The sequence below is a fragment of the Delphinapterus leucas genome, chromosome 3 (genome assembly GCF_059928025.1).
Source record: "Delphinapterus leucas isolate spDelLeu-1000000601 "Yukka" chromosome 3, BTC_Dleu_Yukka2, whole genome shotgun sequence".
Taxonomy (NCBI): domain Eukaryota; kingdom Metazoa; phylum Chordata; class Mammalia; order Artiodactyla; family Monodontidae; genus Delphinapterus; species Delphinapterus leucas.
The window spans coordinates 72,756,473-72,900,651 of NC_143131.1; positions in this window are offsets into that span (position 1 = coordinate 72,756,473).

Below are 144,179 nucleotides of genomic sequence, written 5' to 3' on the forward strand. Positions count from 1 at the left end.
ATAAGAGCAGGGTAGCCGTTGTTTTTGGCAAAAAAAACAAAAAAACTGTGTGTTACAGTATATTGGAAACATGGTAAACACAGAAGAGTCAATATTAAAACATTTTAATAGCATTTTTACTTTCTGTATTTGAGATCTTGCTGGTTTAATAGGCTTAAATTTTGGATCAGTCATGGTCCTCGTAAGAAATATAGTTCACTAGATGGTTCAAATACAGAGACAAGGGATTAGTTACAGAGATGTGAGAGAGGTAGGAGAACAAACAAAGGCTGGCACAAACACTGAGACTGGCAACAGTGGGAAGTTGCTACCCTCTGGAGCCAAAGGGAAGGGAACAGTGTCTCTAGAGCCCAGTGAGAACTGGAACTGTGGTGAAGGGTCTGCCCCTGGGAGCCATGGAGGGATACAGCTACTACCAGAGATGGAGTAATAAAGTAGGTAGGGATTGAAAAATAAATCACGACCTCTTCCTCTTCCCACAATCTGATCTCCCTCCAGTGCCTTCCATTGGTTGACCCCCAACCAGAAGCCAACTAACAAGGAAGTCCGGGTGATAGGTAGAAGATAGAAGGGAAGAGATGGACCTGGGAGGGCAAACAGAAAACTTGTAAGGGTAAAACTACTCTTTGATTAGAGTGTTAGTTTTATTGATTTATTTTACTCTGTATTAACCAGCAAAAATACCATAGATGAAAGAGTAGGTGTGCTATAATATAAACAAGCCTATTAGATGTAATTATATATAAAATTATAAACAAAACTCTTAAGACTCAGGGTTTTACACAGTTACTAGTTGGATCTATTGGATTTCTAAAGGATTTAAACAACTTTAAATCAGTGTTTTTTCAAAGTATTATTTTGATGGCCAGAACCTCTTTTTTCAAACAGCATCTTATAAAAAGTACCTATATTAATAGAGAAAATTGGAGATGGTTGGTTGAAGTAACAGGGTAGAGTCCCCCCACTTCAACTTTCCTTTCCAAACCTCATACTATAAAAACCACTAAAGATCCCACTGGAACACCTGGGTTCCAAGGAACCCACTTTGAGAGACTTTGTTTTTTGTGAAGAAATTATAAATTGAATTCATACTCCTTTGTTAATCCAGCTTCTGTGGGGGGAAAATGCCTATGGTGGACCAGCTGTTTCTTCAGTGTGGAAATGCTTCTTCAGTTTTAGAAGTGTGGAATACACTAAGAAAGTTTCAGTGTTATACTCCAAGATGGAGCAGTCTTATGTCTTCTACCTTTTCTTTAAATATGGAGTCTGTCATTGATAATTTTAAGACTGAAGGTTTATCTTTGTAAGAAAATGGCAGATAGATGGTTAGTCCCTAGTGGGAAATGTCAAGGATGTTTGGTAATTCTAGATTAGTATATTCTCACCTCAAAATATATTTGATCAATCAGCTGCTCAGTTTATTCCTTCATCAAACTAATAACTAACGAACATGTACTCTGTGCCAAATACTGCACTAAGAGCTTACAGTATAGAGAGAACAAGAGCGACAAGTTTTCTGCTCTCATGGAGGTTACAGTTCAGCAGGAGACACAGTGACATATATTAAGCAAATACATACAAGAAAGTTAATTACATTTATAATGTGTTGTTAAAAAGTATAGTAGCTATAGAATACTTAAAATTTTCTACTTGTAATATGTGTATACATATATATATACACACATATACATACATACATAGAAAAGTAGATAATATAATGTGTTTAATTCATAAAATCCCAATGCATAATTATGCATATATTGTGGAGAGTGCTCAAAAAAATTTAGCACTCCAGGGAACCCAGAGTCCACTGGTCCAGAAGTCCTCAGTATATCAACCAAGGCCTTTGTAATATGGCTCCAATCCATTCTCTTCCATTACTTCCCCCACCTACTCACACTGAATTGATCTCCTGGATACCGCTTATTTACACACTGTATTCTACCCCCATGCCCAGAGAGTCTTGTTCTTTTTGTTCTTTTTGCCTGAGACTTCCTCTCTTATTTCTGCCTACCAAATGATTCCGCATTTTGAACTATTCCCTAATTGAAATTCTTATCAATTTATACAACTCCATTTTTACTGATCATTCAGCTAACAGTGATTCCTGCTTCTTCCAAAATCCCATCACATTTAATCATGTTTGGAATCTATATCCTGCATTATATTGGAATTATCTGATTTTATGTTTTATACACTCATTCAATAAGTATGCAACAAGTACCTATTGTGTGCCAGAAGTGAGCAAATATATCTCTCTGCTTTAATGGAACTTGCTTTTTATTTCTTTGGTGAAATTTAGTTCCTGAAGGGTATGATTATATTTATGTATCTTTGCAACTGTATTCACTTCAGAACAAACAGGATGCCTTGAGTTTGACAGTTGATAAATAGAAATTGGTGAAAGTATGAAGTGATTTCATGTACCCCTTACATTAAAAACTGCCATATTGTTAATCTTTCTAAGCAGCCATACTTCTTCCTACATTTTTCTATATGTAACACAAGTCTGGATTAAGACAATTGAAGAATTTACCTTCTGAAATTTATGCTGAGTTAATCTGTATATATCTATATCTATCAGAAGGAGAATTATGAGAATAAATGAAGGTACACTGAAATATATATATTTAAAAGGCATTGCCATTGGAATTTTTATTTTAATTTGACTTATATAAGTAAATAAGGCAAAAATTTTTGGAAGCCTTCAATAATCTCACTTTTCCACTTTATGATCTATCTGTACACTGAAGCTCAGTGATTCCTCCATCAAGGCTGATTCCCATGAATGCCCAACAGAAAGAAAAAAGAATAGAAAGGAGAAGTAGATACATCAAATTTTGCTTAGGTCTGCTGGCAAATTTCCATGATGTCAGCCCAGTTTTCTTTTTGTTCCAAAGCAGAGGCTCACGGGCTTCCTTCTGTCTCTTTACACCAGTTCTTAATCGTGATTCTGAGGGTCCTCCAAATACAAAGAGTGTCATATTACTTGGTTCCAGTTGTAAAGCACAGTTCTGAAGTCAGGATTTTACATCTTTATTTTTCTTTGCAGTTGATAGGTGGTTCTGAGTTGCAGTCTGACTGACCTCCTGAAAACAGTACTGAGAAGCTTGTCTATAAATAAGCAGTTTTGTTTACAGGAACTTACTGGGGAACTGGACTTGTACCACCTGCCATTTGGCAGTGTTGAGAAGTGAGAGGAAGGGGTTTCAGTCTTCTCTAAGATAATTCAAATCAACCAATCTACTTCCCTGCGGGCTAGCTTATTTTTCTTGTCTTAAACTGGATATATAGACACCCTTTCTGTCATTAATGCACCTTAGAGCTATTTGATAGTGTTTTTAAAAAATTTTTTTCCAATTATACCTGGCCATCTCATCTGTAAGCTTTCTAAGAATGCATTTCCTTTGCCTAATGTGTCAACTAAAAGCGAATTAGGTAGGATGAGAAGAACTATATGAAAATAAACTGCCTAAAATTATGAAAATAAATATCCTCAAAGTTTTATACTTATCCCCAAATTCTTAATTTAAGCCAGTTAAGAGATTTCAATTCTGTGGGCTAGTGGCAAACTGGAGTCCATATGGAGTTTCTCAATTGGTCCTCCGAGTAGGTGGGATATAAATATCATGGCAGCATTTCTGTTGTGTCCCTTCCGTGGTTGGAGATGCTGTCTTTTCTCTCTGGTTGGTCCTGTGCATGGTGTGTCATGACAGAAATCATTGGTGAGTTTTGTTTCATGAGGTGACAGTTAGCAAGTGACTAAAGCCAGATACTTGTTTCCTAAGGTGTGTTTTGTAAACCTAAATGCCATTAGACAAGGGAGCAACAATGCATTCTGTTGCTAATTTAAGGCTCACTGAAAGCTTGTTATTTATTAAGGCAAATAAGGAATGAGTAGACAAAGTTTTCTGTGCATTCTGTAAAACATGAGGTAACATGAAATAATAGGAAGAAAAGTCTGAAAAAAAAAAAGCCTTTCATTCTCTCTAAATTTTTACCCATCTAGCCCACACTTACCAGTGTCATAGCCCATGCTGACTCTGATGGTTGGGAACATCTGTAAGATGAAGAACTAGTACTGTATTCTGAGTCACATGTTCTATTTTTATTTTAAAGTCCTATTTAGAGCTTGGCTACTGTTAGGCTCATCCTGATTTTCCTCAGTTACTGTGATTTAGTCTGTTGGTTATTTGTAAAATGCACGTTAATAGTCAGAGACTGGTTTTCATGGATGCCTAGGGTTAGAGGAATAAAGAAATTGATAGCTTACATGACAAAAAGTTAAATAACCTTAACAAACATAGTGTATTTCTTTAATTAGGAAAAGGCAGAATTTATTTTCTTTCTTAAAGGTGGCAGAGAATTTTTCTGAAACTTTCAGAGGAAGCCATCTATCAATGTAAACAACAGAAAAATTGAAGCAGAGACCTATACCCTGCTCTGCTCACAGCTCTGTTTTCATTAGCAATTATAAGGAAGTGGATCCGGAAATAGAGATGCATGATAGCGAGACATCAGTACAGTAACCAGTACTTTCAGACATCACCACAAAAACATACACTCAGGATTTCACAACCCTCTCACATTGGCAATGTCACAATGCTGCCTCGGGCAAGGTTTTCGTCTCCTTTTTGGGTAAAGTAGGGTTCCTTTTTTCCCTCACACCAACTCCTATAAATCACTCTTCTTGAAGGGCAAACTAAAGTTTCTTGGTTTCAAAATCATACTTGTCCTGAGGAGGGAGATCCTGCTCATGCCGTTAGAAAGTCAGCTTAATGTGTTTGGTTAGTTTGAGAGAGTGATTAGAGGCCTCGTTCCCTGACAAACGACCTCGGTCAGTACAAATATGGAAAGCCTTAGAAACACAATCTGAGATGTTTTACTGATAACACAATTTACAGCACTCTTGTGTATTTACAAAATATATATTACTCTTGCTTTTTTACAAGTATCTTAAGTCTCTGGTGTTATCACTATATTCACTGAGGTTAGCAAATCGCATCACATGGAAGATCTCTTCTTGTCAATATATTCTTCTTACTCCTATCATTATAAAACCTTCCTGAGATACCCTTCTCCTCCCAAGGTTAGGAAATACTAAGTGAGGTGGAGAATTAATACATTCATCAGTTTGAAGTAAAAAAAAAAAAAAAAAAAATTCTAAAACACCAGACTTTCACCTTGAATATTCAGTGGGCTTTATCTTTATACTTGAATTAAATGAGTAATAGCTTGAGTGCAGCCCCAGTGAAGTGAAAGGGCAAAAAAAAAAAAGTGGTCATTTTTAATTTCTGGCTACTAGTAGAATTTTAAAGGAAATCAGCACCAGGCAAGCTGCTTCTGAAATTGCCATTCATATACATGGCAAAGACATTGCCATATATACAAATGACCAGAGTCTGAAGCAGTGGGTCCCTATTCTGCAGCTCTGTGGAGTGGTGGAGGTTAATAAGTCATCATGAGAGGAAAATAAGAAGCTTCGTATCAATTCAGGCAGTAGGGCCTGAACAGTGCCTCCGGAAAGTCACTGCCATAGCAGCTCCGTGGTAATAATGTGACTCATTTTAGGCAAATTCATCAATTCATGAGGAGAGAAGAAAGTCTATAAAAGGTTAAAGAGTTTCACCTCTAATTCTTCCTGAAGGACAAGCTGCATGGTCCTCGGGAGAAATCTACTCATTGTCTTATTTTTTTCCCCATTCTATTTATGTATTGCTGATAATATCATCATAAAAATCATTTGAAAATGTAAAGCATCATGGCATCAGTATTACATATGTAGTACTAGAGATATGTTTTCCAAAACTTACATTTAAAAAAACTGTGATTCTCATAATATGCTAGAAAAAATAAAGAACGGACTACAAAAATATCTAGAACATGTTTCTCTATTAAAGATTTCAACCTGATGAAAATTTTCTCTTTGTCTTGCATCATTACATTCGCCAAGAAAATCAGTAAAAATATTGCTTAATTTTATTACATTTTTTAAACAAATGGATCATTAATTCCTAAGCGAAAGCTAGAAGCTATGTTCAAGCCTAGAGCTAATTTCCAGAGCAAGTTACAGCTATTCTAATTTTTGGATTTTTAATTAAGTTGTTGATTTACTTGAGATGGAACAAACTATATAATGGTAGAATAGAAAACACAGATAATTATAGGTAGGTTCCTTCATGTTTGAAAAGGACTCATTCCTTAAGAGTTAGCTGAAAGAAAGGGTTTTCTTTGCTCTGGAACCTTTTCCAGGAATGTTACTAGTCCATTTTTAGAGGAGGTAAGCTTGGTTGCCACATAGAGTCACAAACAGAGGAAGCTGAGAATTAGATGAAATATATATGTAATCCTGTGCATAGTGGTAACCGTGCCAGGAAATAGAAAGCGTACTTAACAAGTTATGGTTAAGGTCCCTCTCTGCCTATTTCACCAATAAAACCTCAAGTTTGCCCTGGATACTGAATAGGTTGGGAGAAGATATCGTTCGTTTATTCAGTCATTCATTCACTCATTCTTTCATTCCATCAGCAAATATTTAATGAGCACCTACTATTGCCACAAACAGTATAAACCCGGAAAGACAGTAGAGTGATCAATAGAGATAGCACTCCATGCAGTTATTTGAACCAAGTTACAGTACTTCAAAAGCTGATGTGTAATTTACTAAGTAGGTTCTCAACAAAATTTCTTGAAAAATTATTTGGCAGTAGATGAACTTCAGATGAATCTGTCATCACAGTTATCACAGAGAATGAGTTATCTGGTATATTTGGATTCATTGTATTGTTCACATTTCCTAATGCTGTACTTTGTGAAATCCCCAAATGGGATACATTATGCACACTGACTTATCCAGTTCTATGCCTACAATTGATGATACATGAAGTGGGATGTTAGTTTGTATGTTGCAAGTTGTGTGGGTGTGTTAACCACAGATAATGTTTTAGATTGTTATTGAGGAATCATATGAGAGTAATATCTAGCAGAGAACCTGGTGCACAGAAAATGTTCCATAAACTATTTTTTTTCAATGGTGGAATGAACCATTCTATTTGTGCATCTTTCTACGTGAGAATGTGTTGGTCATTATCATTATCAATCCCACAAATAACACTTCTCCACTTTCACCCGCAACTTACTCCTTTTTCTATATTTCTAATTTTAGTTACTGGCATCATTTACATCATTTCAGGCAGCAAAGCACAATGTTTCAAAGAGTCCCACCTTCTAGACTTTTATAGTCTCGCGTCAGGAGATGAGACCAGAAAGCGATGGAGTAGTTGGGATGAGCCGCCTGGACGGGAAATGTGTGTTACTCAGTGTCCGGTTTGGTGCAGGCACTGGTGTCCAGGGAAGGGTTAATCAGTGAATGGCTGAGTGTATCCTCATGCCTGCTGCCAGCTGAGCCCTACTGGGCCATATATTTTTTAAAGGTTTATACACCTTTTAATAAAATTTTTATTTAGAAAAGTATTTGAGTGAGACTCTTCCTATTATCTCAGTATTTTAGATAAAACCTCAAGGCTGATAATTGATAAGTAACACTATAGTCTAAAGAATAAAACAAGTAGCTAAGACTCCCGCAGAAGTAGTCTTTAAGTCTTTAACCAGGGAGAAACTGCATACCGTCTCCTCACTCAGCCAAGTGAAAGGGGCTCCAAAGAAATCCCTCTTAGAGCTTGGGGGGTGTATTTTAGAGAGAGAGACTGACATTTCATTTATTGGTTGGATATTTGCATATGCAGTTGACTGGGTGGTCTGCCCCTTGATATTATCTGAGTAGATAAAGAGACAGTTGGAGAGATGAGAAGGAAAGGGAGGGCAGCAGCCTCACATCCTATACCTCTGCTGTTAGGCAAGGCTGTGGAGGATTTTTGTGAGCCAAGTGGATGTCATAACAGGTGATCAGACCTGAGCTATCTAAAGGGCCCCCACCCAGGAGGCTGGCCTGACAGTTGTGCAGAAGAGGCTGTGGTTGGGACTGCAGGGCCCAGGAACTAAAGGAGAGGTGGTTTGTAGGAAGTCCTCTGAGGTCATCTAGAGAGAGCATTGCACATGTCAGGTAAGACTACCCCAAGAGATAGCCAGTGTTACATGTCTATCCCAGAGAGGGCATCTACAGCCAAGAGGAAACTGCCAGCAGCTGCTGTTAAGTGCTTCTTTCTTGTAAGCTCCGCGCTTCTGCTCTCATGCTGGAGGAGCGAGGGGTAGAACTGAGTGAGGGAGAAGAGGGCAATCAAAGACTAGCTCCCCTACTCCTTCCTACATGTCCTTGAGGCATGTATTGCCAAGATAGGGGAATCTAGGTTTTGTAGGGTCTTACACTATTTGGGGAACTGTCTTTACAGAGTAGAATACAGAATTATAGGTTGGTAAGAGGTCCCTGAAAGTTCAGAGCCCTGAAGATGAACCTTCATTATCTTGGCAGGCAATCTAGTACTTAAGGGATTGAGGAAAAGAGCCATGAATGGCATATGAGATTGAAGCTTTTATTTAGTAGACCCTGGACTTTTAAAAGTCCAAAATCTATTTATCTATTTATCTATCAACTATCTATCTATCTATAAATCATCATAATATGGGTGTTCCTATAGCTGAAAGTAATTGGAAATCTAAGTTATGCCCAAGTTATTATCAAAGAGCACAGAAAGTAGATCTATCATGGTATACTAAAAGGCAGTGGTTGTGGTGGGATGAATTGGGCGATTGGGATTGACATGTATACACTGATGTATATAAAACTGATGACTAATAAGAACCTGCTATGTATAAAAAAAATTAAATTAAAAAAAAGGCGGTGGTTGTGGTGGGATGAATTGGGAGATTGGGACTGACATGTATACACTAATATGTATAAAACATAACTAATAAGAACCTGCTGTATAAAAAATAAATTAATTAAATTTTAAAAAAAATGCAGTGGTTGGAGAACAAAAAGTCCCTTCCTGATTGTACCCCCAGACTATTTAATAGCCTCAGCTCTAATTCTTTGTAAAATAGGGGAAAAATTATATTTTATAATTATCTAAAGTAAACCCATTAATTAGAAGTTAATTATAGATAAATAATTAATGATAAAAATATGATCTTTGAGTGCAATAACTTCAGAGTTCCTAGATGCAGATAAAAGCCAGAGTAACAAGGTCCAGAAAGTAGATTATTTGTTAAGACAGAGTTCCAGGTGCATTTTACTTTTGATCTCATAAAGGGCATAATGACCATTCTTTTGCCTGAGCTGTTTCACATCCTTGTCATAACAATTTTGACTGTGAACAGGAATTTTTTTCTCCTGAAGGAGTTCTCTATTTGTCTTATAATCAAATAATAAGAGAGTGTGACCACCCTATGAATTCATTCCATGCCAAGAGGAATATCTTCTTTAGACACTTGATATCTGATCAGCTTTGCCCCGTACTTCTATTACCATTTATTCCCCTGTATTTAAGTGGGAACATGAAAACTCCAGAAACAACTGTCCAGGAACCGATGATTCAATATTATGGGGATTTCTGAGAGCAAATACGTGAAACATTAGAAGTCTAAAGGCTATCAAAAATGCTCAGATAAATAATAATTAGAAAGTTCATTCATGAGTTTATGTTATAAGGTAACCTATATTGTATTAAGGCTTCATTGAACACTTAATGGATAAGATAGCGTCTCAAAGTTGTGGACAAAAAAATGCTCAAAAAAACCATATATCTTTGTTTCTTTGCCTAGGCAATAAACCACTTGAGGATAAAACTGTTCTTTATACTTCTGGTGAGTCCTCAGATCTGGCTATGTGGCTTGGAACGCAACAGGTACCCAAGTATATTTTTGAATCAATCGTTGGAATCATCAAATCTATTACCAATGTGATGAGTTGGGAAATTTAACTGTTATTAATAATTAGGATGGATAATAAGAGGGAAGGGAGACTAGGATGTAGGTCTACTTCTGAATGTCCATTTTGGTAGTTGCCAAAAATTTAAATTCACACAACTAAATAAGCTCCTATAGTAGGATTGATGAAGCCTAGGTTTCTAAAGTAGAAATTACTCCATCCTAGGTTAAATGAGTTTGTGACCAGCATAACTAAAATGGAATTAGAGTCCAAGTCTGTGGGATACAAGATCACTAGCACTTGCACTGCTCTGAACTGGAATCAGAGTACAGACTGAGCGACATAGCTGTCAATCACTCAGAAGTGATAGCAGTAAGTGACCACAGGAGTCTGCTCTGTTGAGACTATTAGAAAAAAGCGGCTCAAGAAAATGCTGCACTCTATCTGACCTTAACTTGGAAAGTCATGAGGCTTGTCAATCTTGGCTATGAGACTTTCCCCCAGTATCCGTGAGGGGCTGCAGAACGTGCTAGTATTATCAAGGGAACACTCACACCACAGGAAGTAACACTCTCAAATAAGAACACATCTAAGTAACAATAGTAGCACCTTCAACTTGAAAGCTCAAATTTACCCAAGTAGCACTTTCATCTGGAACAAAAAACCTGGAGGATATTTTTAGTTAATAGTCCTGATCATAGAAAATGCATCTGCTCTGGTGATTTTAAGCTGCATGTCTACTTTGGTGAATAAGCTGGGGCGGGGGTGGGGTTTGAGAGGTTCTTTTAACAGCCTCACACACACTAAACTGCCTACAGCCTCTGATAAATAGATGCTTAATATTAGGGTCAAAGTTTTTGCACCAGTACTTCTCCTTGGGATGTTCCTTCTACTCATCGAGGCTTAAAAACGTTTTAAGAATTCATTGTCCTTAACCCAGGTTGAAAATCCAATCAGATGATAAATTCTCGAAATTCTTCCTCAACAGTGAATTGCAAATCCTCTCTCCTCCTCCGTTCCTCCTGTTGCCTTTCTAGGTCCTGAGGGTTCATCATATTACCCCAGTTTAACACACATGCATGTGCGTCTGATTGGGCTTTGCTGTCTCTAATCTTTCTTCTAGTTTATCCATCTTTCAAATCACTGCTTGACATACCTGCAAAAAGGGTAACTCCAGTTATTCAATGACCCTCTTCAAGAGGTCTTTTAAGATAGGAGATGAAATCCAAGCTAACTCTTCATTGTGATGTTTAAATTTACTTTTCTTGCCTTAACCTTTTAAGGTACTGTACTCCCATTAAATTTGTCTCTCCCCTGTTTTTCCTATTGATGTCATGCTTAAGTTTTGGCTTTTGGGTTGTTTCTTTCTCATGTACAAGCCTTGGCCTATTTTTCTACTTTCTGGGACCTCTTTCCAAGCCCATTTTGAGCTACGCGTTCATCGCTCAAAGCCCTTCTCAGATGCATTCTCTCCTTGAAGCATTTTGATGTCTTGAAGTAGACGAGAAAACTCCTTCTTTTGAATTCTTCAAATCTATTGTTGACATTATCAGCTGTTAATAATCACATAGTCCTTTTATAGGAGTTATTCTTATACATCTCTTATTCTTCCCCCTAAGCTGTAAATTTCTTAAGGTCTGGGATTCCGTCTTATTTAGCCTGTAGTGCCTGAAGTAGTACCCTGGTTAGAAGTCAGTCTGTATCGCTACAGATTATGTAACTGCATATTTAGTTACATATGTGTTTATGCATATTTGAAATAAATAGACAAAAGAATTAGAGTCACATCAAAGAGAAAATGGGCCACATCTTACTTTACGGTTACTTAATTCTTCAGTTGGCTTCCTTTTCCTAACTATTAAAAACAGCCCCCAAACTACTATGTAAATTGCAGGAGTTCTTGTTTGTTTTTTGTTTGTTTTTAATCAAAAGGTTACAAAGCTTGAACACACAATTCAGAAGCCAAAATGCATAATTAAGTCACTCCTGAAGTGACATGTTTTAAATGGGGTGCTTTTCTACCTGTTATATCTACCTGAAGAATAATATTAAGGATTTTCTTCCACCTACGACTTCATCTCATAATAAATTGTATTGGAAACTTTTGTGTGCTCCTTCTTTAAAATAGCACACCCAACTTCAGCATTTCCTTGGATGGCATGCTGATCACTTAAGAACATCACTTATAAATTATTTTGCCAAGTTATTTTTACAAACCAGAGTTTCTACTGAGGGAAATTATTTTAAATGTTTGGCTGACTTGGGCCTCCAACAAATACTGCTTGTCAATAAATATTAAACAATCATATGAATATGGAGTTGGAAATCTGAATTACACCTATGCCATGGGATTTATTATCCTCCTCTCACAATGCCTGGGGTATGGAGGCTAAAAGGTCTATTGCAAATCCTGTTTTATTCATTGAGAAACGTCCACTGAGGACTATACTTGAAACTTTTGCAACTGTTGAGGACTTCTGTAATAAAGCAGGTTTTTTCAGTGTGTCGCCTTATCAGAAAAGAAAAATGTTGATGAAACGTTAGTGCTGCCTTCAAAGATACTGTCTTCCTTTTGAGTCAGTTCTGGACATAAAATATAGAATCTGAGATATCAATTCAGGGAATTTGGAATGTGAGACTTTTCACTGAATAGTTGAAGAGCCAAAGATTAAATAATTAACCTAAAAAAAGCTACATTCAAAGGGCTGGATTTTGTCCAGGGTAGCTTGGGCTGTAGAAGAGCTGACGGACAGTTCTCAGCTCTCCTTTGGCTGTGTTTCAGAGGCTTAACCACAAGTGGTCAGGGGTTCAGAAGTGGATGGATTGTCTTCTTGCTTTTATCATCAGTGTACTGTGACCTTAGTGGTCATTTAACCAACAGTGTTTCTGTTTGTGTTTAATGATCATGGAATGTGAGAGTGCGGTGATTAGGGGCATGGACTCAGAGCCAGGCTGCCTGGTTTGAATCACTGCTCTGCCACCTGGTAGTTCTCTGGCCTCTGGCAAGTTGTCCAACCTCTGAATCGGTTTCCTCACCTCTCTGACGCTATGGTGCAGTGCAGAATTGCTCTAACCTGGTCCCTTCCTGTGAATCTTCTTGGATTGTGCTAAGCCCAAAACTCCTGAATTTAAGAATTCAGTTTGCTCTTCAGAGGGAGTGTGCATGCGATGACTTCCGAATGCCTGAGTAACTTAAAACATAGAGAAAACCTGGGTTCCTGTGATTTTCTCAAGAATGGGGGTAGGGGTTATCCAGGCTTCATTCTGAGGCTCTGTTGCTACTGCTAATGGACATGAAACCCCAGGGGGATTTCCAGCTCTGACTCATCCTAACCCAAACTCACTGGATACAGTCAGAACCCACTAGGTTGGAGGATGAAGCAAGTCAGATCCCTCCTGACTCACTCCTCTTGGCTCCCTCTAAAAGCAGGGCATTATCTTCTGTAGTGTCTCATCTCACCATTGTCCTTTTTTTTTTCCTCTTTCATTTCTTTCCCGAAGTGGAACTTGAGCCATATTAGAAAGTCTGACCATCTAGCTACTGCTTTTCTGCGAGGGCCGATGCTGTTCGCTGAGACTCGTTGTCTAAGGAGCAGAGCATGATCTCCCGCGCACATGGCTGGGTAACAGTTTCTGGGAGACTGTGGAAAGTATGCAATATTGGCATAATAGATCAAGACTTTCATCAACATAAAAGGAAAGGAATTACAAGGTACTTGCTGACAGGGAATTGTAGCTTGAGAGGGCACTCAGGGGGCAGATGCACTAAAAGCATTTTGGCATGGCGAAGTGTATTTCCTGGACAGATGTGTTTCTTTCGTGATGGAAGGGCCTCGCACTTCTCATGCGTTCTAACACGCCGGTTACAAGTCAGCTGAAGCCATGTTGTGTCAGATACTGTTATCACAGGAAGTTCAGTGTTGTCACCCCCTTACAGTGACATTACTTCAAGAAAGCCAGACCAGAGCTGTCCTCAGAGAAGGAGAAAATATTTTTATTTAGTGTTTTCTCCTCTCATCTTGGCAGTCAGATCAGGTTAAAAGTAGCAATGTTTGTTTTGCTGTGTATGCCCACACGATGCTGGCCTTTTAGCACACCACTTCATTTTGCCTTTTCCAATTTCTCCTTATAGACTCCAAGCAGTATTAGTACTACTGACATTCAGAAGGGCTAGCTTACAAAAGTGTCGCTTATAAAGAATGGAGGTATGTTTTCATTTTCTCAGAGAGAAAAAGAAAGAATTATTTTGTAAAAGATTTATTTTACTGAAGTATAGTTGATTTACAATGTTGTGTTGGTTTCTGGTGTACAGCAAAGGGATTCAGTTATACATATATATAATAGCTTGCATTTGCTAATCCCAAACTCCCAGTCCATCCCTCCCCCATTCCCCCTCCCCCTTGGCAACCACAAGTCTGTTCTCGAAAGAATTCTTAATAAAATAATTACTAACGTGTTAGTGAAATCACAAAATATAATTTTTTCCTATTGTTATGTATGAGAAAATCTGGAAGGCAGAAGTTATTTTCCTCCAATTTTCACACTGCCTACAATTTTTCAGCTCTTCCTTGCGCCCGTTATTTTCTTTAGAGCCGAATAAGTAGATTCAGAGTTTTCCTTACCCTAGAGAGCCCCTTTTCATCATAAAGTCTAATAAGAAGGCCCCAGACATAACTGCAGTGTCCCAGACTGCCCTTTACACCAGACGAAAGGTAAAACGAGCTGATCAAGTAACAAACTACAAATTGATGCAGGCAGCGAGAACAGAAGACTGGTTTTCTGCCCTGTAACGTCTGCGTAAAAGTGGAGGATATGGTTAAAAACATTGGCGGCAGCCAGTTACCGGAATAGCTAGCACTTCCAGGAACAAATGCATTCCTGATGAATCTGCGGACACTGCGTTTACCGCAACACAGCAGATTTTCTCACACATGCGCTCCACAGTGCCCGCCTGCACGGGCTTTATTGACCTTCTGCAAACACTGATGGAGGAGCGGGCTGCCAGAGAGTGAGAGGCAGAGAGCCGTCCAAAACATCTTGGAAAGGCCTCTGAGAGAATTTTTTAGTGTTTAGAAGACATACCATTCTTCTCTCTGCCAAAAGTCTTTTTTTTTTTTTTTTGTTAGAGAATTCAAAGACTGGAAAAAAAAATATATGGTTTTCTAATGACATAGTCACGCAATCCCTTCCAAGACCCTCAATACCTGCTGAGATTTTGTTTTATTCTAAGGCGACTCAAGTGTCTTGATTATAGTGTAAACACACATTCTGACTGACTGAGAAAGGCTTTTTTTTGGTTTCCTTTCACTGCTCATTTACACGGTTTTGTAATCTTCCTGTGTAATGAATAGTAAGTCTAGCATGAAGAAATACCTTCCACAGGACACAACCTTGCTTAAACACTAAGGAGTTTGGACCTTGGAACTGATTGAAGAGAGAACAGTTTTTTCACATCTGACTACAGCCAGAGGAATGAAAGTCTTAGAATATTTTAGACACCTCAAAGTTACCACTTGATTCACTGTTCAGTACTAATGACAACTTAATACATTCTGATAAACATAAAACTACAAGTTTCATGTTGGAGGAAAATTCTCTGTGAATCAAATAATTCTTTTCCTGCGAAGTGTTTTACATTTTTACACTTGACCAAACTGGCTAAGGTTAAAAACTTCAGGCCTAATTAATCAAACATTACAACCTTGTTCTTCTTTATGGAAGAGCTTACCTCCCTAGAAAATATGTCACTAACTGGAACAATTTAGTTCTTCTGGCAAAATACTGTAACTAAAACTGACGTCCATTTGCCTCTTCTTTTAGGCATTGAAATTAAAGTAACAGAGTTCTTCATCCAAATCTGTTATGTTTGTGAACAATAAAAACCAATGGTAATATTAGTTGCTGGGCTCCAGGTAAATTACTCATAGCTGTCAACACCACCGTATTCTCTGCCCCACCCTAAACCAAACGCAGATAGAGACAATGGTGCCAGAACAAATTGCAATAAAACATTCAATCCTCAAGCAACTATTCTGTATATAGATTTGGAGTAAATAAATTATACAACTGCCACGAAGGCACATTTATCATTTCATTTTATCTGTGATGTTACTGACTCAACTAAAGACCACATCCAGTACAAACCCTGTTTTAATGACCAGCTCCAGACATCAAATTTATGCGGCTCTGGTTGCTTGTGGTTGGCACTCTAACTATTGAATAAATGGCCCTGTCTTCAAAAGATTGGGTTGACCTGCTGATTTGAAACTGCTTCCCAACAGCAGTTAACAGTGGCTGCCCAGCTGAGATCAGAGGAGTTGAAACAGGCCTTTATGATAGGCACAGGGGAAGAAGTTATCTGTCAGACAATCAAGACTTAAAAGCATCCTAGAATCCTAGATCTGTAAATAACTAAAGGCACTAACTACCACGTGTTCATCCCAAACATCACCAGTCCCTGTGTAATTGAAGAAAGGTGGTATCTCTTCCTTTCACCCTGACTACAAACTCATTGGTCCAATTGTCTGCTTGTTAGCATGTAAACCAATGGTAATCAAGGCAGGTGAAAGAATATGCAGGTCATATGTGAGACTTCTTAATAACTGATCAAATGAAAAGAGAAACACACTTGACTGAAATATTGTGAAAATGATGTTTTGAGACTTCGCATTTCAAGAGTATGAGACACATAAGAAGCATATGATAGCTTGAAAGATCTCCCCTTTTAAATATATTTCATTAACTTTAAAATCACCTCTTTCCAGTTTTTGTTGCAATAATTCCTCCTGACTCTGGTTATTGCTCCATTTGGAAACAGTTTTTTTTAGCATGTAAGTAGTTGGTCCAATTTGTGTTATATTTATTTATATTTGTTTATGATTTTTGCCTGTTTCTTTAAATTAGCCTATTGGCAAAATTATCACCTAGCCAAGTTTTGTTGTGAGAGATTTTTTTTTTTTCCTGTAATATCTGCTTGGTTGAAAAGATTGGTTGGTATCAAATAACACATAGCCTTGAATGGGATATAATATGTTTGAACTTTATAGCCTACAAGGAGGAGCTTTTATATAGTACTTCTAACTGGGACCCACACCCAGGGTTTCTCATTCTACAGGTCTGGAGTGAGGTCTGAGCATTGTATTAAAAAAAATCTCTTCACATATATTGATTAGGGTTCCAGAAAAAAAAAATGATTCAAATGAAAAGACTTTATTGAAGGGATATCTTGTTAAAGTGTGAGCAAGGTTAATACAACAGACCCAGTGTTAAGGAGAAGGTGGCCAGAAATTAGTAACATCTGGAATCCATTTAGCCTCCTGGCCAGAACTGTAGGGACAAAACTACTGCTAAAGATGTGATTCCCAAACAGAAAAATACTTAGGAAAAAATACTCATCTCTCTCCTTCTGTCTACCTGTCTTCTCTCAAGGCCTCCCATTGGCCAAACCCAGTGGGCATGGGAATCCAGGTGGTGCATTGTGTAGGGGTTATCCTCCTGGGGCTCAGAACAGGGTAGAGAGGATGAAGAATGAATAGGAGGGAGCCAATGGAAAATAACGATACAGCAGGTGACTCTTCTGTACAGCCAAGTTTGAGAACTTCTGCTATAGATAGTGGGAAGATCAGGATTACATAATCTGAGGTTAACACACATGGCAGAGTGGACCTTGAGACTATCTAATCCAACACCATCATTTTCACACTTGAAACGGAGACCAGAGAGTAATACTATGCATCCAATATCACACAGTTAGGACACCTAAGATCAAGGACTAGAAGGTCTCCAAGTTATCAAACACGAAAGTGGTGTGATGAAAATGATATTTAAGGAAAATGAATTTGGCAACAATGTACAGAATGCCTTTAAAGAGAAAGGTGTTACAGGCAAAGACAAAAGTTTGGAAAATAGGTAAGAGTTCAAGGGTGAAATTTTAGGATTCTAAACTAAAGCAGTGGAAGTTGGAATGGAAAGGAGGAAACAGATTTTGCAGAGCATGAAAAGAAAAATGTGTAAACTTTTGTAAATTACTGTGTGGATGAAAAAGGTGAGTGAAAAAGAATTTGGAGTCAAATATGACTTGGATAATTCTAGTCCAGAAAAATAGGAGAGAGGTGATAACAGTAATAAAATAAGGACAGGAGTAGAAGCTGTTTCTGTAGGGAAGAAGAGTTCAGTTTTGCCCAAGTTAACAGAGCATATGAGTTGACAAGTCCACTGTTAGTTGGTCATATAGGAACTGGAGTGTGTAGTTTAAATATATAGTGTACAGTAATTGTGTCTCCAGTCCTAAGATGTTTGTAGTTACTGAAACACTTCGGTCTCAATTTTTATCCATATTACATATTGTGCTCATTTATCAGGCAGGGAAAATCCTGGAGCCATGTTAAAACACTTATTTACTAAGGAAAAAACGGGTGCCTTTGCTAATCATTTTCATCCCTAGCTTACTAGACCAAATGAGTTATGCGTCCTTTAGTAAGTTTCAAGACTATTTTATCCTTGAATTTGATATTGATACATCTGCAGGTTTCTAAAAAAAATCCAAAAAACAACAGATTTGCCTATTTCAGATTATGATAAATATACATTATATTTTACTTATTTCTTTTCTGTTTTTTGTTTTATGCCAACAAAGGATGATTCTATATTAAAATATTAAGAACTTGACTAAAATTATGAGGCATAAGTGACATATAATTAATTCAGGCTGAGTTCCTGCCATCCCGATAAAGGGTTTCCAAGTAAAGATGATCATTATAAACATTCTTAGATTCTTTGGAAAAAATGTACTATCAGGAAGAAATAGTTTTTATCACTCAGCCTCTGGATATATTAATTTATTTTGCTATCTGTTCTTCTAGCCAAATAGGTTTATTTGTTTATCATCCCTGATACTCTATTCAAACCAAACCAAAGTAAAACAGTTTCTCAAAACTAAGCAGTCATTTTGGAACAATATAACTACAACTACTACTAATTTCTATGTTTTGTCCTATAACTCTTCTCCTATAATTTTACTGGTGTCCCTTTAATAAGGATGTTTGTTCTGACAAGGAAGTAACAGTTTCAAAAGATATTTTCTCAATATGGTTATCTGTATTTCTCTTCATATTCCACCATCTCACTTGTATTGTAAAAAAAAAAATAACAAAAGGTGGGAAAACTAAATTTTAAAATTCTAACTTTAGTAAAATTCTGGATTTTGAGTAAATCACTCAATTTTTTTTAAAAGGCCATTTCAGTGTGGAATAATGAAAAAAATGATGGAGAAACTAAAGGACTTCCTTTCAAATAAGTCTTATTAAGTGGTACAAGGATATTTTCTTTGTGTTGATAAATATATTTATTTGGAATTGATAGATAAGTCTCCAGTAGGCAAGTCTCTTTAAAGAGTTAACAAGTACTTCTTTCTTCCATTATGAAAATAGTTGTATTCTTTCTCAGACTTTTTTTTTAATCTCAGTAAAACCAGTGATAAATTACCCAGATGTATTAACTCATTCTGCTTTTTAAGTAGTATAATTTACTTTGCATGCTTTGCTCAATTGTATTCAACTACAGTTTCTTTGTTAAAGTCAACGTTAAGCTCTTAAGGCACACACTTCCACTCAAGTTTTGCAGAAATGCTGAACACATCAGGGTCTAAATTATTAGGATCTCAGTTAACCTCTTCTGGGTCCATAGGTTGTTATTAAAAGACTAATGTGGGGGCTTCCCTGGTGGCGCAGTGGTTGAGAATCTGCCTGCCGGTGCAGGGGACACGGGTTCGAGCCCTGCTCTGGGAGGACCCCACATGCCGCGGAGCAACTAAGCCCGTGAGCCACGATTACTGAGCCTGCGCGTCTGGAGCCTGTGCTCTGCAACAGGAGAGGCCGCGATAGTCAGAGGCCCGCGCACCGCGATGAAGAGTGGCCCCCACTTGCCGCAACTAGAGAAAGCCCTCGCACAGAGACGAAGACCCAACACAGCCATAAATAAATAAATAAATAAAATTAAAAAAAAAAAAAAAAGACTAATGTGGGCATTTGTAACCCATATACCATCTTGAAATCATGATAATCAATTCTGAAATGTTGTGAAGATCAGCTGTATTTTTGGAGGGTATTCTATTATGAGTTTTTTGGTAGCTCTGAAGGCTCTGTGAACTAAGGGAAAAATAATCTACATTACATTAATTCACATTCCACTGTCAACCTCATTACTTTGAGACTTTGCTCTCAGTTTCACACCTTGTCCTATTCCCAGATGAAGCTGACTTCTGAAGAAATGCACAAATTTTCTTGTCTGCCCACTCCTCAAGGGGTAGATCATAAATAAAATCAGGCAGTGTGATTTTTCTACTGCCCACTTCTAAAGGTTTCCACAGACTCTTGGAATGAAACACTTTAAGGCACAGTGTTTATTCTTGCCTCATGATATTTATATTTGCATGATGCTATAAATATGAATTCAAATGATTTTTTAAACAAGCTGATGAATAATACCGCCCAAACCTTTACATTTTAGTTTTTAGAAGTAGGATGTCATAGTCTAAAGGTGTAAAATCCAAATGTAGTTTGTAGGAGGCAAGAAGTGACAATGAGTGAGGATTTTTTTTTTTTTTTTGTAATGGAAAGTCCAAATGACCACATCCCTGACCAGCTGTGTCCCTGTTTTTAGGTTTTACTCAGTGCAAGGAAGGCATGTCAACTCAGTGTTTTTTGATACTTATGTACTTAGTGGTTCATCAGTCTTAAGGTGTTTACCATATGGGTTATTATCAGTGTAGCGAAGAGTCCTAAACCAGTCTCAGATTCCAGGTAGAATGTTGTCCTGATGGTCCACCTTCTGCATACTCAGTTCCTAAATGTTGAGCTTGGACTTAGTGAAAGTTTGGGAATGCAGGGTGGGGGAAGTGGGAACAAGAACAATCCATGTGGTTCATTATTTTCCAGCCCTGATAATTATCTTGCTATGATCTGTCTGCATGATCCCCATCCCTCTGCCCTCAACCCTGCCCAGTTCCTTTGTAAAATGTGTTTCTTTTATGACGTGTTTTAGATACTTGCTCGTGTGTGAAGACCACTGACTGTGTTACACTGGGGCTGAAGACTTTGTTGTCATTATCAGTAGTATGTGTCTGGACACAGAATAAGCTTCTGTAACAGAGAGACAAAAAATATAAAATAAATAAAGCAGGTAGATGTACATTTCTTTCTCTCATATAATGCTGCAGGAGAAAATGCTCAGTGTGGTAAGCCTCAACTCGGTAGTCCAGAATCCACCGGTAGTCCAGAATCCACACTGGTGGGTTGACACTGCTTTCTTTGTCATGTAGCTTCTATCTCTGCGTCCAAGAAAATTTCCTATTCTTGCCTTTTGCTAACCAATGGGAAGAGAAAAAGAGGTGACCAAGATAAATTAAGGACAAGACCTGAAAGTTGTTCATATATCTCCTCATATCCCACTGGAAACAACTTAATTATAAGATGTAAGAAGCTGGAAGGGATGCTGGGCAATGGAGAATATAACCGGGTAACCATGCAGGGACGGTCTGTAACAAAAGGAAGGAACAGTAGGATGAATAATATGAGAAATTTCAACCTCTACTACAATAACCATATCCTAACCAACTGAGCTAAGCTAAGTTAAATACAATATAATATAATTGTATAAAATATAGTTTATACTATAAGATATTATTAGGTAAAATAATTTAATAAAAAATCAGGTGACATTCTATTGAGAAAATACTGTCCTTTCATATTTGCATCAGGAATAATAATTTTTCTTGGTTCACAGCCTCAGAGAACTAAAATATATCTGAAATAGTCAACATTTATCAAGTATATCAGAGATGTGTGTCTCATCTGTAGTGAACGTGTGTCCTAAATTTATAGTTTTCTGGATGAAGAAAAGTTTAGTTTGTTATCTGGATATGTCCTTCTGCGTAATTTTCAGAAAATTTGTACAACATATTTTAATATCTCAATGTTCTGTTATATCAATTATTATATCTTAAATCTTTCCAATGTTACGGGTCCATATAACACAATTTGTCTCTGGTTGGTTTTTCTATAAGTAGAAACTCATCACTGTATTTAAGAGTGACAGGTAAATGAAAAGTTCCTCAAGGTAATATAACCAGTGAAGTGTTAGTGGAAAGTATATAGTTAGCTGGAATCAAGGAGAGTAGTTCATGATACTTCATCTGTCCAGCTGTTCACTGATGAGGGCAAGGGGAGTGTGATATCAAAGGAATAAATGGATAGAGGGATAGTTTTAGAGAAAAAGTAATGATTTTAAGTAATGCAAAGCAATAGCCCTGGAACCAGTCTCCCAAGCGAGAAACCTGCCTGTTAATCCCCTCTTCCTCCAGCTTTCCCTCAATCTCTAATTCATGATTAAGCCTTGGTGCACAGCCTACTTAAATATCTCAGATCTATTTCCTGCTCTTCTCTCAATGTCAGTAGTCTATTCCAAATTTAAATTATTGCAAAGAGACCCCTAGCTAATTTTTCTACTGCTCACCACACACTTCTGTACCGTACTCCTGCCATAGTGCAGTCCCCCAAATGCACATCTATTCATGTCATCCCCCTAAAGCCCTTTAGAGGCTCTCCATAATTTTCAGGGTAAAATAAAATGTCCATAGCTCAGCAGAGATGACCCTTTATAATCTGACTTTTGCTGTCTATTTATTCTTACCAGCAGCAGCTTCAAAATATGTCCCCACCAGCAAAATAAAATGATTAGTCATTCCCTGAATGTATCCTACAGTTCCACACCTCTAAGCCGTGAAAAACATCTTTACTTTGTCCACCTGGCTTTCTTCAACTTCATCTTCAAGACTCAGTTTAGATGCCATTAAAAAAAACAACCCTCTCCCTGAATAATTTTCTACATCTCACATCAGAGTTAAATGCTCCTCCTCTGGGCACCAATTATATCCTGTTCATGTCTCTGTCATACCACTATTTGTACTATATGCAGTGGCATCACTCCATATTACATTATATGCTATGTATCAGTCTAGTCTGTGTGTTTCTTAAGAGTATAGGCTACGTGTTATATCTCTTCCTTGCATATGTTTTCCTTGCACCTAGAATATTTATAAAAGGTAAGAGGTACTCTTTGAGGGTTTGCTCAGAATAATTAGTTGATACAGTAAGGATAGAAAAGTGTGGTGATAATTTTAAGCCTTGCAAGCATTTTTCCTATTTAGACAAATCTATTAAACAATATCTCCATCAGATAGTAGTATCAAAGAGATATACTAGAGAGTTTCAAGTCCCAGGAACCCCAGATAAGATGCATATTCACTTTATTTTTTTAAATTAATTTTTATTGGAGTATAGTTGATTTACAATGTTGTGTTAGTTTCTGCTGTACAGCAAAGTGAATCAGTTATACATATACATATATCCACTCTTTTTTAGATCCTATTCCCATATAGGTCATTACAGAGTATCGAGAGGAGTTCCCTATGCTATACAGTATGTCCTTATTAGTTATCTATTTTATATCTAGTAGTATGTATATGTCAATCCCAATCTCCCAATTTATCCCTCCCCACCCCTTTCCCCCTTGGTAACCATAATTTTGTTTTCTACATCTGTGACTCTATTTCTGTTTTGTAAATAGGTTCACTTGTACCACTTTTTTAGATTCTACATATAAGCGATATCATTTGATATTTGTCATTCTCTGTCTGACTTACTTCACTCAGTATGAAAATCTCTAGGTCCATCCACGTCACTGCAAATGGCATTATTTTGTTCTTTGTTATGTCTGAGTAATATGCCATTGTATATATGTACCACATCTTCTTTATCCATTCCTCCATCGATGGACATTTAGGTGTCCATGTCCTGGCTCTTGTAAATAGTGCTGCAGTAAACATTGGGGTACATGTATCTTTTCGAATTATGGTTTCCTTCAGATATATGCCTAGGGGCAGGATTGCTGGATCATATGGTAGCTCTATTTTTAGTGTTTTAAGGAAACTCCATACTGTTCTCCATAGTGGCTGTATCAATTTACATTCCCATCAACAGTGTAGGAGAGTTCCCTTTTCTCTACACCCTCTCCAGCATTTATTGTTTATAGATATTTTGACAATGGCCATTCTGACCAGTGTGAAGTGATATCTCATTGTAGTTTTGATTTACATTTCTCTAATAATTAGTGATGTTGAGCATCTTTTCATGTGTTTGTTGGCCATCTGTATATCTTCTTTGGAGAAATGTCAGTTTAGATCTTCCACCCATTTTTTGATTGGGTTGTTTGGGTTTTTTTTGATATTGAGATGCATGAGCTGTTTTGTATATTTTGGAGATTAATCCCTTGTTGGTTACTTTGTTTGCAAATATTGTCTCCCATTTTGTGGGTTGTCTTTTCATTTTGTTTATGGTTTCCTTTGCTGTGCAAAAGCTTTTAAGTTTAATTAGGTCCCATTTATTTATTTTTGTTTTTATTTTCATTACTCTAGGAGGTGGATCTTGCTGTGATTTATGTCAGGAGTGTTCTGCCTATGTTTTCCTCTAAGAGTTTTATAGTATCCAGTCTTACATTTAGGCCTTTAATCCATTTTGAGTTTACTTTTGCGTATGGTGTTAGAGAATGTTCTAATTTCATTCTTCTACATGTAGCTGTCCAGTTTTCCCAGCACTGCTTATTGAAGAGACTGTCTTTTCTCCATTGTATATTCTTGCCTCCTTTGTCATAGATTAGGTGACCATAGGTGCATGGATTTATCACTAGGCTTTCTGTCCTATATCATTGCTCTATATTTCTGTTTTTCTGCCAGTACCATACTGTTTTGATTACTGTAGCTTTGTAGTATAGTACAAAGGTAACTTAATAGGGGTTGCATTGAATCTGTAAATTACTTTGGGTAGTATATTCATTTTGACAGTATTGATTCTTCCAATCCAAGAACATGGTATATCTCTCCATCTATTTGTGTCATCTTTGATGTCTTTTATCAGTATCTTACAGCCTTCTGAGTACAGGTCTTTTGCCTCCTTAGGTAGGTTTATTCCTAGGTAGGTATTTTATTCTTTTGAGGCAATGGCAAATGGGATTGTTTCCTTAATTTCTCTTTATGATCTTTTGTTGTTAATGTGTATATTCACTTTACAAACTGGGAACCATATTTACCTATTTGAATAATTCCTTATTTTATATGAAACTAAAAGAAGCACAGAAAGAAAAAGGTTTTATATTACTCTATGTTTAAGTAACAGATATTGAAGATGTTGAATGAGATTGAAACAAAAATTGTTTCCTTGGTACAAATTCTTAGAAGGCATTGTAACTGACTTTTGGATCATGTAACAAGCTGTCAGTGAATCAGTTAAATACCAATGCAAGTGACTGGGTTTAAATTTGGAAAAAAGCCACATTAGTAACACATTACCTAATTACAAAAATTAGAGATCTTGATCAAACTTCTTTTACAAGAAAATTATTACATATTTTCTATTTAGAAAAACTATTGCTAAACACTGAAGGCCTATTTGGAATAATATTTAATATACTGTTTTACTATTCTGTGAAATAATTTATACACCCTCCAGAAATTCACTCTAATAAGATTTGGCCAGTTTGAACTGTTTTTGCCTCTGAGGATTTTTTTTTTTTAAACTTTCCACTCTCTAATTCTGCCTAGAGTAAAATGTGTTCTTATTAAAGATTATTACCAGGTCATTTAAATAAAACTGTAGAATCAATTGGTTTGAGTGAAATTTCTACTAATTTAATTATTTCTTCAATTCTGGTTCTTTGGTAGAATAACTACTTGCCTTTGTTACTAGCATTTATTTAAATCGTCAGCTGATTTCATGCTACCTAGATAAGGACAAAGCTCATTTTGCTGGAAGCATTCTAATAAAATTGACGATCAATTTTATTTTTGTTGTTATTACTGCTTTTTTTCTTAAGAAACAAGTATTGAACGAATACTAGTTAGAGTCCTTTCCCCTAAAGAGAATTTCTATAGATTAGAAGAAACTTAAGAAGTCAGTAGCTTATAAATTATATTGCTTTTAATTCCTGTTTTTAAAAAAGAATATAGAATTCCTAAAATAACATTGTATGCAAAAAAGAAGAAAATAACTTCTATTTGGTAGAGTAAGGAAACTCATGGGTTGAATCAGTTCTTTCCCCTGAATTCTTTATAAACTTCCTCTCTATACCACTTTCAGCTTGAAATAAACATTTACAATAGATATTGAAATGTTTTTTTGATATTCTTGAAAGTAACCTCCCACCTATTTTCCTCTTCCTCTTTCCTTCTACTTCCTCCTTTATTGGGTCTTCTGTTTTCAAATATCTGATTCAAACGTGAAAATTAATTCAAACACTTTGCTGGGTCTTCATTTACCATTTTATCAAAATGGAGGCCACATTCTCTATAATGTAGAGTTAAAATTACTCATCCAGAAAAATCTTGGTTTACATTTGTAATGGCACTTACTTTTATTCTTAAAAACAGTATAGATTCAGGTTTATGGATATTTGAAAGAAAAAAAATCTTTTGTAATTTTTATCAGAGGACTTTTGTCACCATACTTTGTACTTTTCCGAATCACAGTCCTGTCAGAGTTACATTTGTCACATTCATTTAGGTTTCCCGTTTTAAATCTTAATGTACGACTAGAGTATTTCTTCCTGATCTTAACCCATAATGCAGTAGAGTCTTCTGGCTAACTCATTTCAATTGACTACAAAATCAAAGTTATTAAGTGCATATTTCTCCTTTTCTTTCCATATATTTTCCATTCATAATTGATGTATCTAACATGGTGTAACACTGACAAAGTAGATACATTCTTTAATTTGACGACTTTGCCTATGAACAAGATACTGTTATGTGAACACATTTTGCCAATCACAAAGCCCTATACAAATGCCTATTATTAGCATTAGTACTAATATTTAATATTTGAATGTCCAGTGGGTGAGTGTGCCTCCTCAAGCTTCACTCTTCCACAGACGTTTTCTTATAATTCTTTTGTTATTTGTTATCAAACAGCTAAATGAAAGTTAAAAAAAATAAACAGAATTGTAATTCACAGTTCCTAAGATTTATACAATTAGATAGACACATTTAAGCAACCCCCAAATCATGGGTATTTGCCCCCTCCTTTGGTGATATAGGATTTCCAGCCTCTGTCAGTCTTACCCAGTTCTCTCTAGGAGTTCACACAAGTATCTCCTAAGAGCTACAAACTATTCTGTCATGTTCTTCTGCCCTGCTGTCACTCTCCAATAGATACCACTTCCTATGAAGTGATGGTAATAGCCCCTCACTGATGCTAATTGTCTGGTGGATAACATTCCAGATGATTTAATATTTATAAAATATAAGCAGTACATAGAAATAGACAAAGACATAGATATATGTGTATGAGTATGTATATATACATATATTTTGTTTGCTTATTTTAAAACACATTTGTAACCTATTTACTGATATAGAATACCATGGAATTTTTCTTTGTGCTTACATATATATTTACCTAACTGTTTTTTGTTTTGTTTGCTGGTATTTACAGTTGCATAGTATTTGAGAAATGGCAATACCATAGCTTGTTTATCCAGTCTATTGTTGATAGATATCTAGTTGTTCCCAGGTTTTTGTTGTTGTTGTTGCTGTTGTTATAAACAAGGCTCTAATGAACACCCTTGTACATATATTGTTCTACATTTGATTAGATATAAAGTAAATTATTAAAAGTGAGATAACTGGGTTAGATGGTATCTGCAATTTAAATTTTCATAGATATTGCAAAGTTCGTAAACAAAGTGAAATAAGAGTTTGTTTTCCTACATTCCCACCAGCTAAGACTCTCTCTCTCTCCACACACACACACACACACACACACACACACACACACACATCAGTACATCTTAACTACTACTGAAGTGATTATCTTGACCATAATTCATAGTGAACCAAGACAGCTATATTTATTGCCCCACCAAGACTTTTACTATGTTTCATTTTTCTGCATATAGAAAGATGTTAATTCATCTTTTTAAGCCATTACAATATTTAGCTCATCATTATGCAACAGCTTAACTTTTACCGAATTCTGTATTACTTAAAAGCAAAATATTCACCTCCCTCCTCTTCCAAACTGCAGAGACTGAAGGTATTTCTGTGTTGACACTATTCCTTAAGGCAATTAGGCCTCTGAGGCAGAGAAGGTCAGTAGAATTTTCCTTCATGTGTGTCTGTTTATCATTAGAGCAAGCTAAGTTCTGTTATGTAGAGAACCTGAATAATTCTGAATTTTGCTACGGTTCTGAACTGGGGCTGTTATGAATTGTTCAGTCCAAAGGTTATGGTAACAACCAACTTAATGGGCTGTGGCTCCCTCATCATTCATAATGCTTTTCAAAACTTACACACATCCTTTTCCATTCCTAAAGATGAGTAACTTAATTACAGCATACCGTTTGACCTCACTCTGAGTTTCAGATTCCAAAAACATATGGATCCTTTAAATGGAACCAGCAAGCAATGAAAGAACAAACTCTGTACCAGAGTCCTTTTTCAAATAGGAAAAGAGGGGATTCTTATTACCATTGCAAAATTTCCCTTTATGCACTTAATTTATCTGAATCTGCCTGTGGGTTTGCACATGTACTCTGAAGGTGTTTACACTCATCTTCCTGGTACAGTGTAATAGCACACACTTTCTACTTCTCAGTGACTATAAGGCAAAGGAGTCAGAGAACTGAGGAAATTGCCCAACATTAGCAGCTAACACACACACGTACACACACTCACACACCCCTGCGCAAAACTACACAGGATAATGAGCCTCAAATGTTCAGGGTATCGTTTGGAGGACAATTCTCACTTCCATTTCCTGATATAGAAGGAATTTAGTCTGTCAGTCAGTGCTGTATCACTGCTTAACATTATTGTACTAGATTTCAGACATTCTTCTATCATACTTGTGACTTTTGCCTTATCAAAAATAGAACTTGTACAATTATCCAATATTTTTCTTTAAATTGACTTGCCTTTTTTACTTAAGTGCATTTATTTATAAGAAAATATATGTCACTACTCTAAATGAAAAACTAGAATCTCTGAAATAAATAGGAGAAAAATAAAAGTAAATACTATCAAAAAATATTATTTAATTCTAGCAAGCTACTATTGTCTGCCAAAGTTCTGAGCCTTAGCTCTTCTCTCTTCCTGTTAAAAGAAAAAAAGAGACTGAAAGGTAATTTTAAAGGATTAAAATTTTAATAATGTGATTCAAAATATTTTTCATGCTCCTATACCAAATCACTTCTCAGATCACCAATGGTAAACACCCATATTTTGGGAAACACTCAGTAGTGTTTGTCTGCATGAAACTACCTGGTGGACCCCAAATAAGCTGCATGTTGTTTCATTTACTGATGTATGAAAGAATTACAATTATAACTCAGATGTTATCTTTATGAAGCAGAATGATTTCATCAGACTGTCGTTAAAACAAAATTCTTACTGTAGTTACTAACCGATATATATTTTTGCATATGAAAATAATGAATTTAATTATTTGTTAAATAACTACACCTATATAGGGTAAAATATGGAAATTTGCTTGTGTGTTGGCATTTGCAATTATACCAATATATATTTAGACCATATTTTTATTTTATCAGCTCCTGCTCTCTCAAGGAAGTCCATAAATGGTCAGTGGGATATAAACCGAAAACATCCAAATTTGAGTTTTCATCACCGCTCAGAAATATTATGGACCCCCAATAGGTAATAGAGATAAGAAAAATCTCAGCATTTATTATTTCTAATTTCCTCCTAGAGGTTTCCCTACTTACTCTTTTGTCCAGACATCATGCCATCCACATTTAAAACCCAGATAAAGGAATGAGAAATCCTTGCTATGCTGAAGATATGAAAGTGGAGAGTTATGATGAGAGCTATTTTCTTCTCCACTCCCAACTGACCCCACTATTAGCCTGTTTTCAAAGAGAGAGCCCTGTATTTTTCTTTAAAAGTCAGTTACCAACATCAAATATTTCACTGAGCAAAAAAGCCACTGTGTATTTTGGGTTTGTCACTGATTATCTAATCTTAAAAATACTTAAAAAAAAATCTGTTTTCTCACTTGACTCGCAAATAGTCTGAACCCACATATAAGAAGAATCACAACAGTCAAGTAAGTTATATATAATGTTCTAGGCAAATTCATTGACTCATATTTCAATGGAATTGTTATTTCCATAATGGCAAACCCCTAGAAATTTATATTTGGATCTTCATAATCTTACATAAGTGATCAACCTACTCTATTCCCTTCTTACTCATCCTTTTTTTTTTTTTTTTTTTCACTCTTATAAGACCAAAACCTTTTAGGAAACCTTAGTATTCCTGGCAGGTGAAACTACAGAACATCTATCCAGATGTCTTCATACCAGAATTACAGAAACTACATTCATCAAACTAATTGATTAGAGATGGCAAATATCTTAGCTGGTTCTTGGTATATTCTTTCAAACAATGCAAGAATGATACATCCCCCAACTCTTTACACACTTATAGATTGACATTTATCATAATTATGTTCCATTTACTTGATTACGAAAATGCATTCCCAGCCTCTCATAATTGCAGTAACGGTGGTGAAGATAGTTTGATACTGCAGTTACATCATAACCCAACTTTCTTTCCTTCCCTTCTCCCTGCCCCCAGCACTCTTCTTTCTCTCTCTTCCTATTTCCTTCCTTTAAAATATGTTCATTGAGTGCCTGCTATGTATGAGGTGCTGTTGTACAAGGATTTGGGAACTAATGGTAGGAGATGGTGGTTAATGATGAATGTTCTTGAGTTGAAACATCTGGAGTTGAAGCTGAGCTCCATCCTTTAGTAGCTATGGTTCTCAAAGAGAATGGAGTACATTCTTACTGTACACCTAACCTCTGAGCATTTATATACAGACACGGAAAGTGAATTTTCTTCTGACAATTTTTGGATGGATTAAATAAGGACCTTCAGGCAAGTCATCTAGCACAGGACCAGGGCCTATAATATTCAGCCATCAGTAAATGGTAGCTGTTTTGCTAGTTATCGTTATTATGGAGTCCCTTCCCTCAAGTTCAAAGTTAGAGAAGTTAGAAAATAATGCAGTTTCATTATGAGGAGCTAAACCTCATAGTCGGAGGAAGTGGGGGGGCACATAAAAAATGCAAGGAAGACAGCCTTGAGGGGGACAAGGATGCTTTCCTGGGAGGCGACATCTGAGTATAATCCAGTCTTTCACGATTGGTTGGGGGTGTCGGTCCAGAGGGCAGATGGCTAGAGGACAGGAGTGGGGCTGGACAGCATGCTCTGGGCTGATGTGAAGCAGCTGCACCTTCCTAAGAGCTGACTGTCATCTAGGTTGGCTGGAGTGTGGAGTACAAAGGGAAGAGACATGATCTTAAATAGGTGTTCAAAGATGGATTAGGTAATGCCTTACATGTTTTGCTAAGGAGTTTGAGGAGTGTTGAAAACGTTTACGTAGGGGAGTTACATGCCAGGTATTCTTCCCTTTAAAAAGGTCATTCCTGGTACAATTTGGAAAATAGATTGTGGGTGGGGAGAGAAGCAAGAATGAAGGCAGAGAAAAATCAAATGACATCAACAGATACTGAAGGGCTAGAATAGGAGGAATTGGTGATTGATTGTATGGAAAAAGAGCAGTTATCCATTTTCCTGGCTTGGGTTAATACACAGGACGAGGATCAGATCTGGGGAGGAAGATAATGATTTTTTAAAATTGTTGTTACACTTGTGTTTAAGGAAAAATGTGGCAAACCCTATGGTCTCAGCACCTAAAACTTAACACCACTATTCTATGACATTCTCATCAAATTTCTCTAAAATAACAGAAATAGGACATTTCAGGTAAAGTTCAGTCCCCTCTGTTCCCATCTCCAGAGTTTTTCTTCTCCTTCCCTCTTCAAAGGCTATCACAATCATAGATTTGGTGAATATCTTTCCATTCAATGTTTTCATATATATAACACATACATACCACATCCATGCGTACATGCACATATAGGTTATATATATAATCTATAATATTGCTTTAAAATAATTTTAGATTTATGCTACCAGTGTCACACTACGGCTTGCTTTTATCATTTATCATTGTTTTTTGAGATTTATGTATATTTATAGATATAAGTCTAAGGCATTCATTCTAAATGCTCTATTACATCCTGTTATATGAATAAAGATTTCTGTGTTTTTACTTTACCTATTTGAATATTAAACACTTTTTTCTAACAGGTAACCATTAAAATGTTTAACAATGCCCAAGAGTATTGCTAACCTTTCCCCAAATTATATAAGGATTGTAGCTGATCTTTCTCTCTGTTCCATGTTAATGTTGTCTGGCATTTTAGCTCAATCTTGTTTTTAAGTCACAGAGTCATTATTATTATTGTTAGATTGTCAGATTTTACTTGTATTTACAAATATGTTTACCAGTTTCTTTGCTCAGTATTGTTTCTTAAATCTTATTTCTACCTTCAGGGTTCACTCCGTCTTGATGAAGTATTTCCTCTATTCATTTTTATTTAATTCATTCTCCGATACAGGTTTTTTATATTTTTAACCTCTCTGTAATTAGGATGCACTTTACAATTGAGGGCATATCATAGTTTAATTAACAGCATTTTCATTTTATTGGTGCATCATACAATTGATGACACCTTAAATCCAGTGTAATATGGTAGTTCATTTAGTGAGAGTCTATGAGCAGAATAACTCTCAGACTTTGTATGTCTAAAAGTATCATTATTTCACCTTCACTCATTAATTCTGATCATGGAAGTTTAATTTGACAGTCATTTTCCCCTAGTACTTTGAAAACACTATTCCATTTGTTTCTGGTGTCTATTGATGCTGTCAGTTTCATTTCTTTGTAAGTAATTTATCCTTTCTCATAGCTTTTAAGATTGTTAAGACATATATGAATCTGATTTCTCCATAAGCCTTCTTTAGTCCTGAATCCTGGAGACTGTCCTGAGAAAGTGACAGATAAAAACTGCATATTTCTAAAGTACAACAGTTCTGAAAATGACTATATCAAAGGTGTGGCTCTGGTAATGGATGGCTGAACTGCTTGGTGATGGAGGGATTTCAACCTGAGGAGGTTAACAAAAAAGAAAAGCTGGTGTATCGGTTCCCAAGTCTAGATGAACCCAGAAATTATCCAGACTATGACAGGAGTCGTGATAAAGACAAATGCAGAAATAGAGAGGTTGAAATATTAAATATATGAAAAGTCTGAGAAGTTGGTAAAATCAGAGAGAAAAGGCGGAGGAAGAAAAAGGTGATATAACTTTACGATATGAGCTTCTAAGGTTCAGGTTTTCTCCTATGGATGAAGGAGTAATGGCCTCAGGCAGCATGGAGATGAATTAAACAGTTTGACCCATTCACTGATCTAAAAATTATATGGAAAAGATTCCTTAGATAAGACACTTATCAGGATTTTCTAATCCCAAATCTAACATTTTTGTCTTTCTGCAAAGTGAAAGCTTCAGTGGACAAACTGAAACACTTACTAACTATTCCTGATATTTTCTATGTTCTTAATTTAGCTTTAAAACTGATATGATTACAGCAGTTATTTTTAGTTAGAAAGGTTGTATTGGAATAAAGAATTCAAGATATTTCACATTTCATAAAAGTTGCATTTTTTTATTTTTATGAAATACATATTTTTATGTTACTGTTTTGGTTTAGGTTAGCCCACTTTAAGGAAATATCACTTTAATGATCTACTTTGAGGCGGTTATCCACATAGAATATTTCAATTTATTTGCTGTTTTATATACTGTTTTGGGTGCATTTGCATTAATAACAAGGATCTGTGTTATAGGAAGAGAAAAGGCAAATGGAACTTATAAATACTATTACATTTCTACATTGTCTTTTTCTTTATTTTTTTTAAATTTATTTTTGGCTGTGCTGGGTCTTCGTTTCTGTGCGGGGGCTTTCTCTAGTTACGGCAAGCGGGGGCCACTCTTCATCGTGGTGCGCGGGCCTCTCACTGTCGTGGCCTCTCTTGTTGAGGAGCACAGGCTCCAGATGCGCAGGCTCAGTAGTTGTGGCTCACAGGCCCAGTTACTACACAGCATGTGGGATCTTCCCAGACCAGGGCTCGAACCCGTGTCCCCTGCATTAGCAGGCAGATTCTCAACCACTGTGCCGCCAGGGAAGCCCTCTACATTGTCTTTTACTTTGGGCTCTCAAAGAGTTTATGTCTACTCAAATATGGGAAAAATATTACCTTTTAAATAGAGGACTCTCTGGACTAAAGAGAAGACTCGACCCATGACTGCATCTGTTCCTAAATCAGTGGTAACTGGCAAGAGTACAAACTGGTAGTCTATGGATGCATTTTCTAGTGGGTGTATTCCTTTTCTTACTGGTGACACAAATTCTGTTTAAGCATTATTTTCCAGAATAAATCACCTCCACCTACTTTGGGACTCTGTTGAAGCATGTATTCCAACTCCTTGGTGATCTCAACACAAAGATTACATGGGTCCCTTACTCCACACCTGGCCACTCAATTTGATTCTCAGGTTGCAAAGCATCTACAAATTTTAGTTGCATCCAAAGTGTTATCAGTGGTACATTCATCAGGCTTGACCTTTATATATTCTTAAACTAACTTATTCCCTGAATTAATATTAAACTAAGAGTATCCAAAAGATGTTAAATATCTATCCAAACTCTCAAACATTTTTTGTTTCATAGATCACTCTCCCTTCTCTGCTAACAGTTATATTCAATCATAAAGGCACATCACTTTAGTTTTTGTCCTTTATATTCATATCTTCTCTTGAAAATGTATTCTATACAATTTTTTTTTTTTTTTTTTTTTTGCGGTACGCGGGCCTCTCACTGTTGTGGCCTCTCCCGTTGCGGAGCACAGGCTCCGGACGCGCAGGCTCAGCGGCCATGGCTCATGGGCCCAGCCACTCCGCGGCATGTGGGATCCTCCTGGACCGGGGCACGAACCCGTATCCCCTGCATCGGCAGGCGGACTCTCAACCACTGCGCCACCAGGGAAGCCCGCTCTATACAAATTTGTAATCTTCTACCCACTATCAATTAAAAAGATTTCTGCAATTAATTTTCTGTTGTAATCGTATATACTATATGTCCTTTTACTAGCATCTTTGACCTTATTTCTTTATACACATTGGATAAACATTCCAAGTTTCCAGTCAAAAATAAGCACAGACAAAGCCAATGCAATGTAGATTTAAGAAAAGTTGATGGAAGAGACCACATGCCTGCACATGAAAGCCAAAGCTATTTGCTGGAATTGGGTGGAGCTGGATATTTTTATTCTGCATCATAGTTGAGAAGTTTGACTATCTTTACAGTTTTCGATGGAAGCTTCATCAAACCAAAACTAGATACACAGACATATATCTCAACCTGTTAGTTTTGATTATATAGTACAATTAGATGGTGCAAGGAAGGTATATGTCAATTCTCTCACTGACTTGCTGATGTTGTGTTGCAAGCATTAGTGATTGTGTGTGTGTGTGGTGGGGGGGGTTATGTGTGTATGAACTTGTCTGCTAGCAATTACCCTTAACTCTAAAAACTTATAGACACGGTTGCTCAAAATGACAAGAATAATACATTTTTGTTGTAGAAGACTTGCAAATACAAAACCCAAGCAAACAGAAATATAATCCTAATACCCTGGGGTAAATATTGTTAAAATATTGGTGTATAAATTTGGCAATAGGAATGACCTTTTCAAACTGTTTTCCAGTATTTTATTCCTTTTAATAATAGTCTTCGGTATTTTCTTCCACCATTAACTTTTCTCCTAAAGCATGTTTCATGACATACTTTGTATACTGTATATGATGGATCATGTGTTTTTCTTGTTTTGCCCTCTATCAAGATGTTCTGGTACCACTTGGTACAGTTGAAGATTCCAAGTAAGATAGTTTATACAAAACTCTGTGTCTAGTTTTCCTTTATATAATTCCCATACTACTAACACAAAATATTAAATATTGTTCAAACACTTTTTCGTGACTATGTTACTCTTCCCCTTTTTTATTGAGATATAATTGACATACATTATATTAGTTTCAGATATACAACATACTGATTTGATATTTTTATCTATTGTAAAATGACCATCAAAATAAGTCTAGTTGGGGCTTTCCTGGTGGCACAGTGGTTGAGTGTCCGCCTGCCGATGCAGGGGACACGGGTTCGTACCCCAGTCCGGGAAGATCCCACATGCCACGGAGCGGCTGGGCCGTGAGCCATGGCCACTGAGCCTGTGCGTCCGGAGCCTGTGCTCTGCAATGGGAGAGGCCACAACAGTGAGAGGTCCCTGTACCCCCCCCCCAAAAAAAACCCATAAAATAAGTAAACATCCATCACCATACAGTTAAAATTATTTTTCTTGTGATAAGAACTTTTAAGATCTACTCTCTTTACAACTTTCACATATACATTATTATTAACTATAGTCACCATGCTGTACATTACATCCCTGTGACTTATTTATTTTATAATTGGAAGTTTGTAACTTTTGACCATCTTCACCCATTTTGCCCATTCCTCACCCCCTGCCTCTTGGCAATAACCAATCTGTATTCTGTGTCTCTGAGTTTTTGTTTGTTTGTTTGGGTGGTTTTAGATTCCACATGTAAGTGAGATCATACAGTATTGGTCTTTCTCTGTCTGACTGTTTCACTTAGCATAATGCCATCAAGGTCTATCCATGTTGTCTCAAAGGGCAAGATTATTCTCTTTTCTAGTACAATGATGAAATAAAATCCTAAACTTTCTTTTTCAAAGAATATATCTTTTTATTATCTTTGCAAACTTCATATTAGTGTTGGAAAAATTAAATGACTCTAAGACATTTTAAGATCAAAACACACTGCTATATTTAAAATAGATAACCAACCAGGACCTACTGTATAGTACAGGGAACTCTGCTCAATACTCTGTAACAATCTAAATGGGAAAATAATTTGAAAAAGAATAGATACATGTGTATGTATAACTGAATCACTTTGCTGTACACCTAAAACTAACACAACATTGTTAATCAACTATACTCCAATTTAAAATTTAAAAAATCAATCTTAAATAGTTAAGTCTTTTAGTGGGAGTTTGAAATTCATTTCTTTCAATAAATTTTAAGTAATTATTTTGTCAAAATTACTAAAAATACCACTATAATTAGTTACAGTGTAATGGTTTTTGAAATCTCCCCATCTCTCTTTTTTTTTTTTTCTGGTAAGGGAGACTTCCATGATAGCAAAATATTATGGAAGACTTGTGTGGCAGCCAAGGATGTGCATTGCTCAGGATCTCCCTTCAGAGAGAACCTGCTGTGAGGAGTTACCTGACAGAGTCCAGCTGCCAAATATTTAGGATTCACCTCAGCATTCATGCTGAGGTTGTGTTCTAGCTAAACTTCTATCAGTTATGGACAGAACACTGTAGGGAAACTAGACTTCAGCCTTGCTTGCCCAATGCAGCCCCCTACTAGTAGTCGCTTTTTTTTTTTTTTTTTGCTCTGGGGCTACCCTTGGGCCTACCTAAGACTTTGCAAGAGCTGCACAGCCATCTGGGGCTCTTTTAACTCAGGCCTCTTCTTTCTCCCCTCTTTTCCTTCTTAGGTGTCATACCTGCATTACAGTCTGAAAGTCTTCTGTGCCTTCCTGGTTACTCTCCTCCCCTTTATCTTTCACAGGCATTTCCCCCAATAAATCACTTGAACTTCTTATCCTGTCTTCATATCTGCTTCTAGAGCACTCACACTGATACAGTTATATGTACCTACTTAGTTCATACTTACAGTAGCCTATTTGTTGAGGTGTATTGTCAATACTATTTCATACATTGCATTTGTTGTTTTGCATTCAATCAAAAACAGCTCTCTCTGAGTACATTAAGAAAATATTTAGAATAAATTAGCATGATCCAAAGAATGACAAAAATTAACATTATCTCATCAATAAAGCCCACCCCAACAGTCAGTGAGAAATTTCCTTCAATGCTAAAAAAAAAGTTTCAAGCAGATGTTCTGTGTATTGGAACTTAAAAACTACCAAGATCAGCCTACAGGATAATGAACAGGAAACACGATCCAGACCTGAGGGCTCAGCATCAAGAATTCTCTGGTTACCACCCCAGTTGCCAAACTCTGAGAAGAGACATTAGGAAATCCCATTCACTGTATTCTCAAAATACTAACAATTCCAAAGGTTTTGTGGTCAAGGAACTCCCACTTCCTGTTGACAGTCTGAGGAGGCTGCAAGGGTTTGGCAGCATCAAATGAGCTCTGCATGTAGACAAATTACCACCATTATGGTTCTTCGGGAGGATAGAAATATACTTCAGATGCCTCCCCATTAAGATAGATTTTAAACTACACAGAGTCCATCAGGAATAGTTTTATTTATAAAAAAGAAATGCATTTTACTCATTACATTTAAAATAAAGAAGAGAGTTTCTATATACAATAAACTGAGACAAGGAGTAAGAAGCAGCAGCAAAAACATATGGACTCTGCACAGTAACTCTTACTTTAAGACGAAGGATAAACCAAGAGATACTAAGCTGAGACAACGCTTCAAAAATCTATTTTCAAACCAGTGGTGGAGCAGCAGCAAACACACTATCTGGAAAACAAAGGGTAAGCTAGTTTCCACCTGGGATTTTCCTTTTCATTTTATCCAAACCTAAATAGGCTCTGTTAGTTAACTGCCACGTTCACGTCAGTGTTGCTTAGATGTTGATCCCTGTTTGTCACAGAAACTAAAGAGAAGCTCATAACTGAAGCAACCTTGATTCTCCTGTTATCAAGCTATGGCCTTGTTCCTTCATTGTCCATATGTCCCTCCTGATTGTACCACCTCCTCCAAGAATTTTCCCACAGGCTGGTTTAGGAGAGTCTGGGATGCATACTCTCCAACTGTGTCTCCATGGACCACACACATTCTCTACAGTAACAATTAACATGTTCCAAAAAATTATTATGATCTGTCTCCAGAAACAGTGATATCCTTAAAGGACAGGAATCTGTATTCTACTCATTGTTGGGTCTCCAATGCCTTGCCTAGTTCCTGGTTAGCACTTGATAAATGTTTGTTGCAATTAGAATCACCAGGTACTCACTCTTGAACCAGATGGTCGAGATAATGAGCTCTGTTTTTAGAAAATTTATTTCCAGCAAATAAATATAGTCTATTTAAGTAAATGGTATTACAGTTATGTTTTGAGATTCTCTTTCCAGTGGTAAGATCTGCCTTTTGACCCTGTGTATTAACTCACTTATTGACTGTTAGAGTGGCAGCTGTGTTGGTACATCAGGGAAGGTGCCCCTGTGGGTACCTCACTGTAAGTTAAATGGCAGAGTTCTGAACGTATGTGAGCTCATGACCACGTGGGTGGCACATACTTAACACCAAATAAATGCAGACTAATGTATTGAAAAATAAGCTTTGGGAAAGAGTGATTCAATATCTACTGTTCACCTTTCTTATAATCTCAAAGTAGACTCAATCTTTTTTTCATCCTGAAATTTCTTGAGGAAAAATATAATCATATTTCAAATTTAAAGTTACATTAACTTATATAAGTAATCAGCTTTTTTTTTTTTTTTTAAGTGTGGGCAACATCAATGAGGTCCCCAGTGTAGATACAGGAGCCCTCAGATGTCTGTAAAAGTAACTTACTTTCAAAGTTTTGCCCTCTGGCACTTTAAATGTTTCAAGTTGAGAAGCCATGAGAAAGCTCCTCCTTCTATTGATTATATTAAGATTGTATAGCTGTCCTCATGGAACAGAAAAACCTTCCTTTAAATATAGTTTTCAAGAAGTTGGTGCCTAAGTAAGATATTCACTTTCTTGGTAGAATACCATTTTTTGCTAAGTTACAAATCCATTTAAGTAGAAATGCTATTTTAAATATTCAAATTTATTGAATTAAAAAAAATTTTGTGTAAAATTCTCACATGGGAATAACAGCATTAATAAGCACAATTATGCTCTACATGTTTTCTAATTTATAATATGTTTATATTTATATGTATATATGTTTATAAATTTATATTTTATAATCCTCATGACATACCTATGAGGTAAATATTATTATCTCTGTTTTAGGGTTGGAAAAGTGAGAGTAAGACATTTAAGTAACTTTAACAGGTAGTAAATAGCTAAATTGGGATTTAAATCCGGAATCCAGACCCATCAACCCTTTACCTAGTAACTTGTGGTGTCATGTGGAATATGTGGACTCTGAACAGAGGAGTCTGAATTTGGATCAATAACTGAACATTGATTATGTATTTCAAAGTACCTTTCACTGTTCAAAGATAATTTTTTTTTTTTTTGCGGTACGCAGGCCTCTCACTGTTGTGGCCTCTCCCGTTGCGGAGCACAGGCTCCAGACGCACAGGCTCAGCGGCCATGGCTCATGGGCCCAGCCGCTCTGCGGCATGTGGGATCTTCCCGGACTGGGCACGAACCCGTGTCCCCTGCATCGGCAGGCAGACTCTCAACCACTGCGCTACCAGGGAAGCCCCCAAAGATAGATTTTTAAAAAATCAAACCAACTTAATATAATCTATAGTTACTGTTATATTTAGAATGAAATGCAGATTATAAATGATAAACTAAAACTGTGTTCATTTCTTTTGTGTTCAGTAAATTTTTATCAACTGTGTTTGATAGTGTTCTTGAAACCTTGTGGCAACTCTAGTTGATCTGAACTGTATAATATGAAAACCTTTCATGACAAAATAAAAAGCAAGAGAGTGCAAAGCACATGCTGCAAAGGAAATAAGGTCTTTTAGGAGAATGGTCAAAAAACGAAGAATTGACCCCCAAATAAAGAAAGTTAAAAAAAAACCAAAACCTGATCAATAATGCAAGTGATAGATGAAAACAATTAAAATGTATTACTCTCATGGTAGTAAGAATGAATTAGTTAAACATAAAAATTATGTGTCCTCTATAATAAAAGAGTTTTTAAAACATTGTTACTTGCAATGGTTTATATATTTTAAATTTTTTTTTTAATTTTTAAATTATTAATTAGTTAAGCAATGCAGGACTTGATTTCAGCTTCAGTCCAATCTGGAAGTGTTTTGTTTTTTTTCTTCCTGCCTAAAAAGGTGTGGTTATCAAATATTCTTCATCACTGCAATTTATGTGGAACCCAGAGATGTCTGAACAAGTCTCAGAGGGTTTATCTACAGCACACAGAGAGGAAAACAACATGATTTCCCATCATAGAAGGCAGCAGCTAGCACACTGCAGGGTGTTATAGATGGAAGAAAAATCTCCTCAGCAACATACTTGATAAAAATTATGTATTGAAAGTAACCTTTGAATAGTTGCAAAAACAGATACTCAACGTATTCTGTAACTAGAGTGTGGGCTCTGAGACAAGCCAGATCCATCACTGCTGGCCTGGGACAGAAGCTGTGCGCAGCAGACAGAAGAGCATGAGCATCGCTCACACTCCTTCTATACCTTTATAACTTCCCATTTCATGAGGAGCAATAAACACAGTTTGCCAGTTACTGCTGGAGAGGGGTATCTAGACACAGTGGGTTTCCTCCACTCTGAAAGTTTATGTTGTGAGTTTCATGCCCAGAGAGTCTTGGTGGCGTCTTCTTTAAAACTGAAGGGACGGGCTTCCCTGGTGGCGCAGTGGTTGAGAGTCCGCCTGCCGATGCAGGGGACACGGGTTCGTGCCCCGGTCCGGGAAGATCCCACGTGCCGTGGAGCGGCTGGGCCCGTGAGTCATGGCCGCTGAGCCTGCGCGTCCGGAGCCTGTGCTCCGCAACAGGAGAGGCCACAACAGTGAGAGGCCCGCGTACCGCAAAAACAAACAAACAAACAAAAAAACTGAAGGGACCTGTCAAATATGTGCAATAAAAGCTTAAATAAATACATAAGGCATTATTAAGTCACACATTTCTTATCTATAAAAACTTCTGCTCTTTCTTATTGTTAGTTTGTTTTAGAGACTTCATCCGAATGGGAAGAAACTGAGCTGAATGCGTTTACATAGCATGAGAATCTATTTAAGGAGAGAGGAGAGGCAAACATGAAACTGAAATTTTCATAACAAAGAAAAAGATAAAAGAAAATAGTTACCCTTTGTTTAGTCTCTGTTAGAGAACAAATACTCATAATTAAACTCTAACTGGAATCAAAATGTAGTTTGGGATAAACAACCTAAATGGCCTCCAAGATAAATTACAGTACTCATTTCCCTATTGTTGGGTTTGTTCTCTCCAGCTTCACCAGGAAACAGAACTGTGGGGATTCTGTACTTGTGTGTCACCACCAAGAGGTTCTCTCATGCCAGCAAGCTTAGCAACTTGTTTGAGTGTGACCACTTGCTCACCATCTGGAACTGCTTCATATTCTCTTTACGGGAGGGGCGGTGGGGGGAAAGAGAGAGAGAGAGAGAGAGAGGGAGGGAGAGAGGGAGAGAGGGAGGGGGGAGAGGGAGTGAGGGAGGGAGGGAGAGAGAGAGGAGGAAAGGAGGAAAGGAGGGAGGGAAGAAAAAAAGAAGGAAGGAAGGAAGAGAGAAGGAATGAGAAGAAAGAAAGGGTAACATCACTGGATTGCCTTTTTATTTGTAGAGGTTTCTGTGTGCTTATCCAACCCAGTCATCCATGCCACCTGGAGGCACCCACCAGCCACAATTCGTCTGACACTGGGCTGGACCACAGAATTACTCCCTAGAAGTATGTTCATTTCCAATCCCATGTCATTACTGCAGATTGCCAAGAGAGAAATGTAGTTTTATATTTTACACATTCAATTTTCAGTCTTTTGCAGGTTTTAACCTATATTCCTCAATTTGCTATGATCTTTATAAGCTATGTTTGATTTATGAGGAAAATTGACTAAGTGGATTTTTTCAAAAGAAGAAACAGCTTACATGATATGTGCTTTGGCTCATACTTTGCCATGGGTAGGGGATAGGGAGTGGAGGGCAGGGTGGAATGGGATGAGGGGTACAGTGTGTTGTTAGTCTTAAAGAGACTAAGCTCCATTCTAATCAGGACACGTCTTTCACCAAAATGTTTGTCCACACTAGTCATTTCTTATAACAAAGCAAAATGAGGAAAGTGATAGAAAAGGCTCTTTGGTTAAAGCCTCATCTGTTTAAAATTTGTGAGAAAACATATGCGTTCATGAATTTATAAATTTCAAAAGCTTTAGTACTTGCTTAACATGTTGATTTATAAGTAGCATTGGATAATTTAATACAGAAAATCTTATAGATGATACTGTGCTTATAGCCTAAATAAACCCCCAGATATTATGTTTGAAAATAATTCACCTTAACTCTTACAGCCAATTTTATGATTGTTTCACAGAAAAGAAGAGAACTTCTTCCTTCTTAGCTCCCTTAAGTAGGGGTCAGTAATTAAGACACGTGTGCCAAACAAGACACGAGAGCTTATTTTCATTGGTATGCATGCTACTAATAGCCTTCTCTTGAGAGAATAATCACCAGCTGCCTTCTACAACATGTGAGAATGTGTGGGTGGAATAACCATTTCCGCACTTATCTTCTGCCTAGTCTCAGTATCACTCTACCCCACTGGGCTCCCCAGAAGCACAGGTGCTACCAGCGAGGCACACCACTTGTTTAAGGAATGGTCAACCCCAGCTGGGCCCATAGTCTAGTACTTGGTCCATCCTCAGAATATGGGAGGGGATTACAAAGTAAGAAAAATAAAACCAGTATTTGTGGAGCACCTTATACCTGTGAGACAGTCTTTATAATCTTCAGAGAGGTTAAAGAACTTTCCCAGTCATAACTGGTTTGAGCCAATGACCTCTGACTCCAAGGCCTATCATAATTCCACTATGTTTGGTTCCATGTCTTCCTAAAGAAGACAGTTCTTTCGAAGAAATCTCTTAAACTGTTGCCCTCAGGAACCACTGTTCCAAGGGTTATTAACTTGTCACAAAGACCATATTTTGTGATGAGCTGTTTGGAGATCTATGTGTTAAAAATCACCTTCTCACATAGGACTTCTTGGAGCCTTCATATATTGATGTGCATTGTGAATCTTCTAGAGGGAGATCAGAATTTACGGGCTTCTAAAATTTAGGTCCTCAAACAGTACATCTGTTAATATCTCCTTGAATCAGTGTTCCACAGAACAATATGTGCAAAATACTTTGAAATATCTAGGAAGTACATTCTAAGAGAACAGCTTCATATACTTGGATAATAATTATAAATGATATTAGAATAATCAGTCATGAGATGATAAATATAAAATGAAGAATCTAGGCCCTGCCTCGTGCAGCGGCTACTGGCCACTGGTTGGCAGGACCAGGTCACGAGGTGGCTGACTGTGGAACCCCAGGAGGCCCCAGGGCTAGTACTGGCTCACTGGTGGGCAGAGTCAGGGTCCAGAAAACTCCAGGGGCTATCGCCTACCCACTGGTGGGTGAAGCCAGACCCTGGATTTAGTGCTGGCCAACTGATGGGCAGAGCTGGGTCCTGGAGCCTGATTACAGAATCCAGGGGTCCCAGAACTGGTGTTGGATCACTGGTGACCGGGGGACGGCTCCTGACACAGTTGGGTATAGGATTGGGCATTTCCAAAGCTTGTATTGGCCTGCTAATTGGCAGGGCCAGGGCCCAACTGGTTCGGGGCTGGGCTTGACCTGTTGGTGGGCAAGCTGGGTCTGCAGGCTGCAGGATTGTGGTTTTCTTGCCTCTGTTGTCTGCTTCCTGGAGGGCAGGGCCAGGGTCCAGGGGATTCTGGGGACTGGTGCCTGCCTGCTGTGTCTAGAAGTGGCTGTAGGCTCAGGGGGTCTTCAGGCAGCCAGCTAACGGATGGGGCTATGTCCCTGCCCAGTTAGTTGCTAGGCCTAAGGTGTCCCAGCACTGGCGCCTACAGGCTGTTGAGCCAGGGCAGGGCCAGGTCCTGGGGCTAATAAGCTACAAGGAGGATTCTACAATGGTGCTTGCCAGCATTAATGTCCACATGGTAGAAGGAGCTTTTAAGAATGGCTGCCACCAGTATCTATGTCTCCAGGGTGAGCTGCAGTTGCCTCCTGCCTCTATGGGAGGATCTCCAAGACCAGCAATTAGGTCTGACCCAGGCCCCTATCAAATTACTCCTCCTGCCCTGGGTCCTGGAGTGTGTGAGATTTCGTGTGCATCCTTTAGGAGTGGAGTCTCTCTTTCCCACAGCCCTCAGGGACTTCTGAAAGTAAGTCCCTCTGGCCTTCAAAGCCTAGCGATCTGGAGGCTTGTTTTCCTGGTGCAGACTTCCAGTCTGGGGAGCTCATCATGGGGCTCAGAACTCTCACTTCTTTGGGACAACCTCTGCGATGTAATTATTCTCCAGTTTGTGGGTTGCCCACCTGGGGGTATGGGACTTGATTATATCACGAGTCCGCTGCTTCTACCCATTTCATTGCGGTTCCTTCTTTATGTCTTTAGTTATAGAAGATCTTTTCTGGTAGATTCTGTTCTTTTTTTATCATTGGCAGTTCTGCCAATAGTTGTGATTTTGGTGTGCCTACGAGCTCAGGGTCTTTCTACTCTGCCATCTTGTGCTCTTCTGTTTCCCATGCACCATTCTTAAGAAGGTATCAGAAGACACTCTACCAAATTGAAATAATAAGCTGAGAAAGAGGAAATCAGGAATGCTAAGTGAACTAAGTCAGACAGAGAAAGATAAATACTGTATGATCTCACATATATGTAGAATCTATAAATAAAACTAGTGAATATAACAAAAAAGAAACAGAGTCACAGATATAGAGAACAAATTATTGGTTAATAGTAGGGGGAGCTAAGGAGGGAAGGACAGATAGGAGTAGGGGATTAAGAGATATAAACTATTATGTATAAAATTTAAAAACTACAAGGATAAAAAAAACTACAAGGATGTATTCTATAACACAGGAAATATAGCCAATATTTTGTAGTAACTATTAATGGAATATAACCTTTAAAAATTATGAATCACTATGTTGCAGACCTATAACCTAGATAATATTGTACATCAACTAAACTTCAATAAAAATAAATAAATATTTAAAAATCAGACACAAATTTTAAAAAATATTATTTATCTATGCAATATAAAGCTTATTAATTGATTTTGAGCTGATCTATTTGATATTTGGATATGACATCTTTAGATTATTTTCTTCACAGAATTTGAGTTGGCAAAATGTTCTCATGGCAACAAAACCCATCACAATCCGAGAGAGTGCATATTTAAGGACTAAAGAATGCTTTGTGTGAATACTGCTCTACTAACTGACAACTTAATTTATTGTTATTGTTAAAAGAGAATTTATTATTAAGAGAATTTTCAGTGCCTACAATGGGCTACACATGATAGTAAATACAGAGAAGAACTTAGTGTGGCCTTCAAGGGCCTCGCTGCCTAAAAGGAGAAATGGGCTTTTTAACAAAAAGTGTTAACAAGCATTTTTTTTGAGAAAGTGTCCGTCTTTACACCCAAACTAGCCCCTATCCCCTGCCTGTATCACACAGCCAATTAAATGACAACAGTATTAGTCTAGCCTACTAAGGATTAAATAGAATTCAAAATTTGTTTTTTGAGTTTGAGGGCGGAAGTTTTCCCCATTTCCAGTGTTCTTGGTCATTAACTTTTTTTTTTTTTTAACATCTTTATTGAAGTATAATTGCTTTACAATGGTGTGTTAGTTTCTGCTGTATAATAAAGTGAATCAGCTATACATATACATATATCACCATATCTCCTCCCTCTTGTGTCTCCCTCTCACCCTCCATATCCCACCCCTCCAGGTGGTCACAAAGCACTAAGCTGATCTCCCTGTGCTATGCAGCTGCTTCCCACTAGCTATCTATTTTACATTTGGTAGTGTATATATGTACATGCCACCCTCTTACTTCGTCCCAGCTTGCCCTTTCCCATCCCCATGTCCTCAAGTCTTCTCTGCGTCTGCATCGTTATTCCTGTCCTGTGCCTAGGTTCTTTAGAACCTTTTTTTTTTTTTTTAATTCCATATATATGTGTTAGCATACGGTATATGTTTTTCTCTTTCTGACTTACTTCATTCTGTATGACAGTCTCTAGGTCCATCCACCTCACTACAAATAACTCAATTTGTTTCTTTTTATGGCTGAATAATATTCCATTATATATATGGGCCACAACTTCTTTATCCGTTCATCTGTTAATGGACACTTAGGTTGCTTCCATGTCCTGGCTATTGTAAATAGTGCTGCAGTGAACATTGTGGTACATGACACTTTTGAGTTATGGTTTTCCCACTACTATATGCCCAGTAGTGGAATTGCTGGGTCATATGGTAGTTCTATTTGTAGTTTTTAAGGAACCTCCATACTGTTCTCCATAGTGGTTGTATCAATTTACATTCCCACCAGCAGTGCAAGAGGGTTCCCTTTTCTCCACACCCTCTCCAGCATTTATTGTTCGTACATTTTTCATGATGGCCATTCTGACCAGTGTGAGGTGATACCTCACTGAAGTTTTGATTTGCATTTGTCTAATGATTAGTGATGTTGAGCATCCTTTCATGTGTTTGTTGGCAATCTGTATATCTTCTTTGGAGAAATGTCTATTTAGGTCTTCTGCCTATTTTTGGACTGGGTTGTTTGTTTTTTGATATTGAGCTGCCTGAGCAGTTTGTATATTTTGGAGATTAATCCTTTGTCAGTAGCTTCATTTGCAAATATTTTCTCCCTATCGGAGGGTTGTCTTTTTGTCTTGTTTATGGTTTCCTTTGCTGTGAAAAAGCTTTTAAGTTTCATTAGGTCCCATTTGTTTATTTTCGTTTTTGTTTTCATTTCTCTATGAGGTGGGTCAAAAACGATCTTGCTGTGATTTATGTCAGAAGTGTTATGCCTATGTTTTCCTATAAGAGTTTGATAGTGTCTGGCCTTACATTTTGGTCTTTAATCCATTTTGAGTTTATTTTTGTGTATGGTGTTAGGGAGTGTTCTAATTTCATTTTCTACATGTTGCTGTCCAGTTATCCCAGCACCACTTATTGAAGAGGCTGTCTTTTCTCCATTTTATATTCTTGCTTTATAAAAGATAAGGTGACCATATGTCCATGGGTTTATCTTTGGGCTCTCGATCCTGTTCCATTGATCTATATTTCTGTTTTTGTGCCAGTACCATACTGTCTTGATTACTGTAGCTTTGTAGTATAGTCTGAAGCCAGGGAGCCTGATTCCTCCAGCTCCGTTTTTCTTTCTCAAGATTGCTTTGACTATTCGGGATCTTTTGTGATTCCATACAAATTTTGAAATTTTTTGTTCTAGTTTGGTGAAAAATGCCATTGGTAGTTTGATAGGGACTGCCTTGAATCAGTACATTGCTTTGGGTAGTAGAGTCATTTTCACAATGTTGATTCTTCCAATCCAAGAACATGGTATATCTCTCCATCTATTTGTATCATCTTTAATTTCTTTCATCATTCTCTTATAATTGTCTACATACAGGTCTTTTTTCTCCTTAGGTAGGTTTATTCCCAGATATTTTGTTCTTTTTGTTGCAGTGGTAAATGGGAATGTTTCTTAATTTCTCTTTCAGATTTTTCATCATTAGTGTATAGGAGTGCAAGAGATTTCTGTGCATTAATTTTGTATCCTGCTACTCTATCAGATTCATTGATTAGCTCTAGTAGTTTTCTGGGAGCATCTTTAGGATTCTCTATGTATAGTATTATGTCTTCTGCAAACAGTGACAGTTTTACTTCTTCTTTTCTGATTTGGATTCCTTTTATTTCTTTTTCTTCTCTGATTGCTGTGGCTAAAACTTCCAAAACTATGTTGAATAATAGTGGTGAGAGTGGGCAAACTTGTCTTGCTCCTGATCTTAGAGGAAATGGTTTCAGTTGTTCCCCATTGAGAACGATGTTGGCTGTGGGTTTGTCATATATGGCCTGTATTATGTTGAGGAAAGTTCCCTCTATGCCTACTTTCTGCAGGTTTTTTATCAAAAATGGGTGTTGAATTTTGTCAAAAGGTTTTTCTGCATCTATTGAGATGGTCACATGGTTTTTCTCCTTCAATTTTTAAGATAGTTTATCACATGGATTGATTTGCGTACATGGAAGAATCCTTGCATTCCTGGGATAAAGCCCACTTGATCATGGTATTTGATCCTTTCAATGTGTTGTTAGATTCTGTTTGCTAGAATTTTCTTGAGGATTTTTGCATCTATGTTCATCAGTGATATTGGCCTGTAGTTTTCTTTCTTTGTGACATCTTTGTCTGGTTTTGGTGTCAGGGTGATGGTGGCCTCGTAGAATGAGTTTGGGAGTGTTCCTCCCTCTGCTATATTTTGGAAGAGTCTGAGAAGGATAGGTGTTAGCTCTTCGCTAAATGTTTGATAGAATTCGCCTGTGAAGCCATCTGGTCCTCGGCTTCTGTTTGTTGGAAGATTTTTAATCACAGTTTCAATTTCAGTGCTTTTGATTGGTCTCTTTATATTTTCTGTTTCTTCTTACTTCTGTGTCAGAAGGTTGTGCTTTTCTAAGAATTTGTCCATTTCTTCCAGGTTGTCCATTTTCATTGGCATATTGTTGCTTGTAGTAATCTCTCATGATCCTTTATGTTTCTGCAGTGTCGGTTGTTACTTCTCCTTTTTCATTTCTGATTCTATTTTTTTTTAAACATCTTTATTGGAGTATAATTGCTTTACAATGGTGTGTTAGTTTCTGCTTTATAACAAAGTGAATCAGTTATACATATACTTATGTTCCCATATCTCTTCCCTCTTGCATCTCCTCCCCCCACCCTCCCTATCCCACCCCTCTAGGTGGTCAAAAACCACCGAGCTGATCTCCCTGTGCTATGCGGCTACTTCCCACTAGCTATGTATTTTATGTTTGGTAGTGTATATATGTCCACAGCACTCTCTCACTTTGTCCCACCTTCCCCTTCCCCTTCCCCATATCCTCAAGGCCATTCTCTAGGAGGTCTGTGTCTTTATTCCTGTCTTACCGCTAGGTTCTTCATGACCTTTTTTTCTTTTTTCTTAGTTTCCATATATATGTGTTAGCATATGGTATATGTTTTTCTCTTTCTGACTTACTTCACTCTGTATGACAGACTCTAGGTCCATCCACCTCACTACAAATAACTGAATTTCGTTTCTTTTTATGGCTGAGTAATATTCCATTGTATATATGTGCCACATCTTCTTTATCCATTCATCTGTCGAAGGACACTTAGGTTGCTTCCATGTCCTGGCTATCGTCAATAGAGCTGCAATGAACATTTTGGTACATGACTCTTTTTGAATTATGATTTTCTCAGCCTATATGCCCAGTAGTGGGATTGCTGGGTCGTATGGTAATTCTATTTTTAGTTTTTAAGGAACCTCCATACTGTTCTCCATAGTAGCTGTATCAATTTACATTCCCACCAACAGTGCAAGAGGGTTCCCTTTTCTCCACACCCTCCCCAGCATTTATTGTTTCTAGATTTTTTGATGATGGCCATTCTGACCAGTGTGAGATGATATCTCACTGTAGGTTTGATTTGCATTTCTCTAATGATTAATGATGTTGAGCATTCATTCATGTGTTTGTTGGCAATCTGTTTATCTTCTTTGGAGAAATGTCTATTTAGGTCTTCTGCCCATTTTTGGATTGGGTTGTTTGTGTTTTTGTTATTGAGCTGCATGAGCTGCTTTTAAATTTTGGAGATTAATCCTTTGTCAGTTGCTTCATTTGCAAATATTTTCTCCCATTCTGAGGGTTGTCTTTTGGTCTTGTTTATGGTTTCCTTTGGTTTCCTGTGCAAAAACATAAGGAAACCTTATGGTTTCCTGTGCAAAACTTTTAAGTTTCATTAGGTCCCATTTGTTTATTTTTGTTCTTGTTTCCATTTCTCTAGGAGGTGGGTGTGATTTATGTCATGGGGTGTTCTGCCTATGTTTTCCTATAAGAGTTTGATAGTGTCTGGCCTTATATTTAGGTCTTTAATCCATTTTGAGTTTATTTTTGTGTATGGTGTTAGGGAGTGTTCTAATTTCATGCTTTTATATGTACCTGTCCAGTTTTCCCAGCACCACTTACTGAAGAGGCTGTCTTTTCTCCACTGTATATTCTTGCCTCCTTTATCAAAGATAAGGTGACCATATGTGCGTGGGTTTATCTCTGGGCTTTCTATCCTGTTCCATTGATCAGTATTTCTGTTTTTGTGCCAGTACCATATTGTCTTGATTACTGTAGCTTTGTAGTATAGTCTGAAGTCCGGGAGCCTGATTCCTCCAGCTCCATTTTTCATTCTCAAGATTGCTTTGGCTATTCGGAGTCTTTTGTGTTTCCATACAAATTGTGAAAATTTTTGTTCTAGTTCTGTGAAAAATGCCAGTGGTAGTTTGATATGGATTGCATTGAATCTGTAGATAGCTTGGGTAGTGGAGTCATTTTCACAATGTTGATTCTTCCAATCCAAGAACATGGTATATCTCTCCATCTATTTGTATCATCTTTAATTTCTTTCATCATTCTCTTATAATTGTCTACATACAGGTCTTTTTTCTCCTTAGGTAGGTTTATTCCAAGATATTTTATTCTTTTTGTTGCAATGGTAAATGGGAGTGTTTTCTTAATTTCACTTTCAGATTTTTCATCATTAGTGTATAGGAATGCCAGAGATTTCTGTGCATTAATTTTTTATCCTGCTACTTTACCAAATTCATTGATTAGCTCTAGTAGTTTTCTGATAGCATCTTTAGGATTCTCTATGTATAGTATCATGTCACGTGCTAACACTGACAGCTTTACTTCTTCTTTTCCCATTTGGATTCCTTTTACTTCTTTTTCTTCTTTTATTGCTGTGGCTAAAACTTCCAAAACTATGTTGAAAAATAGTGGTGAGAGTGGGCAACCTTTTCTTGTTCCTGATCTTAGTGGAAATGGTTTCAGTTTTTCACCATTGAGAACGATGTTGGCTGTGGGTTTGTCATATATGGCCTGTATTATGTTGAGGAAAGTTCCCTCTATGCCTACTTTCTGCAGGGTTTTTATCATAAATGGGTGTTGAATTTTGTCAAAAGCTTTTTCTGCATCTATTGAGATGATCACATGGTTTTTCTCCTTCAATTTTTAAGATAGTTTATCACATTGATTGATTTGAGTATATTGAAGAATCCTTGCATCCCTGGCATAAACCCCACTTGATCATGGTGTATAACGTTTTTAATGTGCTGCTGGATGCTGTTTGCTAGTATTTTGTTGAGGATATTTGCATCTATGTTCATCAGTGATATTGACCTGTAGTTTTCTTTCTTTGTGACATCTTTGTCTGGTTTTGGTATCAGGGTGATGGTGGCCTCGTAGAACGAGTTTGGGAGTGTTCCTCCTTCTTCTATATTTTGGAAGAGTCTGAGAAGGATAGGTGTTAGCTCTTCTCTAAATGTTTGATAGAATTCGCCTGTGAAGCCATCTGGTCCTGGGCTTTTGTTTGTTGGAAGATTTTTAAACACAGTTTCAATTTCAGTGCTTGTGATTGGTTTGTTCATATTTTCTGTTTCTTCCTGATTCAGTCTTGGCAGGTTGTGCATTTCTAAGAATTCATCCATTTCTTCCAGGTTGTCCATTTTATTGGCATAGAGTTGCTTGTAGTAATCTCTCATGATCCTTTGTATTTCTGCAGTGTCGGTTGTTACTTCTCCTTTTTCATTTCTAATTCTATTGATTTGAGTCTTCTTCCTTGTTTTCTTGATGAGTCTGGCTAATGGTTTATCAATTTTGTTTATCTTCTCAAAGAACAAGATTTTAGTTTCATTGATCTTTGCTATCGTTTCCTTCATTTCTTTTTCATTTATTTCTGATCTGATCTTTATGATTTGTTTCCTTCTGCTAACTTTGGGGTTTTTTTTGTTCTTTCTCCAAATGCTTTATGTGTAAGGTTACGTTGTTTGAGATGTTTCTTCTTTTTGCGGTGGGATTTTATTGCTATAAACTTGCCTGTTTGAACTGGTTTTGCTGCATCCCATAGGTTTTGGGTCATCGTGTTTTCTTTGTCATTTGTTTCTAGGTATGTTTGATTTCCTCTTTGATTTCTTTAGAGATCTCTTGGTTATTAAGTAGTGTATTGTTTAGCCTCCATGTGTTTGTATTTTTTATAGATTTTTTTCCTGTAATTGATATTTCGTTTCATAGCGTTGTAGTTGGAAAACATACTTGATACGATTTCAATTTTCTTAAATTTACCAAGGCTTGATTTTTGACCCGAGATATGATGTATCCTGCAGAATGTTCCATGAGCACTTGAGAAGAAAGTGTATTCTGTTGTTTTTGGATGGAATGTCCTATAAATATCAATTAAGTCTATGTTTTTTAATGTATCATTCAAAGCTTGTTTTTCATTTATTTATTTTCATTTTGGATGATCTGTCCATTGGTGAAAGTGGGGTGTTAAAGTCCCCTACTATGTGTTACTGTCGATTTCCCCTTTTATGGCTGTTAGTATTTCCCTTATGTATTGAGGTGCTCCTATATTGAGTGCATAAATATTTACAATGGTTATATCTTCTTGGATTGATCCCTTGACCATTATGAAGTGTCCTTCTGTGTCTCTTGTAATAGTCTTTGTTTTAAAGTCTATTTTGTCTGATATGAGAATTGATACTCCGGCTTTCTTCTGATTTCCATTTGCATGGAATATCCTTTTGTATCCCCTCACTTTCAGTCTGTATGTGTCCCTAGGTCTGAAATGGGTCTCTTGTAGACAGCATATCTTGTTTTTGTATCCATTCAGCCATTCTATGTCTGTTGGTTGGAGCATTTAATCCATTTACATTTAAGGTAGTTATCGATATGTATGCTCCTATTACCATTTTCTTAATTGTTTTGGGTTTGTTATTGTAGTTCTTTTCCTTACCTTGTGTTTCCTGCCTAGAGAAGTTCCTTTAGCATTTGTTGTAAAGCTGGTTTGGTGGTGCTGAATTCTCTTAGCTTTTGCCTGTCTGTAAAGGTTTTAATTTCTCCGTTGAATCTGAATGAGATCTTTGCTGGGTCGGGTAATCTTGGTTGTAGGTTTTTCCTTTTCATCACTTTAAATATGTCCTGCCACTCCCTTCTGGCTTGCAGAGTTTCTGCTGAAAGATCAGCTGTTAACCTTATGGGGATTCCCTTGTATGTTATTTGCTGTTTTTCCCTTGCTGCTTTTAACATTTTTTCTTTGTATTTAATTTTTGATAATTTGATTAATATGTGTCTTGGCGTTTTTCTCCTTGGATTTACCCTCTGTGGGCCTCTCTGCACTTCTCGGACTTGATTGACTATTTCCTTTCCCGTATTAGGAAAGTTTTCAACTATAATCTCTTCAAATATTTTCTCAGTCCCTTTCTTTTTCTCTTCTTCTTCTAGGACCCCTATAATTTGAATGTTTGTGGGTTTAATGTTGTCCCAGAGGTCTCTGAAACTGTCCTCAATTCTTTTCATTCTTTTTTCTTTATTCTGTTCTATGGTAGTTATTTCCACTATTTTATCTTCCAGGTCACTTATCCATTCTTCTGCCTCAGTTATTCTGCTATTGATTCCTTCTAGAGAATTTTTAATTGCATTTATTGTGTTGTTCATCACTGTTTGTTTGCCCTTTAGTTCTTCTAGGTCCTTTTTAAACGTTTCTTGTATTTTATCCATTCTGTTTGCAAGATTTTGGATAATCTTTACTATCATTATTCTGAATTCTTTTTCAGGTAGACTGCCTATTTCCTCCTCATTTGTTCGGCCTCGTGGGTTTTTACCTTGCTCCTCATCTGGGTTGTATTTCTTTATCTTCTCATTTTGCCTAATTTACTGTGTTTGGGGTCTCTTTTTCACAGGCTGCAGGTTCGTAGTTCCCATTGTTTCTGGTGTCTGTCCCCAGTGAGTAAGGTTGGTTCAGTGGGTTGTGTAGGCTTGCGGATTGAGGGGACTGGTGCCTGTGTTCTGGTGGATGAGGCTGTATCTTGTGTTTCTGGTGGGCAGGACCACGTCCGGTGGTGTTTTGGGGTGTTTGTGAACGTATTATGATTTTAGGCAGCCTCTCAGCTAATGTGTGGGGCTGTGTTCCTGTCTTGTTAGTTGTTTGGCATAGGGTGTCCAGCACTGTAGCTTCCTGGTTGTTGAGTGGAGCTGAGTCTTAGCGTTGAGATGGAGATCTCTGGGAGACCTTTCGCCATTTGATATTACATGGGGTCAGGAGGTCTCTGGTGGACCAATGTCCTGAACTCGGCTCTCCTACCTCAGGGGCTCAAGCCTGACACCTGGGTGGAGCACCAAGACCCTGTCAGCCACATGGCTCAGAAGAAAAATAAAAGAGAAAGGAGAGAAAAAAATAAAATAAAGTTATTAAAGTAAAAACAAAATTTAAATATTATTAAAAATCCTGAGATTTGTTCAAGATGGCAGAGTAGAAGGACACGCTCTCACTCCCTCTTGCAAAAACACCAGAATCACAACTGGTGAACAGCCATCGACAGGAAGACACTGGAACTCACCAAAAAAGATACCCCACATCCAAAGACAAAGGAGAAGCCACAATGAGATGATAGGAGGGGTGCAATAACAATAAAATCAAATCCCATAACTGCTGGGTGGGTGACTCAGAAATGGGAGAACACTTATACCACAGAAGTCCACCCACTGGAGTGAACGTTTTGAGCCCCACGTCAGGCTTCCCAATCAGGGGGTCTGGCAATGGGAGGAGGAATTCTTAGAGAATCAGACTTTGAAAGCTATCGGGATTTGATTGCAGGACTTCGACAGAACTGGCGGAAACAGAGATTCCACTCTTGGAGGGCACACACAAAGTAATGTGTGCATCGGGACCCAGCAGAAGGAGCAGTGACCCCATAGGAGGCTGAACCAGACCTACCTGCTAGTGTTGGAGGGTCTCCTGCAGAGGCAGGCGGGTGTCTGTGTCTCATCGTGAGGATAAGGACACTGGCAGCAGAAGTTCTGGGAAGTACTCCTTGGTGTGAGCCCTCCCAGAGTCCACCATTAGTCCCACCAAAGAACTGGGGTAGGCTCCAGTGTTGGGTCGCCTCAGGCCAAACAACCAACAGGGAGGGAACCCAGCCCCACCCATCAGCAGACAAGTGGATTAAAGTTTTACTGAGCTCTGCCCCTGAAAGCAACAGCCAGGTCTACCCACCACCAGTCCCTCCCATCATGAAACATACACAAGCCTCTTTGATAGCCTCATCCACCAGAGGGCAAACAGCAGAAGCAAGAAGAACTACAGTCCTGCGGCCTGTGGAACAAAAACCACATTCACAGAAAGACAAGATGAAAAGGCAGAGGGCTATGTACCAGATGAAGGAACAAGATAAAACCCCAGAAAAACAACTAAATGAAGTGGAGATAGGCAATCTTCCAGAAAAAGAATTCAGAAAAATGATAGTGAAGATGAACCAGGACCCCGGAAAAAGAATGAAGGCAAAGATCAAGAAGATGCAAGAAATGTTTAACAAAGATCTAGAAGAATTAATGAACAAACAAACAGAGATGAACAACACAATAACTGAAATGAAAAATACACTAGAAGGAATCAATATCAGAATAACTGAGGCAGAAGAAAGGATAAGTGACCTGCAAGACAGAATGGTGGAATTCACTGCTGTGGAACAGAATAAAGGAAAAAGAATGAAAAGAAATGAAGACAGCCTACAAGACCTCCAGAACAACACTAAACGCAATAACACACACATTATAGGGGTTCCAGAAGGAGAAGAGAGAGAAAGGACCTGAGAAAATATTTGAAGAGATTATAATCGAAAACTTCCCTAACAATGTAAAGGAAATAGCCACCCAAGTCTAGGAAGTGCAGAAAATTCCATACAAAATAAACCCAAGGACAAACATGCCGAGACACATAGTAATCAAATTGGCAAAAAGTCAAGACAAAGAAAAATTATTGAAAGCAGCAAGGGAAAAATGACAAATAACGTACAAAGGAACTCCCATAAGGTTAACAGCTGATTTCTCAGCAGAAACTCTACAAGCTAGAAGGGAGTGGCATGACATATTTAAAGTGATGAAACAGAAGAACCTACAACCAAGATTACTCTACCCAGCTAGGACCTCATTCAGATTCGATGGAGAAATCAAAACCTTTACAGACAAGCAAAAGCTAAGAGAATTCAGCACCACCAAGCCAGCTTTACAACAAATGCTAAAGGAACTTATCTAAGTGGGAAACACAAGAGAAGAAAAGGAACTCCAAAAACAATCCCAAAACAATTAAGAAGATGGTCATAGGAACATACATATCGATAATTACCTTAAACGTGAATGTATTAAATGCTCCAACCAAAAGACACAGGCTTGCTGAATGGATACACAAACATGACCCGTATATATGCTGTCTACAAAAGACTCAATTCACACCTAGGGACACATACAGACTGAAAGTGAGGAAAAGGAAACAGATATTCCATGCAAAAGGAAATCAAAAGAAAGCTGGAGTAGCAATTCTCATATCAGACAAAATACACCTTAAAATAAAGACTATTACAAGAGACACAGAAGGACACTACATAATGATCAAGGGATCAATCCAAGAAGGAGATATAACAATTTTAGATATATATGCACCCAACATAGGAGCACCTCAATACATAAGGCAACTGCTAACAGCTCTACAAGAGGAAATCAACAGTAACACAATCATAGTGGGGGACTTGAACACCTCACTTACACCAATGGACAGATCATCCAAACAGAAAATTAATAAGGAAACACAAGCTTTAAATGACACAATAGATCAGATACATTTAATTGATACTTACAGGACATTCCATTCAAAAACAGCATATTATACTTTCTTATCAAGTGTTCATGAAACATTCTCCAGGAGAGATCACATCTTGGGTCATGAATCAAGCCTCAGTAAATTCAAGAAAATTGAAATCATATCAAGCATCTTTTCTGACCACAGTGCTATGAGATTAGAAATCATTTACAGGGAAAGAAACGTAAAAAACACAAACACATGGAGGCTAAACAGTATGTTACTATTATAACCAAGAGGACACTGAAGAAATGAAAGAGGAAATCAAAAAATACCTAGAGACAAATGATAATGAATACACGATGATCCAAAACCTATGGGATGCAGCAAATGCAGTTCTAAGAGGGAAGTTTATACCAATACAAGCCTATCTCAAGAAACGAGAAAAATCCCCAATAAACAATCTAACCTTACACCTAAAGGAACTAGAGAAAGAAGAATAAAGAAAACCCAAAGTTAGCAGAAGGAAAGAAATCATAAAGATCAGTGCAGAAATAAATGAAATAGAAACAAAGGAAACAATAGCAAAGATCAATAAAACTAAAAGCTGGTTCTTTGAGAAGATAAACAAAATGGATAAACCATTAGCCAGACTCATAAAGAAAAAGAGGGAGAGGACTCTAATCAATAAAATGAGAAATGAAAAAGGAGAAGTTACAACTTCAGAAATATAAAGCCTCCTAAGGGACTACTACAAGCAGCTCTATGCCAATAAAATGGACAACCTGGAAGAAATGGACAAATTCTTAGAAAGGTATAATCTTCCAAGACTGAACCAGGAAGAAATAGAAAATATGAACCAAACAATCAGAAGTAATGAAATTGAAATGGTGATTAAAAATCTGGCAACAAACAAAAGTCCAGGACCAGATGGCTTCACAGGTGAACTCTATCAAACATTTAGAGAAGAGCTAACATCCATCCTTCTCAAACTCTTCCAAAAAACTGCAGAGGAAGGAACACTCCCAAATTCATTCTACAAAGCCACCATCACCCTGATACCCAAACCAGACAAAGATAGTACAAAAAAAGAAAATTATACACCAATATCACTGACGAATATAGATGCAAAAACCTCAACAAAATATTGGCAAACAGAATCCAACAACACATTAAAAGGATCATAGACCATGATCAAGTGGGATTTATCCCAGGGATGCAAGGATTCTTGAATATATGCAAATCAATCAATGTGATACACCATATTAACAAATCGAAGCACGAAAACAATATGATCATCTCAATAGATGACGAAAAAGCTTTTGACAAAATTCAATACCCATTTATGATAAAAACTCTCCAGAAAGTGGGCATAGAGGGACCCTACCTCAACATAATAAATACCATATACGACAAAGCCACAGCAAACATTATTCTCAATGGTGAAAAATCAATGAATTTGGTAAAGTTGCAGGATACAAAATTAATGCACAGAAATCTCTTGCATTCCTATACACTAATGATGAAAAATCTGAAAGAGAAATTAAGGAAACACTCCTGTTTACCATTGCAACAAAAAGAAAAAAATACCTAGGAATAAACCTACCTAGGGAGACAAAAGACCTGTATGCAGAAAACTATAAGACACTGATGAAAGAAATTAAGATAATACAAACAGATGGAGAGATATACTATGTTCTTGGATTGGAAGAATCAACATTGTGAAAATGACTGTACTACCCAAAGCAATCTACAGATTCAATGCAATTCCTATCAAATTACCAATGGCATTTTTCACAGAACTAGAACAAAAAAATCTTAAAATTTGTATGGAGACACAAAAGACCCCAAATAGCTAAAGCAGTCTTGAGGGAAAAAAACGTTTGTGGAGGAATCAGACTCCCTGACTTCACACTATACTACAACGCTACAATAATCAAGACAATATAGTACTGGCACAAAAACAGAAATATAGATCAATGGAACAGGATAGAAAGCCCAGAGATAAACCCATGTACCTATGGCCAACTAATCTATGAAAAGGAGGCAAGGATATACAATGGAGAAAAGACAGTCTCTTCAATAAGTAGTGCTGGGAAAACTGGACAGCTACAGGTAAAAGAATGAAATTAGAACACTCCCTAACACCATACACAAAAAGAAACTCAAAACGGATTCAAGACCTAAATGTAAGACTGGACACTATAAAACTCTTAGAGGAAATCATAGGAAGAACACTCTGACATAAATCACAGCAAGATCTTTTTTGATCCACCTCCTAGAGTAATGGAAATAAAAACAAAAATAAACAAATGGGACTTAATTAAACTTAAAACCTTTTGCAAAGCAAAGTACAAATAAGACGAAAAGACAACCCTCAGAATGGGAGAAAATATTTGCAAATGAATCAATGGACAAAGGATTAATCTCCAAAATATATAAACACCTCATGCAGCTCAATATTAAAAAAACAAACAACCCAGTCCAAAAATAGGCAGAAGACCTAAACAGACATTTCTCCAAAGAGGACATACCAATGGCCAAGAAGCACATGAAAAGCTGCTCAACATCGCTAATTATTAGAGAAGTGCAAATCAAAACTATAATGAGGTATCACCTCACAGCAGTTAGAATGGGCATGATCAGAAAATCTACAAAAAACAAATGCTGAGGAGGGTGTGGAGAAAAGGGAACCTTCTTGTACTGTTGGTGGGAGTGTAAATTGATACAGCCACTATGGAGAACAGTATGGAGGTTCCTTAAAAAACTAAAAATAGATTTACCATATGACCCAGCCATCCCACTACTGGGCATATACCCAGAGAAAACTATCATTCAAAAGTAAACATGCACCCCAGTGTTCATTGCAGCACTATTTACAACAGCCAGGTCATGGAAGCAACCTAAATTCCCATTGACAGACGAATGGATAAAGAAGAAGTGGTACATATATACAATGGCATATTACTCAGCCATGAAAAGGAACGAAATTGGGTCATTTGTAGAGACATGGATGAATCTAGAGACTGTCATACAGAGTGAAGTAAGTCAGAAGGAGAAAAACAAATATCGAATATTAACGCATATATGTGGAACCTAGACAAATGGTACAGATGAACCAGTTTGCAGGGAAGAAATTGAGACACAGATGTAGAGAACACACGTATGGACACCAAGGGTGGAAAGTGGCGTGGGGTGGTGGTGTGATGAATTGGGAGATTGGGATTGACATGTATACACTGATGTGTATAAAATGGATGACTAATAAGAATCTGCTGTATAAAAAGATAAAATAAAATTCAAAAAAATTATTAAAAATTAAAAAGTCATAAAAAAAGAAAGAAGAGAGCAACCTGATAGCAAGCGCTACAAACTATACTAAAGAAATCAAAACAAAACAACAAAAAAACCAGCCAGACAGATCCGTAGGACAAATGGTAAAAGCAAAGCTATACAGACAATATCACACAAAGCAGCATACACATACACACTCACAAAAAGAGAAAAAGAAAATATATATATATACATTTAAAAAAAGCAACCAAATCAATAAACAAATCTACCAATGATAATAAACTCTAAATACTAAACTAAGATAAACATAAAACCAGAAACAAATTAGATGCAGAAAGCAAACCCCAAGTCTACAGGTGCTCCCAAAGTCCCCTGCCTCAATTTTGGGATGATTCATTGTCTATTCAGGTATTCCACAGGTGCAGGGTACATCAAGTTGATTGTCTAGATTTAATCCGCTGCTCCTGAGGCTGCTGGGAGAGATTTCCCTTTCTCTTCTTTGGTTGCACAGCTCCTGGGGTTCAGCTTTGGATTTGGCCCCACCTCTGCCTGTAGGTCACCTGAGGGCGTCTGTTCTTCGCTCAGACAGGACGGGGTTAAAGGAGCCGCTGATTCGGGGGGCTCTGGCTCACTCAGGCCGGGGGAAGGGAGGGGTACGGATGCAGGGCGGGCCTGCGGTGGCAGAGGCCAGCGTGACGTTGCACCAGCCTGAGGCGTGCCGTGTGTTCTCCCGGGGAAGTTGTCCCTGGATCACGGGACCCTGGCAGTGGCGGGCTGCACAGGCTCCCGGGAGGGGAGGTGTGGATAGTGACCTGTGCTTGCACACAGGCTTCTTGGTGGCTGCAGTAGCAGCCTTAGCGTTTCATGCCCGCCTCTGGTGTCCATGTCGATAGCTGCGGCTCACGCCCGTCTCTGAAGCTCATTTAGGCTGTGCTCTGAATCCCCTCTCCTCGTGCACCGTGAAACAATGGTCTCTTGCCTCTTAGGCAGGTCCAGACTTTTTCCCGGACTCCCTCCCTGCTAGCTGTGGTGCACTAGCCCCCTTAGGCTGTGTTCACGCCGCCCACCCCAGTCCTCTCCCTGGGATCTGACCTCTGAAGCCTGAGCCTCAGCTCCCAGCCCCCGCCCGCCCCAGCGGGTGAGCAGACAAGCCTCTCGGGCTGGTGAGTGCCAGTTGGCACCAATCCTCTGTGTGGGAATCTCTGCTTTGCCCTCTGCACCCCTGTTGCTGTGCTCTCCTCTGTGGCTCTGAATCTTCCCCCCTGCCCATCCCCCATCTCCACCAGTGAAGTGGCTTCCTAGTGTGTGGAAACCTTTCCTCCTTCACAGCTCCCTCCCTGAGGTGCAGGTCCCATCCCTATTCTTTGTCTCTGTTTTTCCTTTTTTATTTTGCCCTACCCAGGTACGTGGGGAGTTTCTTTCTTGCCTTTTGGGAGGTCTGAGGTCTTCTGCCAGCATTCAGTAGGTGTTCTGTAGGAGTTGTTCCACATGTAGATGTATTTTTGATGTATGTGTGGGGAGGAAAGTGATCTCCACGTCTTACTCCTCCGCCATCTTGAAGGTCCCCCCCCCACCACTCTCTTTGTATATAAACTTTGGTCAGCCAGCTATTGGCTTACAGCCCTTTTCACACCTAGTGCCTAAAGTGTACAAGCCTCTAGGATCTGAATGTTGATGAGATCCAGTCTGTTTTGCTTGACAGATAGCTCTGGATTTTGTAGCTGGCTAATGTCCCTGGCAGTCTTTACTGTTGAACACTGAGTTCCAGTTCTGCTTTTGTACATCCTTCTCTTCCCTCTTCTCCCTCCCGAATAGGATCTTTTGGACCACCTTATTTGGTATTACACCTCTAATTCTTCTACTGTCTATGGGTGGGTAATCTGTGCCAACACTCAGCTTACAGACACAAACCTATACACAGTTTTTACTTAGAAGGTACATATTGGAGGTTAGTATGCTCCTATTTGAGAAATGATGTGAGCCTGAATTGGTAGCTGAACCACAACTTTACTATAAATAAAATATGAACACTAGAAAACAGACTTCCTTTTCTGCTTTGTTCACAACTGTATCTTTGGCACCTGAAAGAGTGCCTGACACCTAAATTGAATGAATGTAAACAAGAGGGTATTCATTATTTAGCTACCTATCCATCCATCCATCTATCAAGCACTGAATACTTGCACTGTAGTAATCATATCCTAGGTTCAGAAAGAATGTATAAAGTGGGAATAAAAGAGGGCCGAGGACTGAAACTTAGAAACATGAATATATAACAGTGGGGTGAAGAAAAAGATCACTGAAAGAGACTGTAAAAAAAGTAGAAAGAGAGAAGATGAAACTAACAATTTGTCACACTGAGAACTAAAGGTAAACAAAATTTTGTGGATGATAAGGTGATTGCCAGTATTTTGGTGTTTGGATTAGATTATGATACTAATTGGTCACTGTCCATTGGATTTTTCCCTTTTTTATTGAAGTATAATTTACAAATAGTGAAAAGCACAGACCATTATAGTTCAATGAGATTTGACAAATACAACTCTGTGACCCACACACTTACCAAAATATGGGACATGTCCATCTTCTCAAAAAGTTCCCTCATGTCCTTTTCCAGTCAATTTCTCCCACAAAGAGGTAAGGACTTCTCAGATTTTTTTCTCCATAGACTTCTTTTGCCATTTTCTGTCTCCTGTCCTATCAATGAATGTTAAGTCCACTTGATACTGTGCCACAAGTCAATGATTTTCTCTCTGTGCTTCAATTTAGTTTTTCTTAACTGATCTTTAAAGTGTCCAGTCTGCTGTTAAGCTTATGCATTTGGGATGTTTATTTGAATTATATTATTTTTTAGTTTTAAGATTTCCATTTGTTTTTATTTTCATAGTTTATATTTCTCTGTTGAGGAATATATTTCCATCTTTTTACATATTACCTTTGTATTTAAATCCATGAATATATTTATAATAACTTTTATAGTCACTGTGTGCTAATTCCACCATCTGTGTCACATCTGGGTTTGTTTCTGTTCACTCTAATTTTCCTGGTTATGAGTCTTATTTTAAAAGTCTTCTTTGTATATCCAGTAAATTCTGATTGAATTTTGGGCATTATTTAAAGCCTAAACTATGCTGTCCTTAAAAAATGTTGAGATTTATTCTAGCAGGCTGTTAATTTGCTGGTAGCTCAACTTGATTCTGTTGAGGGTCAGTTTTAGGCTTTGTTAAAATGGTTCTAGAGTAGCCCTGACTTTAGGGCTAGACTTGTCCTACTCTTAAGTTATGGCCTTTCTATGATTTCAACTGAATGACTGAGTTTTTCAGAGATGTTGGAACTCCAGTGTATTCCAGTACTGAATATGCTCTGCAATCTCTGTTCATCTAATAGTCCCCTCAGTAACTACGTTTTCCCAGGCCTTGTGGTGTTTTACTCTGTGTATGCACAGCTTATTACTTGGCCAAATTTGGAAGGGGATGTTTATGCAGACGTCTGGGGCTCCTTGTCTGGGCAGCTCCCTGCTTTCTGATATGCTACTCTTCAAATTCTGGCCACCTGAGCAGCCCTGAATCTGCTCTCTCTTTCCTCTGCCATGAGAGACCAGTGCTCTCTGTTTGGACTCTAGTTCCCTGTGCTGCAATTTGAAAAATGCCCCCAAGCAGAATGATGAGGCGAATTTGTGTGTTTACCTTTTCTCAAGGATCAAAACCCCTGTACTGTCTGTTGTACAAAGTCTGAAATCAGTTGATTTTTATTTTTTGCCTGAATTCACAATTGTTTATGATGGGAGAATTATTCCAATACCCAACAACAGATCATAGCCAGGGTGAGAAGGTCTGTTCATTGGATCTTGCAGCTGGAATGTTTTTGGAAACCACATTACTTTCAGGATCAGAGTGGCAAATGTCAGTCCTTCACTTTATAACATGACAACACTTCTGCTTCCTCTAAGCCTCTATAGTCTCTGAGGACCTTATGGAGATTTGTTGTAGTTAAATCTTATGGAACGTAGTACACATTTATTAGCACTGTTTTTACAAAGTTATATAGTTCTTTACCCCCATATTACCACATCTCTGTCTAAGTCACAGCCTTTGTGTAATCAGATGGCACTTTTTGGATTACCTTGAGCAAGGGTGGAAAAGAAGCAAATAAATATGTTGATGGATGGATTCAGTCAATGCTAAAACTGAAATTTAAGTCATTCTCATGACTGCAAAACCATTGATCCATTGTTTTTCACTTGCAGTAAGTTAGAGGGGTTTTATGTGGACAATCTGTATTCACCAGTTGTACTGGAGTCACATACACATAGCTTAAGTTATGCATAACAGTGCACTCTGCCAAATGACTGCACAGCTGGGGAGTTCACTGGGGGTAGCAGCTGGGTGATGATCCTCAAAAGATGGGTGGGTATTGAAGGAGTTCCGTCTTGCTTTTGTGCCCAGAAGGCTCACTATTAGCATCCCGCAAACACAAAGAAGAGATTAGAGTTCATTGTTCATTTTCCCCTCATGGGCAAGCCATGTATGTTTATGCCCTAAAGATTGCACATTTTAAAGAAAAAGCCACTTTCACTGTCAAATTAACCAAATTGACTATCTTCCCAGTTTGAATTCACTGGATAACTGCTAATCCCCACTTTACATTATGCTCTAAAGTTTCAGCCAAAAGATTCTGAAGGCCTGCATTTCCAGGTTTTCTCATCTGTAATACAAACACCAGTTAAAGACATGATATCATTTTATGCTAGTCTCAAAGGGCATCTAGCAAAGCTGGCTAGCATTACTGCAACATTTTAATTACTGGTGCTTACCACAATTTGCAATAATTACAGTTCATTTAGTGAGCTGGTTCTTAATTGCAGACACTGCTAAAGAAACAATTGAATAAAAAATAAAATGCACTTTCATATATATTATATATATATGTAATATGACTGAGAAAGATGTAAGCCTATAAAGAAATAAAGGAAACTATATCTACTAGACCAATTTCTAAAGCAAAGATATTAAAATCAGTTTTCTAAACCTAAGGCCCAAAATTAAATTTAATCATCAGGACAAGTTGTGCTATCATTTATGGAATTTTCTTTCTTTAGTACAATTTCTAATTCTATGCTTCTTTGTATTAAAAGAAAGCTCAATGGGTGAATTTTATTACTAATATAAGTCAACTTTCAACTAACTTCTATTCATTATCGGGTGGTAAATCTCAAAGATAGAAATAACTCCTATATGAAAAGGATTTTCATCTTAAAAAAAAAGCAGTTCTGGAAAACTCAATAAAAACTCTGTTTTTATTCGTTCTTCACTTCATTGAATACCAAATAATCATGAGACATTACCGTACATAAATGTAGGTGATCTGGGAATTGGAATGTTTGGTGGGTGAGAAAGCAAAGGAAATGCTAAGAAAAGTTAAACCAAAGTGAAAAGAATAGTTAGTGAGAGCGTTTACTCTCTTGATAAGAAAGTACATTAGGTTCTAATTTTTCAATAGTCATACTTTTCTGGATATCCTGGAGCAACTGCCTCAAATTCTCTCTGCTTCAGTGTTCCTGAAGACAAAAGACGATAGTGGATTCAATTCTTGTCCAGGGAAATACCTTCATTTTGATGGCCCCATGGTTTAATATACTTGAGAGCACTTTGAATAGATGAGAGGCCCCAGGATTCCTTTCTGGTAGGTGACTAGATTGCTGCTCACTATGGCCAGTTTCATCAGTTATCCTTGGCAGTTTGGTCCCAAAGGTGGGAAGCCAAGGAAGGACTTTGGGAATAGAGGTAACATGGAGAATAATTCCATCAGGCAACTCAGTAAGCATAAGGATTAGCTTCTAGGTTGTGGAATTCTGTTATAAATGGAAAAAGGAAACCGGCAAGAAACCAAAGGAATTAGAAGCCAGTTTTCCCTCTGCTCTTAGGAAGCTTCTTCTGAAATTAAAAGAAAAACTTAAGCCCTGGGCTAATTTCATGAGTGTTTTCCAATGGCAACATATTCTCAACTCATATCTAGTTAACATTGAAAGTTATCTTAAATCAATACTCATAGTTGTTTTTTTTTTTTTTTTTTTTAATTCTAGACACTAAATGAGAGAAACTGTGGTTGACTTAACAAAGAAAATGGGAAAAGAAAAACTTTTATCTATTGGGCACATATACACATTTATTTGTTGACCTGGGCTTGAAGGTGGGAGCTCTTTTTCAAAAAATTGGTCCCTTCCCTAACAGGTATTATAATTACATTATAGATCTTTAGCAAGTTGCTTGTCTTTAATCTCCAGTATTCTTGAAGAGAACATTTTAAGTCAAAGTAACAAAACAAAACAAATGCAATGCCCTTCCCCACAAAAAGAGTTGTCTTCTGAGTAGGTGGTTTTGATTAGAGTAGGTAGTAATTTGAAAAGTTATGCATCTCTCAAAATAAAAGAATTTAATTCAGATTAAAACAACATTGTGGTCTTTATAAGAAGAAATGGCAGCCTGGCCCTCAGAAAGAAAAGAGTGTTGTGGTTATAGTTCGAATATCTTAGCACTTCATGGAGTAGTAAGAATGAGGCAGACTGGCCTAGTGATAAAGTGCGAGGCCGTGAAATCTTAATGATCATTTAACACTGTGTGATCATGGGTAAGTTATTTAACTTAAGATTAGTATTTGTTAACATTAAATATTAATAATATTTACCTCATTGTTTTTTGGTGAGGACTAAGTGAATTAACTGAATTAAATAGAATTAAATGAATATCTGTATAAAGCACTTAAAACAGTGTTGTTCATAGTAAATGTGGAATAAGTGTTAGCTGTTATCGTTATTGTTACTATTATGTAGAAGACAGAAAACTACACTGTAAATTAGGAGACCTGAGCTGTATTACAGCTTCTTGGCTTACTTCTTGCCCCAACCATTCAACATCCTTGAGCTTTGGATATACTGATTATGAAACTCAGGGGATGGGTAATATAATTATGTAGGTTCCTTCATGTTCTAAAATATTTGATGATATATGTACATTTGAGTTTTATATAGTGTTGGCTTTGAGCAAAAATTGTAATATATGTAGTATGATTCTAGAATCTCCATTTTCTATGTAGTTTTTGTAGTTTCCTGCTCTCAAAAGTGTACTTTGTGCCATCAGGAGAAGATTTGTGTAAGTAGTATCCAAACATGTTTTGAAAGCATTTGGGGTATATCACAGATTCATTTTGCTTACATGAAAGGTTTCCTGATAGTGGCAAGTAAGCAAGAAAGTGCCAATGTTAAATCCCACCTTAAATGTAACAGTCAGCTTTCAATCTATTATAGTGTGGTAGTAAATGACTCGCTAATATCAATAGTTTATAACAATGATTTATTTCTTATTCAGGTTAACATGCCAGCTGCTGCTATTTATGGTCTGCTGAAATTAGTGAGAGTTGGCTGCACCTCTACTTTTCATGTTTCCTCATTCTAGCACCCAGGATGAAGTAACTGCCCTTATACAAAACATTATATTTTCCAGGCAAAGATAAGAGCAAGAGAGCTGGCATACAAGCATATGCAAGGGCTCTTAAACCTTCTGATCAAGGTGCCTTACTTTGTGTTCACTGACATGCCATTGGCAAAATCAATTCACAAGGCCAAGTTTAAAGGCAATGGGTAGTGATGTAGAACTGGAAGGAGGACTGAATAGCTGAATATAGTCCATCCCATCACAGTTTTCAGAAGACCCTCTTTATTCCTCGGGGTTGTTAAAGAGCCAAAGCCTTCTAAATTTAATCAATTCAAATATTCCTTCTCAACAAAGCCTTCCTTAATTTCCCTGGTCATTGGTTCACTGGTCAATTCATTTGTATTCCTAGAGCGTCTTATACATATCTTTCTGACAATACATATCACAGTGTGTTATAATTAGATGAACTGATATGCTGGCAAGTGTTTAACAAACATAAGTCTGAGGGAAAAAAGTCCTAATTTGTAAGTCGCCAATTTTCATGGTGTAAATACTCTCCCATAGCTGATTTCAAGTGACCAACATGTTAATCATGACACATGGAATTGGGAAAAGATGTATAGCAATACAACATCATATGAGATTTCCAGCATGTAGAAATAATAGATGTAAATAAACTCAGATGCATAGATAATACGTAAAATGTACTAAAACAATAAAGTGTCGAGTTTTGAATATTTATGACCTGTATTTAATGTAACTTATTCGACTATAAATTTATAATTTAATTAAATCAATTAATACAATTAATTTAATAAAAAGTAATTAAAAATTAATTAAATTAATGGGACTGTTTAATAACCAGCTTGCAAAATTCCCAGAATTTTAGCAGATGGTTCTCATGAGCAGATACAAGATGGCTTCCAACATACCACTGAAATTTTTATGTCAATGTTTATCTTTCTGCTAAATCTTGGGTGCCCTTAAAGATAGGGGGTGTGTCTTACAAACAATTATCTTTTTATTCACAGTGCCTAGTATGGTGCCTGGCATTTGGTAGCCTCAATTAATGTCAGTTGAATAAATGAGTGAAAAGATAGTGAATTAACAGGCATTGTAGAGAATAGTATGAATGGATAGAAATAAACTTCACTGGACTGGTATCCTAATTGAGAGAATTATGGAAACCACACATACTTTAATCCATAAGGATGAGAGAAATTTTTTTTAAATAGGGAAAAAACCTTAAACATTGTGATATAGATGACTCAGACATGTTCCCCAGAGATGTTTTTGCCACTAGGCATTTATTTTCCCTTTTTGATAAAATACTGAGCTGTACTGGATAACTTATTTAGTCATAATAATAACATTTATTGAGTACCATGGGCCAGGCATTAAGTATTCTTATATTATTTTATCCTCATGGCAACTCCCTGAAGTAAATTACATTATTATCCCCCATTTTATAGATGAATACTGAACATTTAGAGAAGCTAAGTAACTTGCTCAGGATTCTAAAATCAGAATGAGTTAGAGCCAAAATTTTATTCGGAATCATCTGACTCTGGAGTCGTTTTTGCTCCTGAGGAGCAGAGTTGGGGAGGGTTTTTAACCTTCTTATTTTACACTGAATGACATGTGCCACTTTAATGAACTCCTTAGTTTCAGACATATGTTTTATTTCTAGAACATGTAGAGACTTTTGTTTTAACGTACTCTGATACACTTCCTCTAGGCAGAGCTTCACTTTAATGATGCCAAGTTAGCAATAACACAAGGTTATTGAATACTACCATGATTCTCCAAATCATCAATTGCTTTCCATTTATTGATTTCCTGATAATATAAACCCTTTTCATTCAATAAACCAAAATGTAATGCTAATCTTTTTTTATTGAAGGATAGTTGATTTATAATATTTTATTAATTTCAGATGTATAGCAAAGTGCTTCAGTTATGTATGTATATATATTTTTTCAGATTATTTTCCACTATAGGTTATTGTAAGATGTTGAATATTTCCCTGTGCTATATAGTAATTCCTTGTTGCTCATCTATTTTATGTATAGTGGTTGTATCTGTTAATCCCATCCACCTAATTTATCCCGCCTCTCCTCCCTTTCCCCTTTGGTAACCACAAGTTTGTTTTCTATGTCTCTGAGTCCATTTCTGTTTTGTATATAGAGTCAGTTTGTATTATCTTTTAGATTCCACATATAAGTGATATATAATATTTGTCTTTCTCTGTCTGACTTCACTTAAGTATAATATTCTTGAGGTCTATCCATGTTGTTGTAAATGGCATTATTCCATTCCTTTTTATGGCTGAGTAATATTCAATTTTATATATATATATATATATATATATACACCAATTATCTTTCATTATATGTACCACTTTTCTTAAACCAATCATCTTTTGATGGGCACTTGGGTTATTTCCACGTCTTGGCTATTGTAAATAGAGCTGCTATGAACATTGGGGTGTGTGTATCTTTTCGAATTAGAGTTTTCATCTCTTCCAGATATATGCCCAGGAGTAGGATTGCTGGATCATATGGTAGCTCTATTTTTAGCTTTTAAAGGAATATCCATAATGTTTGCCATAGTGGCTGCACCAATTTACATTCCTACCAACAGTGTACAAGGGTTCCTGTTTCTTCACACCCTCTCCAGCATTTATTATTTGTAGATATTTTGATGATAGCTATTCTGACCAGTGTGAGGAGATAACTCATTGTGGTTTTGATTTACATTTCTCTAATAATTAGTGATGTTGAGCATCTTTTCATGTGCCTGTTGGCCATCTGCATGTCTTCTTTGGAGAGATGTTTATTTAGGTCTTCTGACCATTTTTTGATTAGGTTTTTTTTTTTTTTTGATATTGACTTGTATGAGCTGTATGTATATTTTGGAAATTAACCCCTTATTGGTTGCATTGTTTACAAATATTTTCTTCCATTCCATAGGCTGTCCTATTTTTTTGTTTGTTTATGGTGTCCTTGGCTGTGCAAAAGCTTATAAGTTTGATTAGGTCCCATTTGTTTGTATTTGCTTTTATTTCTTTTGCCTTGGGAGACTGATCTAAGAAGATATTGCTATAATTTATGTCCCAGAATGTTTTGCCTATGTTCTCTTCTAGGGGTTTTATGGTGTCATGTCCTATATTTATGTCTTTAAAACACTTTGAGTTTATTTTTTATATATGGTGTTAGGGAGTGTTCCAATTTCACTGATTTACATGTAGCTCTCCAGCTTTTCTAACACCACTTGAACACAGTTTCTTTTCTCCATTGTATAATATATTCTTGCCTCCTTTGCTGTAGACTAATTGACCATAGATGTGTGGGTTTATTTCCGGACTCTCTATTCTGTTCCATTGAACTATATGTCTGTTTTTGTGCTAACACCACACTGTTTGGATTACTGTAACTTTATAGTATTGTCTGGAGTCTGGAAGGGTTATGCCTCCACCTTTGTTCTTTTTTTTTAAATTGGAGTATAGTTGTTTTACAGTGTTGTGTTAGATTCTACTGTACAGCAAAGTGAAGTAGTTTCCTGTTCTATACAGCAGGTTCTCATTAGTTATCTATTTTATACATATTAGTGTATATATGTCAATCCCAATCTCCCAGTTCATCCCACCCCGCCCCCCCCTTTCCCCCCTTGGTGTCCATACGTTTGTTCTCTATGTCTGTGTCTCTGTTTCTGCCTTGCAAACCAGTTCATCTGTACCATATTTCTAGATTCCACATATATGCGTTAATATACAGTGTTTGTTTTTCTCTTTCTGACTTACTTCATTCTGTATGACAGTCTCTAGGTCCACCCACATCTCTACAAATGACCCAATTTTGTTCCTTTTTATGGTTGAGTAATATTCCATTGTATATATGAGCCACATCTTCTTTATCCATTCATCTGTCATTGGACATATAAGTTGTTTCCACATCCTGGCTATTGTAAGTAGTGTTGCAATGAACATTGGGGGTGCATGTGTCTTTTAAATTATGCTTTTCTCTGGGTATATGCCCAGTAGTGGGATTGCTGGGTCATATGGTAATTCTATTTTTAGTATTTTAAGGAACCTCCATACTGTTCTCCATAGTGGCTGTACCAATTTACATTCCCACCAACAGTGCAAGAGGGTTCCCTTTTCTCCACACCCTCTCCAGCATTTATTGTTTGTAGATTTTTTGATGACGGCCATTCTGACCAGTGTGAGGTGATACCTCATTGTAGTTTCGATCTGCATTTCTCTAATAATTAGTGATGTTCAGTATCTTTTCATGTGCCTCTTGGCCATCCGTATGTCTTCTTTGGAGAAATGTCTGTTTAGGTCTTCTGCCGATTTTTTTTTTTTTTCTGCCAATTTTCTGATTGAGTTGTTTGTTTTTTTGATATTGAGCTTCATGAGCTGTTTCTATACTTTGGAGATTAATCTTCTGTCCGTTGATTCATTTGCAAATATTTTCTCCCATTTGGAGGGTTGTCTTTTCGTCTTGTTTGTAGTTTCCTTTGCTTTGCAAAAGCTTTTAAGTTTCATTAGGTCCCATTTGTTTATTTTTGTTTTTATTTCCATTACTCTAGGAGGTGGGTCAAAAAAGATCTCGCTGTGATTTATGTCAGAGAGTGTTCTTCCTATGTTTTCCTCTAAGAGTTTTATAGTGTCTGGTCTTACATTTAGGTCTTTAATCCATTTTGAATTTTTCTGTATGGTGTTAGGGAGTGTTCTAATTTCATTCTTTTAGCTGTAGCTGTCCAGTTTCCCCAGCACCACTTATTGAAGAGACTGACTTTTCTCTATTGTATACCCTTGCTGCCTTTGTCATAGATTAGTTGACCATAGGTGCATGGGTTTATCTCTGGGCTTTCTATCCTGTACCATTGATTTATATTTTGGTTTTTGTGCCAGTACCATACTGTCTTGATTACTGTAGCTTTGTAGTATAGGCTGAAGTCAGGGATCCACCTTTGTTCTTTATCCTCAGGATTGCCTTGGCAATTCTGGGTCTTTTCTGGTTCCATATACCTTTTATGATTATTTATTCTTGTTCTGTAAAAATGTCATGTATTTTGATAGAGGTCACATTAAGTCTGCAGATTGCTTTGGGTAGTATGGCCATTTTAACAATATTAATTCTTCCAATCCAAGAGCATGGGATGTCTTTCCATTTCTTTCTATCATCATTCAACTTCCTTTATAATTTTCAGTGTATAGGTCTTTCACCTCCTTGGTTCAGTTTACTCCTAGGTATTTTATTATTTTTGGTGCAATTTTAAACAGAATTGTGTTCTTACTTTCTCTTTCTGATATTTCACTGATAATGTAAAGAAATGCAACATATTTTCTCTATATTAATCTCGTATCCTGCTATCTTGGTGAATTCATTTATTAGTTCTAGTAGGTTTGTGTGAAATCTTTAGGGTTTTCTATATAGAGTGTCATGTCATCTGCAAACAGTGATAGTTTTACCTCTTCCATTCCAATTTGGATACCTTTTATTTCTTTTTCTTGTCTCTGATTGCTGTGGCTAGGAAGTCAATAGTATGTTGAATAGAAGTGGTGAGAGTGGGCATCTTGTGTTGTTCCTGAATTTAGCAGGAAGGCTTTCAGCTTTTCACTGTTGAATATTATATTGGCTGTGGGTTTGTCAAAATTGGCTTTTATTATATTGAGATATGTTCCCTCTATAGCCACTTTGGTGAGAGTTTATATTTATCATGAGTGGATGTTGAATTTTTTCAAATGCCCTTTTCTGAATCTATTGAGATGATCATGTGGTTTTTTGTCTTTCCTTTTGTTAATGTGAGGTATCACACTAATTGATTTACATGTTAAACAATCCTTGTAACCCTGGAATGACTCCAACTTGATCATGGTATATGACCCTTTTTATGTATTTTTGGATTCGGTTTGCTAATATTTTGTTGAGGATTTTTGCATCTATATCTATCAAAGATACTGACATGTAATTTTCTTTTTTTGTAGTGTCTTGGTCTGGCTTTGGTATTGGGCGATTGTGGCTTCATAGAAAGAATTTGGGAGTGTTCCCTCCTCTTCAGTCTTTTGGAATAGTTTGAGAAGGATAGGTATAAGTTCTTATTTGTCTGTTTGATAGAATTCCCCAGTGAAGCTATCTGGTGCTGGACTTTTGTTTGTAAGGAGTTTTTGTTTTGTTTTGTTTTAAATTACAGATTGATTCTATTTGACTTCAGTGATCAGTCTATTCAAATTATGTATTTATTTTTGACTCAATTTTGGCAGGCTGTATGTTTCTAGAAACTTGTCCCTTTCTTCTAGATTGTCCAATTTGTTGGCATCTAAATGTTCATAGTATATTCGCTTATGATTTTTTGTATTTCTGTGGTATTGGTTGTTATTTTTCCTCCTTCATTTTTATTTTGTTTATTTGGGTCCTCTCTTTTTTATTCCTGGTGAGCCTGGCTAGAGATTTGTTAATTTTGTTCATCTTTTCAAAAAACAGCTCTTGGTTTTATTTATCTTTTCTAATGCTTTTTTTTGGTCTCTATTTCCTCTCTGATCTTTATTATTTCCTTTCTGTTGCTGATTTTAGGTTTTGTTTGTTCTTCTTTTTTTTAGTTCTTTTAAGTGATTGGTTAGGTTATCTATTTGAGAATTTTCTTATTTCTTGAGGAAGGCCTGTATGGCTATGAATCTCCCTCTGAGAACTGCTTTTGCTGTACTCCATAGATTTTGTATGATTGTGTTTTCACTGTCATTTATCTTGGGGTATTTTCTGACTTCTTCTTTGACTTCATCATTGACCTATTGATTTTTTAGTACCATGTTATTTAGTCTCCATGTGTTCATTTTTTCCCATTTTTCTTTCTGTGGTTCATTTCTAGTTTCATACCATTGTTATCAGAAAAGATGCTTGAAATAATTTTTTCCTCTTAAATTCGTTGAGGCATGTTTTGTGACCTAATATGTGGTCTATCCTATTATAGAAAATGTTCTATGTGTGCTTGAAAAGAATGTGTATTTTTTTTTTTGATATAGTGTCCTGTAGATACCAATTAAGTCTAACTCTTCTATTGTGTTGTTTAGAGTCTCTGTTGCCTTATTGATTTTCTGTCTGGAAGATCATTACATTGATATCAGTGGGGTGTTAAATCTCCTACTATTATTATATTCCTGTCAATTTCTTCTTTTATGTCTGTATTTGTTTTATGTCTTTAGGTGTTCCTGTATTGGGTGCATATATGTTAACATCTGTAATCTCTTCTTGTATTGATCCCTTTATCATTATATAATGTCCTTCTTTTTCTTTATGGACTTTGTTTTAAAGTCTACTTTGTATGATATGTGTATTGCTACCCCCTCTTTCTTATCGTTTCCATTTGGATGAAATATCTTTTCCATCTTCTCACTTTCAATCTGTGTGTGCCTTTCACCCTGAATTGAGTCTCTTGTAAGTAGCATATTGTAGGTTCTTGTTTTTTTAATCTAATCTGCCACTCTATGTGTTTTGGTTGGAGCATTTAGTCCATTGACATTTAAAGTAATTTTGATAAGTATGTACTTATTGCCATTTTAAACCTTGTTTTCCAGTTGATTTTGTGGTTCTTTGTTCATTTCTTATTCTTTTTTGTTTTTCCTTTTGTTTTGATGGTTTTCTTTCGTATTGTTTTTGAGTTCCTTTCTTTAAGGTTTTTGTGAATCTGTTGTATGTTTTTGATTTGTTGTTACCTTGGTTTTCAAGTATGTTGACCCATTACTATATCTACTTGCTTTAAACTGATAGTCATATAAGTTTAAACACATTCTGAAAGATCTGCATTTTTTACTCCCCTCATTCACATTTTGTGATTTTGATGTCCTTTTTTTAATATCATGTTTATCCTTTTGCTGTTAATTGTAGTTAAAATTGCTTTCACAAAGTTTTTTTTTTTAATTGTTTTTCAATCTGTGTGCTGGCTTATTTAAGTGATTTTCAATCCTTTTATATATCTGCCTTTTCTATTGTGATTTTCCCTTTCGTATACATTTTTGCTTCTTTTCTATTTAGTGAGAACCTTTCAATATTTCTTTCAGTTTAGGTTTAGTATTGCTGTGTTCTTTTAGTTTTCACTTGTCTGCTAAATTCTTTGTCTCCTTTTATTCTAAATGATAATCTTGCTGGGTAAAGTATCCTAGGTTGCAGGTTTTTTCCTTTCAGGACTTTGAGTATATTATGCCACTTCCTTCTGACCTACAAGTTCCTGCAAAGTAAGCAGCTGATAGCCTTATGGGGGTTCCCTTGCAACTTTTTCTCTCGCTGCCTTTAGAATCCTCTCTTTAGCTTTCACTTTGTCATTTCACTTATGATATGTCTTGGTGTCAGTCTGTTTAGGTTTATCTTGTTTGGGACCCTCTGTGTTTCCTGTACCTGGATACCTGTTTCCTTCTTTAGGTTTGGGAAGTTTTCAGCCATAATTTCTTCAAATACATTTTCGATCCCCTTCTCTCTCTTTTTTCATCTGGAACACCTATTCAGCATAGATTGGCATGCTTTATATTATCTCATAGATCTCATATGTTGCTTTCATTTTTTTTTCATTTGTTCTGATTGGGTGATTTCCATTATTCTATCTCCAGATAACTTATTCGTTCTTCTGCATTACTTAGTCCACTATTCTTTGCTTTTAGATTGATTTTTTTCTTGGCAACTGAGTGGTCTAATTTTGATTGGTTCATCTTACTAATTTCTTGTTCCTTGTTACAGTGATCTGCATTTCTATTGGTAATCTTTCTTAATTCCTTCAGCATTTCTATTACCTCCTTTATGAACTTGGAATTTAAGAGACTGGTGAGGTCTGTTTCATTATTTTACTTTCAGGGGATTTCTCTTGTTCTTTTAATTGGGAGTAGTTCCTCTGCTTTGTCATTTTACTTGATTAACTTCCTCTGTCTCTCTGAATTTAGGAGAAACAGTTCTCTATTGCAGTCTTTTTTTTTTTTAACTTATTATAGTTGATTTACAATGTGTTAATTTCTGCTGTACAGCAAAGTGATTCAGATATATATATATATATATATACACACACACACACACACACACACACATACATATTCTTTTTCATATTCCTTTCCATTATGGTTTATCACAGGATACTGAATATAGTTCCCTGTGCTGTACAGTAGGACTTCGTTGTTTATCCATTCTATATGTAAGAGTTTGCATCTGCTAACTCCCAATCCATCCCTCCCCCTTGGCAACAACAAGTCTGTTCTCTGTGTCTGTGAGTTGAGTCTATTTCTGTTTTGTATATGGATTCATTTGTATTATTTTTTGGATTCCACATATAAGTGATATCATATGGTATTTGTATTTCTCTTTCTGACTTCACTTAATCTCCAGGTCTATCCATCTACTGTGGTCTTAGAGGGTTTTTTTTATGTGGGAGCATCCCTGTATAGATTCTGTGAGTCCAGTATTTTTGGTGCGAGGGCTGTTTTCAGTATGGTTGCTAGTCATGTCTTTCCTCAGAGTGTGGTGGCCATTATCCCCTTATAGGGGGTATGATTGGTGTTGGTGATATTCAAGGCCTGGACTGGATGTTGGGCAGGGCCTCCTCTTTGGTCTGTGGCTGTCACAACCCTATCGGGGACAGGGTCTGCTCCCCAGTTGTTGGAGTAGAAGCCCTGATGGTTGGGGCCAATAAGGCTACATTGCCCTTGAGTGCATGCCCTGTCTCAAAGGAGGTAACTGCTGAAGCAAGTTAGGCCCATGTGGTCAAAGTGAACCTATGCATCACCCATGCAGGAGTCCACTGTTCTGCACAGAAACAGCCCAAGGTCATGTCCCTTTCTCTGGTGTGTTTGTCCCGGACATAGTGCTAGGATGTGGTGTGGAGTGGGCTAGTGCTGAGGGCAGGGTTGCTGTGGGTGCAGGAATCGAGGTGGCTGTGCTGTAGCCTGGGACTTGGGCTGCCACTGTCGGAGGCCTCTCCCAGATCTTGTCCACCACAGATCCAGCTCCAACCTGTGGTTTGGGGTGGGTGGAGCTGGAATGCTTCACCAGGGAAATGAACCACTATGTACTCCTTCCCAGGGGCTGTCTGCCCGAATTGTGTATTTCTGTGGTGCCACCTGGATTGTGCACTGATAAAGTCCACTGTGGCCTGACCCACCCCTGCTGTGTGCATACTAACAATGAGCTCTGAGTTTTGGCCAGGACCACACCCCAGGCCCTCACGACTGCTTCTGCACAGCTAAACTGAGTCCTCTGTCAGGGTCCATCCTCTGAGATTTAGTGCCTAGCTGCTGCAGCCCTTCCTGGTGAGCATTTTGGACTGGAAAGTGCAGGGAGGTGGCAGCCATCAGCACCAGTCTCACTCCGCCCTGACTGCTAGTAAACCAGCAGGAACACACTCTTGTGAGCAGAGTCCAGGCCCCTCCAGCCCCTCTGCTGTCCCAGTGGACCTCCCAGCATGCAAGGGGGGCTTCCAGGGCAAGAGCCTGTCTGTGTGGCCCTTCCCTCCTTCACAGATCACTCCCAGGGGCACCAGTGCCATCCTACCTTGTAACATTGGTTGTATAAGAGATCTTCTTCCAGTTTCCATCTGGTTTTCTGAGAGAATTGTCCACATGTAGTTGTATTTTTGATGTGTTTGTTAGGGGAGGTGAATTCCAGGTCCTCCTACTACTCCACCATCTTGATCCTCCCTCCTAGTCCTAATCTTTAAACACACTGATAAGAAGGAAAATCTTTGTTGCTTTCAATAAGAAGTCTTCTTAAGTCTTTTTTTTTCACGTGCAGTCTGATTTTGCAGGCTTGGTTAATAAATCTTGCTCACCTGTTGAATTTGCTAATGTTTTTCACAAAAATAGTAAATCAACCAATTAATAATACAATAGTTCAGGAAACTATCTTTAGTGATATGGCAAAATATGACTAAGCTATCCAGTCCTCATGAAGAAGGCAGGTGAAGTGAATAATTGAATACCAAAATAGAATAAAAAATCAGAGAGGTAAAATATGGATACCTTTCAACAATTTGATGAATAAATAGGCCTAACACAGAGTTCTGAAGAAATAGCTTATCAATCTGTCAAAATAATTTTTCTAAATACTATAAACACAAATACCTGCTGAGTTAAGAACACTAGGCTAAAATTAGATAAAATAACGAATATGTTTGGATGTTCCCAAGTAAAACAATTGTCGTACTGACAATGGGGAATCTACCTTGGCTTCTACATTGCCTCATGACTGGTTTGCCTCTGCCACCACATGAAATAAGTTTTATACCTTGTAGTGCCTAGTAGATTGCTTTGCTTGAAGTATCTGTTCTATAAATATTTCTTGTATCAAATGACTGAGTTGGAACTGGTTATAATTTATATTTTTATAAATGTCTTATATTAAAAGATCTTACATTAAAATGAAGACCAAACTACCACAGCTTAAAAAGAATTCCAATATGGCACAACTTTTAAAAAAAATTATGGTTGTTAGTATTTTATTATTTATAACATGGTTATAAAGTTTATTTTTAAACTTAACCATGGTTTTGATTCTGGATAAGACACAGTAAGCACAGTTTTTATACTCTATCACTGAATGCAGCTAGAAATTTTGGGCAGAATGCATCAAGCAGCTGTCTGAGGACTATAAAGAGTAAGTAGAAGACCAACTGAAGAAAAACAGAATATGATGTACAACCAAACTAGCAGTGGGTTTACCATTTTTTCCCTCCAGTGACCCCGAAATTTGGAAGTGGGCATAAGCATGAACAGAGAAGGCTCTAAAAAAACCTCTTGAGTTCAGGCTTGAGGGGTAGGAAAGGTGTATCCTATTAGCAGTAGTGTCACAGTGGGGAGCCTACAGCTCTATAACTCTGAGGGAGGATAACCTTCCTCTCCTGTCATGAAATATGTGGTCCCATGGGGGTTGGACAAATCTGTTTCTTTTCCATCTCTTTGTTCTCCTGCTTCCTGGCCCTGGATGAGAATTCAGTAATGTAAAGTGTATATCAGAAAAAAATAGCTAAATCCCCAGCTTTTTGGACGGAAAGTACTGGGGATGTCAATGGAGAGGGAGAAATTTGGAGGGATGACCCATCAAGTTGTTTATAAACTCTTGGGCTCACTCCTGAGCCTTGTATACGTGGACCTGACCCCAAACATTAAAAAAAAACCTCTGAGAACTGAAATAAGACATAGACTACCACCAATCTCAGACTGGCCACTGGGTGTAGCAAACACAGGGCAGATATAAATAGCATTTCAAAGGCTTTGAAAATGGAACTGACACTAAAACCACAACCCTCAAAAGGCTAGTCAGAACTTGTGGCCTGAATCCAGCTGAGTTGATTGTCTGCTAAACAAAATATCAACATTCTCCTAAGGATTTAACCAAGACCCAGATTATCATAACATAATATTTAAAACGTTCAGAACACAATGCAAAATTTCTCAGCATAGGAGGAACCAGGAAAATCTCATATGTAATGGAGAAGAAAATCAGCAGACACCAACAAACACCCAATTGGCATAGAAGTCACAATTATCTGACAAGGACTTTAAAGCACCTATCATGAAAATGATGCAAGAAGTAAGAGCAAACACTCTTGAAATGAATATAAAGATAGAAATTAACAGCAAAGCAATAGAAAAATCAAAATAAAAACCAAATAGAAATTTTAGAACTAAAAATTAAAATATTGGGAATAACAAAACTCACTGGATGGATTCAATAGCAGAATAGGGATGACAAAAGAAAGGATCACTAAATATGAAGATGGGTCATTAGACATTATCCATTCCCAATATAAAGAGAAGATAGATTGCAAAATAAATGGACATAACCCCAGAGACTTGTGGAACAAATACCAAAGTTTTACAACTCATGTCATTGGAGTCCCAGAAGGAGAAGAAAAAGTGTGATGAGGAAAAACGTTTGAAAAAATAATGGCTGAAACTTCTCAAATTTAGTTAAAGATAGAAACCTGGGCTTTAGTAAACTCAATAAACCCCAAACAGGATAAATGCAGAGAAATTCAGGTCTGGAGACATCATAATCAAACCACTGAAAACTAAAGACAAAGATAAATTACTAGAAATCAGCTAGAGAAAAAATGTTCTTTAAATAGATAAACCATAACAGAACAATGATTTGAATGATTGTTGATATCTCATCTAAAAGAATGGTGGCCAGAACAAAGTGCAACAAACTTTTTAAAGTGCTAAAAAGTCAATCTAGGGCTCTTATCCAGTAAAAATACCCTTCAAGCATAAACATGAAATAAATATACTCTAAGGTGGAGAAAACTAAGAGAATTCATTGTCTGATGACCTGATCTATAATAATTGTGAAACAGTTCTTCACAAAGAAGGAAAATTTTTTATTAAAAGTACACATAAAACATTTGGAATTAAGGAAAAGAAATAGAACTGTTAAATATCTGGGTAAATATAATAGAATTTTTTTTCAGTTATTTTTCACTGTAGAAAAAGTTATTATGTTTTCTGAAGGGGTTTTCAATGTATGTAGATATAACATATAAGCCAACATAAAGAGGGGAGGGTAAAGGAATATTTAAATTGGTAAATACCACTTGAAGTGGTTAAAAAATTAATTGTAGTTAGACTGTCAAAAAGTAAGTATATATAGTATAATCCTAGAGCAATCACTAAAAACTTGTAAAATATTTATAGTCCAAAAATATTAAATTCATTAAAATGGAATACGAGAGAGAGGGAGAAGGTAGACCTAAATCCATACAAATACTTAATTGCACCATGAAGTGCTCAGATATTTGATCAAAAATGTTATTCCAGATGTATATAGGAGGGTGCCTCTGCTTGAGACTAACATTTGAATGAGCAGACTGAATAAAGCAGATTGCTCTTTCTAATATGGTGTGCCTCTTCCATGCTGTTGAAGGCCTGAATAGAACCTACATGAAAAAGATTGACTCTCCACGAGGAGAAGGAACTCCTTCTACCTGACTGCCTTAGAGCTGGAACATTGGTTTTTCCCTTGCCTTCAGACCTGAAATGAAAGATCAACTTTTCTTGAGTTCTGAGCCTGCTGCCCTTGGGACTAGAACTACACCACTGGCTTTCATGGTTCTCAGGCCTTCAGACTCATCCTTGAACTGCATTATCAGTGTATTAGTCAGCTTGGGCTGCCATAGCAAAAAACCATAGACTGGGTGGCTTAAACAATATATATCTCACAGTTCTGGAAGCTAGGGAGTCCAAACAAGATCAAGGTGCTGACCAATTTGATTCCCTCCTGAGAGCTTTCTTCCTGGCTTGTAAATGACTGCCTTCTTATTGAGTCCTCACCTCGTAGAGAGAGGGAAGGAGCAAGCTCTGGTGTCTCTTCTTATAAAAGCATTAATCCTCTCACAAGGGCCCCACCCTCATAACCTCATCTAAACCTGATTAACTCCCAAAGGCCCATCTTCACATATCATCACATTGGGGATTAAGGCTTTAACATATAAACTAGGGGCAATTCAGTTCATAGCAATTGGCTTACCTGGTTCTCAGACCTTTGTACTCAGACTGGAACTACACCATCAGCTCTCTTGGGTCTTCAACTTTCAGATCTTGGGATTTTTCATCCTTCATAATCACATGAGCCAATTCCTTATAATAAATCTCTTTCTATAGATATATTCATCCTATTTCCCTGGAGAACCCTGACTAATACATAAACTATGTTTTCTACAAGAAATTTACTTCAAATGTAATGATACAGTTAGGCTGAAAGTAAAAGAATGGAAAAGCCATACCATGCAAATGTCAAAGGGAAACTAGAGTAGATTTATTAATATCAGACATATTAAAATTCATACCAAATAAAATTACTAAGGAGCACTACTAAGTGAAAAAAGGGTCAGTTCACCAAAATAATGTAATGATTTTAAATGTATAAGCACAAACAACAGAACTTTAAAATACATGATGTAAAAATGATAAAACTGAAAGGAAAAATAAATTCACACTTATAATTGGATCCTTCAACATTCCTCTCTGTAACTGATAGAACTATTAGACAAAATATCAGCAAGGATTTAGAAGAACTATACAGAGCTATCGATCGCTTGGGTCTAATAGACATTATACAGCACTCCATTCAGCAACAGGAAAATACACATTCTTACCAAGTGCAGATGGAGCTTTCACCAAGATAAACCATTTATTATGTCACAAAATAAACCTTAGAAAACTTAAAAGGAATTAAATCATACAAAGTATGCTCTCTGACCATAATGAAATTAAATAAGGAATAAATGGAAGAAAGAAAAAAGAAATATCCTCAAACACCTGGATATTAAATAACAATTCTAAATAATCCATGGGTCAAAGATGAGGTCTTAAGAAAGTATTTCTACCCAAATAAAAATTAAAATACCACATATTGAAACTAGTACTGTTTGGCTAAATAGAGGCATATTTATAACATTAAGTGCTTATATTAGAATAAAAGAAATGCCTCAAATTATTAATTTAAGTTTCCACCTAAAGAAATTAGAAAAAAAAGAACAAAGTTAACCTAAAGCAAGAAGAAGGAAGGGTTAATAATAAAAATAATAAATATAAAAGCATATATTAATAAAATTGAAAACATAAAAATAATTGAGAAAATTAATGACACTATTATAAATAGTTCTTTAAAAGGTTCAGTAAAATTGACGAGCCTCAAATAAGACTGAGGAAGAAAAATCAATACGACAATGTTATAATTAGAAATAAAAATGGACTATCACTATAAACCCTATATTACTCTTTTATTATCATCATTATTCTATTATTCTATTTTTAAAAAATAAGTAAATACTACAAACTGCTCTATGTACTTAAACTGGCTAATCTGTTTTAAATGGAACGATTACTTGAAGAGAATTTCTCCTATGATTGAAAAATATCCATAGGCTCAAAACTCACCCAAGGTGAAATAGATAACTGAATAATCATATAACCACTTAAAAAATTGAATTCATGGTTAAACTCCTCTGAAGAAGTGCTCTTCAGGCCCAGATAGTTTTACTAGCAAATTCTAGCAAGCATTTAAGAAGAAATACCACCAATTTTACAAAATAAAAAATAAAAGGTAGGAAACACTTCCCAGCTTATTTTATGAGTGCAGCATACTCTAATGACAAAACCAGATATAGAAAGTACAAGGGGGTAAAGATTAAAAATATCTTACATGAACAAGGAGACAGACATCCTTAACAAATATTAGCAAATTGAATACACCATGATCAAATGGGGGTTTACTGTGAGAATGCAACTTTGATGCAACACTCAAAAATCAATCAATGTAGTCCACCATTTAACAGTTTAAAGAAGACAAACATGATTATATCAATTGATGAAGAAAACACATTTGAGAAAATTCAACCCATTCGTAATAAAAAATTCTTAGCAAACTAGGAATAGAAGGCAACTTTGTCAATCTGATGAGAGAGATTGACAAAAATCTTGCAGCTAACATCGTACTTAGTGGTGAGAAATTGAATGCTTTCTCCCTAAGTTTGGGAACAAGATAAGGATGTCCATCTTTACTACTCCTGTTCCTCATTAAATCGAAATTCTACCCAACGTAATAAGGCCAGAATTAGAAATAAAAAATATGGAAGAGAGAGGAAGAAATGAAACTGTCCCTATTCACAGGTGATATGATTGTTGACAGATAATTTCAAGATATCTATAAAGGACTCTTTAGATATAATAAGTGAGTTTCAAGGTTGCATAATACAAGGTCAGCACACAAAAATCAATTGTATTTCTGTATACTACTGAACAATTGGAAACCTAAATTGTTTTTAAAAAGTAACATTTGCAATAGTGCCTTCCCAGATTATACTTAGGCATATAAATCTTATAAAATATGTATAAGATTTATATACTGAAAACTACAAAATGTTGATGAAAGTGATCAGAGAAGACCTGAAAGAGTAGAGAAAAACCATGTACCTGGATTGGAAGTCTCAAAAGAGTAAAGATGTCAGTTTTTTCCCCCAAATAATTTATATATTTAACATAATCACTATCAAAGCCCCAGCAGGAGTTTTACAGATATAGACAAAAATACATGAACTTTATATGAAAAGTCATGGGAACTAGAATAGTCAGAGCAATTAAAAGAAAAAAAAAGGATAACATTGGAGAAATAACTGTACTTGATTTTAAGACTTTGAAAAGCTACAGCACTAAAGACCAGTGTGGTAATTGTGAAGGGATGGACACATTAAGCAAAACAATATAATGGCCCAGAAATAGAAATACACTAATATGCCCAACTGATTTTTTTTTCACTTATAACAACCTTATAGAGATGTAATTCAGGTAGCATAATATTCACCCATTTAAAGTACATACAGTTTAGTGATGTTTAGTGTATTCAAAAACTTGTATAACAATCACTAAAATCTAACTTTAGAATGTTTTCACCACCTTAGAAAGATCCCTATGCCCATTAGCAGTCACTCCCCATTTCCTTCTTTCCCAGCTCTGGTAACCACTACTCTACTTTCTGTCTCTATAGCTGTGAATATTCTAGACATTTCATATAAATGGAATCAAACAGTATGTGGCCTTGAGTTTGAAGGGAAGTAGGTGTGGCTGCAAAGGGCCCATGAAGGATCTTGGTTGTGATAAGAATGTTTTGTATCTTGACTGTGTCAATGTCACTATCCTGGTTGTGACTTTGTACTATAGTTTTGCAAGGTGTTATCCTTACAGGCAACCAGGTAAAGGGTACATGGTATATTATTATATATTATCTCTATGTTATTTCTTACAACTGAATGTGAATCTACACTTATCTCAAGATAAAACATTTGTTTAAAAAAAAAAGAAAGAAAGAAACAACTGTATGGCCTAAAAGGCTGAACTGGATTTCTCAACCTTGGCATTGACCTTTTAGACTGGATAGTTCTTTCTTGTGGGGGTTGTCCTGTGCCTTATAGGATGTTTAGCAGTATCTTTGGCCTCTACCCACTAGATGCCAGTAACACTCCCTTGGTAATGACAACCAAAAAGGTGCCCAGACATTGCCAAATGTCCCCTGAGGGGTAAAATTGCCTCAGTTGAAAACCGTTGTGTTGATACTGTTATTGATCTTTACCTTAGTGCTAATATTATGAGGTACTTTCCTTAATACATTTTCCTTGTGACAAAATTTTGAAAAACATTAAAACTCACATATAGCAAAGAATGATAGACACTTTCGTCCTTGTGAGCGTATCTTTGCATTAACTCTCCATACCTTAGCATATTAGCTAATTTGTTTCCATGTTCTCTCAGACATTTTATTCTATAATGAAGGCTGAATACCATAAATTGTTCACAGTACCTGTTTTTAGATTCCCAATGTTTATTTACCATATAGGAAAATGTTCTAATTCTCCAAGAATAATGATGATATAGTTTCAAATCTATTTATAGAGAAGGCTGTGGCAACAACAATAGAAAAATTCTGTGCCCAATATATTGCTCATTATATGTCATCAAGGTAGTTCAACATAGCTTCATAATCTAGCAGAGGGACTCTTCACTAATTACATTGAATAAGTAATAAATATTATAAAATATCAAGAAAGGAGAATTACATTAGAAAAGTATTGTGTCTAAAGTAAGAACAGCAAAGGTTGTTGATTAAGCAATAAAGGTTATTGATTAAGATGAATTGTTGGAAATGAGGGGTGTCTTGGTTCCTATATCCCTTTCTTTATATTTCTCTTATCACACTTCTCATATTATTTAAACGTATTGTATACATTTAAATTAGAGTTTGGCAAACTATGTCTTATTGGTCAAATCTGGCCTACCACTTGTTTTTCTAAATAATGTTATCTGGGACACAGCCATGCCCATTCATTTACATATTGTCTATTTTTGCTTTTGTGTTACAATGGCAGAGTTTAGTTGTTGCAACAGAGACTGGCCCAGAAAGCCTAAAACATTTGCTATCTAGCTTTCTACAAAAAAAGTTGGCAATGCCCATGTAAACTATAAACAAATTCTGACTAGAATATTAGACTACAAATTCTTTGGGAAAGAAGGAGCCGAGCCATATCATTCATTTGTTTCTTCTTCATATTTGACTCATATACAGAAATGCAAATGATGTTTATTAAATGAAAGAAGAAAAAACAATTTGAAGAAAGGGGAAGAGGAAGAGAAAGAAAAGTTGGAAGGTATAAAGGACTCAGGAAGAAAGAACAGACTCATGTAAGAAAAAACTAATTAACTGACTGGCTAGAGCAAGGAGTGACATCTAGAATGTAGTAGGAGATGAAGAAAATTAAACAAAGGGGGGAAAGCTATCATGATTAGTCTTAAACCTTCTAATAGAAATTTTAGTTACCGTAAGTAGCAGTACAGTTTCCCTGCCAGGACTTGCCTTAAAAGGCAGCTGGCTGAGGCAAAGATGACTATGACTCAGAAGGAAAATCACGATGTGTGTGTGCATTGAGCTAAGAGCAAAAGGGACCTGTTTTCCTGTCTCTACTCACGTACCTGCCAGGAATAAAGGCATACCACTTGTTCTCTAACGCCTTGTTTATAATACAGATAAAAAAAGCAGTATCAATCTGAAGGCAGGGCACTAAATCAAAAAATATTAAAGATCTCTTGCATCTTTAATGTTAACGGTTCTAGTCAGTAAGGCTCTGGATTCACTTTAGTATGCTGGTGGTTTCTCTAGTGTACTTTTGAAACTTTGTGTTCTACCTCATTTAACTTCCCTTCTTTTCATTATCCTAACTGGAGCCTGTTTTTTGTTTTTTTAGAATGGCTAAAATATATTTATTTAACTTTTTTTTTTGAATTTTATTGTATTTATTTTTTCATATAGCAGGTTCTTATTAGTCATCCATTTTATACACATCAGTGTATACATGTCAATCCCAATCTCCCAATTCATCACACCCCCAACCCCACCCCCCGCCACTTTTCCCCCTTGGTGTCCATACGTTTGTTCTCTACATCTGTGTCTCAATTTCTGCCCTGCAAACTGGTGCCTCTGTACCATTTTTCTACATTCCACAAATATGCATTAATATATGATATTTGTTTTTCTCTTTCTGACTTACTTAACTCTGTTTGACAGTCTCTAGATTCATCCACGTCTCTATAGATGACCCAATTTCGTTCCTTTTAATGGCTGAGTAATATTCCATTGTATATATGTACCACTTCTTCTTTATACATTCATCTGTCGCTGGGCATTTAGGTTGCTTCCATGACCTGGCTATTGTAAATAGTGCTGCAGTGAACATTGGGGTGCATGTTTCTTTTTGAATTATGGTTTTCTCTGGGTATATGCCCAGTAGTGGGATTGCTGGGTCATATGTTAATTCTAATTTTAGTTTTTTAAGGAACCTGCATACTGTTCTCCATAGTGGCTGTATCAATTTACACTCCCACCAACAGTGCAAGAGGGTTCCCTTTTCTCCACACCCTCTCCAGCATTTGTTGTTTGTAGATTTTCTGATGATGCCCATTCTAACTGGTGTGAGGTGATACCTCATTGTAGTTCTGATTTGCATTTCTCTAATAATTAGTGATGTCGAGCAGCTTTTCATGTGCTTCTTGGCCATCTGTATGCCTTCTTTGGCAAAATGTCTATTTAGGTCTTCTGCCCATTTTTGGATTGGGTTGTTTGTTTTTTTAATATTGAGCTGTTTATATATTTTGGAGAGTAACCCTTTGTCTATTGATTCGTTTGCAAATATTTTCTCCCATTCTGAGGGTTGTCTTTTCGTCTTGTTTGTAGTTTCCTTTGCTTTGCAAAAGCTTTTAAGTTTCATTAGGTCCCATTTGTTTATTTTTGTCTTTATTTCCATTACTCTAGGAGGTGGATCAAAAAAGATCTTGCTGTGATTTATGTCGAAGAGTATCCTTCCTATGTTTTCCTCTAAGAGTTTTATAGTGTCCACTCTTACATTTAGGTCTCTAATCCATTTTGAGTTTATTTTTGTGTATGGTGTTAGGGAGTGTTCTAATTTCATTCTTTTACATGTAGCTGTCCAGTTTTCCCAGCACCACTTATTGAAGAGACTGTCTTTTCTCCATTGTATATCCTTGCCTCCTTTGTCATAGATTAGTTGGCCGTAGGTGTGTGGGTTTATCTCTGGGCTGTCTATCCGTTCCATTGATCTATATTTCTGTTTTTGTGCCAGTACCATATTGTCTTCATTAATGTAGCTTTGTAGCATAGTGTGAAGTCAGGGAGTCTGATTCCTCCACATCCGTTTTTTTCCCTCAAGACTGCTTTAGATATTTGGGGTCTTCTGTGTCTCCATACAAATTTTAAGATTTTTTGTTCTAGTTCTGTAAAAAATGCTATTGGTAATTTGATAGGAATTGCATTGAATCTGTAGATTGCTTTGGGTAGTATAGTCATTTTCACAATGTTGATTCTTCCAATCCAAGAACATGGTATATCTCTCCATCTGTTTGTATCATCTTTAATTTCTTTCACCAGTGTCTTATAGTTTTCTGCAGACAGGTCTTTTGTCTCCCTAGGTAGGTTTATTCTTAGGTATTTTATTCTTTTTGTTGCAGTGGTAAATGGGAGTGTTTCATTAATTTCTCTTTCAGATTTTTCATCATTAGTGTATAGGAATGCAAGAGATTTCTGTGCATTAATTTTGTATCCTGCAACTTTACTATATTCATTGATTAGCTCTAGTAGTTTTCTGGTGGCATCTTTAGGATTCTCTATGTATAGTATCATGTCATCTGCAAACAGTGACAGTTTTACTTCTTTTCCAATTTGTATTTCTTTTATTTCTTTTTCTTCTCTGATTGCCATGGCTAGGACTTGCAAAACTATGTTGAATAATATTGGTGAGAGTGGACATCCTTGTCTTGTTCCTGATCTTAGTAGAAATGGTTTCAGTTTTTTCACCATTGAGACTAATGTTTGCTGTGGGTTTGTCATATATGGCCTTTATTATGTTGAAGTAAGTTCCCCCTGTGCCCACTTTCTGGAGAGTTTTTATCATAAATGGGTGTTGAATTTTGTGAAAAGCTTTTTCGGCATCTATTGAGATGATCATATAGTTTTTATTCTTCATTTGTTAATATGGTGTATCACATTGATTGATTTGCATATGTTGAAGAATCCTTGCATCCCTGGGATAAATCCCACTTGATCATGGTGTATGATCCTTTTAATGTGCTGTTGGATTCTGTTTGCTAGTATTTTGTTGAGGATTTTCGCATGTATATTCATCAGTGATATTGGTCTGTAATTTTCTTTCTTTGTAGTATCTTTGTCTGTTTTGGTATCAGGGTGATGGTGGTCTCATAGAATGAGTTTGGGAGTGTTCCTTCCTCTGCAGTTTTTTGGAAGAGTTTGAGAAGGATGGGTGTTAGCTCTTCTCTAAATGTTTGATAGAATTCACCTGTGAAGCCATCTGGTCCTGGACTTTAGTTTGTTGGAAGATTTAAATCACAGTTTCAATTTCCTTATTTGTGATTGGTCTGTTCACGTTTTCTGTTTCTTCCTGGTTCAGTCTTGGAAAATTATACCTTTCTAAGAATTTGTCCATTTCTTCCAGGTTGTCCATTTTATTGGCATAGAGTTGCTTGTAGTAGTCTCTTAGGATGCTTTGTATTTCTGCAGTGTCTATTGTAACTTCTCCTTTTTCATTTCTAATTTTATTGACTTGAGTCCTCTCCCTCTTTTTCTTGATGAGTCTGGCTAATGGTTTATCAATTTTGTTTATCTTCTCAAAGAACCAGCTTTTAGTTTTATTGATCTTTGCAGTTGTTTTCTTTGTTTCTATTTCATTTATTTCTGCCCTGATCTTTATGATTTCTTTCTTTCTGCTAACTTTGGGTTTTGTTTGTTCTTCTTTCTCTAGTTCCTTTAGGTGTAGAGTTAGATTGTTTGAGATTTTTTTCATGTTTCTTGAGGTAGGCTTGTATTGCTGTAAACTTGCCCCTTTGAACTGCTTTTGCTGCATCCCATAGGTTTTGGATCGTTGTATTTTCATTGTCTGTTTTGGATCATTGTGTTTTCATTGTCATTTGTCTCTAGGTATTTTTTGACTTCCTCTTTCATTTCTTCAGTGATCTCTTGGTTATTTAGTAATGTATTGTTTAGCCTCCATGTGTTTGTGATTTTTACAGTGTTTTTTCCTGTAACTGATTTCTAATCTCATAGCATTGTGGTCAGAAAAGATGCTTGATATGATTCCAATTTTCTTAAATTTACCGAGGCTTGATTTGTGACCCAAGATGTGATCTCTCCTGGAGAATGTTTCATGCACACTTGAGAAGAAAGTGTAATATGCTGTTTCTGGATGAAATGTCCTATAAATATCAATTAAATGTATCTGATGTATTGTGTCATTTAAAGAATGTGTTTCCTTATTAATTTTCTGTTTGGATGACCTGTCCATTGGTGTAAGTGAGGTGTTCAAGTCCCCCACTATAATTGTGTTACTGTCGATTTCCTCTTGTAGAGCTGTTAGCAGTTGCCTTATGTATTGGGGTGCTGCTACGTTGGGTGCATATATATTTATAATTGTTGTATCTTCTTCTTGGATTGATCCCTTGATCAGTATGTAGTGTCCTTCCTTGTCTCTTGTAACAGTCTTTATTTTAAAGTCTATTTTATCTGATACGAGTATTGTTACTGCAGCTTTCTTTTGATTTCCATTTGCATGGAATATCTGTTTCCATCCCCTCACTTTCAGTCTGAATGTGTCCCTAGGTCTGAAGTGGGTCTCTTGTAGATAGCATATATATGGGTCTTGTTTTTGTATCCATTCAGCGAGCCTGTGTCTTTTGGTTGCAGCATTTAATCCATTCACATTTAAGGTAATTATCAATATGTATGTTCCTATGACCATTTTCTTAATTGTTTTGTTTTTGTTTTTGGAGGTCCTTTTCTTCTCTTGTTTTCCCCACTTAGAGAAGTTCCTTTTGCATTTTTTGTAGAGCTGGTTTGGTGGTGCTGAATTCTCTTAGCTTTTGCTAGTCTGTAAAGCTTTTGATTTCTCCATTGAATCTGAATGGGATCCTTGCCGGGTAGAGTAATCTTGGTTGTAGGTTCTTCCCTTTCATCACTTTAAATATGTCATGCCACTCCCTTCTGCCTTGTAGAGTTTCTGCTGAGACATCAACTGTTAACCTTACGGGAGTTCCCTTGTATGTTATTTGTTGTTTTTCCCTTGCTGCTCAATAATTTTTCTTTGTCTTTCATTTTTGCCAATTTGATTACTATGTGCCTCGGCGTCTTTCTCGTTCGGTTTATCCTGTGTGGGACTCTCTGCACTTTCTGGACTTGGGTGGCTATTTCCTTTCCCATGTTAGGGAAGTTTTTGACTATAATCTCTTCAAACATTTTCTTCGGTCCTTTCTCTCTTTCTTCTCCTTCTGCAACCCCTATAATGCGAATGTTGTTGTGTTTAATGTTGTCTCAGAGGTCTCTTAGGCTGTCTTCATTTCTCTTCATTGTTTTATCTTTATTCTGTTCTGCAGCATTGAATTCCACCATTCTGTTTTCCAGGTCACTTATCCGTTCTTCTGCCTCAGTTATTCTGATATTGATTCCTTCTAGTGTATTTTTCATTTCAATTATTGTATTGTTATCTGTTTATTTGTTCTTTAATTCTTCTAGGTCTTTGTTGAACATTTCTTGCATCTTCTCTGTCTTTGCCTCCATTGTTTTTCCGAGGTTCTGGATCATCTTCACTCTCATTATTCTGAATTCTTTTTCTGGAAGGTTGCCTATCTCCACTTCATTTAGGTTTTTTTCTGGGGTTTTATCTTGTTCCTTCATCTGGTACATAGCCCTCTGCCTTTTCATTCTGTCTATATTCCTGTGAATGTGGTTTTTGTTCCACAGGCTGCAGGACTGTAGTTCTTCTTGCTTCTGCTCTGGAGCCTGTTAAATTGATTCCATTCCATGGATTCCTAGTTCCATTTGGAGCTCTGTTTCCCTCAGCATGATGACTAACCTGGGCCTAAAGCCCAATGCTCTCTATCCTGACTGAGCCTACTTCAGTCTTCTCCCTGGGAGCTGCACTCAACAGCATATATTTTAACAATATAATTAAGCTGAGTTTTGTTCCTGGTATCCCTTCTGACCCTAGCTCTTCAACGTCAGAGACGCTGATTTTTGAAAGGAATAGCTGCTACCTGAAAGAAATCACCTTTACTTGGCTTTCTGGTTTCCGAAAACTAAGTTTAAATTTGTAGGATTTTGGACTTATTGAATTTCAGAAGCCCAACCCTTATAGATATGCAACAGAAAGGCATATAACTAACTAATGAAGTCATCGAGTAACTAAATGAATAAATAACCTAAGAGGTGTGGAAATAAAATATCACTAAGGTTTAGGGTCTGACAGACATGACTGTCTAGGTAATTTAAGCTCATATGCTCCAGTGCAATGTGCTTCCTAAAACATGAAAGTCCGAATATATATAGAATCAAGATACCTTAAGATAGCTAATATGCTAGTATAATTTGAATATGAAGAAATTGAAAGAAAATTATTAAAAATAACTTGGTGGCTGATGGACAAGTGAGTAGCCTAGGAAGGTATAGATCATGCTATTGATTCCTAGTCCAAAAATCATTCCATTAACAGACACTATCAGGTGGATTAACGGAACTGAGTTGGTTACAAAGAATGGCCTTAGAAACTTCAGACCACTTTCCTTGTGCTCAAGAATTGCCAAATGATGATGGGTCCTAGTCACACTAGCTCTAGATATCTGGAATTTTAAAAAGAGAGTGATGGAGCCTATGATTACTTTAGTTCCACTCCCTAATCTCCCTAATTTAATGTCAACTGATAAGTAACTTTAATTAAAACCAAGTTGTAAACTTCAAACTCTGAGATTTTTTTTTTACCTGACAATGGCTAGTGTCCAAATGATGACATAGTATAGAAAATGTGAATCTTATAATGATAAATACTTAGAAGGTTTTGGCAGAAGTTATTCAACACTTTAATAATTAAGCTATAGTTCTGGCATTTTTGTTATGATTAACTTCAGTAGTTTCCAAAAAAGCTTTTTCTCTTTATCATTGTTTTGCAGTTCCATGTGTTTTACTAATTTCATCAAAAATTAGTAAGTAACGAACTGTAGAACAGCCCATTTCAGGACCTCTGCAAGGTTTCTGGGAAATGAAGTAATGCCAGTACTTTCATGTCATGTCGTCCCCCCACCCAAGGAGAAGTTCCCATTAGGAGTTTGGCATAACAACCTAGCAGTGAACTCTACACTGGAGCATTCATAAACTGACACTAGGGCTTGGTATTTTCAGATATGTACTAAATAGAGTTAGCTTTTCTTTTTCCTATCCAGTTTGAATTCTCAGTCCCTTTTCTTTACCCTTTTGTGCTTAATTGGCTTCCCTGCACCCCTCAAGGGGATGGAGTTTTGTGAAAATAACTCTTGGAAATGTGGTTGGGTGTATAGCTCATCCATTCATTAACTTGGCAAGTATACAATAATAACCTACTCTAGGCAAGACAACAATTAATTAGATAAAATATTGCTACTCAGGTAATGAATTTATTCCATGGAGCTGAACAGCTCACAAAGAATGGCCTTAGAATTCACTGGGGAATTCTACCAAGCATACAAAGAAGAACTCATACCTATCCATCCTTCTCAAACTCTTCCAAAAGACGGAAGGGGGGGAATAATCCCAAAGTCATTCTATGAAGCCACCATCACCCTGATACCAAAACCAGACAAAGACACTACAAAAAAAGTAAATTACAGCCCAATATCTCTGAGGAATATAGAAGCAAAAATCTTCAACAAAATAGCAAACAAACAATCCAACAACACATAAGAAGGATCATATACCATCATCAAGTTGGATTCATTCCAGGGTCACAAGTATGGTTCAACATAAGCAAATTAATCAATGTAATACACCACATCAACAAAAAAGAAAAGACAAAAACCCCGAAAAAACACATGATCCTCTCAATTGATGCAGTAAAAGCACTTGATTGATAAAATTCAACATCTATTCATGATAAAATCTCTCACCAAAATGGGTTTAGAGGAAATATATCTCAACATAATAAAAGCCATTTAAGGCAAACCCATTATATATTACTTAAGGATGAAAAGCTGAAAGCCTTCCTGCTGAATTCTGGAACAAGAAAAGAATGCTCACTCTCACCACTTCTATTCAACATAGTATTGGAAGTCCTAGCCACAGCAGTCAAACAAGAAATAAAAGGTATCCAGATTGGAAGGGAAGAGGTAAAATTGCCATCGTATGCACATGACATGATACACTATATAGAAAATCCTAAAGACTCCACACAAAAACTATTAGAACTGATAAATGAATTCATCATTGTAGCAGTATACAAGATCAATATACAGAAATCTGTTGTATTTCTTTACACTAATAATGAAATATCAGAAAGAGAAAGTAAAAAAAAAAAAAATCCCATTTAAAATAGCATCAAAAAAATACCTAGGAATAAACCTTACCAAGGATGTGAAAGACTTATTTATATGCTGAAAACTATAAAACATTTATAAAGGAAACTGAAGGATGATACAAAGAAATGGAAATATATCCCATGCTCTTGGATTGGAAGAATTAATATTGTTAAAGTGGCCATACTACCCAAAGTAATTTACAGATTTAATGTGATCCCTATCAAATTACTCATGATATTTTTCACAGAGCTCGAACAAATAATCAAAATTTATATGGAACCAGAAAAGATCCAGAATTGCCAAAGCAATCATGAGGAAAAAGAACAAAGGTGGAGGTACAACCCTTCCGGACTCTAGACAATATTACAAAACTACAGTAACCAAAACAGTGTGGTATTGGCACAAAAACAGACATAGATCAATGGAACAGAATAGAGAGCCAAGAAATAAACCCACACACCTACAGTCAATTAATCTATGACAAAGGAGGCAAGAATATAAAATGGAGAAAAGACAATTTCTTTAGCAAGCAGTGCTGGGAAAGCTGGATAGCCTCGTGTAAATCAATGAAGTTAGAACACTCCCTCACAGCATACACAAAAATAAATTTAAAATGGCTTAAAGACTTAAGTGTAAGACACGGCACCATAAAGCTCCTAGAAGAGAACATAGGCAAAACATTCTGGGACATAAATCATAGCAATATCTTAGATCAGTCTCCCAAGGCAAAAGAAATAAAAGCAAATGTAAACAAATGGGACCTAATCAAACTTATAAGCTTTTGCACAGCCAAGGAAACCATCAGCAAAAAGAAAAGACCACCTATGGACTGGGAGAAGATATTTGCAAACAATGTGACCAACAAGGGGTTAATTTCCAAAATATATGAACGGCTCATATAATTCAATATAAAAATACAATCAAAAAATGGGCAGAAACCTAAATATACATTTCTCCAAAGAAGACATGCAGATGACCAACAGGAACATTAAAAGATGCTCAATGTTGCTAATTATTAGAGAAATGCCAATCAGAACTACAATGAAGTATCATCTCACACAAGTCAGAATGGCCGTCATCAAAAGTCTACAGATAATAAATGCTGGAGAGGGTGTGAAGAAAAAGGAACCCTCATACACTGTTGGAGGGAATGTAAATTGGTGTAGCCACTATGGAAAACAGTCTGGAAGTTCTTTCGAAAGCTAAAATTAGAGCTACCATATGATCCAGCGGTCCCAGTCCTGAGCATATATCCGCAAAAGACAAAAACCAATTCAAAAAGATACATGCACCCCAATGTTCATAGCAGCACTGTTCAGAATAGTCAAGACATGGAAGCAACCTAAATGTCCATCAACTGATAAATGGATAAAGAAGATGTGGTATATATATACACAGTGGAATATAGTACTCAGCCATAAAAAGGAATGAAATAATGCCATTTGCAACAACATGGATGGACCTAGAGATTATCATACTAAGTGAAGTCAGGCAGAGAAAGACAAATATTATATAATATCATCACTATATGTGGCATCTGAAAAAAATACAAATAACTTATTTACAAAACAGAAACAGACTCACAAACATGTAAAACAAACTTACGGTGACCAAAAGGGAAAGGGGAGGAGGAAGGATAAATTAGGAGTATGAGATTAAGAGATACACACCACTATATATAAAATAGATGGGCTCAAGGACTTGCTGTATGTACATGGAACTGTATTCAATGTCTTGTAATAACCTATATTCGAAAATAATCTGAAGCTATATATCTGAAACTAACACAATATTGTAAATTGACTATAGTTACGTAAGTAAAAATAAAACCGAATAAAATAAACCAAAAAGAAAAAAATAAGAATGGCCTCAGAAGCTTCAGAATAATTTCCTTGTCCTCAAGAACTGCCGTATGACAATGGGTCCCAGTCAACTAGGCTCTAGATATCTGGAACTTTTTAAAAGGGATCTTACCATCAGGTTAGTTCCACTAGGGTAATCTCCTTAATTTCAGATCAACTGATTAGTAACCTTAATTACATCTGCAAAATCCCCTTTTCTGGGACTTCCCTGGTGACCCAGTGATTACGACTTCACCTTCCAATGCAGGGGGGGCAGGTTCGATCCCTGGTCAGGGAGCTAAGAACCCACAGGCCTTATGGGCAAAAAACCAAAACATAAAACAGAAGCAATATTGTAATAAATTCAATAAAGACTTTAAAAATGGTCCACATTAAAAAAAATCCCCTTTTCCATGTAAAAGGGTTTTGCTTTGTTTTTGCTTTTAATTTAAGAGACATTAGGGTACCATGGTGGAAATCTTAGAAACTTCACCAAATATAGCTGGTAAGCCCTGCCCATCCCTGGGCAACTGCAAGTTCTTGATAGTTTCTAGGGAGCAACCCTGACACAGTATTTCGCATCCTGCTCTCTTTCTGAATTCTGATTCTGCTTATAGCATCATGCATGTGCACCTGAATAATGCAGTTAGGAGTGCTCAGTGGATCCATCTGCAGATCATCATTTTATATTCTGCACTCACATTCACCAATCAACCACAGATTTGAAATAACAAGGATAATGTTTAAAACCCTCTTTGCAAATTCATTCAGCCTTGAATTTATATACTCACCATTGTACTTTCTATAGGCACTTAAAATTAATCATTCACTACATGTACACCCACTGGAAAATAACAAGACTGAGCCAGAAGAAAGCTATAAGCACAGTTTTAGGCAATGAGTTTGAAATAGTGGGCAATCAAGAACAAAGGTTTTTTTCCAGAGGTGCAAGAGTCTTTGCGTTCTCACTTTTAGGAGAGGCATCTAGTTGACGGTAGAGAACCTGGCTGGCAGGTAATGACCAGGCTATATTCCCTACCAGCACAAAACAATGTGGACAAAATCCATTCCTGCTAGGTAAAGATTTTTAGAGTGGCTAGCCCTTAATGCTCCTGGCTCCAGGAAAATGCCCAAAGTGTATCCATGTGTTAGGTCAAGTCATCCACAAAGAAAACCTGAGCCAAGGATTCAAATGCAAGTGATTTATTAAGGCAGCACCCCCAGGAGAAAATATTAATGGAGTTCAGAATGGGGAGGGAAGAGAACCAAGGAAAGGAGCACTGTCAGGTGAAATTCCAGGCTCAGCCTGTGGAACATAAATTGCAAGTCAGTTTGTCATGTCTCAAGGCAAAGGAACTAGGGTTTGTATCTTTTCACCAAACAAACAGTCTGTAACTCCACGGAGATGTAATCTCCCAGGCATTTTCAGCTAGCTCCCCACAAAAGTAAAGTTGCTCCAATAACCCTAGGGCAATCCTTTGAGAGATGTTTGGAGGAAAACATATAGAAGGTGGAGCACACATCTTGGGTAAAGGGGATTGTAGGATCCGGACAAGGTACCAACTGGGGGCCATTATGTATCTTATTTCTGTAGGTCTCTGGGAAAATGCTCATCTATGTCCTGCAATCCTATCTCTTGCATCCATGACTCTTCCTGGCTGTTCCTCCGAGAGTCACCCTATTGCTTGTGTGGACTTTTAGGCGGGGAAGTGAGAAAGACATGGACTGAGACAGGAACCAGCGTTGCAAGTTACCACAACTAGTATGAATAGAAAGAGGTACAAAGGGATTCTGGCTCTGGGGACAAGCTCCTCCACAAACATTATGTTTATTAATGAGCTGTCGTGTATGTTTTCTAAAGACTAGTGGTGACACAGTGCTTTGGAAGGCAGTGTGTTAAGGGCAGATAAGAGAGCATGGGCTTCGGATATGGTAGCACCCATGTCCTCTGCCCCTGGCATTACTCCCTGATGGTTCTCTTACATGGCACAAAGGATTTTGCAGATGTGAGTAAGGTTACTAATTTGGTGACCTTAATTTGGGGAGATTATCCAGGTGGGTCAAACTGATCCCGGTGATTCCTCTCAGAGCCTCCTGGTAAGACCCCAGCATACCTAACCCATTGATTTCAGCCCAAGCAAAGAACTACAGTTGAGGCCACCCTGAACATCTGACCTACAGAACTGTAAGATAATAAATGGGTGCTTTCTTAAGATGCTAAAGTTGTGGTAATTTGTAAAGCAGAATGCTAACATGCTCAATTCAAATTCTAACATTGTTACTGCCAAAGTGCTGTAACTGTATATTAGTTTCCTGAGGCGGCACTGAAACAAAGTACCACAAACCTGGTGAGTTAAAGCAACAGAAATTTAAGTTCTCATAGGTTTAGAGGCCTATAGTCTGAAATCATATCACTGGGCCAAAATCAAAATGTCAGTCGGACTGTGCTCCCTCTGGGGACTCTAAGGGAGTCTTTACCTCTTCTCTTCTGGTAGCTGTTGGAATTTCTTGCTTGTGGCTGCATCACTCCAGTCTCTGCCTCCCTTTTATAAGGATACACGTCATTGTATTTAGGGCCCATCTGGATAATCCAGAATAATTTCCCCATCTCAAGATCCTTAACTTAATCACATCATATCTACAAAGATCTTCCCCCTTCTCTTCCCTCCTTTTTTTGCTAAATAAAGCAACATTAATAGATTCTGGAGATTAGGCCATGGTATCTTTGGGGGGAGCCATTTCTTAGTTTTATCACACACTGTGAGAAGTCATTCGTTATCTCTGGATTTCATTTTCCTCCTTGAAGAAATGGGGCTGAACATGACTACTTCAAGGGGTTAGTGTAGCAAGAACTAAAACAAGGTGTATAAAACATCTACCATAGTGCCTAGAACAGGGTTGACATCCAATGAAGGATAATTATTTTTTCCAGAAAAGCTACGATCCGTGGGGACACAGGGATTTGAAAATCCAAGGTGAAAAAAATTAGGATCTTCTAACATAAAGATAGGAGCTCATCTTTCTTTAATCTTTTTGATGCTAGAAATTGTCCATTTATCAGCTGTGTCTGTTTTAGAGAATTGTCAAATGACTGCTGTCTTACTACCATTATAATTCAATTGGATTCCACTTTAACTCTGCAAATGTTCACTCATTCTGCTATGTGCAAGGAACTCTGCTGTTCACCAGGACATGCATATCTAAGCAGGACACAATCTGTGATTTAGTCAGCCTCACAATCCAGCAGGGGAACAAGAGTTTTCCATAAATACTTGCTTCATAGAGCACATACTATATCCTAAGTCAGTTGAATATTAATTTAGGTATTCCCCATTTTATGAGGTTTGCATCCAAACTTGAAAGCAAATACCATCAACAACAAAAAACAAGTACAAGTGTTAGATAGAATTTTTAGATTTATGGTCAATGAAACGACGATATGACATAGTAATCATGCGTTTTTTTTGCATGCGAATTTTCTATAACTTTACAAATACACATGGTTCTAAGGAAAATCCACATAATAAAGGTTTGAAAATAATCACAGTCACTTGTTTAATTTACCAGCTATCTAAGCCAAGCCTGCCTGCCCCTGGGTCTCACTGTAGGGATGCCTTGGGGTGACTAGAAATCATAAAGAAACAACCGGCTCCTGGACTCTCACTGAGTCCTTGGAAATATTTTGTGAAAACTTAGGCATCTTCAATAACATGAATACTTCTGAAATAATTTTTTTTTGCTATAAATATTTTTGTCCTAAAACTGTACTTGTGGTATTGCTGTCTATGTTGGCAGTAGTGTTTTAAGTCAACGGAATTTCCTATAAAACAAAACAAAAAGACAGTGACTCACTAATCTGTTTAAAGCAGACAAAACATTAGATAAAATAGCAGAAATTGTTCCAAGGTTTCGTTTTCCCTTTCTTCTCTCTCTGTTTCTTTTCTTTCCTCTACCTCTTCTTTTGTTTTTTGTCCATTTAGACTTCTGAAATTAAATTTGCCTTAGTTTGGTGATACATTAAGGTTAACTGTCTCCGTTAACCCTCAAAATATTCCAATGTGGTCTTCCCTCTCCCACCATCATCTGGTGCTCCATAGACATAAATATAATATAGCATATAGGGACTGGGAAGAAAATGCAATAAAATTAAAATCTATGCAGAGATTTTGTTGTTGTAGAAATCTTTATCTTTTACAAGGGAGGCCAACTGCCAGCTAAAGCAACTGGCAAAATAGCATACAAGCTGGTAAGGTGTTGGATATTAATATCTGAACTATGATTCTTTGAATCTGGTGAGATGGAAATACTTTAACTTATCTTCCCCATGCTAGGGTAACACCTCACGAAACAGACCTGAATAACAGTATATTTCAATGCTCAGAAAGATTCTTTATATATTTGTGGGATGATGCAACTTCCAAGTACAATATTTTTGAAACCATATTGTTAAGCAGATTATTAGATTGATATCATAGAATTTCAAAGCCACGTATATTATTCTGCTTGATTTGTAACTTCCACAATACAAGCAATTCAGAGGATATAGAAAGAGAAGTTTAAGAAAGACCAGCTTCTTTCTAAGTTCAATGTGGGTAGAGTAAATTATGCTTTCCCTTTTGAAAAATGAAAGAAAAAATCAGACACACTTTGTTATTGTTACTATTCCCTGTCTAGGCATAAATTCAGGATACCAGATGAGCATCTATGATCTGACAAGGAAGTAGCAATTTGGCGGCCTTAGGCATGTCTGTATGTCCTGTCACTTTAAAAGTGCCCCGCACATTTTGCTCACTACTACAACCAGTTTATGGGTTCATGATGATAAAAGAAGGGCTTGTTCTGGGCTAGGAACAAACATAGAATCATAAAAGACCTGATTCTCATTTAAGACCCACCTCACAGATTTCAGGCTCCCCTCCTTTGCCCTGCCTTTTGTACCTAGCCCCACCTATAAGGATGTCAGGTAAGTGCAGGGTTGAAAGAGTATGATTAGAGATGTCAAAATTCATTTTGCCAGATGTTTTTCTTTTGTTAACAGGTGTCATTTTCCCTTGCAATTCATTCACCTCGTTTCTCATTTATTTGAATAAAGTTGCTTGACGTAATAGTTAAATAATGCAGATACGCTAGTCAATATCATTATAAAATATGATTCTACTTTAAATAAACCATAATTTTTCTACCTTCTCAGAAGTGACCAACAATAAAAGTGCATATTATACATCTGAAAAATGTGAAGTATTAGCTCTCATTGACTCCAACCAGACATTAAAATCTGTTTTTATAGGCTAGAGCCCATGAGCTTCACTGGCCTACATCTAGCAGGGGCAAACTTCTAAAACTTTCGGGATGGGAGAAAATCACCCACATACATTTCAGAAAGTGTTATTACTTCCATTCTAATTTAAGGAGTAAGCAGACCCCTGGATTTTGACAAATTCACCTCTGCAACATGTTACAAAAGGAGAAGAGAAAAAGGCATGGGATCCACATCTGACTCACATCTCACTGTGCAGTCCTGCCAACAGGAGAACAGATTCAGTGCCACAGGCGTGGCACATTACTACTCTTTGTCCTCTCTCAAACACTGGCATCTAAAAGCATACTCAATAGTCATCAGATTTCCCAGGTCAGTTTACAAAGAAAAAGAGAAAATATTGCCACCAAAGCTTGGGATCTGGGCACTTGCTACAACAGTGAATTTCTGAAGGTGACAGGTTACATAATGAGTTTGCAGTTAGGATTGCACCTGGCCCTGGAAGGTTGCCACGCCATGAACAGAGAATATCAGCTCACTTGCACCGGTGAACAACAGACCAGCGCTGCCTTTGCACACTTGATAAGCTGTTCTTGTTATTAGGGACACTGATTCAGCTGTTCCAGCTGTATATGCTATTGTTTGTTCTCTCTTATTTGCTCACCATATATAATGATTTCCTCAGATATGCAAGAGTACTTGGGCTTTGCTTTTATTTAGAAACTGTTTTTCTTTCGTACGTGAGTGATTGCCGAGCATTCAATTATAGCTGAATTTGAAATGGTTAGGATCCAATTCTAATTGATTTCATTGTATATCAATAGAGTTTCTAATCAAGCACAAGAGCTGTCTGAAGTTCAATGCTGAATGACTAGTTAAGTCCCTACCATTTTTACTTATGCCTAAATCAGTAAGTAGTATTTTATTTCATTTTTGACGGGATCTTTTTGTGTCTGGCATTGAGGCATTTACAGCTATTTGTTGACATTAGAATGTGTATTATTTTGTAAACCTGTACATTCCAGGCCAGACAGAAGCACTTGAAATGCAAAAATGATAAACAAAAGAAGTACTCAGGAATATTTTTAAATCTAAGGAACATTTTTGTAGAGGAGGTGAACAAACCCAGCAGCTATTTGACATTAGAGGTTCAGACTGCCAGTTTATGGTGGGTAAGGGAAGTTAAGTGTTATTTTTTTTTAATACATAATGTCAAGATTACAGAGCATCACTGCACAGAGGGTGAGGCTTCAGAAGATAGCCAGACAAACCAGTTGTTAAGAGGGTGGCTGACTGGCTGCTTTGCTAAAGATAAATCTTTCCTCTTCCAAATATTCTGAAAAAAAGAGTAGACTAATAGCGAGAAGTGTAGTGATTTGCACATGATCCAAGCCATTGAGTTATTCCTGCCTGTCCTCATTCTGGTTCTTGATTTGCAGGCCAGCTATGCTCTGCAGCTGGAGCAAATTATATCAGCAGAAGTGCTGATGTGACCACAAGTTGACAAAAGGACATGATTTCTAGTAGTGAAAAAGCAACTAGATTTTATGAAATTGTATCTAATAATGTTGTTTAACTCATGGATCCTGCATCTGACGCCTGCTTTTTATCCAGTCCTTTCAGCGGCCCTTTGTTAACAGTCACTCAGAAGAGGAAATAAAATGTAGCCATTGAAATAAAAATTGCTCTACTCTTTTTAATAGCTCAGCTGCAGGCTCTATTGTTTTATTTAATGGATTGTATAACTGAAGTCTCTCCTCCTGATGATTCCCATTTGGCTTCTGAGTCCCCAAACTCTGTCAGAATCTTGGGGGTTCCAGAAAGGAGGGGACCCTGGTGCTTTGCTTGTTCAGAGTACAAGTGGGTAGTAAAAGTGATAAGATTCTTTAAAATATAATTCCTGCTCTGGACTCTACAGTACTATGTGCAAGAAGCAGCGATTTCTCATCAAAAGAAAGCAAGATTAGATAGACTGTCCCATGATTCAACAATTTTAGTTCAGGACACAGGAGAAGTTTGCTTGGCTTAAATATACAAGAGGCAAATACGGTTGCTGGCAGTAGAAAGGGGATAAAAAGGAAATAGAAGGGCCAGAATAAACAACTGTCTTCTTTCTTGTCAAAATCCCTGTGTTGTCCTCTAATTGAGAGATGTGTTCTCTGCCCTGGGAACCCTCCAGTGCATCTCTTTATCCTCTTGCCTGACTATCCATGGACAGTATATGGGAGTGTACCTGTGAATCATTTGCCTGACTCTCATCCTGAAGGGTGTCATGTGAACATATTATATTTTGAATTATTTAATTTTTGTTTTTGTTTTTAAGAGCAGTTAAAATGTGTCTGGATTTTGCTGGAAGAACTACAGGTGATTTTAAAAAAATATATGTTGCTTCTCCTTTTCTAAGATAAAATTGTACTCTGTGTATATTCAAAAGATCAAAGTTAAAAAAAGTGCTTCCTACCTAAGAAAAGTGGTATAAAATACCAAAAAAAAAAAAAAAAAAGGATTGACCTCCTCCCTCCCTGCTTCATATTTATAAATATTTTAAACATGAATGAATTGTAGACTACCTGCAATTTACCTGACTAAAATAAACTGTTATGCTATGGTTCTTGGAGAATCCTGCAAAAAGCTTTTATAATTTATTTTTGTCCTGCTTTGATATGTTTCGTCAAAGCAGGTTCATTGTTTTAGGGAGAGGAGGAGAAAGATTTGTTAAATCATGAACTGCTAAGAAGCCTTTCAGCTGACGAAGATATACAATGTACAAAGCAGTTAAAACAAATCACATGGTATAACCTGTTAAGGGTGTAATTGAGATACATGTAATCATTAACCTTGGAACAGACTGGGAATCCGTTAATGAATCAAATCAATACCCTTTCCACTGATCCATAATAATTTGAAAGAAATGAAAAATTTAACAGTTACTGTATGTGAGGTTATCGTGGGCTGCAATTAGCTAGCCTCCAGGAGATTATGTTACCTAGTTACCAAAAGGTAAGTATAACTTCCGTAGATCTTCTGGAGAGATAGATTGTCGTAGAGACAGGTGCCAGACGTGGAAATGGGTCAGGAAAAGATATTTGGTAGGGCCAAAACCTGGGTCATCTTTCTGTCATTTCATTCTGTACATCCTTCTTATGACATTTCATATAAAGCAATGTGGATGTATTGCTTTGAAAAGGCGTTACAATTGGATTTTGTCAGTTTAAAAAAAGTGATTATCTCTTTTTATCTTAGTACATGTCTAGATCTCACAAGAGATGGCAAAGAGGTCAAGGCAAAAATTCTGCATTTGGGAACAGAATAACACATGAGCTTTCTGCTGCAGGCAAGATACTTGTGTATGAAAATATTTCATGTTTGTACAACTCCCTCATCTTAACATCCCAACGTGGTCATTATTGCCACTGGAATTTTATAGAAGGATAGTGAAAAGGAATGAATGTCTTGCCTCATTGAATATAAACTGAACCCCCCAATTTTTACATCCCCATTTGGCAAGTAGCAGATAGCACCCTGCAAAAGTGTAGAAAGAGCAAAATGATCTCAGGGCCTATGGCTTTTATATATATTGCTTTTATGTAAATCTTAGTTAGAAAAAAACAATCTTGGTATGTGAAGTTCCATAGGAAGATCTCAATTTGGGGGAGATATAAAAAGAGATATTGCCATTCTCTAGGGAATCAGTAAATAAAACAGAATTTTAAAAAATGCATGTAAAATGTATGCGTATGGAAATGTTAAGAGCCTTATTTTATAATGCCAAGGAGGGCACAAGATAAAAACTGTTGTCATTTGTTTCCAGGGAAAGCAGTCGGTGAGACCCAGGCACAGGAGGAGAGTTCGTTAGCTACCACATGTAAAGCTGAGAGCAGATGGCGCCGTTGATACAGAACGCAGGAATGTGCGTGTTTATGCGGGTGCGTTTCTGTGCGTGTGCGTGTGGAAACCAGCAAGGAGTTTGACACTGATGTACTCCATCAAGTCCAGTTATAAAGAACAAGTAGATAGAACAACATTCTGTGCATCTGGCAGCCTAACTAGCTCTGTCAATCTGTGGATACTGCTGACATTGTACTATAAGCTTCTATTCCATCTGTGTTGTTTATTTTGAGCTGGATTTACTGCACACTATGTGAATTGATGATGGCTAGAAGGTCCAAAAGATTCTGAGTCTGTTTAAAGTTCCAAGGTGTCAAGTTACACAGGATTGTGTCACGAACATTATGAAAGGGTAAGTGGAGAGGCAAACTGGTTTCAGTACTTGTTAGGCGTCCAAGAAAAATTGCCGAAAATATAGATGAAGAAGGTTTATGAAAACATCTAAAGAGTACATATGAACTCCTGCAATCAAATGTTTCTTTTTCAAGTTGTATTGTGTCATTTTAAAAAATTCAAAATATGTACAAACAAATAGACAAGTCAAATCAGCTCTCCACTCTGAGGTTGTGACATGCATAGTATTCAGAACTTCCTGATCGGTACCATACTAAATTGCCAGAATAAAGGGATGGACTTGATGGGTGAGGGCTACACCTGTCTTCTTTCTGACTAGCTAGAACTGAGAAACAAGTATGTTTCTATACATTCACTATTAAGTTATTCTGTGAAATTCTTTTCTTGCTTCAGCTTCTTTCTAATATGTAGAGACATTTATAAATCTTTCTACTATACAGTTATGAAACAGGCTTTGCTATCTTCACCAAGAAATCCCTGAATAGTTAAGAATACAGTTTTTAATGAAAATTGTATACATGTATATGGGAAAAACAACACTCTTTGATGTAGATCATCTATATCAAGGCTTTTGTCTGTTTTAATTTCCAACGTAATGTGCAGCTTATGCTAGCCTTCATAATCCAGAACATTCCTATGAACACAGAGAAAAGGGATTTAATGATTCAGGTGCTATATAAGCATCTCTATATCTGATGTCATTCATTTCATGTGGTGAAATGTCTGCTTGTGTGGTGAGTAGCCCAGATTAGACTTTTCCTGCACCACAAACGATACAGACTAGACTATATGCAGTTTGGCTTATGATCATTGAGGGAAAAAACCATTCTGCTTATGGTATACAAATTTCAATTTATGCTTTTAACCCCCATTCAGTTAGTTAGTGGTTAGTTAGGTTGAATTGTGTCATTGATTACATATGTATTTATATGTAGCTCTGTCCTTCTTTAAGGAACATTTTTAGTTATCCTGCCTCATTTGTCTCAGAGCTAGGACATCAAACAGAATCTGCGAAATTAGTTCATTTGCTTGGTAATACTTAATATTCATTGTTCATAAGTATTTATTCATATTCACACTATATGCTAGGTAATGTGAAATACACAAACTAATATACTATATGATTCCTATCCTCAAGAAATTTAATATCTAGTTGATGAGTTAAGATATTCTTATAAAAATATGAATAGCAATACATGTATTAAATATCATCAATTTAAAAAGACAAGAATGGCACAAAGTAGACCAAAATTAAGTTGGAAGCATTCCTATAGTCTTCTGTCTGCCACACTAGACTGGAGGCTTCCTCTCCATTAGATATCTCACCTAACTCCTCAACAACTCTGTGAGATGTCTCTTTCTTCCCCTAGATGACAGAGGCTGGGAAAATGAATGTAACATGCCTAGATCACATAGCCACCAAGGGACTGAACAATGCTTTACTGCAATTCACCTCTACAAACGTATATTGAACATCTGTTCTATACCAGGCATAGTTCTTGGCACTGGAATAAGTAAAATGAAAAAGCTGTTTCAAGAAGTATACAGGCTTGTAAGGAATAAAATGTAAAGTGTTTCATGTGAGCACAGTGCAGCAGTGCTGAAATATATATATGCATAGGGAATGAATGATAAGAACAGAGGAGAGGGCAACTAGCTCAGAAAGCTGATGGAGCTTGACAGAGAAGGAAAAGGTACTGCCTTCCCAGACAGGCACAGGCATGAGCAAAGGTATACCGGTATGAACAAAAGCGGTAGCAGGAAATATAATGTTTGTAGCAAACCCTGGTAATTCATGTAGGCCACTGAGGGAAGCACATTGAATATTATGCATTCATAACAGGACATAATAGGAAGTAATCCCAGTGGGCTGAGGTAGTGAGGAAAGGCTTGAGTGAGATTGGTCTTCAGTTGACTCATAAAATTTGGGTAGATTTTGAATAGAAAGATAAAGAAATAATTGGATATTGTAGATAAAAGGGACCAACAAATATGTGGAGATAAAAATGTATTAAACCGATATGGCAGATGATTGAGGGATAAACGGGCCAATATGGCAGATCTCACTTTCCATTTCGGCATTTTGCCACGTACAAACTTGGAACTTATTATTATCTAGAACTAGTCCATCTCTAAAAATCTTAAATTCCTTTCTCTGACAACAGCTTCTTAGCCTTTCAGTTCTCATTCAGTCATCCCCATTCTCCACACTTGATCATGACCTTTAATTCCTTAACCCTCAAAATCGTGTGTCTCTATGATTCCCAATCTAATTCCCGACTAACTTAGATTCCCTGGCCTACCACTTTAAGCTCTCTTTTTACCTCAAATTCCTCGCCAAATTTTCTGTTTATATTGCACCTTCCTGGGGGAAAAAAAACAAACAAACCCTGAAGATTGGATCAATTTTTCCTTAGTTCCCTACCTCTCTTTCCCATTATTCCAAGAAATGGTTATTATCTCTATTCTCCTTTATGTTAGCTAACTTTTTACCCTCAGTTTATTATCTCTTCACAAAGAAAACAGAAGCTATCATCCAAGCATGCAAGCAAACGGACATCCGTACCCACTGCTTCTAACTCTTCCATCACACATGTGGGTGTGTTATTCCTTCTGCATGAGGCCAATCCTTTCATCTGTTCTCTGGATTCTCCTTCTCCCTCTTCTATCTCAGGCTTTCAAGGACCATACTTCCTTGAAAATCCTGTGTTTCTTCCTTCTCGTCCCCCATCCCCCGATTTCCATGTTTTCACTGGTTCTTCTCAAAAATATTGTCTCAATATACCTGTCTCTCGCCATTTTTAAAAAACAACCCAACACCCTTGTCTTCAAGTCACTCTTCACCTACTGTCCTATTTTTCCCTTTCATAGGGAAACTTCTTAAAAAAAAGTATTTTTTAAGAAGAAAAAACACTAGAACCACCGTTTCCCCCTTGCCTCACTTTCTGTGCATTCCCCAACCCATTACAATCTGGAAACCACCCCCAAGAATTTCCTGAAACTGTTGTTACTTGCCTTGTTTCTAAATCCCTAATGGGTACTCTTACCTTATTTTACTTGTAGAACTTGGTATTGCTGACTAATTTCTCCTCTTTGAACATGATTTCCTTAGTTTAATGATACCACACTCTGTCATTTTCTTTGTCTTTCTTTCTCTTTCACTGCCATTTCCCTAAACATCAGTGTCTTCAGGGTTGTCTCTTAGGCCCTTGACTCTTACTCTATACATTCTTCTGAGGAGCATCATTTGTAGCTTTAATTACCATCTATATGCATATAGCTTTGTTTACCACCTCCAGGTGAAAGAATCCAATCCAAGGAATAAATCCTTTAGTATATAGTACTGAGCTCAGTCAGTCCTATATATTAAACTAATTACTCAACTCCTCTCCTTGGATGTTCCACAGCCATCTGAAAGGCTACATGTCCAAAACTGAATGCACCATCTCCTTCCTTCATTCTTCTAGCCATACTTCCTAAATATTTCTCAAATACATGAACTTCTGTTTTTCTTTTCTAAAAACATTAGTCTCATCCTGATTAAGGTAAACCAAGAGACTCAATAATTTAAGACATCTATAATTCAGTAAGGAAGTTATACTTCAGATGGCTGGAGGAAAGAAAATTAAATGGAGCTCACAGTATAGCTCTCTTAATTAAATTGAAACAGTTGAAAGAACCACAGCTAAAATACTAAATTTCAAAGGCCTAACCCATTAAAAACAAGTATTTTAAGTAAGTTAAGGATAAAAAGCATATCATCTTTATATTTATATTCCTAGCTCAAGCACTGTGATTTACAGCAGAGTTGCTGGTCAATTAATACTTATTTAATGAATTAATAGGTTTGTTCTTAAATACTACAGAAAAGCAAGAAACGTTACAAAGTTCTCACCAATTCATTCATTCATTCTCTTATAACTTATTCTATACACCGAATGGCTGATGAAATAAGGATGTCAAAACTGTTTCTACTTGTGTCTGATGGAATTACCAATTGCCTTAGAACATAATAATAAAAAGAATATCAGGCATTAAAATGACTAGCCATGTTAGCTTTGTATAAAAACGAAGTTCTATTCTACAGCCTTACTTTGCAAAACCAACCACTATTCAAAATGTTTTTGACTGGCTCAACCTAGCTTATTGCTGTAGGTGGAAAACTAGTGTTTTACACATCCTGCTAATGAAGAAATCTGACGCTTCTTTAGCCACAACAAACTTTATCTTCTTTTTCCTCAGTAAAGTCATTTCCTCCCTGAGCAGTGATACAGACTAACATGCTGTAGAAATTGGTAAGTCTAGTTCGTCTTTCAGTAATACTCTGGACTTGAAGCAAACAGAAATGAAATTTTACTGTGGTCCTGTCCTCCTTTTATTATGAAATATGCAAATACAAGAAAAAGTATAAAAAAGATAAGTGCACAATTTAATGAATTATAATAAAGCAAACATCTGTGTAACGATCAACAGGTTACAAAATAGAACTTTGCCGACAGCCTGCCAATTATAACTCCCACTCAAAGAAATCATTGTCCAGACATTTACGATAATAATTTTCTTGCTTATCTTTATAGCTTTACCACCTAAAAGTATATCACTAAATAATATAATTCAGCTTTGCCTGCTGTGAACTTTATATAAAGGGACTCACAGAGTATATATTTCTTTGGTGTGACTTCCTTCACTTAATGTTAGACTTTTAATTAAGATTTCTCCATAATGCTAAATATCTGTAGTTCATTTGTTTTACGTGCTGTCAAATAATCCATTGTATGAATACACCTTAATTTACTTTTCCATTCTATTGGTGATGAACATTTTGATTAGTTACAGTTTTTGGTTATTATGAATAAGGATGCTATGGCATTTGTGCATATCTATCCTCGTACATCTAAGCATGCCTTTTTGTAGGGTATATAATTAGAAGTGAATCTGGGTCTGAAAAAAATATATATATCCTTAAATTTACTACAATGAAAAACAATGGAAATGAAAATGAATATTTCATTAGTTGTACTAGTTTAACCGGTTTTAAAAAATAATTTCTTAAATTCTGAGGGTAAATTCCATCTATTATTACATATTTCACATGGAAACAAGTAAATAGTCTGACAAAAATTTTCAAAATAAAATGTAAAATAAAGTATTAAATGCCTAAAAGAGATGAACAGATACTGGTACCTTTTCCTGATGAAAATACATATTTATTTCTTATAAAATGGTGAGACTGCATCAACCACACTTATCTGAATTCTTAAGCAACAGTGCAGACAGAAATAGATAGATCCTGTGGATATTCAAAAGTAGACTACAATGCTTAGATTTTCATTTTATGGAATTCACATTTCTCTCATAATATTAACGGAGTTTGAAAATCTTGCTTAACATCAATTAAACAACCATTGTATGGGTTTATTAAAGAACTTGCTCTTAAAATATAACTTCTACTTTTATATTTATAAAATTTCAACCATGAGAAGCAGCTTTATACTGAAAACAGTAAATCAAATCAGTACTCTCTTTGACCTGGGAACTACCGACTGGTTCTCCAGAAATGAAAGAAAAAAAAAAAAATTCCCATGCTTTGATTTACCATGAAACAAAATCCCTTTTCTTAAGTTATGTCAGAATTTTTGGAACCAGTATATTTTTTAAAGAATTTTTAGAAAGTATGTGTCATGATACTAAAGATGCCACTGAGAACAAGGTAGATTTCGTCTCTGCTGTCACACAGCTTAGCATCTAAAGGTAAATGCAGAAGAGTAAAGAAGCTGAGAAATTATGGCAGAGTAAAAAGGCACATTAAAAAGGGCACTTGAGCAAGTAAGCCCTCAAGGATGAAAAAGGCATGATGGAGGGGAAAGGATGAGATGAATTCTAGGATGAGGAACAAAAGCCCAGAAATGAGAAAGGAACTATAGGAGGATCAGAAAAATAACATAGGTTCTTTGAAGTCAAGCAGACATAGGATGAAATCTCAAGTTCACCAATTAATAACTAACTAACTGTGTGACTTTAGTTAAGTCACTTACCCTTTCTACTTCTCACTATAAAATGGGGATAATAATAAATAAGATTTTTGCAAGGATCAGCTAAGATAATGTTTATAAAGCAAACATTAAAAATTCCTCCACAAAGGTAAGTAGCAACTTTTATAGCAGAATCAAATGTTGTGGAGTTGGGTAGGGGTTCATATAAGGCAGGACTATGGGGAGAGAAGCAGTCATCAAAAGCATTTGGGCCATATTAAATAACCCAGTCCAGATGCTGAGAACAATGGGGAATGACCCCGAAAGATCTGCATTTCAGAAAGGATGCTCAGGTTGTAGTAGAAACGGTTGGAAGGGCAAAAGAGGCAGGAAATCAAGTGAGGACCTGACTGAGGTTAGTGGCAGTAGAAATGACGGGAATTGGGTGTTTTTGAAAGATATTTAAATACAGGATGTCCATTTCTTGCAGTAGGGAAGACGAAAACTAAAACTCTTCCTCTGTATTCCTAAATAATAATGGTGTGTGTTTCTGTCTATCTGTATTTTTTCTTTAATAAATGAGTTATTTTTCAAGTAAGAAAAGGAAAGGCAAATGCTATGGGGCCAGAAATGGAGCATGAGTGTGAATTCAGGGAAGTTAATAAGCACTGAGGGTAATTGCTGCCCTGGGTGTATCTACTGATCTTGAGTAGCCTAGAGCTAGGTTTTATGCCTGGAACATATGGGGGACAAGAGACAAAGCCTTGCTCTATACCCACTCCTCACCAACCTCTGCATGGAGCCTGGATTCATAAAGACCTAGTTTAAGGAAAGGATGATCTAGAAAACAATGCTATGCAATGTTAATATCAGACAAGTAGTTTTTAAGGCAAAAATCCTATTGCTAGAAATGAAGAAGGTAACAATATATAATGATAAATGTTTCAATTCATCAGAAATATACAATAATTTTTAGCTTGTAAAACACCTAATATTGTAGCTTCAAAATATACAAAGTGAAAATTTGACATCAAAATGAGATACTTCATCACAGTCCTCTTAAAAATTATTAGGTCAAGATAAAATAATCAATAATGGTCTAAAAGATTTTAGCAATATGATTAACCTAGATTTTGTTTGACAAATAAAATATATGTGTAAAGCACATGTAAAGAACTGTGTACCCAACTTTTGTGGTATACTTAAGTTTTTTCAAGCACATATTGAACATGTTGTTTCATTAAAAAGTCTTAAAAAATTCCAAAGAATCAATACACACAGACCAAAATTGCTTAATACTAAATTACTTACCATCTAAATTGCTAAAATTTAGATACATTTAGAAATCAACAAAACCAAAAATATGCTAAAAAATCTAAAGTCATATATGTCATAAACAACTCATAGGTCAAAGCAGATTTCATAACAGACATTAGAAAATATCTAGACCTGACCAATAATAAGAAATATTTCAAATCTTGTGGGATGCAAAAAAATTCTCAAAAGTAAATTATAGTATTAATATCTATCTCAGAATAAAGGTTGAAAATTAATTAGTAATCAAACTTAAAAAGTTAGCAAAAAGGATAAAAAATGGTAAAGTGGGAATTCCCTGGCAGGCCAGTGGTTAGGACTTCATGCTTTCACTGCCAAGGGCGTGAATTCAATCCCTGGTCGGGGAACTAAGATTTCACAAGCCGTGTAGCACCCCCCGCACCCTTCCCTCCAAAAAGGTAAAGTATATAAAAGACATAGAAGTAAGGATATAATAAAGATCAGAAATTAATAAAATAGAAAATAAAGCTACAGTGTTAGCAAAGCTAAAAGTTGAATTGTGGGGGAAACAATGACAAAATATTGGCAAGTTATCACTACTTCCAAGATATCACTTTACACTAGATGTTCTGAGTTCTCCATAAAACATAAATAAATAAAGTCTCACGTATTGGAAAGGAAGAAATAGCAAATGACATTACTTGTAAGATAAACTCAAAAGATGATCATTAAAATTAATTAGAGTTTAGCAAGTTAATATATATAAAGTATACCATATTCAAGAACATGGAGATTCAGTACAGTAAAGTTGTCAATTCTTTGCAAATACCTTCAACACAAATCTAATCAAAACCTCAAAGAGAAGTGAACTTACTTACTCTACTGGATATCCAGACTTATGATAAAGCTATAGCATTTAAGAGTGTGACTTTTGCCTCAAGGATAGAAAATATACCAACAAAAGAGAGCCAAGAAATAGACCCACCAATGTATAGCAACACGATCTAAAGCAGGGAAACTGACACATTGCGCAATCAATGGTAACTGACTTGAGTTTCCACTGTTTAAAAAAAAAAAAGAATTTGTCTTTCTTTTAAATCACACCATATACAAAAATCAATCCTATATCAGTTAAAACTTAAAAGCTGAATATTTTAAAATTTTATGAGAAATTGTAGGATATTTTTATGACTTTGGGGAAGTGAATGGATTTCTTATATAAGACAAAAAAATCAGTATAAAAAGTAATCATAGGGGCTTCCCTGGTGGCGCAGTGGTTGAGAGTCCGCCTGCCGATGCAGGGGACACGGGTTCGTGCCCCGGTCCGGGAAGATCCCACATGCCGCGGAGCGGCTGGGCCCGTGAGCCATGGCCGCTGAGCCTACGCGTCCGGAGCCTGTGCTCCGCAACGGGAGAGGCCACAACAGTGAGAGGCCACAACAGTGAGAGGCCCGCGTACCACACACACACACACACACAAAAGTAATCATTATTTTATTTACATTAAAATTAAGAACTTTTTTCTGTTCTTAAGGAAAGAAAAGTTTTCTGTTGATTACAAATAAATACAAAAAAGCCACAGACTGGGAGAATAACATTTGCACACCTATAACTGAAAAATGTCATCCACATACAGTATAAAGAACTTCACTACAAAATTCACTAAGAAATAGCAAACAACATAATAGAAAAATGCACAAAAATACATACACATAAATTTTACAGAAGGGAAGACAAATGGTCAAAAATAAACTGAAATATATCCACCTACATTAAATTTCAGAAAAATGAAAATTGAACCACAGTGAAATACCATTTTATACCCACCATATTGACAAAAATAAATACCTTTAAAAATCAAGTGTTGGTCAGGATACAGAGCAACTGGAACTCTTAAACACTCCAAGAGGGAGTTTAAAGTTTTTTCTATACACCGGAAAATAATTTGGCCTTAACTATTTATCTTGGAAATTTGCACGTATTACAATCCAGAAATTCTACTTCTTTTAATAAGAAGTAGACTGGACTTTTAAAGAATGGACTTTTAAGATTCCTGTTCATGACATGTGAATTGAAGATAATAGTAAAAGAAAAATTAAGACACAAATGACTATTGTTAGGTAAATGTATAAATAAACTGTTATATATTTATAAAATGTATACTATACAAGTTCCAAGTTAACTATCCCTACATGCAACAATATGGATAAATCTCAAGCAATAGTGTCGAGTGAAAAAAGCAGGTTGTTGAAGAAAGCCTGTGTTAGAATACCGTTTTTATAGCCTTCAAAACCAGACAAATATAACCATTATTTTGTTGGAGGATACATATGAAGAAGAACGTGGCAATGATGAATACAAAATTTGGAATAGTGATGAGATGTGGGGGAATGAGGAGGAAGTGAGATGTTCTACAAAGCAAGCACCAAGTGGAATTCAACAGAAAGTAACACTAACTTATATTTCTTAATTTGAGCGATGGGTTCATGGATCTTAATTGTAAATATTGGGAAGCTGAATCGCTAGTATATGTTAAGTTGTAAATGGTGAGGAAGAAGAAAGAGCAAAGGAGTCCCACATTAGTGAATTGAGCCATTGAGTGGGTCATGCTGCTATTTTAATGAGAGGAAGAAGAGGATCAGGCAAGAATGGGTGGGAGCAAGTGAGTGGGGAGAATGGTGATGAATAAGGTTTGAACTGTCCAGATTCAAGTATTTGCAATAATCTTAGTAAAATATTGGGGAGTCAATTGTGATATAGGATTGAATACGGAAAGAGACTCTGGGCTTTAGTTAGATAGTTCTAGGAATCTTTGGCATGTAGATTGTCTTTAAGGCCTTGGAATGGATGAAATAACGTGGGCGGTGGGTGGAGGCTGAGTAATATTGGAGAAGTGAGGGGCTGGTATACCCCTTTACAGATGTTGTAAGCTGGAAGTCCTAGGGAGTCTCATCTCATGAGGTAAAGGATTAATAAATGAACTGAAACTCTTGAACTGAAACTTATGTGTAGCAATTTATACAAGTCCTTCTTTGAGTCCCAGAATATATAGCCAAATGATGCAGAGAGATGACCACAGTGCAAGAGTCTCTACAATTCCTAGTTTCAGAGTGGCTGCAAGAAAACCCCGAATAAATTTCTCTCTCCTTGATGTGGCCTTCTGACAAGTAGTAATCTCTCCATACGTTTATTAAGACCAGAGCCTAGAGAATTTCAAAATGCTCCACTCTCAATTCTTCTGGTTGCCTTAAAGAAGCAGTCAACGTTGTGAGCTACCTACGGAGAGGCCCAGGTGGCACGAAGTACAGACAGCCTGTAGGACCTGCAGGCCTCAGTCATACAGCCTCAAGGAAATGAATTCTGCCTAAACCTGAATGAGTTTGGAAGTGGATTCCTCCCCAGTCAACCTTCCAGATGAGTACCCAGCCCTGCTGACATCTTGATAGATGCCATATGAGACTCAGAGCAGAAGAGCAAGCTTAGGCGAGCCCAAACTCCTGTCCCACGGAAACTGTGTGATGATAAATATGTGTTTAAAGTGCTAAGTTTGTGGTAGTCTGTTATGCATCAGTAGAAAACAAATACAATATTGTGTGTGTGTGTTTGTGTGTTATATTCATCAAGATCTATGTGGAAGGTAGGGAAACGATAAAATATGTCAGATATATTTTTATAGGTACATTTTTCCTTAAAGTTTAGTGGTTAGGAGGAACCATCTCTCTCCCTCTAAAATTGTATATATCAAAGTAAGAAGCCCTCATTTAGGTAAGGTGATTGAGTCAGAAACATCAGTTTCTGGATGGGCAAAGGAAGAGTGCTAGAACTTTGCTTCCACATTGTACCACTTATTCTCTGAGATTTTTATTTGTTCATTTTGGATTTTTGCCCCTAACCTCTGTCTCTCTTCTAAGATACATATTTGTAGTAGTTTGTAAGAGCCAACAGCCAATGGCAGTGCGCTCCTGGTTGAAACCTAACTTACAGTGAGTAACATTTCTCTCAGTTTAAAATGCTGTAACGTCCAAATACGGCTGGTTACATAAGCAGAATTAACTCACTTTTTCTGTACCCGTGACACTGATTGATCACTTTTATAAATTGATTCAAATTAACAACCAAATAAGAAAACCTTGGGAGTAATGGCGAAGTACATTGACAAACAAAAGTATTTGATAATATTATGAATTCTTTAATATTAAATTGTATTTAATATTAATAATAAGGAACTATAAGAAAAAACCTATAACCTGAATCTCACTAAACCTTAGTAAAAAGAAATTCTCTGAGTGAAATATTGGACCTCTTAAATGCCTTTCTTTTTTATGTGTCTTTCACTGATGCTATAAAGAACTCACTGAAGGTCAGCAATTCTTTCTGAGGTCTTCATAGTAATTGTGATCTTAGCCATATCTTTGATTTAGAACATCAAAATGTCATAATTGATATCAAACTCATGAACACTAGATCAGGGCACTGGTGCCATATTTGGTGCAACCTGAAAGCTGCTTACTTGTTTGTTCCTGTGTGTTCTTATTGTTCCTGGCTCTGTTTTTCTATTTTACTTCTTCCCCATCATAGGGGATGAAACTTGGAAATCTTAAAATAATGACAATGGAAAACTTTATCTAGAGTCTGAAATACACCAGAACAGCTGGAGAAGGAGCTGATGTTACTTTACTCGAGAGGAAGCCTCCAGGGCTGATCTTACAAGGCAGGAGCAGCTTTTTGTTTGAACCATTAGGTGAGATTCATATAAAAATTAAGAGTGTGTGATGTGATCCTGGAAAGAAATTTTAGTCAGAGAGGTTAAGTTAGATGAATAGAAAGAAAAGAGAATGACAATATTCATTGGAAAAATAGAAGAAAGAACAACCACAGAAATGAATGTAAAAGGTTTATATTAACAAATGAAGTTGAGAACTGCCCTAACAGTATAACAGGTGGGGGAAACATCAGACCTTGAAGGGAGCAGAATCCCTTTGAACTACTTATACTTGTGACCTCAAAGGCTGGTAAAACTGGGAGACGGCCTCAGCTTTAACACAGCTGCTTTTTGGCATTATTAATGGCACAAGAATGGATCTGGGAATTGGTAAAATAGTAACAGCTAACCAACAGTTAAAAAGTAGAATGACGTCTCCAAGTCATGAAGCCTATCCATCAACTGTACAAGAAAGGTACATTCTTGCTGGAAGTGAAGACAAGGCAAGAATCTTCAGCCTACATCAATTTCAACAACTCTGTCTTTATTTCATTTTGATTTTAACCCAGCCTAGTTTGTGTCTGTAGCTTATGGTTTGAATCCACTTTGGGAATCAGCTGAGTTCTCCCTGAACTCTCCCCCAACAGCTACCCAAGGGGACCACCCTGGCAAGATAAGCAAAAAGGTAGGATGGGCCTCTTAATGGTTCAAGCACTGAAAACAATCTTTCTCCCCATTTGTTTGTTATTTATAATTATATCGTATGAATATTGGACCCTAAGGAAAAAAAGTGAGAAGAGTGTGCGGCTTTTCCAATGGTAACAGCTCACTGAGTAGTTTCTCTATCCTTCAAAAAAAATAATGGGCTACTTCAGGACTCAGGAAAATTATCCTGGAGACCAGTGCATCTCAAGCCTTAATGTTTATAATAATCAGCTGGGGAGCTTGTTAGACCAAAGACTTGGCCCCTGTGCCCAGAGTCTCTTGACAGAGATCTTCAGTGATGACTTTTTTCCTTATCCACCCATACCAGTCAAACCCTTAGTGTGAGGCTTGGCTAGAGAAAATTAGGTCTGTGGGAAATTCTGTATCTCTCACTTTTTCCAAACACAATTCAGTAGACGCTAAAAAGGCAATGTTGTTATGGATCAGTGCATTGGCCTTATTAACATTTCTATTTAAATCAAAACCTTTCATAGGATTGCTTTAGCATCTTTCTGATAGAGGCTAAAGATTAGAAAACTCTGATAGAATTGCTTAGCTTCATGTTCCTTTAAGTGCTTTCCTAGCCAGGAAAGTAAGCTGGTTTTCTTCAAAATTTCCCCAAGTTTCTGAGGAAACAAAAAGGGGTGCTGATACTTATTGGGCACCTACCATTTGCCAGGCATAGTACTAGTCCCTTATTTAAATAGTCTTATTTAATCCTTACAGTAGCCCTTATGAAATAGCACTCTTCTCATCCTCATTTTATAAATGATGTTACTAAGTACAGAGAAATTGAGTCACTTAATAAAATTACATGGCTCAAAAGCAAATAAACTAAGATTTGAATCTTATTTCTTACTATTTTGCTACATAATTTGTCCCATTTTCTGAATTGCTTTAAATTACAAATTACCCCAGGGTCATTATAGTTATACTTCTAACATCTTTTCTATCTTAAAAGGTAGGAAATCTCCCAATTTATATTAAATAATAATTCTATCTGTTCCTAATCTCAGAGCCTGGAGAAATCAGTATTGCACTTCTTATGTGTTTTTTTTTTCTCTTATTATTCATTGCTAATCTAGACAAATTAAAGTACAAATGAAAATTTCTCTGTTTGCCATAACAGCAGGTCAACACTTCATTATTCCATGCTTAATAAGGGTTATCACTACACTCCTCGATCTATTTAAAATATCTTTTACGAATAAAGAATAAGAGAACTTTCTAAGACACCATTTCATATGTTAAAGCCAAATTTGTTCTATTTAAAGAAAAAAATGCTTTCAAATGCTCCATAAAAATCTGGCATCTTTAGACATAAGACAATTATGAAGGAGACCTGTATGTTTCTCTTTCTCTTGAAAAGGTCAGGAATTTTCAGCCACATTATAAACTAACAAAGCCTTCCAAGAAGACTGATACTGACATTTTTTATATTCTCAGCTGTCTCCAGTTTGTTAATCTAGTCATGCATTCAGCAAAACTTTAAAGAATACTTTGGTGAACAAACTGATTAAATGTTATCCCCATTTTCATGAAATCCAAAGGCATGAGTGATCATCACTCATTTCCTCTAAGTTTCTAAATTAAATGTAGTAATTAAAAGCTACAGCAATCTTATGAAAAATTTTAACTTAAATATAAATGTTAATATGGCCAATGCAGTGATCCATAGTAATATTACCTTTTTTTTTTTTTTTTTTTTTTTGGCGGTACATGGGCCTCCCACTGTTGTGGCCTCTCCCGTTGTGGAGCACAAGCTTCGGACGCGCAGGCTCAGCGGCCATGGCTCACGGGCCCAGCTGCTCCGTGGCATGTGGGATCTTCCCCGTCCGGGGCACAAACCCGTGTCCCCTGCATGGGCAGGCGAGCTCTCAACCACTGCGCCACCAGGGAAGCCCAGTATTACCTTTTTAGCATCATAAATTTATATGTTAACTGTGTGATTAAATCACAAAACTAAATTTTTCCTGTTTTTTTCTTTTCTTTGGTGGTAGAGTTTCAGGTTTCACATAATAGTAATAATATTAAATCCAATAACATTCACAGGAGGAACAACCTGTTAGACATTTTGTATAGTGCAATTTCTACCCTTAACTTACTAATTAGAATAAATCTTTAGAAACTGAGGTAAATATAATTATATTGCTTATTTTTAGGTATCTTTAAGTATATACATTGTTTTTAACCATCTACTTCAAAGCTAACTATCTTCTATCCAAACTCTTTTGATTTGTCTCTTTGTCTCAAATAGTCCCTCCTTAACACACCACTATCTTTCATTCGTGCAAAGAAGAAATCATCATTCTAGTGACCATTAATCAGAGTGCCAACTCTCTTGGATAAAGACCTTACAAAGAATGCATTTGACAAAAGAGCCAAGAATATACGATGGGGAAAGAATAGTCTCTTCAGTAAATGGTCTTGGGAAAACTGGTCAGCAGATGCCAAAGAATGAAACTGGACCACTGTCTTACACCACACGTAAAAATCAATTCAAAATGGTTTAAAGACTTGAACACAAGATCTGAAACCATACAACTCCTAGAAGAAAACATAAATCCTTAACATCAGTCTTGGCAATGATCTTTTGGATTTGACACCAAAGCAAAGGCAACAAATGCAAATATAAACAAGTGGGACTATATCATACTAAAAAGCTTCTACACAGCAAGGGAAACCATTGACAAAATGAAAAGGTAATCTACCAAATGGGAGAAAATATTTGCAAGTCATATATCTGATAAGGGATTACTATCCAAAATATATAAAAACTCATACAACTTAACAGAAAAAGAAAACAAATGAACAATCTGATTAAAAAATGGGCAGCGTATCTTAAAAGGAATTTTCCCAGAGAAGACATACAAATGGCTAACAAGTACATGAAAAAGTGCTCAACACCACAATCATCAGAGAAATTTACATCAAAACCACAGTGAGGTATCACCTTACACCTGTCAGAATGGCTATAATCAAAAAGACAAGAAATAACAAGTACTGGTAAGAATGTAGAGAAAAAGGAACTCTTGTTCATCATTGGTGGAAATGTAAACTGGTGAAGCCACTATGGAAATAGCATGGAGTTTCCTCAAAAATTTGAGAATAGAGCTACCATATGATCCAGCAATTCCACTTCTGAGTATTTATCCAAAGAAAATAAAATCACGAACTTGAAAAGATATCCCCGTGTTCATCGCAGTATCGTTTGTAATAGTCAAGACATGGTAACAGCCTAAGTGTCCTTCAGTGGTTGAATGGATGAAGAAAATGTGGTGTCTATGTACAGTCCTACCTCCAAGATATTGCAGGTTCTGTTCCAGACCACTGCAGTAAAGCAAATATCACAGTAAAGTCATATGCATTTTTTTGTTTCCTAGTGCATATAAAAGTTATGTTTATATGGATCAATGGAACAGAATAGAAAGCCCAGAAATAAACCCACACACCTATGGTCAATTAATCCTTGACAAAGGAGACAAGAATATATAATGGGAAAAAAGTCTCTTTAGCAAGTGGTGTTGGGAAAGTTGGACAGCTGCATATAAATCAATGAAGTTAGAACACACCCTCACGCCATACACAAAAATAAACTCAAAATGGCTTAAAGACTTAAATATAAGACATGACACCATAAACCTCCTAGAAGAGAACATAGGCAAAACATTCTCTGACATAAATCGTACCAATGTTTTCTTAGGTCAGTCTCCCAAGGGAAAGGAAATAAAAGCGAAAATAAATAAATGGGGCCTAATCAAACTTACAAGTTTTTGCACAGCAAAGGAAACCATAAACAAAATGAAAAGACAACCTACGGAATGGGAGAAAATATTTGCAAATGATGAGACCGACAATGGCTTAATTTCCAAAATATACAGATAGCTCATACAACTCGACAACAAAAAAATAACCCATTTGAAACAAGGTAGAAGACCTAAGTATACATTTCTCCAAAGAAGACATACAGATGGCCAAGAGACACATGAAAAGATGCTCCATATTGCTAATTACTAGAGAAATGCCAATCAAAACTACAATGAGGGGGCTTCCCTGGTGGCGCAGTGGTTGAGAGTCCGCCTGCCAATGCAGGGGATATGGGTTTGTGCCCCAGTCTGGGAGGATACCACATGCCACGGAGCGGCTGGGCCCGTGAGCCATGGCCGCTGAGCTTGCACATCCGGAGCCTGTGCTCCACAACGGGAGAGGCCACAACAGTGAGAGGCCTTTGTACCGCAAAAAAAACAAAAAAAAACAACAAAAAAAACTACAATGTGGTACCACCTCACACCGGTCAAAATGGCCATCATGAAAAAGCCTACAAATAGCAAATGCTGGAGAGGGTGTGGAGAAAAGGGAACCCTCCTACACCATTGGTGGGAATGTAAATTGGCGCAGCCACTACAGAAAGCAGTATGGAGGCTCCTTATAAAGCTAAAAATAGAGTTGCCATATGATTCAGCAATCCCAGTCATATATCCAGACAAAACTGTAATTCAAAAAGATACATGCACCCCTATGTTCATAGCAGCAGCACTATTTACAATAGCCAAGACATGGAAACAACCCAGGTGACCATCAACTGGATGATTAGTTTAAGAAGATGTGGTATATATACCTACAATGGAATATTACTCAGCCATAAAAAAGAATGAAATAATGCCATTTGCAGCAACACAGATGGACTTAGAGATTATCATACTAAGTAAGTCAGAAAGAGAAAGACAAATACCATATGATATCACTTATATGTGGAATCTAAAATATGACAGAAATGAACTTATCTATGAAACAAGAAACAGACTCACAGGCATAGAGAACAGACGTGTGGTTGCCAAGGGGGACAGGGGTTTAGGAGAGATGGAGTGGGAATTTGGGGTTAGCAGATGCAAACTGGTGTATATAGAATGGATAAATAACAAGGTCCTAATTTATAGCACAGGAAACTATATTCAATATCCTGTGATAAACCATAATGGAAAAGAATATAAAAAAGAATGTATGTATGTATAACTGAATCACTTTGAGGTACAGCAGAAATTAACACAACACTGTAAATCAACTACACGTTAAACAAAATTTTTTTAAATCATTATGCTGTATACCTTAAACTTACACAGTGCTATATCAATAAAACTGGAAGAAGAAACAATCAAAAGAAGTTATGTTTACACTATACTGTAGTCTGTTAAGTGTGCAATAGCATTATGTCTAAAAAAGAATTACATACTTTAATTAAAAAATACTTTATTGTTAAAAAAGGCTAACCATCATCTCAGCGAGTTGTAACTTTTTTTCCTGGTGGAGGGTTTAAAATATTTTGAGAATTACCAAAATGTGACACAGAGACACGAAGTGAGCAAATGCTATTGGAGAAATAGATTGGCTCAACACTCAAGCTGACAGGTATGCCTTGCAATGGAATACTATTTGGTCATAAAAAGAAGGAAATCCTGCCACTTGTGATGTGGATGGGCCTCAAGGGCATATGCTAAATGAAATAAATCACACAGAGAAAGACAAATACTATATGATCTCACTTATGTGTGGAATCTGAAAAAAGAATCGAACTCAGATACAGATATCAGATTGGTGATTGCCAGAGACAAGGGTTGAAGGTAGTCAAAAGTTTCAAACTTCTAGTTATAAGATAAATAAGTCCTGATGATGTAATATACAGCATTGTGACTCTAGTTAAAAATGCAGTATTGTATGTTTGAAAATTGGTAAAAGAGTAAATCTTAAATGTTCTCACCACAAGAAGAAAAAATTGTAACTGTGGTGATGGATTTTAAGTAAACTTATTGTGGTAATCAGTTCATAATATACACGTATATCAAATCATTATGCTGTACACGTAAAACGAATACAATGTTATATGTCAATTATAACTAAAAAAAAATGCATTTAAGTTTGTTTGTAATGACTCTCCTAAACAGAATATACAGAATAAAGTAGGGGCAGGTAGATGAATAGTAGAACATTTCTATAAGTGCATTAAATATTATAGATATGTGAAAAATGAAATTCGATAAACTAAATATGTCCATTAAAATACTTATTAGCATTATAGGGTTTAAATGAGAACAAATAAAGATACTCTGGTTCTCTCAGACAAGAGGAGAATCATTCATTTCCTTAAACCAGCTAGAGCAATGAAAAGAAAAAGAAACTGAAACTGAACATTTTTATAACTATGGAATTGACCCCATTCTCCATAACATTACACTAATTTCTATCATCTGGCTTAATACAAGGGGCTTTGTATACACTGAAAGTGATGGAGCATCCTTGTTACTTATTACCTGTGAAGTAGGGATGCGTTTTACTCTGCCTGTGTTTTCAAAGAGGAAAGCAAATTTCTGCTCTACTTCCCTAGAAACGAAAAGTCTGAGAAGGATACTTTCAATTTCTCTCCTTCCTCTTTTTCTCCCTTCTTCTCTGAAAGTGGAATGACTTACCTGAGAGATAAGTTTGGGATAAAAAGCTAAATGTACTTGACTTAGGCCCCGGTGGCCTTTTTCAGAGCCAGACTGTCTGCCTGGTGCATGAGTTCTTTTCTGCTCTCTACACTATGGTTAAGCTCGTGAGAGCAGCTGTATCCCTGTTGGGGCATCTGTTCTTATCCAATCAAATCTGATTCATTTAGCTAACTCATTTGGTCACAGATCAAAAGTCATTCTCTCTGATGATAAACTTTATTAGTAGTAAAGTTAATATTTTGAGCTCCATTTGCCAGTTTTTGATTATATACAAACAGAATAAAGAGACAAATATGGGTGTCATTTATTGGACCCCTAAAACTCTTCAACTATTTAAATAAACAACTTGTTTGCATTAGAAAAGTCTATTTCTTTCTAGAGGAATTCTGAATAGTTTTTAGGCAACCTCAAGCATAAAATTCAGTAAGTGGCCTGGGCTTAAGAAAAGGATGATAGAACTGTCCTTCCATATAAATGTGAATTTAGCATAAATGTCAAGAATATGTAATGACCATAGATAAAATACAGAGAACAAGAAATTAGAGTTTTTAATATTATTTTCAGTAAGTTATCCAATTTATCAAAATTGACACATGAAGCTTATGCACAATTAATCAAATTTTTGAAACATATCATTATAGGAGAAACACATGCAAGTTTTCAGTTGATTATTTAATCATAATTCATTTATTTTAGTTTTTGATTATAATTCTTCAAGTGTTTGTTTTATTATAATCATCATTCTCTTAAAAATTGCTTTTCCTCCCACTAGGTAAAAAATTATGCATGTGTGTGTGTGTAATGTGTGTAGTTTGTGTACACACACACACACTACATACATATGAACTAGAATTTACAATTGAATTATTTAAGGATTATTTGCTGTTGAGAAGATCTTTCCCTGGGGAAGCATGTTTTCTAGCATTTATATGACTGAATAGGGATTCTTTGGGTGACCTTAACTTTACACCCCACTAGAAGCAGAACTATAAGCAAAGCAACATACCTACACAACAAACATTTCCTTCCTCATCCTCCGAAAACTACTGTTCCCCTTAGTCCTTAAGAACAATTTTTTTTTGTATTTCCTCGTACGTGTTTATCCACAAGAATTTTATGTACACACAAACATACATACACCGTGTTTTTGGTTGCACACTCTCACATGTGCACAAGGACACACACATACAAACAAGGATACATTGCTCCTCTTTCTCTGGTAAGTAAACATTTAAATGCACAAATGACTGAGGAAACGAATCCATTAAATGCCAATTGTTTGCATACAGTAATTTCGTTTTCAAATGAAGTTTTACGTAAAGATAGTTCTTAGTCTGCTGTTCCTTGTTCAACTGTAGTTTAAAGTTTCAAACATATTAAAATGAAATCATGTTGTCTGAGCCTCAGAGGTCTTTTTTCTGGGTGATCTTCTCACCAACTATGTACATTCTGCATACATATATCTTCAGAACTGTTCATCTTTATGCCTGCCGGATGTCTCCGATATGTCTTAAAGTGAATATCCAAAATCAATGTGCCTAAAAGTAAATTTGGCATCTTTCCCCTCACACATGCTCACCTTCTTATGTTCCCTCTCTAAGAAAGGGCATCTCCACCCAAACCAAAGATCCTGCTTTCATCCTAGTTACCTTCCTCTCTCTACTTCATTCTTTCCCTCATATCCAATTTGTCATCAAACTTTAGTCCTGCTAAACGTATTCTCTCTCCTTTTAGACCGTGAATTCTCACTAGATTTTGATGATAGTTTCTTGATTTAGTTCCACTGTGTTCTTCCTATAAGCTCTTACCAATCCACCCTCCATCCTAGTGTCGAAATCATCTTTCTAATGCAGATATGATCACGTTCACCCCCCAAAAGTTATATGGATCATCCCATTACTGATGTCACTGTAACACGGAAAGGTCAGATAATTTAGTAACTTAAGGGCATGGAGACTCTTACCCTGTTATCTATTACTCTTTAAATTATACCATAACGTGATGTTCTAAAACAAAAGACGAGTCGAATGATCAGCATGAAAGGCATTCCTACAACGCATGTTTTAGTTTAAGGAAGAAAACTAGATGCTGCTTTTTCTATTTGGTAGAAGGAAATAGTTGAGGCCCTCCTGAGTCAGCAATTGTGCAATACTGTCCTGACTATTTCAGGCTCTGATTTCTGCAACTAGATATAGTGCTATAGTTTGCAAATCTTCACTTCACCAATTAACTGCCAATTTATTTGACTTCCCATAGCTTAGTCATTCCAACAGAATTCCTGGAGCAAGGAGGCCTAGGCTCTCCTGCACCTAAGGTCTCTGTTTTCCTTGAGAGTTGAGCATGTAGAAGGCTGTGTGCTGAGGGGCAGTCCCACAACAACCGCTCTTCCATCACGAAGCTGTCATCAGCAACAGAGCCCAGCAGAGGAAGCAAGTTTACAAGATCACACCAACACCCCAGTCCCCAGTCAGGCCTCTGGGGTTTCGAAAAGCTTCAAATTCTGCCAACAGCAAAGCCTACATATCCTGTTTCCTGTTCTACTATGGGCTTCTAGTTTATTCCCCAACTCCAACATCTGTCATTCCTTACTCTAGTCATCGCCGAAGGTGACAGTCAAATATTCTCCGCTTTACCCTCTGATATGCTGGTTCCTATTGAACTCACACCTTATTCCTTAGGCACACTTCAACTCTGACTGCCCCTTTATTCTCATCTCTTCCTCTTATGAATTCATTTTTCTACACTATCAAAGACTTTTGCATTACTCTGCCTTTACAGGAACTTGGCTCTATCTGTGATTTTATTATTTTCTTCATGACACTTCACTAAACAACTTTTAGGGAAAGAGGAGAAGGCAGTGCACACCGTTTTTTTCTCATTGAAACTTTTATACCATTGTTTCAAACCATTTCTGAGAGACTCTGTGTTCACCATTTGCCTTATGGTTTAAATTGCCACCTTAAGCATCCAAGACCCAATAGCCAATCTTGTACAGTGCCGTGAATAACTTGCTAGATTACCATAGGTTCACGACATATTTACTATTTTCATATGTAAATATCTTAATGTCTATATGTATTCCTTTTCTAAAATAAATTGAATTTACAGTATGAAAAGGACTGTTTTTATAAAAATTAATGTATGCAGTAGGTAACCCACAACTTTTTTGTTATCCAGCCTAATGGATTACTTCATCACCATCATCACATTCCTGACATTCATCTCTAACCTCTAACCCTGGAGTTTACTCTGTCCCTAACATTTACCTTCACCTTAGTGTGAGACCCAGATTTAGGTACTGGTTATTTAAGACTAGGACCAGTCATGTGTCAGGAATGGGATAGAGGCCTAAGAACTGAACTCAGTGATGGGGTGGAGATCAAAGATGGAGTAGCTGTCAAGTACGTTTGACTCTTAGGGATTTGCTGGAGGTCAACAATGGAGTTAACCTCAGGGAGAACCTGAGGCTCAGTGATGGGATAAACACCCTCCAAAATGTTGAACTCGTTACTTGCTAATGCAAAAACTATGAAAGCTCATTGTTTTTTTCAGATCACGAAATGCCCATAATCTTAAAATGGTCTCCTTAATCACTTCTCCCTTACATATTTACTCGTTATCTTGTACCACGCCAGCTCTTCTATCTCCCTGGACCTGAATGACATTCTACTGACCATTTCCTCCAACTTGATTTTCAAGCTCCTAAGCACCGCTGCAGAAGGTTGTGAATCTAAAATCATCTATGTCTACTATATACCTATATATCCTAACACTTCAGAGGAGCCTGTAGCTCACAGAACCTCTGATTTGACTTTGTATGAATCCTCCTTGTCACATTGCCATTCAGTGTTTTCTCCAAAGTTTTCTAACATGCTCATGCCCCAAAGCCATGCTGTACCTTCCCTTTGTTCTACAACTAGAATGACTTCTTTATTGCCATCGAGTTATATTCTGTGAGCTCCTTCAATGTTCATTCTGTCCATGTCAGAATTTCTTTTTAAATCATCCAGTTCTCCTTCCTTCTGGCCTCAGATAAAGGATACTCTTACCCTTTACAATATTACACCTTGTACATTAACCACCATCTCTTCCCATCAATTTCAGCACTGATTGCTCAACTTGCCTTCACCTTCAGTCACAAAAAGCATTTAGTGTGTGTGTGTGTGTGTGTGTGTGTGTGTGTATGAATGAATGAATGAATGAATGAATGAATAGCTTTTCTGTCCCCTCACTACCATTTGTTTGTGGGCCAGAGATATTTTATGAACACTACAAAAGCATGTTCTATTCCCAGCTGGCTGATGTCCTTGCATTGGCACTTCCAGCTCCAGTATTGCAGCTGTAGAGTGTGGGCATCAGTCAGCACATGGTGATGGTTTACCGGTTCTACCTTTTACTCCTTGGTCACATATCTGAGCTGGACACCAGGGTCAAACACTAGGCAATGAGGGCTGACTTGGCTGAGACATTTTATCCACTTTAGAAGTTTGAGGGTGGGGCTATGGATTTCTCTGAGGACTAAGCAGTGGCCAGATTAAGCCATGTTCAATTTCTGGGCTGGTTTTATCACAAGCCTTTTGTAATTTTCGAGGAAGTTGGAGCTGGGGTTGGTGAATTTTTTAAAAACCAATCTATGGTTTAAAAAAATTTGGTTGTATTGACTCTATTAATTGAGATTTTCCTCTAAAATGTGTTGAACAAATCATAATTCTTAATAGTTTTGTTTAACTAGAAGGTATAAACAGATTGTATGAAAAAAGGATTTTAAAAAATCACGAAAACCAAGAATTTGAGGAATGTTTTATACCTATGCAGAATCCATTTTACAGTTTAAATCTTATCAAGAATAGGTATTGTGTTTTATATGCATTTAATTTAAACACTCATAAAATACTGAACTTACCTATGATACTGATTTATATTCTAACACTGGAAATAAAACAAGATTATTTTTCTTTCTTTTGCAAAGAGCAAAGGGTTTCAGAATCGAGTTTGTCTTCAAGCAGCAGCAAAGGCTTGCTGACAAGATATTTTGGAACAACTTGCTATTAGGAAGGAAGTATGAGTGGGAGGTTGAGAAATAGCTCATGCCCATATGACACATACAAGTTGTGAATGTGTTAGAAGTCCATGATGTAGAACATAAAAGAGTGTAACAATTTATCTCAGTGACATAAAGGACCTTATTCTAATCTTTTGTTTTTACAACTCTATTCTGAATTAGATTTTCTTTCTCTCTCTCTCTCTCTTCTGTTCTCATTTACCTCAATCAGGTCATATGCTGATGGTTATAAACATTACAATTTATAACTTCATGAGAAAATGTAGAACCTGTCAAAATATCTTGAACAAATGGCATGGACTTTCATGGCAAAGCTATTTGCCCTTGTTATTCTAGGTATATGGCAAAATTGTTGCTGCATGAGAAATATCAGTGAATTTCGTCTTCTTTTTCATTTAATAATAATTTATAGTTTTAGCATTTCTTTATCTGAAACTGTCACGAGGGCTTTATATACAAGTGTCTCTGCATCCCACAGACATTGGTAGTAAAAATATACTGTCAAATTACTATCCCAGAACAAAAGATGATCAAGTGATTCTTTTCCACAATGTAGTACACATGAATTGGAAATCCATCCCATAATTTGTTCAACAAACAGTTATTGAGCTTCTATAATTTTCAAAACTCTTTGACAGATGCTTGAGGAATTTGTGAGAATCATGGTATTCCTGCTCTTGAGGACTTTCGAGTCTACTCTGGGCCCAAAGCCTCTGTAATCCCAGTTTCATCTCAACTATATCTCCTACATATATATTTTTTATATCCTCTAGCAAAGAGGCTCTTTCCTTAGTCCCTTTTAATACTCTGAATTTCCATATGGAACAAGTTTTGTCAATCTTCTGTAACAGTAATATATTTACTTATACAAGTAGACCGAATAGCTTGTAAGACTTTGGGTTCTCTGAGGACAGGAACAATACCTTATATGTCTATCTTCTGAAATACATTAGTACCTAGTACCTTAACCTTTGTAATGTAATATGAAATATTTTATACCCATATCACAAGGCAGTTTACAGGGAATGCCAGATGGATGGTGCAGATAATTAAGAGTTATGGGTTATAAAGAAGTTATAAAGAAGATGTGATATCTATCTATCTATATCTATACACATACATACAATGGAATACTACTCATCCATAAGAAAGAATGAAATAATGCCATTTGCAGGAACATGGATAGACCTAGAGATTATCATACTAAGTGAAGTAAGTCAGACAGAGAAAAGCAAATATTATATGATATCACTTATATGTGGAATCTAAAATATGATACAAGTGAACTTATTTACAAAACAGAAACAGACTCAAAGACATAGAAAACAAACTTATGGTTACCAAAGGGGAAAGCAGGGGGAAGGATAAATTAAGAACTTGGGATTAGCAGATACACGCTACTATACATAAAACAGATAACCAACAAGGTCATACTGTATAGTACACGGAAATATATTCAATATCTTGTAATAACCTATAATGAAAAAGAATATATGTATACATATAACTGAATCATTTTGCTGTACACCAGAAACTAATACAACATTGTAAATAAACTATACCTCAATAAAAAATAATTAAAAAAAAAAAGGAGTTGTGGGGAAAAAGAGGAGAGGAAGGCAATTTCCAACCTGAGGCCACATAGAAATGCTAATGGGGAGACAGTATTTGAATTACAGATGGATTGATACCCTTTGATTCATAACATTAATATGTTTATCCCTCCAAGTTTTTTTTTTTTTTAAATAAATTTATTTATTTTATTTATTTTTATTTTTGGCTGTGTTGGGTCTTCGTTGCTGCATGCAGGCTTTCTCTAGTTGCGGCGAGCGGGGGCTACTCTTCTTTGTGGTGCACGGGCTTCTCATTGCAGTGTCTTCTCTTGTTGCGGAGCATGGGCTCTAGGAACGCGGGCTTCAATAGATGTGGCATGCAGGCTCAGTAGTTGTGGCTTGTGGGCTCTAGGGTGCAGGCTCAGTAGTTGTGGCACACGGGCTTAGCTGCTCCGCGGCATGTGGGATCTTCCCAGACCAGGCCTCAAACCCGTGTCCCCTGCATTGGCAGGCAGATTCTTAACCACTGTGCCACTGGGGAAGCCCTGCCCCTCCAAGTTTTAAAATTTAAATTACCAAGTTAGCCAATGGGAAAAGAAGACATTCACAATCTATTTTTTGTTTGGACAGGTTACAAAAGTAATACATATTTTTTTCAATTATATCTTGTATATTATTTCAGTTATGGATTTATTCCATCCCAAAATTTAGTGAAAAAAGCAACAACATTTTATTTTGTTTATACTTTGAATTCATGAATTCAGTCAGGGCATAGCAAAGATGGCTTATCTTCTCTACATGATGTCTGGGTCTCAGCCGAGGTGGCTCAAACAGCTAGACATGGCTGAGATGATTTGCCTGGGGCCTCCGTTCTTTCTGCCTGTCACTAGAATTGCTTGGTTCTTCTCCACATTGCTCTTGCAGGCACTGGCCCCTGGGCTGGGGTGCCTGACACAGTTAGGGGCTCGCTGGCAACTCCATTTTCACTTCAGCCTCTCTATGTAGTTAGCTTGGAGATCCTCACAGCAAGATGGTCTTAAGGTGTACATGGTATCAGGAAAACTTCAGTGCACATTCCCATTCAAAAGGAGGGAATGAGAAGTCAGTAGTAGTCACCAGTCCATAGCAGTTCTGAAATCCAGCTAGGACAACGATGCCAGTTCCTTAATTAGACATTAGAGCCCAGTCGTGCTCCTTGGGAATTGTTTCCTATGTTTTTATTAAAAAAACAAACAAACAAACAAACTATATATATATATATATATATATATATATATATTTGCCCTCGCCATTAGGTTTATTTATTTATTAGTTTTTAATTTTTAAAAATTTTATTGGAGTATAGGTGTTTTATAATGTTGCGTCAGTTTCTACTATACAGCAAAGTGAATCAGCTATACATATACATATGTTTCCTACGGTTTTAAACTCCACTCTTCAACCTACTGGATCTACACTTGGACTCATCCTTCCTTTCCACAGGAAATGGCCCAGGATTGCAGCTGTTTAACTTTCTTAGGTTGCTCTTCACCCATAGAAAGTTTGGAAAACCTATGATATTTTTATTCTGAACTAACTCCCTTCCATTTAATTCAATGTGTCAGTCCTTCCACCAACATAATTGGCTTTCTCAGGAATGTTACTGATGTTTATACTTCCCACAGATCTCTTTGAAACAGGTCACTCTCTATCTTGGGCTGAGAGTCAGTAGAAAGGGTGAAAGGGTCTAAGAGACAAATTTACTAGCATTTTTTTTTTTTTAGGTCTAGTGGAGAGGGTCTGTGAGGCATATCATTAAATCAACCTTCAGTCTCAACAAAGGGTTAGAGCTGCATTCTCAATCCCATCTTTAAACTGAGATGATATTCTACTAGTAGGTCCCTGGATTTGGTCAGTACCCTGAGTCCATTTCTTAGTCTACATGGTTAACTGTCCTTGACCCTCTATAATCCCTCTAAGTTGTGCTAAAATACTAAATACTTCCTTCTTAAGTTTATCTTTCTTTTCTCACATCTACCATATGTAGTTAGAAGAAGCCAGTTAGCACTTTCAACATTCTCCTTAGCCAGATCAATGAGTTCCTTAGGTACTCTTTCTATTTACCACATTTCCACAGGTAAGATAATATTTCTGCCAATACATAACTTAAGCCCCCTTCCTCCGACTTCCAATAATAGTTTCTATATTGTCCTTCTTGTCTTCACTAACAGGCTCTTTAGGTCCTTGCAGTGTCTTTCTATCACCAGTGTCAAAGTGATTGCCACATGTTTTAGTTTTTATGACAGAGAAACCCAGTTCTGGTGCCAATAGCTGTATCAGTCAGAATTCAATCAGGTATGCAGAAGTACTGTGCATATTAGGAAAAAGAAATGGGTAAGAGGAATCAGAATTTCAACACCTGTGAGAGAAGCTAAGAATGTAAAAGTCCAAAAAAAAGTAGTCATTATACCAGAGGACACCAGCCAGCCCTGACCCAGGTTAACGAGTTGGTCCTGTGTGGAAATCTGGAAGCTGTGCACATTCAGCTGAGAATCTGGGTCACGAAGGGAGGGGGAGGCAGGTGTAGAAATCCGTGGAAGGTTATTGGCTCTCCATGGCTGTTGTCTCTGTGAGTTCACAGCAAAGCCCTGGTGGTAAGCCCAGGGCTGCTGTTGGCCAATAGATGTGTCAGTCAGGCAGGAGAGCTAGACATAGGGGAGAGGGGAAAAGCTGGAAAGCACCTACAGCTCTGTATCTGCCTCTCATTTCCTCTAACTAATGAAGACCACTAGAGTGTATTGACTCTGTTTTGCTTCCACCTTCCAGAATGCACACAGCATTACATTGGTCAGCTAGAACCCAGAACCACACATGGAAGGAGCGGACAACAGAACAGTATGTAACTGTGGTGACTGAAGAAAACGGGAAATTTATAAAAACATGTAAAGAAGCAGAATAAAAGTAACCCATATACTCAGTACTGAGAGATAAATGCTATTAACATGGAACAGAGTCTCATCTTTTTCTTGAAACATTTCTATTTTATTATAGGAGATTTAGCATCAGCAATTTGCTTATGAAGTATGACGTAGTGATTAAGGGCCCAGGTTTTGGGTTGCTTTGCTAGGTTTGAATATTAGATCCCTCACTAATAACTGTATCACCTTTGGGTAAAATAATGAACACCTGTTCCCTCTGTTTATTTTATCTAAAATGAGGATAAAAATAGTACCTACGTGTGTTAGGTAGAATATGGCCTTCTAAAGATGTCCATGCCCTAATCCCCAGAACCTATGAATATGCTAGGTTTCATGGTAAAGGGGAATTAATATTAAAGATGGAATTAAGTTTGCTAATCAGCTGACTATGAGATGCGTAGTTTATACTGAATTATCCAGGTGGAACCCCAACGTGACCACAAAAGTTGTCATAAGTAGGAGAGGCAGGAGAGAAAGAACCGGAGATATGGTAGTCTGAGAAGACTCAGCCTGACCTTCCTGCCTTTGAAGATGGAGAAATGGTGCCACAAATGAGGAAGGAAGGCTAGAAAGTATCTAGAAAAGGGAAGAAAATGGATTTTTCCTTAAAGCCTCCAGAAGGAACATAGCCTTGCCAACACCTTGAGTTTAGTCCAATGAGACCCAGTGAACTGTAAGAGAAGAAAGTTGTGTTGTTTTAAATCACTAAGGTTTTGATAATTTGTTACAGCAAGAATAGGAAATTAATATGTGAATTCATGGGATTGTTGTGAGAATTAAATGAGATGATACGTGTAATCATGATTAAAATAGATCCTCGTACATGGTAACTGTTCAATAAATGTGATTATTTTCTAGAAAAAATTATAATTATATATGTCATACATATAATTATAATTCAATGTTATATGTATACATAATCTCCTGTTGTTGCATAGTTCAGTTGTATTCAATTTCCTGTTATTAGAAAAATACTTCAATGGAAAAACTCTATGGAGACCTGTCTGTCTTGATGCCTATTACAGACTAACTGGCTAATACAATGTTGGACACATAACAGGGGTCTATAAATATTCATTAATAGATAAATAAATAAATGATTTGTGCCTATGTATTTTTTTCACATTTGTCTTTTGTCTTTAGGCTAGATTCCCAGACACGGAATTACTGGATCAAAATGAGCTGAACATTTTCATGCTCTTTATACCTACTGCCAAATGGATTTTCAGAAAGGTTACACTAATTTACACTCCCACAGCATTGTATGAATGTGACTTTGTCATCTTACCTATACTAACATTCAGTATGCTACATTTTAAAATCTCTGATAACCTTTTGCCTGTTTTTATCATTCCTTTAATTGTCTCTTATTTATAATGTTGAAAAACTCATTTATGGTTATTTTTTTTTATTGGTCATTTTTATAATTTCTTTTGTAAATTCTTTGATGGTTATTTTCAAATTACAAGTTATATTAAACATAAGAAACATAAGAAAGGTACAGAAAATAATAAGCCCTTCTGAACCCACGGGCAAAATTTGACAAATGTTAGCAATTTTACAGTATTAGCTTCATTTATTGATTTATTTATTTTTGAAACAGAATGTTTTAACTATATTTGAAATGTCTTCTATTCTCCTTTCTTCCCCCACCCTCTTCCTAGGGAGTACTTACTTCTGCAGATTCTTGTTTATGTTTTTGTTTCTTTTATGTGTTCACATACAACACACATGCACTCACTGTTAGTATGTGTGATTCTTTTCCTCATATTATCTATTTGCTTTTCCAGATAGTATTTTCAGTCAGTATTTTTCATATGAATCAATTAGTTCTTTGTGTCATTGGATTTTAACTCTTTGCTTGTCATATTTGCTGTACACATTTTTCCAGTTAGTCATTTTAATCATATTTGTTTCTAAATTGATTTCCATCTGATCACATTTCTTTGAAAGTCAGTTACTTCAACTGATTTTTATTGTGTAGAATTAGAACTAAAATTGTATGATTTTCATTCATATATTTGGTTTAATGGCAAAGCATCACTGTAGTAATTATTAATGTTTTCTGATTTATAATTTCTAATCTTAGAATGAACTGCCGTAAGTGGAGACTTGAAGGCAGCTATTAAAATCTGTTATCATCTGATTATTTTAATATGGAATTTGCAAAACTTAAGATCTCTAAAGGTCTTATATCTTAATTCTCTCTTTTTACAATCTCATAGTGGAGGATGAAATGATAGTGATTTCATTAATTAAAATTTATCAAAAGAAAAAAAATTCCAGAGACAATTTAATATTCATCCAATTTCAAGTAATACTGGTAGAACACAATTTTCCGAGCTATTAAAAGTAAAGGAGTGAAACGTGAGCTTTTCAGTGGTAAGCTCCCCTCATCTTAATGGAAAGGTGCTAGAATGCAATGAACATTGTTTAAGGGTGTGACATTTTCCTGAAAAATAAAAATGAATTTAATCAAATAGATGTAGGTATAATAAAATGGCTTCCTAGTATACACAGGCAAGAGGTTATAAAAGAAAATGTATTCAGGACTTGTGACTTAAAAATAAAAAAACTTTATGTTAAAAAATCAGATGAAATTATCACATAATTTGTCAGTACTTCCACTAAACCTGTAACATATCGTCAGTGGGTAAAAATCTAGGAGCCACTTTCTAATAAGTTTTTTTTAGATGCAAACTACCACAAAAGAGAGGCAAAAATGAACCAATACTTTGTTGTGGGCATTTGTGGAGAAAGAGATGATTTCCCCTTGCCCCCAGGAAACATATAAAAATATAACCACTTGTCGGACTAAAAGAATAAGCGTAATTTTAAAATCTCTCATTGGAAAGTGTGTTCAGTGTACAGTAGCTCTGTTTATGAATGTTCAGAAATCTGCAGGCAGAGCTACAGGGATATATTTCCACCTTTGAAAATAGCAATTACCTAATATAAAAGTGTTCAAAATTTTGAACTTATGCCCATAAAACAAAACAATAAAAAGCGGCTGCATCTAATGTTATATCTTTGAACAGAGATATAATAAAAGCAAAACAAAAACTGAAGAATTAACAGCTAGAAATTAGATTTAGCTGATATTACCATGTGGAAATATTTCATTTAAATATATGTGAACTTTTAATACATTTCAATAAAACAAACATACAGGCACAATTAAGCCTACACTTATTAAGTAATAATAAGTACAAGAAATTAAAATGTGTTTTGGTGAACTCTCTGTTAAGAACGTACAACCACTTAACCTATCCACTCTGATTTTAAATCAGCACCCTTCAGCTTTCCCTCAGCCAGCTCTGCTGGAAACTGGCAAAGAGCACAAATGGAGACTAAACTTAGATTCTACTGCTTTCCTCCAAAACGGCTCATCAATTTAAAATACTCGGGCAAATAAAACTGACAAGTGGCTTTCTACACTGAAAATACCTAAGCGCTACGGAAATGTTAATAATTTGTCTTTTACTTCTCTATTCATGTAAATAAGAAAGGTCACAAATTTCGAAAGAGATAAGGCACTATTTTGGGAAATAGTTTCAGGAGTGAAAACATTAGAAGGTAGGCTATTTATAAGCTGTAACTTTCTATAATCTGATGTAAATATGTATTGGCAGTGGAATAGCCAGACTTGAATTTGAAAACTTGCTACTGATATTCAGAAAGCTTGCTACTGTTTCATTATGATTTATTTATTGATTTATTTTTCTGTCAGGATTAACGTATATGGCAGACTATCTTTAGTAACCTGACCTAATGGTCTATTTCATCTACTCCTTCCCAAACCCACCCTACTGGAGGGAACCTTTCCCAAGTGCCCTGGGAAGAAATCTCCTTGGGAAATTCTTCAGAAGGCTATTTAGAGAACACATGGTGACTGAAATAGTTTCTGAGGAGATGCATTGGCTTTTCTTGAGGGAGGGACTGTCTGGGCCTCCCTTGCCAGATTCTTCTGTGGATACTTCTTTGCTCTCTCTGGTCTTTAGCCTGGTGGAAATTTATTCCATTAGATTTAAATAATTTTTTTTTTTTTACAGAAAGAAATTTCACATTAAATACTCATTTATAGTAAGAAGTATGGAAAAGAAGTAAAAAGGGAAAACTGAAGAGAAGGAATGGGAGGATGTGACTGGAATCCTAAAAGTTTAGAAAGCATTAGAAATGTAGAGTTCTGGGTGCCACCAACTGGACACTGGGATGGAAACTAGAGAATGCCTCTATGACACTTTTTGCTAGCAGCTCTTGAACAGTAGAAAGATGAAGACATATTTTAATAAATGCGTATTCTGGGTGAGATCTAGCCTGTCTGGCAGAGATTGTAAAATAAGGGAGTCTGAATTTTTAATTACACTTGTAACCTACATCTTATTAATTTCTAAATAGTTTTGTCTCTAACCCATTAGCAAATAGATTCCCCTATGAACAATATAGTTCTAAAGATATTGACTTAATTTCCAAGGATGTTGTATTTTTATTTTGTTGTGTCTTTTTCTTCCAGGTCCACAGGTAGCATCCCTACTGCGGACAGCCATGATCTTTTAAAAATAAGCTTACATTTTTTAAAAGAAACTTTTAAATTAGGTCTCTCCTAAAGCTTTCCACAGACATCCAGTTGTCCAGGTCTAGCAATTAATCATGAAAATAACATGTAGAAAATGAATAAAGTACATAGACTAATGTGGAAACTTCTACTATCTATCCAATACTAGCCTCAATTTCAGAACTGATGATGGGAAATATCTTGTTGATTGAGACTGATAATATCCAATTCAGGTCTTTCCATCAGGAAGACAAAGATCCTCCAAGTCAAATATTATCTTCATAAAGAAAAGAAGGAGAGGCTCAAACGACAGGCTCAGCTCCTGACTAATTGCCACAAGAATACAATGTGTGGCTTTTCTGCTAGAGAGCTAAATTGGCACACTGTACCTTCTTGTTGGAATTAAAAGATGGCTGGGGGGGAATACAAGAATACTCTTATAAAAAAAAGTTAGGAGGTAATCTCGTTATAAGTTTTCCAAACTTCCCTACTGAATGTTTGTTCCAAACTTTATTTAAATAGCATGTTACAGCGATACCTCATTTACATGGTATGTCAAAGTGTTATAATTTCCACATTTCTAGAATCCCAGGTCCAAGACAGCATTGCATAATGAAGGGAAAGGATACAAGATTTCTAGGAATGAATTTCAGTGTAAATAATAATCAGTGATTCTATCAACCTTCCAAGGACAATGAGGAATCTATGATGTAGTGTTTGTTATATGCTCACTCTTTTTACCTTCTATGGATTTCGGCACTTCCCGTAAACATGGAATAGGGCTTTATTACACGATGGAGTATTTTTTAATTCTGTTATTTTTTTTTTTTTTACATTTGTGTTCTATCACAAAATTCATCTAAGCATAGAAATGGTTGTTTCTCATTGGGGAGTTTATCTGCCAAAATGTTATTGCTATAGGAAATGTATGTCACATTGGATTATCACTTGGCACTACCAAGCCAGAACAGTGTGAGCTTTAAACTTGGTTTAAAGAAATCTAATTAGTATCAACTGAAAAAGAAGATCCCTAAAGATATTTCGTTTTTACTTTTCCTAATATAAAAGGTGATTTGTGATAAAATTGTTAATCTATTATCATTTTTACTACACAAGATCAAATTTGACATTTTTAGAGCATATTATTCTTAATAATAGTCAGATTTCCTTAAAACAAAATTAAAGATATAGAAGTGGGGGGAAATGAAATGAAAAGAAAATATTATTCTTAGTGAAAAGCAGCTGTGAGGGAATTAGTGAATGAAAATATTATAAGACTGTAAAGCACTTGTAACTCTATTAAGTACAGTTCTCCAGACAAATTTATTGTTTTATTTATTCAATCAATAATAATTTATTGAGTAACTACTATGAGCCGGGTACCGTGTTAATGAAGGAAAGGCAAAGACACTATGAAGACTGCAAAGACTATAAATAAGACTTTATCATTGCCCTTACCCACTTTATGATCCAATCTTGGGGCAGACATATATATATATATATATATATATATACACACACACACATATATATATACACACACACACACACACACACACACACACATATATATGTATAAAACTAGCTTCAATCTTGAACAAAATTCAGTAGGAGTATGTGTGTGTATATGTTTTATATATAGACATACCTACATATTTGCACATATATACACACATTCATACATATATTAGAATATATTTGTACACACATATTTGCACATACGCACAAGTAAAAGGATGAGATAAAAAACACAAACAGCATGCTGCTCTTTGGAATCTGACACACCTGAATGTTACTTGATCCATGCAGAGCCTCAATTTCCTTATCTACAAATGCCTCCCTCAGAGGATTTCTGAAAGTATTAAAAGGGATAAGAGATGCAAAGCATTTAGCTCAGGGTCTGTCATATAAAAGCAGTAAGAGAGCTATAGCTGTTATTAATTATTATTATTATTTTGTTTTATTTTGGGCAACTTCTTGGAGGAGGCAGTGTATAAGCAGATGTAGACGTGAATGTAAAGGAGTACTATCAGGAAAATGAAGTAATATGAGAAAAGTATATCCTAAGTGGAGAAGGAGAAAGTCATTCAAGAACAGGTATGAACTTCTATTACCACCAAATAGTATATGCCAATTTACTATTCCACCTGAAATAGTAGAAAATTGTAAGGGCAAAAAGAGGGTGTTTTTTAAAAAAAATTCGTGTTTACTTTGAAATAAAGATTTCAGCTTAGATGTACTTAAAATACACTAGAGACATTAAAATATAATTAGTGAGGAAGATACATTATTTATTCAGAAATGTATACTGAAGATGAGGAAACAATAGGAACTTAAGGCATTATCCATAATTTCAAATTTAAAAAATACATTTTTTTGTGGTTAAAAATACAGAAGATATTTTGGTTATAAGCAGAATATGGAACCAACCTGTCCAGTTACAAACACACACACACACACACACACACACACACACACACACTTTCTCTCTGTCAATCTCCCTCTCTCTCTCTTTCTCTTTTACTAATATCTCACATTTCTGCTCATTTATTTTTTCTTTTGATCTAGCTTGTCCATAATTCAAATCTTGTCCTGTGGGGTGACTTCTTTCAGATAGTGAGAGAGATGAGAATTTATATTTAAATTGAGAGTCTTTGTGGTACAGAATTTCACTTATACATTAACTTAAAGGTGTGAGTTTTCGGCACGGTCCTTTTGGAAAATTTCTATGAAAGTATTTTACAGAGTGAGCTTTGAAGCATTATAATTACTTTGGGCATGACATCTGGGAGTGGTATTTTGAGAACAGCAGGCTTCTGTAAAATATACAGACACATATATGTAACTATAACTACAATGTTATAGACAAAGTTAGGTAGGTGCTACTTTATACATATATAATACTTGAAAAGTAGGAATTGATATATAGAAAAATAGATGATATTAGAGATAGAGATAAGAAATCAAAGTCCATTTTACACAAGCTGCTCATTCATGAGCCCTGGCTACTGAGGGTCTCCTGAGTGTTTGGATAACTGAGTATCACTTCCTCTCTCTTATAGATCGTTTGCCTTCTACTTATTGAGTCAAAGTGAGTTAATGACTTTATAGTGTTTTATCATAGGCAGTTTTACAAGAGTAGACTTATACTGGCTTTCATCCTTAAATTACGCCCACCCCACCCCGTAACTCTCCTTGTTGAATTCTTACCCTTTTTAACAGTACAATCTCAAATGCCAGCCCTGCCACAAGGTCTTCCTGACACTTCAGACCTTTTAGATCCCCATAAATTGCCACAGCATTTTGTTTGTTCTTTTGGAATAATGTGACTTTGTCACGTCTTTTTGTGTTTGTATGTGTGGGGGATGAAGTATTTCTTCCCTTCCTAGAAATTGTTGGAGGGAAAACCTAGCACGTACCATGCCCTTTTTTTAAAATTTATTTTTAAATCTATTATTTATTGATTGATTGATTTGGGGCTGTGTTGGGTCTCTGTTGCTGCGCACAGGCTTTCTCTAGTTGCGGACAGCGGGGGCTACTCTTCACTGTAGTGCGCGGGCTTCTCACTGCGGTGGCTTCTCTTGTTGTGGAGCACAGGCTCTAGGCCCACGGGCTCCAGTAGTTGCAGCACATGGGCTCAGTAGTTGGGGCACGTGGGCCCTAGAGTGCGCGGGCTTCGGTAGTTGCGGCACGTGAGCTCTAGGGCATGTGGGCTTCAGTAGTTGTGGCGCATGGGCTTGTTGCTCCATGGCATGTGGGATCTTCCCAGACCAGGGATCAAACCTGGGTCCCCTGCATTGGCAGGCGGATTCTTAACCACTGCACC